The sequence below is a fragment of the Carcharhinus amblyrhynchos genome, chromosome 6, assembly GCF_965287045.1.
Source record: "Carcharhinus amblyrhynchos chromosome 6, sCarAmb.v2.hapA, whole genome shotgun sequence".
NCBI lineage: Eukaryota > Metazoa > Chordata > Chondrichthyes > Carcharhiniformes > Carcharhinidae > Carcharhinus > Carcharhinus amblyrhynchos.
In genome coordinates this window covers 79,493,687-79,637,865 of record NC_137329.1, presented here as the reverse complement: position 1 = coordinate 79,637,865, position 144,179 = coordinate 79,493,687, and the positions used below count along the sequence as shown (strand labels likewise).

At 41.4% G+C, this 144,179-nt stretch overlaps 3 protein-coding genes across 5 annotated transcripts; 1 reads left to right on the top strand and 2 right to left on the bottom strand.

The window, feature by feature from the left end:
* Positions 1-47,551: 47,551 nt before the first annotated feature.
* Positions 47,552-78,539, bottom strand: LOC145344035 (synaptophysin-like protein 1). Of its 2 annotated transcripts, XM_080190764.1 has the most exons (6): positions 78,439-78,539; positions 78,286-78,356; positions 66,558-66,679; positions 65,081-65,276; positions 57,811-57,999; positions 47,552-49,188 (listed from the first exon to the last, which is right to left on the bottom strand). In XM_080190764.1, exons 2-6 carry the CDS (start codon positions 78,352-78,354, stop codon positions 49,051-49,053), a joined length of 714 nt encoding a protein of 237 aa, XP_080046890.1. In that variant the 5' UTR covers positions 78,355-78,356; positions 78,439-78,539; the 3' UTR covers positions 47,552-49,050. The 2 variants fall into 2 exon arrangements, with proteins under 2 accessions (XP_080046890.1, XP_080046888.1); XM_080190762.1 differs by lacking the exon at positions 78,439-78,539 and having other exon boundaries at positions 78,286-78,429.
* Positions 78,540-86,968: 8,429 nt separating this feature from the next.
* nampt1 (nicotinamide phosphoribosyltransferase 1) lies at positions 86,969-121,986 on the bottom strand. The gene is made up of 11 exons (XM_080190761.1): positions 121,820-121,986; positions 113,644-113,800; positions 111,275-111,378; positions 101,994-102,122; positions 101,629-101,787; positions 101,057-101,193; positions 99,732-99,957; positions 98,531-98,650; positions 97,320-97,460; positions 96,407-96,541; positions 86,969-88,894 (listed from the first exon to the last, which is right to left on the bottom strand). Exons 1-11 carry the CDS (start codon positions 121,871-121,873, stop codon positions 88,784-88,786), a joined length of 1,473 nt encoding a protein of 490 aa, XP_080046887.1. The 5' UTR covers positions 121,874-121,986; the 3' UTR covers positions 86,969-88,783.
* A 561-nt stretch (positions 121,987-122,547) lies between these two features.
* cdpf1 (cysteine rich DPF motif domain containing 1) lies at positions 122,548-137,471 on the top strand. Of its 2 annotated transcripts, none has more exons than XM_080190759.1 (5): positions 122,548-122,669; positions 128,256-128,368; positions 130,907-131,018; positions 132,592-132,719; positions 133,304-137,471. In XM_080190759.1, exons 2-5 carry the CDS (start codon positions 128,256-128,258, stop codon positions 133,341-133,343), a joined length of 393 nt encoding a protein of 130 aa, XP_080046885.1. In that variant the 5' UTR covers positions 122,548-122,669; the 3' UTR covers positions 133,344-137,471. The 2 variants fall into 2 exon arrangements, with proteins under 2 accessions (XP_080046885.1, XP_080046886.1); XM_080190760.1 differs by lacking the exon at positions 122,548-122,669 and adding an exon at positions 124,149-124,169.
* Positions 137,472-144,179: the final 6,708 nt, after the last annotated feature.

Sequence of the window (144,179 nt, the reverse complement as noted above, 5' to 3'; positions counted from 1 at the left end):
TTCATGCATTCCACCATTCCAGAACTCTGCGGGTGATAAGGGATGTGGAATTTTTGTTTTATCCCCATTAGCTGGCACACTGTTTTTACCACCTTTCCGGTGAAGTGCATCCCTTGATCCAAATCAATTTGTAGGGGTACTCCCCATCTAGGGACTACCTCCTCCACCAATATTCTAATCACTGTGGTAGCAGTACAATTTGTAGTAGGGAACACTTCTACCCAGCTGGTGAACTGGCCTATAGTAACTAGACAACAGATTTTGCCATGGGACTGTGGTAGTGGTCCAGTGAAATATATTTGCAGATGTTCCCAGGGTCACTTTGGTTGGGCTGGTGTCTCATCTTAATTTTTATGGGTCGACCAGGGTTGCGTTGCGCACACGTCATGCATCAGTGACTGTGCCGGGCTACGTCCCTTCCCATTCCTTTTCACCACCATTCCTTTCTTAAACTACTTATCATAGCCTCTCTTCCCGCATGTGAGAGTTCCAACTGGGTGTTTTGTATGCAGTCTGGCGCCATTACCTTATCATCTTGTCTCCAAATGTTATCAGTCCCTTTGCTCGCTCCTTGTGCTTCCCACTTCCCCTTTTCTGCCAACTGCCTCCTGCTCTAAGGCTAATTGTGCTGCTCTATCTGCAGCTTGGTTCCCTTTGAAATTTAACCAGTCTGGGTTATCTCTTCCTGGTTCTTTCTGGTGCGCTTCAATTTTTATTACTGTGACTTTGTGGGGTTTATCACTAGCTTTTAGCAATTCCTTAATTCTTTGTTGGTGTTTAATAGGAGTCCCTCCCATGGTTACAAATCCTCTTCTACCCCATGCTGTCATATAGTCATGTATTATCCCGAATGCGTATCTACTGTCTGTATATATATTACTGTCTTGCCTTCAGATAACTCAAGTGCCTTTGTGAGTGCTACTAGTTCTGCCACTTGCGCAGATAGACCTCCGTCAATTCTTTCTGACCTTACTGTTTCTAATTTGTCATTTACTACTGCCCACCCTGTACGGGGTGATCCTTCCACATATTTGCTTGAACTTTCTACAAAAAGGGTCTCCTCAGCTGTTGTTAAAGGTACATCCTTTATATTACCTTCTTCTACGTCCATATCTATATCCTCACAATTGTGTGGCTCTCCTGTGTCTAAAATTCCTTCTGCTGGGTTGTCTCCTGCGTCTCTTATTATTATAACTGATTTGCTTGGAGACAGGAGGATAGCTTCCCATTTAGCCCTTCTCATGTTTGAGACGGATCTTAACTTTCCCGTGTTCAGCATTTCCATCAAGGTGTGTTTGGTGTGGAGAATTATATTCCCTGTCATTATTATTATCGGCTACCTAACCTTTATGACCCAGGCAGTGCAATCTAAGGCAGCTATGCACCTTGGCAGTCCAGTGACTACCGGCCTTTCTGCTGTTGAATAGTAACCTTTGGGTCTCCTTTTATCGCCATGATCCTGTGTTACCATTGCAGAATAGAACCCTCCTTCATTACTACAATGTATGTGGATGTCTTTATTGTGATCTGGTAACCCTAGTCCAGTGGCTGATATCAGTTCTGTTTTTAATTTGTCTTCCTGCTCGGGTCCCCATTCTATGTGGATTAAAGCTGGCTTTCCCCCTTTGACTAGTCTTTGAATGGGTTCTGCCAATAGGTCCCGCGATAAAACTTTGGCTATATAGTTAAACAGTCCCAGCACCTTCCTGACTCCTTTTATGGTGACTGGCCACGGTAAACTTAAAAAAAAAATTCATTTTGAAACCACTTGTCCCTGACCTTCCTTAGTGTTTGTTGCACTGTTGTTATTCCAAAACATTTAAAATGGTATTGGATTGCTATCTGAAAAGAGAGAATGTGCGCGATTGGGGGATAAGGCAGAGGAGTAGGACTGAGTAGAAGCAGATTCAATGGGTTAAATGGCCTCCTTCTGCACTGTGAGGATTCTGTGAACATGCTGGTCACCAACTGAGGGAGATGCAGGCAAATTTCCCCAAGTTGGGAAAATATTAATGTGATTGTTCTCTCTAAGACCTAAATCTTACAGTCTCTGGACAGTCAGAGATTGGACATACACCCCAGGGTATGCTCTACAGGACTCCTCAGGCATCCCAAAGCAAGAACTCCACCAGAATCAAGATGGTAGCACAGCCGGAATGTCCCTTGATTAGTAATCCAGTGGTCCAAGCTGATGCTCTGGGGGCATGGATTCATAACCAGCATGGCAGCTGGTGAAATTTAAATTCAATTAATAAATGTAGAATCGAAACCTAGTCTCAGTAATGGTGACCATGAACCTGATGATTTATTGCAGTAAAAACCCGTCTGGTTCACCCATGCCCTTTAGGGAAGGAAATCTGCAGTCCTTACCTGATCTGACCTACCTGTGACTCCAAAGTCGCAAGCAGCACGGCTGACTCCTAACTGCCCTCTGAAATTAACTTAACTGCCCACTGTGCCACCGTGCCACCCTTTATGTGTGTTTGGCGATTGGGTTTGTGTGCGTGGGGTGGGTGTGTGTACGGGTGTGTGTGGGGGAGTATTGGTGGTGGGTGTGTGTGGGTGTAAGTGTGCGTGAGCGGGTGTGTGGGTGTTGGTGGGTTTATGCGTGTGTGTGTGTTTGTGGAGGGGGGTGGCTTTAGTAGTGGCTGTGAATGTGGTGGGTAGCTGGGTCTGTGTGGATGTGTGTGTGTGTGTGTGTGTGGGGGGGGTGCGCAGGGGTGGGGTTGGGGCTGGGATTGGAGGGTGAGTGGAGATTAGCTAGAAGGGCAGCTAGCCACTGCTCCTGGGGAAAGGCTGCTGGAAAGCCAAGGTTGGAAGGTGTTGCAGGGATCCTATGATTTGGTGGTTGGGTTAGTGGAGTGGGGCACTGGGTAACAGGGTACTCCGATTTTCCTCTTGGGCCTCAGAGAACAAAACCATGGTCGGTAACTTGGACTTTGAAAACATTTTTAAGGGAAGCGATCGAAATGCCGAGGTTGATGGATTTCAGGAGGCTGTTTCAGGGAAATGGCTTGACTGATGACTCAGCTAAAGGTCTTGCCCTTTCATAGATTTGGTGAACTCAGTGGACAATTCTAAACAGCGGAGGATAGAATAATGTGGAGGAGGGTATAAATTTGAAGATGGTTTCAGCAATAAGGTCAGGAACATAAAGACAAGAGCAAGGATTTGAATCCAATCCATGGAGCCTGAGAGCTGATGTAAGTCAGTGAGGTGATGGATGCAGGATTTAGCATGAAACAAAGCCCTCTGTGTCGGCTGGCGTTGGACTGCTCCTTGCTTCTTGACATTGAATATAGACGTTCTAAGCACAAAGGATTTTGATGTGTACACCCATTAGTCTTTTCTTCAGTTGCCTCGTCTATCAAGGTTTCAATGAAAAAGGGACGGGGGCTGGATTATGATGAGGGGTAAGCAGAAATAAATAAATGCATGTTTAAGTCAGACAGTTAGGAATGGGAAGAAATGGGACACGAGAGGAATGGAGGGGGGGGATGTGGTGATTAGGTAGCCAGATACCATTGCTTTTTGCTGCACTGAATCTGGGTTCTTCAGATTTAATCCTGGCATTGATCTCCACTGTCCCCTCATGTGTGTGAAGCTTCCCCCGCCCGAAAGATACAGGGCATTTTCAGTTGCTGAATGACTCACAGGACCCGCTACAGCCACACTGCATCTCCACTTTACAAGATGCAGCTCAGCTTTAAGTAGCTTAAGCTGGATTTAAGACCTTAAAGTTACTAATGGTTTTGGACACCTCACTAATGCATGCAGCTTGTGAATGGCAAATGAAATGTTGGCCTCTTTTAAGGTCAAACCAAATAAACAAACTCAAATTAAATTAGGACAAAGTAAAAGGGGCAGCTCCCCAAAAGGAAGGGGAACAGCCCAAACAAAATCAAAGTACAAAGGAAACTTAAAATCGTCAAATTAAAATGTGGCAAGAGGAATGTTGGCTGTATGCAGAAACCATTATAATCACCAGGCAGCAATTACTGTTATGTCTGCATTCTGATCAGTAGTTGTGGGCCACTGGCTCTATCTTTTCGCTGTGGGTCACCGGCTCGTCGCGATGCCCATTTTCAGGAGATTGATAAATGTATAGCCTGGCCAATTCCATTACCCTACCAATTTCACACAATCTTCCTTTTCAAAATACTTATCCAATTAGCTTCTAAATTGTTATAATCCTCACACCAGCAACGGCATGTGGTCAAGAATTCCGTATTTCAATAACCTCCTGAAAACATTTGTAATTCCACTTTCCATTCTTCTAGTGATTATCTTGAATTTATGCTCCTTGCCGCTAATTCACCAATAAACCGAAGCAATCCACCTCAAAATCTATTATTATTCCAAAAATCCCTATTAGATCCTCAATTAATCTTTGTTGTTCCAGTCAAAGAATCCCGATTTTTGAGCCATTATAACCTTTTATTATTGGTTTCATTCTAGTGAATTTTCAGTGCAGTCTTTCTAGTCTAATGCACTTTACAGAGGATGCCTAAAATTAAATGTAATTTTCTCTCTATGAATTGACCAATGCTTTGTACAAATTTAACACCACTTTCTTACTTTTATGTTTATTAAAGGCCTTATTTCATAATCCAGAAGGCCGTTTGCCAGTTTAATCTATTTTGTCACCTTGAGAATATCTGCAAGCCTAAAATTCCTTCTTTTGTTTTGAGCATACTACCTTTCATTGTTTACTTTCCAAAACATTCTTCTCAGGTCTGTGCTAAACTGTATCTCGCAGCGAGAAGTCTCACAACACTTCATACTAGGTTTTGGCTTGTGACTTTTGCTACCAAATAAACCTGTTTGACTTTAACCTGGTGTTGTGAGACTTCTTACTGTGTTTACCCCAGTCCAATGCCAGCATCTCCACATCTGAACTGTATCTGCCATCTACTTGTCACACCGATTGCTCATCTAACTTCTTGTATTTTTCCTTGTCATTTGCTATGTGGCTTAATTCAGTATTAGCAATTTTCAATATCATTCTCTTTGCACCTAAGTTTAAATGTTTATAGAGACCGAAAACAAAAGTAGCTCCAGTACAGATCCATTGGGCACTTTATTAACATATCACACTGAATCAAAATAAATCCTTCTATTCTGTCCCTAAGTCATCATTCTATCTAAGTGACTCTATCCCCTTTAATTAAGTGCTTTAATTTTTGTAATAAAGCTACTGACACCTTCACCACTTCCTTCCTAAGATCTATATACACAGGAGCTGCCTTCCCTTCATCCATGCCGTCTGCTTTCCTTTTCTCTTAGACTTTAATTCCCAAAGTACTGGTAAAAATCCTAGAATAAGCCAAAATAAAAATGCAATGATCATACAGATTCATTATCTGTAAAACAATGCCCTAAGGAAAATACATGCCTTCTACTGCTACAATGTACCCTCTGAAATACTTGAGGTTTATTGGTATTTTATATCAAAATGACATGACTGCATATATTTCCTGTTCACTGTCTCACACTTCCTGTAGCCTGCTGCCTATCACACTTCCTGGGTGGATTTTAAATTTGTACAATAATGTAGAACAAGCAATAATGAATATGACATTTCTGATATTTTCTCCACAAGTTCAGTTCTAATTTCCAAATTGATTTTTGCTCTTGTACACTGCTTTGTTCCTTTTCTAGAATTAGAACGGCAGTTATTAGCACTGAGAAGGTGGAATTGGGTTATTGACAACAAGAGCTGAGATCTAATGGTGAAATTTTATATTCAAATAAGGTGATCTCCACATTTCCTGAGCAGAGATCAGGGGATGTATTACCCAATTTCTAAAATATTTATTTTATTATTGTCACAAATAGGATCATATCGACATTATGATGAAGTTACTGTAAAAATCCCCTAGTCATCACACTCCAGTATCGGTTTGGGTACACTGAGGGAGAAGTTAGCACAACCAACGCACCTAACAAGCATAAATTTTGGACTGTGAGAGGAAATCAGGGCATCCGGAGGAAGCCCACACACACACTAAGAGAACCTGCAGACTCCGCACAGGCAGTGACCCAAGCCAGGAATGGAACCTAGGTTCCCAATGCTTTGAGGCAGCAGTGCTAACCACTGTGCCACCCTGCTGATTCAGGAGGCTTGTTCAGAATAATAGTTCTACTGCCATTATCCTAAATGTCATTATAAATCCTTCTGCTGTGGTGAGCTTTATTTCTTTGTCAAAGCCAAATGGTGTGATCCCACTGCATTCCAACCACCACTCCCCTCCCCCCTCCCCCCTCCCCCACAGCTTTCACCACCCCATCAAATGGTTGAATACAAAATTCATGTCCCGCTACCAAAGATTGCTAAAATAAAGCAACAACTGCAAAGAACATTTGTTCCTGCTCTCAATAAATGGGGCAAAATCTTAGCGCCCAAGAGAGTCAGGACTGAGGAGCTTTCCGAGTTTGAAATCATGCCAGCATTGCCAAGCAAGACTGAGTTACTTTATCGTGTGGTAATTATTCTCTGAGGAGGTGTCTGAGAAGTGAATAACTTGTTGTTTTCTGCAGAGTGGTTGAAACTCCTTCAGCTTGTCTTCAGACTTTGTTTTTCTCTTAAAATCACATTAATGAGTGGAGGGGGGGCGGGGCAACTCACATGATGTAAGCACAGGAGCGGTTGTGTTTATGCAAGCTCCAATGCAAGTCATCTTTTAATCCTTTTACTTATCCTGATGCACAGCCCATTATTATTTAATGATGAAGTGTATATCCGCGCTATGCTCCTGGTTGACCCTGCTTAAATATTTGGTGATGGGGAGCCATATTAATTCAAGAAAATCTTTGTTTAAACCCTCGGTTAACTTGTTGCTTCAATTCCAGTCAAAGAAGCCTGGGGTAAGACCTTGTTCACAATGACGGCTTCTGCTGATGAGAAAGTTCATCACGGTTTGTGATGTCACTGGCATTATGAGTAAGGTTATGGACAATGGCTTCAGCTCCCTGGCACAGATCATTGGTGCTCACATTTATGAACTGCAAAATATCCTTAAGAAAATGGTTGAGGTGGAGATAAGAAACCTGTCAGTCGAGAAGACAGTCTCTTTAACTCCAGTCCTTGGAAATCCTGCAGCACGGTATGTCAAATATTCTGGTTAGTCGCCAGGAGCTGAGGGTGAATTCCCAGCTGAATGTGAAAACTGGTGCCATGCTTTCATAGCCTCGATTTTGGCTGGATGTTTCAAGTTCAATAGAGCCCACTGTATCTGATCTTCAAGACCTGGGGTCATCAAAGATGCCGATCGTTGGCCTTATGTACTCTTGACCTTGGTGTTCATTGAGAAGGGCTGGAGGTGGCTGGGAGCGACAAGATCTCGCCACCTGCAGGCCTAGATCATTCTTCACCAGGACCTCTTGGGATTGAGTGTTTGCAATATGGAGATATTTTCCTGTTTGCGGATAATGGCTGTCCTTCGCTCCATTGGGGAAGGTGCTATGCTGCTTGTATGGCATTAGGGTTCTGCTATATTTATCCATTATTTGTTTATGTTGTCATCCTTGAAGGAGGTTTTTCATTGGTATCCTTTGCTTTGTTTGTGGATAAGATGATTAGCACCACAGGAGGGTAGTGGGCAGATGGTATGGTGTAAGATTAGTGGGTATGGCCTTATGAGTCCTCATAGTGGGTGAGGGAAAGATCTATTAGATCTTATGGTGTCACTTTTTTCATACTTTTGTTACTTTGGGGTTAAAGAATCCTTGATTATCCTTCTCTTAAGGTGCAGGCAGATATGTACCCCAGGAAGGAGAGAGTTTTGAAGTCATTGGGGCCTTTGGTATAGCTGGAATCAGGGGGAAATATTTACTGATGCACACCTGAGTGTGGTCGGTGTATCCTTGGTTATCCTGTTTTTCTCACACACAGGAACACACAAGAAATAGAAGCAGGAGTAAGCCACCAGGCCCTTCAACCCTGTCTTGCCATTCAATATGATCATGTCTGATCTATGTTGGCCTCAGCTCCCCATAGCCGTCTATTCCTTGATCTGTCAAATATTTATCCATCTCCACTTTAAATACTTCTAATGATCCTTGGGTTACTATTTGTATTTTCTTGGCTGCTCGAATAGTGACAGTGATTGCTTGATAATTTGGCTTCTGGAATGGATGGCGAGTATATCATCCTGCTGTTAGTGCCTCTTTGATGAGGATTAATGGACGGAATTCAGTTGATGGTGGGACCTAATGGTAACTTCAATATGCCTAGAGACAAAGGGGGAACTTGGGGTACTGAACCGTGTGTTGCGTAGCTCTGTCAGCACAGTGGCACAGTGGTTAGTGGTGCTGCCTCACAGCACTAGGGACCTGGGTTCAACTCCCAGCTTGAGTCACTGTCTGAGTGGAGTCTGTATGTTTTCCCTGTCTCTGTGTGGCTTTCCTCTCATAGTTCAAAAGTTGCCAAAGGTAGGTGCATTGGCCATGTTAAATTCTCCCTCAGTATACCTGAAAGGCACTAGAGTGTGGTGACTAGGGGATTTTCACACTAATTTCATTGCAATGTTAACGTAAGCCTCCTTTAACTTTAAAGTTTCTTATCCTGTAGGCAAGGATTTGCACCACTGTGCATTTGTGCTCATGGTTCTATCCAATTGTCTTGATATCCCTCAGTGTTTGTACTATCCCTTCATTATCCATGCAAAAAGAGGCACTGATTACAACAATAACATTCGATAACATGAACCAATTGTGTTAGTATTTGCCGGTTTTTTTTCTATTTGTGCATGTTGAGTGATGATTATTCTGTGTTGTATTGGACTTTCTGTTTTGATGCAACATACAGTAAATTATAAAAGAGATAACCTTCAATAAAACCACTTGACAAAACAAAATCACATTAATTGCAACATCACATTTGCAAGTTGAAGGAGTTAAAAGAACGAGACAAGAACAATGGACAAATGAGGGGGATAGACAAACCACAACCTCACCTACATCTGGGATTCCTCTGATGTCCTGCATCATATTGACACCTTCCAGTTCACAGTCCCTAACCGCCTCCTATTCACCATGGATATGCAAGTTGTCTACACCTCCATTCCGCATCAGGACAGCCTGAGAGCTCTTCGCTTCTTTCTTGAAAAGAAGCCTGAACAATTCCCACCCACCACCACTCTCCTCCACCTGGCTGAATTTGTTCTATCTCTCAGTAACTTCTTTAACTCATTCCACTTTCTCCAAATCAAAGGGGTAGCAATGGTTACGTACATGGGTCCTAGCTATGCTTATCTTTTTGTGGGGTATGTGAAACATTCCTTGTTTCAGGCCTACCCAAGTCACCTCCCACAGCTCCTTTACTGGTACATCAATAACTATTTTGGTGCTGCTTCATGCTCTCGTCCAGACCTCGAAAGATTCATCAGTTTCACTTCCAGTTTCCACCCCTCTATCGCCTTCCATTTCAGACATTTCCCTTCCCTTCCTTTCGTTGATCTTTTTGTCTCCATTTCTGGCAATAGACTATCTACCAATATCCAATACAAACCCATTGACTGCCACAGCTATCTGGACTACAGGTCTTCACACCCTACATCTCGTAAGGACTCCATCCCTTTCTCTTAGCACCTTCATCTCCGTCGCATTTGTTCCGATGATACCACTTTTCAAAGTGGTGCTTCAAATATGTGCTCATTTTTCCTCAACCATGGATTTCCATCTACAGTTGTCAACAGGGCCCTCAACAGTGTACGGTCCATCTCCCATGCCATGAACCTCATTCCCCTCCCCACCCCTCCCTCTCCAGAACAAGGATAGAGTCCCCTTGTTCTCACATTTCACCCCACCAGCCTCCAGGTTCAAAGCATAATCCTCCACCATTTTCACCAACTCCAGCATGATACCACCACCAAACACATCTCCCCTTCAATCCCTCTGTCAGTATTCCACAGAGACCATTCCCTCCAGGATCACCTAGTCCATCCCACTATACCAAACACCTCTACTGTCACTCATGGCACCTTCCCATGCAATCGCAGAAGGTGTAACACCTGTCCCTTTACCTCTTCTATGCTCACCATCCAAGGTCCAAAACATTTATTCCAGATTAAGCAGTGTTTCACTTGCACCCCTTTCAATTCAACGTATTGCATTCGCTGCTCCCAACGTGGTCTCCTCTATATCGGAGACCAAGTGTACACTGGGTGATCGCTTTGCTGAGTACCTTCAGTCTGTGAGCAATCAGGACCCTGACCTTCCGGTTGCTTGCCATTTTAACACGATCCTGCTCCGATGCCCACACGTCTGTCCTTGGTTTGCTGCAATGTTTCAGTGAAGCTCAATGCAGACTGGAGGAACAGCATCTCATCTTCCAACTGGGCACTTTACAGCCTTCAACAACTTCAGATGATTTGCTCTATCCCATCTCAACCCCCTTTGTTTTCATTCTATTTTGTTTAATTTTTTACTACTCTCTACCTTTTATTTCTTTATTGTCTTTCTTCATTTTTCTTCACCCCTCCATTCTTTCCCCCTACTTTATTCCCTTTCCCTTACCTTTTCTCCCCCTTTGCTTCCCCTTTTCTAAATTTTACCTCTGTCCCATCCATTCTCCCCCAGTACCCCGGCAAACATCTTCATCCGTCACAGCCCTCTCTGCTGTTTGGCCATTCACACCCTTTATTCTCTCTGTGGACAGCCATTAGCAATCTTTTCCCCTGGTTTCTATGGCTATGACTCATCTTTCATTCCCTCACCCTGCAGTATAAATATCTCCCACTTTCTAAGCATTTTGGCTTTGACAAAGGGCCACCTGGACTCGAAACGTCAGCTCTTTTCTCTCCTTACAGATGCTGCCAGACCTGCTGAGATTTTCCAGCATTTTCTCTTTTGAAGTTAACTATGTGTATGTAAACAGATACAATTGGGTAGAGATAAGAAAATAAGAAAGTGTAACTTAGCGGTTGGTAAATGCAAATGAACTGTTATCTGTATAACAATATAAATATGATGTATTGATTGGAGAGATTCTACACCATCTTGTAGGATATAACTCCCCTGCAAATGCTTGAATAAACCAATGAACAAGAAAGCCTAAGTTTCATCTGGTTTCTGCGGAATTGAAAGGTACTGAATTTCCCCCATCCCCACCCCCACTCCCATGTCATCTCAGAAGGTATTATTTTCAAAAGAGATCGGATTACCGCTGTTTCATCTTGGTGCTGTGAATGCATTTAAAATATTCATACTGCCATGCTCCTTACTGCATAATATGATGTTGGCCCCAGTTAGCACAGGCTCAAGAACACTCATTCTTTCCAAAATAGGTCATTAATGAGTGTTTAAACCTTTGACTTTTCCCATCCAGGAAGGACAGTGATTCGAAAAGTGCTTGATGAAAGGTTTTCATTTACTGAACCGGCTTACTAACTAAACGTAGAGGGAAAGCTCATGTAAATATAGCCTATTCTCCAGGAACATATAACAAAACAACTGGAAGTCTTGTGGTACATTTCCGTGCCTCTGAAGCAGAAGGTCTGAGTTTGAGTCGCACTTGATGGCAAGGAAGATGTATTCATAACAAGGCAAATTTGTAAAATCCTTCCAATACACACCAATGGTGGGCCGTAAGGTACACCTGGTTAGCATGCTTAACGCAGAGAGGTTCACAAGCTATAATCCTCTGGCAAGACGCTAGTGACCTGTTCCAGAAAAAACCCTTGATCAGCTCCACAGATCTATGCACATGCACCCACAATTCTCTATCGTTGGACATCACTGCTGGAGTTCCTCAAGGTGGCGTCCTGGGCCCAACCACCTTCAGCTGCTTCATCAATGACCTGACTTGGAAAAGCATTACCATTCCTTCAATGTTTCTGGGTCAAAATCCAGGAACTCCTTCCCTAGCAGCACTGCACCCTCTCTTTAGAAGCACACCATTGGGTTTATATTGTTCCTCCCTACTGCCAAGATACATCACCTTACACTCCTCTGCAATAAAAACTATCTGTCACTTGTCTACCTATTCTGCTAGCCCATGTTAATTGGTATCACCCTCATTGTCAGCTACACATCATCAAATTTGGGATCAATAGCCTTTTTCTTCAGTCAAAGGGTGTGAGCATTGCTGGCTGGGCCAGAATTTATTGCCTATTTCATTTGCCGTTTCTCAAGTTGTGGTGAGCTGCCTTCTTGAACCGTTGCAGTCCATGTGGTGTAGGTGCACCCACTGTGCTGCTAGGGAGGGAGTTCCTGGATTCTGACCCAGAAACATTGTGAAGGAACAGTAATACTCTTCAAAGTCAGGTCATTGATGAGGCAGCTGAAGGTGGTTGGACCCAGGACGCTACCCTGAAGAGCTCCAGCAGTGATGTCCTGGGATCTGAGATGATGGATCTCCAACAATCATAGCTATCTTCCTTTGTGCCAGGTATGACTTCAACCAGCGAAGAGTTTTCCCCCGACTCACATTGTCTCCAGTTTTGCTAGGACTGCTTGATGCCACACGCAGGTAGCTGCAGGCAAATGTCAAGTGCAATCACTCCCACATTACCTCTGGAGTTCAGCTTTTTTGTCCATGTTTGCACCAAGACTGTGATGAGATCAGGAGCTGGGTGATCTGACAGAGCCCAAAGTGAGCATTGGCTGAGCGTGCGCTGCTTGAGGGCACTGTTCTTGACCTCTTCCATCACTACTGATGATCAAATGTAAGCTGATGGAGCCGTAATTAGCTTAATTGGATTTCTCCTGCTTTTTGTATACAGTACATACCTGAGCAACTTTCCACATTTCTAGGTTAATGCCAGTATTGTTGCTGTTTTGGAACAGCTTGGGTAGGGAGTGTGGCATGTTCAGGAGCACAAGTCTTTGCTACTATTGCCAGAATATTTAGGGTGGCACAGTGGCACAATGGTTCGCACAGAGGCCTCACAGTGCCAAGGACCCGGGTTTGATCCCCAGCTTGGGTCGCTGTCTGTGGCGAGTTTGCACATTCTTCCTGTATCTGTGTGGGTTTCCTTTGGGCGCTCCAGTTTCCTCCCACAGTCCAAAGATGTGCAAGTTAAGTTGATTGGCCATGCTAAATTGACCCTTAGTATGAGGGGGATTAGCAGGGTAAACCCATGTGGTAACGGGGATAGGAACTGGGTTGGATTGCTATCAATGCAGACTTCATGGACCAAATGGCCTCCTTCTATACTGTAGAGATTCTATGATGCTATTTTATGAATAGTGTCAGGTCTCATTGTCTCTACAGTATCCAGCGCCTTTGGCCATTTCTTAATATCGCTTGGGACAAATTGGGTAAAGTCTGGCATCTATGATGCTGGGGGCCTCCAGAGTAGGCTGCAATGCATCATCTACTTGGCAATTCTGGTTAAAGATTGTTGTGAATGCTTCAGCCTTATCTTTTGCGCTGATGTGCTGGTCTCCTTTATCATTGAGTTGTTATCCAGTGAGTTGTTTAATTGTCCAGCACCATTTATAGCTGGATGTGGCATGATTGTAGAACTTAGATCTGCCAATCACTTGCTGCTTATGTTGTTTGGCACACAAGTATTCCTGTGTTGCAGCTTCACACTTTTTTGCATTTTGCCTGGTGCTGCCCCTCACATGCCCTGCTGCTCCCATTCCTTTACTGTCTTTTTAATTCCCTTGCTCCAGCAGAGAGCACTAGCCCTGCTCTTGTGTTTGCACAGTCTGGCTTGGGCACCTATACATGCACTGGATCAATTCAGTGTTTCATTTATGAGTAAACTATTCAAGTTAACTTGCCTCGATGGAAAAAAACATGTTCATAGTTCTTCAGAAAGGAGAATTAAAATTGTCTTGTGAACCATTAATGAAATCACACTCTGTTAATTCAATGTTGCTTCAAGAATCCATTACTGTAAGTGATAGAGTACTTCCTTTCAAATATAATGAACCAGGCCATGATTTCTTGGCATTTGTCCAGTTATCTCAAAGAAAACAAGCTCAGCCAGTTCTTGGTTCATTTAAGGGATTTAAAGGTAAATGCTCCTATCAGCCAAGGTAGAGGATAACAACTTGCTGCTTTGACTGTTGCCAGCAATTGTAGGTGGTAATTGCAGCGATGATGAGACAGTCACACACCAGATCATCTCACTAACAGCTAGTGAGAAAAAGTTGCACGCATTAGGACTATCTTAATATAAAAATACTTCAAAGTAATCTCCAAGCTGTCAAAATTAGAAACCTATTTTTTAAAATATATTTACTAATGGAGGGGGGTGGTGAATGCCTCTGGCAAAGACAGTATTTATTGCCCATCCCTAACTGCCTATTTATTGCCCATCCCTAACTGCCCTTGAGAAGGCAGTGGTGAGCCACCTTCGTAAACCGTTGCAGTCATTTGGTAAGGTGCCATACAAAAGGTTAATACCCAAGATAAGATCCCATGGGTTGGGGTAATTTATGAGCTTGGATAGAGGATTGGCTACCCAACAGAAGGTAGAGAGGTGAGATAAATGGGTCTTTTCCTAGTTGACAAAATGTAACTAGTGGGCTGCCACAGGGTTCGGTGCTCAGGCCCCAACTATTTACAATCTATATTAATGGATTGGGCAGGAAGGTACAATAGCCAAATTTTGCACTTGACACTAAAATAGGTGGGATAATAAGTTGTGAAAAAGAAAGGCAATTTATAGTCGGATAAGGATAGGTTAGGTGAATGGGCCAAAATTTGGCAGGTGGAATTTAACGTGGATAAGCCTGAGCTTATCCATTTTTGGTTAGAAAAATGGAAAGGTGATTTATTATCTAAGTAGAGAGAAACTCCAGAGTGCTTCGGTGCAGAGGGACCTGGGTGTCTTACTGCATGAATCGCAGAAAACTAGTATGTAGGTACAGCAGGCAATAAGGAAAACAAACAGAATTTTGGCATTTATTGCTAAAGGAATAGAATATTAAATTATGGAAGTGTTGATGCAAAAGGAATTAGTGAGACCCCACCTGGAATGTAGTTTTTGCCCCCATACTTGAGTGGGGATATATCCGATCTATCCAATTTGTGCGGTGGTGTTGTCACACAACAGTATGTGCAGTGTGAAGGTGGAACTTTGTTTCCAAAAGGACTGTGTGGCAGTCATTCCTACCAATTACTGACAAGTACATTGGTGAAGACCAGTTTTTTTTAAACGTGTATTGATTCCCTCATTATCAGTCTAGCAGACGTGTACTTCAGGACTCAGCTAGCTCAATCAGTACTGGGGCTATCAAGCTACTCTTGGAGATGGACATTAAAGTCACCCTGCTAGCCATCCACAGCACTTCTACCGTGTGGGGTTCAACATGGAGGAGCACTGTTTTATCAGCTAAAGGAAAGCCCTGGGTGGTAATTAACAGGGGGTTTCCTGGCCCATTGATGCTACATTGAGACTTCAGGGGATCCAGAGATAATGTTGAGGATTCTCAGGGCATTGCTTTCTTGGCTGTATGCCATGGTGCTTGTTTGGTCTGACACATACAGACAGGAAATTTACCACGGCAATTCTCCTAATCTGAACATCTTTGGACTGTGGGAGGAAACTGGAGCACCAGGCAAAAACCACCACAGACATGGGGAGGACATGCAAACTCCACACCGATAGGTAGCAAGGCCAGAATTGAACCCATTGTCCCTGGAGCTATAAGGCAGCAGCTCTAACCACTGCGTCATCATGTTGCCTGCTTTCAATCCCGTATTTAATCAATTGAATTTATTAATGAATTGAATTCAAGCAACACCACTTGCAGTGAGATAGTAATTTTCCAGGAATTCTCATGAGCAGATCTAACCTGATCCTTACAACTGAACTGGGGTGGCATGCTGGCACAGTAGTTAGCACTGCTGCCTCACAGCACCAGGGATCTGGGTTCAATTCTGGCCTCGGGTCACTGCCTATGTGGAGTTTGCACGTTCTCCCCGTGTCTGCGTGGGTCTGCTCCTGTTTCCTTGCACAGTCCAAAGATGTGCAGGTTTGGTTGATTGGCTTACTAAATTGACTCTAGTATCAGAGGGTTAGCAGGGTAAATGAGGGTTATAGGATTAGGGCCTGGTGGGATTGTGGTTGGTGCAGACTCAATGGGCTGAATGGCCCCCTTCTGTAATGTAGGATTCTGTGAAAATGATTTTAAAAAAATCTTTTCGTCACAATCACTAATACAATAAATCAGCTTTATGCAAATTAGAATGATCAAAAGCAATGGAGAGCAGAGTCAAATAAAAAAGTCCTAGCTTCTTAATGTACCAGAGTTATCTATAAAAATGCTGGCTTTGTTCTGAAAGTGTTATGTTGTCATTTCAAATAGTTTGGACATGATATAATCAAGCTAAGTGGCACATAATAAAATTGAAAGGGATTTAAGAACACATTAATATTGAACTTATTGTTGCTCAATATAGATAAATACTAAATCAAACAGCAACCAGTACAGTGGAATACAAATACGAATGGTGAAACTGGGAAGGAAATAGATTTTTTTTTGCTCTTGTTATTTAGCTGTGAAATATTGCAATAACTACAACCACTGGGTCAATTGGTTTCAATGGCACTTCAATCTGGAGACATTCCAACTGGCAGTCTGGGTCTATCCCTAATGAGATCCAAGATGATAGCCCAGCTGCTTTTACATTCAACCTCATTGACTCCCAGTTGTGTCTAACCTCAAAACATACGCAAGCAGATTTGCTAGACTTCCAAGCCTCCTGCCTCAGCACATTCCAGAAGTTCCTCTCATGCTCTCCTCACAGCACCCAGTGGATTTGGCTCTGCTAAATATGTCGATGCAGGAATATAACACAATGACACTCAGCTGGAATGCTCAACTTCAAACTCTGGATTTGCGATAGAGTGTAAGAGGCTTGGTCCTTCTGTTCACATTTTGTGTTTGAAAACGCGGAAGCATTTGGAAATCAGACCATGTACTATCAGAGGGCAAACAAAACCGTATGTTAGATTTTCTTTGATTCAGTGTGAAAATGGAAGATCAGGCAGTCCAGACTAACAATAAATTGAAGCTATTGCATCCACTGTGGCAATGAGTGAAACAAATCCATTGTTGGGATCAATATAGTGAGGTAAATCTACTACAATATAAGTCATTGGTGTGACTGCAATTAGAAACAGTGCACAGTTCTGGTCACTGCAGTACAAAGAAGGATGTTGCAGCTATTGTGAGGATACAACAGAGGACAATGAGATTTGTTTTATTCGTGCATGGGATGTGGGCATCGTTAACAAGGCCAGCATTTATTGTCCAGCCTAAACTGCCCTTGAGAAAGTGCTAGTGATGAATCACCTTCTTGAACCGCTGCAGTCTACGTGGTGTAGGTACACCCACAATGCTGTTCAGGAGGGAGTTCCAGGATTTTGGCTGAGTTACAGTGCAGGAATGGTGATTATAGTTCCAAAACAGAATGGTGAATAGCCATAGCTGTGGGGTGATCCTTTTTTGACCTGCAAGTATATGGGGTGGCACAGTGGTTAACACTGCTGCCTTACAGCACCAGGGACCTGGGATTGAATTCTGGCCTCAGGTCACTGTCTATCTGGGGTTGTACATTTCTCCCCATGTCTGTGTGTTTTCCTCTGGGTGCTCCGATTTCCTCCCACAGTTCAAAGATGTGCAGGTTAGATTGATTGGCCATGCTAAATTGACCTGGTGTCAGGGGATTAATGGGGTAAATATGTGAGATTACGGGAATAGGACCTCGGTGAGATTGTGATCAGTGTGGACTCAATGGGCCGAATGGCTCCTTCTGCACTGTAGGGATTCTATGACACATGGGCTCAACATCCTTACTGGAACAATGATGGTTGACAGGTTACATAACAGCTATTATTTTGATTCTAAAAAGGGCAAAATAACATGACAAAATAATAAGCTGTAGCACCTACTTCAGGACAGTAGGCCTGCAGGCAAAGTGAATGTGAGTGGAAGGGGGACGGCGATGGTGTGTGGGGCTTAAGGTGAGTGGAACTTGACGCAGAATTGGGTGTAGAGTTCAAAGGTGGATGAAGTGATGTTGGCCAGTCTGGAGAGCGTAGGAGTAATCAGGCCAGAGGTGTAAAAAGGGTCTCAGCAGTAGGTAGGCTGAGGTTGTAATCTTACGGAGATGAAAGTAGTCAGTACTTGTGAAGAAATATGGTTAGAAATTCAGCTCAAGGTCAAACAGGATTCAAACAAACAGACCTGCTCAACTTGGGAGTGGAGGGGTTAAGTTTGCTGCAAGAATACAGAATTTATGGCAGGGTTCCAAGACAATGATTTAGATCTCCCAATGTTTGATTGTGGGAAATTGTAACTCATGCAAGATTGAATGTTAGATATCTAGTCTGACACCATAAAGGCAATAAAGGAACAGTGAAGTCATTCAGTAGGTGTTGGAATCCCTACACTGCAGAAGGAGGCCATTCAGTCCATCGAGCTTGTACCAACAACATTCCCAACCAACCCTTATCCCCATAACCCCACGTATTTACCCTGCTAATCCCCCTGACACTGAGGATCAATTTAGCATGGCCAATCAACCTAACCTAACCTGCACATCTTTGGACTGTGGGAGGAAACCAGAGCACCCGGAGGAAACCCACACAGACACGGGGAGAATGTGCAAACTCCACACAGTCACCTGAGGCCGGAATTGAACCCGGGTCCCTGGCACTGTGAGGCAGCAGTGCTAACCACTGTCCACTGTGCCACTCAACACTTATTAATCTGCCAGTGAAGATGACTATGCGGACGGGATTTTGGAATTGAGCATGTGTCTCAGCTTCCAAACTCGGACCTAGCTTTGTTAAAAAGTACATTGAAATGTTGATTTTTGCTCCTGGGAGGATTTAGGTGTGGGATAGATCAAGGCCATCCACCCCAGAGGAGAACATAGGTGACCTCAGGAGCAAACATGTGCTAAGGTGGGCTGGTTGGAAGGTCCACCTTTGTTGTCTGGACAGCGTCCTAATTGTTAGATCCTCTAGCCCTCATTTCTCACACCTCCCACCCATTCCCTCATACGCAAATGGTCCCTCATATCCTCTGTCAACTCAAGTCCATGTCATTCCCATGGATGCCTCAATACCCCCATCCACCTGTACTCCATGGCCCTTCATACCCGCTATGCCACCTCTATAGCCATTTATCAAACTATCTATCATGGACAAACTTCAGGAACTGATAACCTCCGGAAATGAAAAATTATAATATAGCTCTGGCTTCTACTGACTTGATGTTAAAAATAAACATTTATAAAAGCTTCAAATGGGTTTTTAAATCTTAAGTGGTTAATTTCTTGTGAAAACAAACATTGATTTAGATGCCAGGAAGACATCTAATCCTTTAATAGACTGTTTAAACTATAAAATTTTAAACTCAGAACCCCTGCTGAGATAATTGTATATTTTGAAACTCAGCCAAGCATTGATAATGACCGAATGTTAGCTCTTGGAGAAATGTGAATAAAGATCTCGATTGAAACAACATGATCAGGTCTTTTCTTTTCTAACCTACATATGATTTGCCAAAGCAGTTCAACTGAGGGTTGTTTTTAAAAGAGCTCTCAGTCGTAGTTTTTTTTTATTTGAAGAGTCGGATATTTAAAATAAACTTCAAATCAGGGCAGAGATACAGACCATGCCACCCTTCAAAAGTGTTTATGTCTACTCAGTCAACTCTTGACTCCAAAGTACAGGTTAGGGATTATGGAACAGCCAAAATAGGAGCTGTTTTCCACATTAAGTTCAAATGGCCCTTTGGTCACGGTTTGTGTTTCCATCATGTTTGCATCACTCCTCACCTACCTCCATCAAAATATGGGATATGTTGGAAATGGGAGGTGGGACTTCTGCATTCAGATTCCACCTTCCATTTTCAAAGGCCTGTGCTGAATTCCCGACTCCATGAAAATATGACTCCGTATCCGTGGATGATATTGTCAAAAAGAGGCAAGCGAGGATGAGCTGGGGAGTTAACTTATCAAAAAACTCTGGAAGTGCGTGGGGTGGGAAGGCAACTCATTGTTGAATGTTTCTGATCACAGGTAAAAGTAGAACATTCGACCAAGATCATTCATACTGAGCTGGAGAACAGAGAGAGAGAGTATGAGGGAGGCAAATGCAGGCCACTGTGTGTTGGAAGCTCTAAGAGAGGTTGAGGTGAATGAGGAGGAATGCTACACTTTGACAGTCACAAAGTACATCATTTATGACTTGGCTTAGGACCATTTCCATGCATTCAGATATGGAATTAAAGATGCGTGGGCATGGAATTGACAGGTAATAGGTTCAAAGGCAAGAGAAAAGGAATTTGGGTTGAGAAAGGTTGATGGTAGCAGTTTTGAAAATTAAGTTACAGTAGGATGTATAACAGATTATCCATGAGCATCTATGTGCTTTTGAAATAGATTGAAAACAATAACACTATAAGGGGTAAGGATGACACATTTTCTTCCCTTTTTTTGTTGGGGGGGGTGCAGGGGAGGATGGTTATGATCTCTTTCTTCCTCCACAATTTTGGAATTGGGCACAATGTACCCTCACCCCAAATTCTTTATATGTACTTGTATCTCTGAAATAGGGGTCATTTGAAAGTTTCTAAAAGGATAATGAATCAAAGTGATTCTCACCAAAGATTACCCTGTTCCACAAAAAGTAAGGAATGGACCTTTGAAAATTAAGGAAATGGACAAATTGGAAACTTTAAAGCAAAATCTGGGCCTCTGGCGTATGTATGTATTCTCTGAAGAGCGCAGTAAGAAGTCTCACAACACCAGGTTAAAGTCCAACAGGTTTATTTGGTAGTAAACGCCACTAGCTTTCAGAGCTCTGCTCTTTCGTTAGATGAGTGGGGAATTCTGATCACAAACAGGGCATAGAAAGGCACATTCTCTGAAGAGCCACAGGATTCAGAGCTTGAGTTTGTGCATTTAGTTGATTTAAATACCAAACAAATGCTTATAAATGTATTCTGTAAATGGCAACCCAGTTATCCTTTTAAGCTACTGTGACTACTCTCCCTAGGTAATAAATGAGTGAATGTCTGAATAATTCAAAAACATCCCCCACATATCCCAGTTTGAAATATACCGTTTTTCACAAAGATAGTGCGGGCAGCATTGTGGCACAATGGTTAGCACTGCTGCCTCACAGCACCAGAGACCTGGGTTCAATTCCTGGCTTGGGTCACTGTCTGTATGGAATTTGCACATTCTCCTGGTGTCTGAGTGGGTTTCCTCCAGGTGCTCTGGTTTCCTCCCACAATCCAAAGATGTGTGGGTTAGGTGGATTGGCCATGCTAAATTGCCCCTTAGTGTCAGGGAGATTAACAGGTATAGGGCCTGGGTGGGACTATTGTCAGTGCAGTCCCGATGGGCCTAATAGCCTCCTTCTGCACCGTAGGGATTCAATGATTCAATGTGTACTTAAAAAGACTAGAGCTCTTTTGCATTACTGTCTGCCTAGGTTAAGTCCAAAATTTATTTCGCACTGACCTAGCAATGCAGTACAAACCTGTATCCAAAGTTTTACTTACGGCCATGGACTTTGGTTTCTCTGGCAGGAGTTAATATTCAGCCCTGTCAGGCTATTTGTATTTGCTAATGAGCTTCCTAAGAGCACACAATATACCGCATAGTAAAAGAGAAAAAAAATTACAGAGGCAATCCCCTGTGGAATATTTTACAACCACTCCCACCTTCCCTGTGCACTCACCCACTGTACACCGAACAGTCCTGATAGCAAAGAAAAGTTCAGAGGATTATTCTAACATACATTCCTTTATGATCAGGGTGTCAATATATTGATTATGCAACTCATTTTGAGAAAGTAATTATTGCATTACATAGGTGGCCGGACTTAGGTAAGACAATATTCATTTCAATCTTTATATCATGTCAATTATCATGATGGCAGCACATTGGTGCAGTGGTTAGCACTGCTACCTCACAGTACCAGGGACCCAGGTTCGATCCCAGCTTTGGGTGACTTTCTGGGTGGAGTTTGCACGTTCTCCCCGTGTCGGCGTGGGTTTCGCTTGGGTGCTTCAGTTTGCTCCCACACTCCAAAAATGTGCAAATTAGGTGGATTGGCCATGCTAAATTGTCCGTCAGCATCCAAAAATGTACAGGTTAGATGGATTGGCCATGCTAAATTGTCCCTTAGTGTCCAAAGATACACATCTTATGGGGATTAGTGGGGTAAATACATGGGGTTATGGGAATAGGGCCTGGGTGGGATGCTCTATCAGAGAGTCGGTGCAGACACAAGGGACTAAATGGCCCCCTTCTGCACTGTGGGGAATGCTATGATTCTATGATTAATGCTGGAAAGTAGTTGGTTTCCTCACTGTTTGCAGTTTCCAATGTTTTGGGGTATAGGTGAAATATGTAATGCAATTACATTTTTATCACATTACTACCATTAAGTGCATTGTCCTAGTGCAGAGCTCTTTTTTAAAAATTTACTTGTGGGACATGAGTGTCGCTGGCTGGCCAGCAATTTCTGCCCATCTCTAGTTGCCCTTGAGAAGGTAATGGTGAGCTGTCTTCTTCTTTCACTGCAGTCCATATTCTGAGGGTTGACCCACAATACCATTAGGGAGGGAATTCCAGGATTTTGACCCAGCGACTGCGAAGGAAGGGTGACGTATTTCCAAGTCAGGATGTTGAGTGGCTTGGAGGGGAACTTGCAGCTGATGGTGTCCATATTTATCTGTTGTCCTTGTCCCTTCGAGATGGAAATGATCGTGGGTTTGGAAAGTTCTTTCTCAAGATCTTTGGTGAATTGTTGCAGTTCATCTTGTAGATAGTGCACACTGCTGCTACTGAGCGCCGGTGGTGGAAGGATTGAATATTTGTAGATGGGGTGCCAATGAAGCTTTGTCCTGGATGGTGTCAAGCTTTCTCAGTGTTGTTGGAGCTGCACCCAGCCAGGCAAGTAGGGAGTATTCCGTCATACTCCTGACTTGTGCCTTGTAGATGGTGGATAGGCTCTGGAGGGTCATGAGGCGAGTTACTCGCCACAGTATTCCGAGCCTCTGACCTGCTCTCGTAACCACTGTGTTTATGTGGCAAGTCCAATTGAGTTCTGGTCAATGGTAATCCCAAGGGTGTTGATAATGGGGGATTCAGTGATGGCTAGACCACTGAATGTTAAGGAGTAGTGGTTAGAGTGTCTCTTATTGGTGATGGTTATTGCCTGGCATTTGTGTGGTATGAATGTTACTTGCCAATTGTCAGCCCCAGCCTGGATATTGGCCTGGATATCAAGGGCATATATCCAGAATCTCAAGTAGTGCTGGTCACTTGGCCGCCTGACTCAAATCACTCGAACAGGTATCATGAATTCTAGGCTAGGCTGTTGGACAGTGTTGTCATTCCATCCCAGAGGAGAAAGTATGATACCATTCCAGTGATTTAGCCGTAACTCAATGGTATCATTCAGAAGAAGGTCGAGACCTGCTACAGAAGACATAATATCCAGGTCTTCACTCGTGGAAAAAGTTTTGCATTCTAACCCTATTTTCCAGCTCTTAGTGCCATAGCACAGAAGGTCACTTCAAGTGTGAGTCCAAGTTTATATTTAAATACTATCCAAGTTTAAGAAGAAAAAGGTACTTGTCACTACCACCTTCTCAGGCAGTGAGTTCTAGATGTCCACTTCCCTTTAGGTGAAAGAACTTCTCAACTCCTCTCTAATCCTTCTAGCAATTTCTTTAACATTGATATTATCTGGTTATTCACTTCTCTGCTAAAAGAAATAAACGTTTCCCAACCCTTTTATCGAACTCAATTCATTGTTATGATATGGGACCTGGTGCTGAGGTGTTGTCTGTGATGTGTTTTGGGATGCCCTGCTGATTTAAAGGCACTATATAAATGCAAGCTTTTCAAACTTTCTGCTGTCCAATTACACAGTATCACCGATATCAGCCACAGAAGGAAACAACACATTGTTCAGATGCTCGGCCACCCTTGGGTCAGTGTGCATTTATAAGAACATAAGAAGTAGGAGCAGAAGTAGGCCATCTAGCCCTTCGAGCCTGCCCCACCATTCAATAAGATCATGGCTGATCTGAAGTGGATCAGTTCCACTTTCCTGCTTTCTCCCCATAACCCTTAATTCCCCTGTCTATCAAAAACCTATCTACCCGTGTCTTAAATATATTTAGCGAGGTAGCCTCCACCACTTCAACGGGCAGAGAATTCCAGAGATTCACCACCCTTTGAGTGAAGAAGTTCCTCCTCAACTCCGATCTAAACTGCCCCCCACTCATCTTGAGGTTGTGCCCTCTAGTTCTGCTATCCTTTCTAAGCAGGAAGAATCTCTCTACCTCTACCCCATCTAGCCCCTTCACTATCTTATATGTCTCTATAAGATCCCCCCTCAGCCTTCTAAACTCCAACGAGTACAGACCCGATCTATTCAATCTCTCCTCATAGTCTAACCCCCTCATCTCCGGTATCAGCCTAGTGAACCTTCTCTGCACTCCCTCCAAGGCCAATATATCTTTTCGCAAGTGCGGCGACCAAAACTGCACACAGTACTCCAGCTGCGGCCTCACCAGTGCCCTGTACAGTTGCAGCAAGACCTCCCTGCTTTTATATTCCATCCCACTCGCTATAAAGGCCAGCATTCCATTCGCCTTCTTGATCACCTGCTGTACCTGCAGACTGGGTTTTTGTGATTTGTGCACAAGGATCCCCAGGTCCCTCTGCACCGTAGCATGCTGCAGCCTTTCAATTTGAAGAGATTATAGTGTATTTATAAGAATCAAAAGAATAAAGGTAAGTAGATCAGTGCTTTTCCTAATTGTGATCGATGATACTTTACAATTTTACTATAACACTTTACAGTGTCATGACCATGCTGCTGTTCTACTGTTTTATGTAAAAAGAAAATGGTTTTAAAGCCATAACATTGTGCATTCTGTACATTATGAGTTAGATCCCGAATTTACCATCAAGTTGTGTCTGTTTTCGGGCGCGAAAACTTGGTAAAGTTGGGTATGAGGCGAATAGTGCGATCGGCACCTACCTCCGTGCCCATTCCCCCTTTACCAATGGCCAAAAATGGCTGCTGTCGGGACTGTGCCCAAAACGGGTGCATGCATTTAAATTGGCTAATGGGCTGCACACCCAAACTTACCGGCATTTCCACCTTGACCATCATGTTCGCCCATCCAGATTTGGTGTGAAACAGATATGGTCTGCAAAGGTCCAATTCGGGTGCTCCAGCTTCTGAGGAGGTAAGTTCAGAGCTTCCAGCAGCTCTGTGACTCAGATCGGTGCTGGGGGGTTGAGTCAGATGGTGGGGGGAGGAGGCGGGTCAGATGGCTCTCTGGTGGGCCACTCTTCATGTGATCAGTCGGGGAGAAGCGGGGATCCACTGCCACTCTGCGTGCTATCGGTGGGGGAAGAGGGGCAGGGGGAAGCAGTCTGGGTGGCGAGGGTAGGGATAAGGGGGGAACTGTTATGTTGTGGGGGTGCAGCAATGTATGTAGGGGCTAGGGAGGGAAGCATTATCCGGCCCAGGGGCGATGCAGTAGGGGAGCATTTATCTATTATTTTTAGTGCGCATGCGCAGTTAAAGGCTCCCATTAGAGCTGCAGGGTTTTGGGTATGTTAAGCCCTGCCCACAGGATTGTGCGGTGCGATTCAGAATCGTTGCTATTTTTTCAGGCAGAGTGCATATGGGGGGGCCTAAAAGTCAGATCTGAAACACTCCCAGTTTCAAGTCTGACCAGCACTTAGAATTAAAATGGTGAAATAAGGCCCTTAGTTTATGACATTTTAGGCAGCATTATGGCACAGTGGTTAGCACTGCTGCTTCACAATGCCAGGGACTCAGATTTGATTCTGGTCTGAGGTGACTGTGTGGAGTTTGCATGTTCTCTCTATGTCTGTGTGGGTTTCCTCCGGGTGCTCCAGTTTGCTCCCACACTCCAAAGATGCGTGGGTTAGATGGATTAGCCATGCTAAAGTTGGTGCCCAAAGGTGTGTGGATTGGCCATAGTGGACGTGCAGGGTTATGGGGATAGGGCCTGACTAATATGTCCTGTTAGAGAATCGCTGCAGATTCAATGGGTCAAATAGCCTCCTACTGCACAGTAGGGATTCTATGATTTTGATTAACCTTTATAAATATATAAGATTCTGATGGGTAGGCATCGTTAATATAAATAGGTACATTGTCACCCAGATCAGATGAAGGAAACTTAGACACCAGGATTAACTCATGTCACATGCCGATCTCCTGATTTATTCAACCAATGCAGGCACCATAACTCACTTTGTACTGAGCAAACAGCGTAACAAATACTTGTGAAATACACCAATAGCCTGTGTTGATATTCTGCTATAGTGATGTGATCAGAATTTGGGTAGTCCTTTAATACTAAAGTTGGTAACAATGAATACGTAGTGCACAATACTCAGAATTTCATCATGTACAAGTTTACAGTCCAGTACTTCAACTACTTGGTACTTTGTTGCTACATATTCTGTTGACTGAAGTGTTAGACTCTCAAATTAAATGCATGGCTGCATTTAAAGAGCCATCAATCATTCATTTTCATATATTACATTTTGTGCTATTTAAAGATGTCGGGGCAGGCAATGACCGAGTGGCATTATCACTAGACAACTAATCCAGAAACTCAGCTAATATTCTGACGATGCAGGTTCAAATCCTGCCTGAATTCAATAAAAAAATATCTGGAATAAAGAATCTACTGATGACCATTAAATGGTTGTCAATTATCAGTAAAACCTATTTGGTTCACAAATATCCTTTAGGAAAGGAAATCTGCCATCCTTACCTGGTTTGGCCTACACGTGATTCCAGAGACACAGCAATGTGGTTGACTCTCAACTGCCCTCGGGAAACTAGGGATGGGCAGTAAATGCTGGCCAGCCAGCACCGCCTATGTCCCATGGATGAATTTTTAAACAGTGCCATCATCTCATTTGTACATTGCAGGCAGAGATTCAGATCCTGGCAAAGTCTGCTTCACAAACCTTGCAATATAATCACATTCACCCTCAAAACAAAGTTGAAAACAAAAAGAAATGATACATATGTTATTATGCATGCAGAACATGGGATGGCACAGTGACTTGGTGATGAGCACTGCTGCCTCACAGCGCCAGGGACCCTGATTTGATTCCTGGCTTAGGTCACTGTCTATGTGGAGTTTTCATATTCTCTCTGTATCTGCGTGGTTTCTGCCAGGTGCCCTGGTTTCCTCCCACAGGTCAAAGATGTGCAGGTTAGGTGGATTGGCCATACTAAATTTCCCCTTAGTGTCAAGGGGACTAGCTGGGTAAATGCAGGTGGATAGGGCTTGGGTGGTATTGTTATTGCTGCAGACTCAATGGGCCAAATGGCCTCCTTCTGCACTGTAGGATTCTATGGATTCTAACAGCCTCTGCTTTCTCACATCGTACCAATAATATTACAACTACAGTCAGTTATGTACTGGTATCTTCCATTACCTTCACATTGTTTGTAACATCTGCTTTGATACTGGGCAAATCACCTTGCATGACAATTTGCCTGTTGGAATAATATCCTGGATAGTGCAAAGGTGAATGAGATAAGAAAAAGTTGAGATAATCTGTGAAGAGTTGGTAAACAGTTAATTTACAGTAGGGTAAATACTAGAAAGGAAAATACAAGAGAACTGCCAGGTACTATTAGGAAGTGTTAGTGAGCAAAATACAGCTATTCAGCTATTGTGTGCTTCACTCTCTCGCTCTCGAGAAAACCAGACAAAAACACCTGGAGTTTCAGACCAGGCCTTCATTATGAACTGTAGTACAGGCTGGCCCCAGTGCTCCAACTAGTGGTTCATCAGGGAGAGCCCTGATCCAGGAATTATACAGACATTTATAATTAAGATCTAGTTACAAGAAATTAGCATATACCAATCAAAGATGTACATTTGCACAGAAAGTTATGTATGTCCACTCACAACTATCGATTAGGTTTACATCATGCATAATATAAGGTATAGTTGTCCAATTACAACTTGTGCACATCTACCTAATTATAATCACCGAGCACACATTTCTTCCTACACAATTATGAAGTTATCTTTCTAACCAGTGGGATCTCAATTCCCCTGTCCTACTATCTTTTGTGACAACAGACACTGACAAGCTGCAGCTGCACTTAATTCAATGGAGATCTTGTGTGTTTGCTGTGTGATTGAGCCCTCCCTTATAACTAGGAGTTTTATGGTTTTTGACTCTTGTGTGAATGTGATTTAATTGAGACCTGTGGTTTTCTCATAGCTTTCCCTGTTTGACTGAGTCCAGTAGCTTGCAGCTTATGTGATTTTTAAACTTGTGTGATTATTAACCCTTTTAGGAAGTATTGTGTTATTTTTGCTTTTTGTTGCTGTTAAGTCTACAGTCCATTGTCCAGTGTACAATTTCATCACCAAATGTTGACAATCATATATCATTCACCATCATGATCACTGCTGGAATTGGGACGGGATTTTACAGCCTTGTTCATCCCATAATCATAAAATCCTGCCTGAGGTCAACGGACCTTCCCATTGTTCGCCCTTTGCCCACTCCAATTCCCATTACAGGCAAGTCGATAAAATTCTGGAGCATATATTTCATGCTAAAATGCGTCATCTCAACATCAAAACCAAACATAAAGAAAGAACCATAATGAATTATAGTTACTACTAGAATAGAAGACTTCTTAATAGAATAGAAGACTTATTAAATTAAAATTACTTCAGAAGTGTTCAGATCGAAGAGTACAAGAAGAAATCTGATCCATATCTCAGCACACTGCTCCAAGGTTCATTCAGTGCGATACCCTGGTTGAAGATTTGAGGCATACTGGTGTCACCATTACTACTGCCACTCATTAAAGTGCACTGTTCAACTGAACACAACTCTCAATGTACATTCCAGCTATGAGGGTAGCTGGGGGAGACAACAGCAGTATATTCTTGTTGTTCCAGGATGAATTGGTTTGCTGTGCATTGGATCATTTGCAAATTGGGATCTAACCAAGAAGAATTATGCATCTTGCATTGTCTGCTCCCCAATTATGTGAACATGTCTAAACACATTCTTTTTCTATCTTTCTATCTTGCTGTACCTGCAAAGGTGTACACTCTCTGATCCCGATTAGAATATAAAGGAAGATGCAAGTTAGAAGACAAGTACAGAAAAATAGTGATTATCATAAACCTGAAATAGTCTGTTTCATTGTTGTACATCAGTAAATATGCCTTCCTTTACTCTTTCATGGGATGAGGATGTTGTCAGCAAGGCCAGCATTTTTACCGATCCCTAATTGCCCTTGAACTGAACAGTTTGCTAGGCCATTTCATAGAATAATTAAAAATCAAAATCATCATTGTTGGCCTTGAGTCAAATGTAAGCCAGGCCAGATAAGGATGGCAGACTTCCTTCACTGAAGGTCAGGGGATAGGTTTTTACTATAATCACGATAGCTGTCACAGTTACCGTCATTGAATCTAGCTGTATAATTCCAGATTTATTAATTGGATTCAAATTCCAACAGCTGCCATGAGCCCCAAGGGTCATCAGCCTGACTCTCTGGATCACTAGCCCAGTGACGTTACCACCAAACCACTATGCCCCGATATGAAGCATTAACAACAGTGATTAGACAAAGATTGAAAATGTGGTGGATTAAAACAAGAATGCAAACCACTTACTCAAGTTTCTTCAGATGGACTGAAAGATGAAAACTTGGAAAGTCTGGCGAACTAAATAGCCTGTGAGTGGGAACCAATGCATTCAGGTGCAGAGTGCTTTCGGACAATTCAAAAAAAAACCCAACCCTACTGATGGAAGTATCATCCCAATGTTAGTTTTCTCGCCTGCAATCTAATCAGCATTTCTCAATCTTTTGTCCTACTTGTTTTCAACTTTGGCTTGAATTATTCACCTAGATGTATGAATTCAGTGATTAAAGACAAAAATGAATTGTTGTAGCCATTTGACAGATGTTTTTGAAAAGCTGGTGTCTGATCTTCCATATCCCACATAAAAATGAGTAGGAGACCATGCAGTTCATCGAGCCTGATCTGCCATTCAAAACCATCATTGTCGACCATTAAGCTTGACTCCACTTTTCTGTCCACTCTTGTGCCATGATTTCCCAAGAAGTCTCAAATCGGTCCTTTCAGCATGTAATATGTTCACAGTGAAGCATATGCAATCCTCAGAGGTAAAGAATACCAAAGATTCATAACCCTTTGAGTGAAGGAATCTCTCGTCACCCGATTCCTAAATGACTGGCTCCTTATGCTGAGATTTCTTAGCCAGGGGAAACAACCTCTCAGTGTCGACCCTATCAAACCCCTTTGTATGTTTCATAGGAGATCACCTTTATTCCAGAGAGCGCAGGATCAATTTACCCAGACTTTCATCAAAGCACACCCCTTTCATCCCAGGAACCAACATGATGAACGCCCAATGCAGTATATTTTTCTTTAAATAATGACATCAAAACTGCACACAATACTCAAAGTACTGCAGAATTGTAAAATTATTCTTGTACTCCAATCACCTTGCAATACAGGCCAACATATCATTTGCCATCCTAATTGTTTGCCGTGACTGCTATGTTACTTGTATGAGTATCCCCAAATTCCTCACCATTTAAAAGATATTCTGCTTTGCTATCCTTAATCCAAAGTGATTCATCTCACGCTCCCCTACATTATACTCCAGTTGCCACCTTGTTGCCCTCTCACTTAATCTGTCTACATCCGTTTGCATAATAAAAAACAAAATACTGCTGGAAATCTGAAATAAAAAACAAAGTTTGGAAAACCTTGACAGGTCTGGCAGCAAGTGTGGAGAGAGAGACACACACAAAGTTAACATTTCGAGTGGGAATTACTTCATTACATTTGTTACAGTGTGAATGCAGCTCTCCACCTGATAACACTATTTGTTCTTTGCTCAAACAATAAGCAAATGAACTTCCAATAAACTGTTAGTTTTCCCTTTTAGACTGAACAGAATGAATATTTCTTATCACAGACCCTCATGTCATGAATATGATAAATATAACTGTTGACCAGCACAACAGGTTTTAGAGTATTCATTCTAGATCGCCTCTAGCAGTACAATTTGCAACGCTGAGTCACACTTATTGCGAAACTCTTCTTAAACAAGCCATCACAAACTAATTCCTTTTGAACCCATGTTCCTAAATTGACTTCAACCTGAAAACATATTCTCAGCTCTATCCCAAAAACGAATGATGGACTTGCACTCTTTCTGGTGCCTTTAATATGCATTCCTGTCAAGGCAAAATGATTTTGTTTCATATCTCCTCTGACACTAGAGTGCAAATCCAGTGTCAGGAATGATGCAGGGTAGGATCCTCTGGAGCAGGGAAGGAATCTCTTATAGCTTTAGGTTGGAAGGCAGGTGGACCATTAACTCCACCCAGATTTACACTGTAGTTTGAAATTAGTGTGAAGTAAGTAACTGTACCAAGACTACTGCTGCATAAGTACAGCCTAGGATTTCTGCCAAATAGTGATAAAAGCTATGTCCACTGTTGCTTTGAGCTATAATGTCTGAGCTCCAGGGCAGTGTATCTGGGAACCAACCCCCCCCTCCCCATTCCCCTACTCCCACCCCCAAAATCCCTCCCCAGATGTTCCGAACGATTGCCCAGAAAATTCAAACTTCCAACAGGCAATTTACCTACCCAAGGAACTGAACCGAAGACGGGGATTTAAATCCCAAACTTTGGATAGTTTGGACTGTGTTACATCAATAGTTACCTAGAAACAGTTGGAAGAATTCAAACCACTTCCAGCTTCTCAGTAGCTGTCGCACTTGAACCCACCCAGCCCCTGAATCCTTCCCAAACACACAGACTAATCCATGGCTTAGGCCAATAGCTTCTGACGTAACATGATCCAACATCTGCAACACCACTCTCCCAACTCCCTACTCACCCCACCCCATCCACCATTCTGCCTCAACTACCCCCCCTTCACCCAAACTCACCCCACCCAATTTCCCTCCCCCACTTCAGCCCTCATTCTGAATCCCTGACAATCACATTGCTGTTTGTAGCACTTTTGCAAAGCACAAATTGGCTGCCATGTTTCTTATTAATCATATGGCGGCACTTCAATAGTATTTAGTATAATTGGCTGTAAAGTGCTTTAGGGTGTCCTGAGGTCATAAAAGTGCCTTGTCCTCAAAATGTTGCATACGAGAAGGAAATACTGTGACCTATGTCCGTTTAAGGAGATAATTCTCCCTCCAACAAAGATGTGCACACTGTGATGAAGGCATCACCATCTCAAGTTCCTCTGGAGGTTACCTTTGGGGTCTGAAGTGAGGAAACCTGGCGTTTAATGTGCTGTGACATTTTAGTCAGATGGCACAAAGTTCATATGACATTGGAGCTAGACATTGGAAAAGTGCAGAGTTTATCAGAATTCTACAGCTCTTCACCTCACACCCTATGTTCAGATACACAGGAAAGGGAAGGAATTCAAATTATAGCAACAATGCACTTAACCATTAAGGGTGTAACCAGGAAGCAGCCGTTCCCAGACCCAGAACCAAGCCTCAATACCATAGCAAGCAAATGTACATAGGAGTTTAATGCCAACATTAATTTATCTGATTATATATCAAAATGGAAGTGTCCAATTTTGCTATTAGCATGAAAAATCTCCAAAACGAAAGTTCAAAGTGTATCACAAAGCAAAATTAAGAGCATGTGCTGACATCTGAGTCTACGGCAATTCCGACAGGTCAAACTTGTTGTTTGAGGCTCCACCAGATTGTTCACAAACTTGCTGTCATGTTGGATCCTGAGAAAACCTTCTAACCACACATGGAAACTAGAAGCAGGATAAGGCCATTTGGCCCTTCGAGTCTGCTCCACCATTCATTTTGATCATGGCTGATCATCAAATTCCATATCCTGATCCCGTCTACCCTCCATATCCCTCAATCTCTTTAGCCCCAAGAGCTACATCTAATTCTTCCTTGAAATCACACAATGTTTTGGTCTCAACTACATTCTGTGATAGTGAATTCTGCAGATTCACCACCTTTTGGGTGAAGAAATTTCTCCTCACTTCAGTCCTGAAAGGTTTTCCCCTTATCCTCAAACTATGACTCCTAGTTCCAGATTAGCCCACCATTAGAACAAAGAACAAAGAAAATTACAGCACAGGAACAGGCTCTTTGGCCCTCCAAGCCTGCACCGACCATGCTGCCAGACTTAACTAAAACCCCCTACCCTTCTGGGGACCATATCCCTTTATTCCCACCCCATTCATGTACTTGTCAAGATGCCCCTTAAAAGTCACTACCATATCCGCTTCCACTATCTCCCCCGGCAACGAGATGCAGGCACCCACTACTCTAAAAGAATCTGTCTTGTACATCCCCTTTAAACCTTGCCTCTCGCACCTTAAACCTATGCCCGCTAGTAATTGACACTTACAACCTGGGAAAAAGTTTCTGACTATCCATTCTGTCCATGCCTCTCATAATCTTGTAGACTTCTATCAGGTCTCCCCTCAAACTCCATCACCCCAGTGAGAACAAATCAAGTTTCTCCAACCTCTCATAGCCAATGCCCTCCATACCAGGCAATATCCTGGTAAATCTTTTCTGTACCCTTTCCAAAGCCTCCACATCCTTCTGGTAATGTGGCGATCAGAATTGAACACTATATTCCAAGTGCGGCCTAACTAAAGTTCTATAAAGCTGCAACATGGTTTGCCAATTTTTAAACTCAATACCTCAGCCGATGAAAGCAAGCATTCCTTCTGGACTACCTGCTCCACCTGCATTGCCACTTTCAGTGGCCTGTGTACCTGAACGCCCTTAAGGGTTCTTCAATACCCTTAAGGGTTCTGCCATTTATTGTATATTTCCTATCTGTATTAGGCCTTCCAAAATGCATTACCTCACATTTGTCCGGATTAAACTCCATCTGCCATCTTTCCACCCACGTCTCCAATTGATCTATATCCTGCTGTATTCTTGGAAGCTCTTCATCGCTATCTGTAAATCCACCAACGTTTGTGTCGTCCGCAAACTTACTAATCAATCCAGTTACATTTTCCTCCAAATCATTTATATATACTACAAGCAGCATAGGTCCCAGCACTGATCCCTGAGGAACACCACTTGTCACAGCCCTCCATTCAGAAACACACATCCTTCACTGCTACCCTCTGTCTTCTTTAACCAAGGGAACATTCTTTGACCAATTGGGAACATTTTTTCTGAATCTACCCTGTCCAATCCTGTTAGAATTAAGTAAGTTTCTATGAGATCCCCTCTCACTCTTCTAAACTCCAATGAAAATAATCCTAATTGACTGTCCTTAATAATCCTAATAAGTCAATAATCCTCATAAGTTTCTTCTCAAATGACAGACTTGCCATCTCAGGAATCATCTCAGCCACTCAGTCAACTTAATGTCTCATATTAGATGTGATGCCCAGAGCGGACAACATTTGCTGAACAGCGCCAAGCATGCTAAGAATTAACACAACAAATTTAAAATGATCAGTCCCTACACTTGCAGGAAGCTACATATATTCATACACAGGGCCCTGTCCTCAAGAAGCAGAAGGCACATGTCCAGGCCCATTTCAAATTAAACAAAAGCATGGGGAATAATAGCTGCTTGGTGCATCCTTCATGGTCACATGTCAACCAATCACAGCTGACCTGCCAACCAATCATCACCTTTCGCACATGCCGTATAAACGGTTGCTTCCTTTGAAGATTATTCTGATGAGTGCAAGATGAAAAGTTTCAGCAATGTTTCTTTCTTTTCAGCAATATTCAAGATCCATAATACTAAGCAACCATTTCAACCTCTGTAATATCTCCACTGTATTGACTCCTGTATCAGTTCATCTGCAACTGAATCCATCAGAAAGGACTTTGTTATCTCTAACCTTGATTATTTCAACACACATATGGATGACATCCCACATTCTACTCTTAAAACTGCAGATCATCCAAAACTCTGCTGCCTACATCCTAATTTGCATCAAGTTCTGATCATCCATTACTACTGTCCTCACGGAACTACACTGGCTCCTGGTGAAGCAATGCCTTGATCTTAAAATTCTCATCCTTGTTTTCAAATCCCCCAAGGCCTCACCTCTCCCTCTCTCTGTAATCTCCATTAGCCTGATTAATCTTCCAAGACATCTGCGCCTTTCTAATTCTGACCTCTTGGGCATTTCTGACTTTAATCATTCCACCAGCTACACCTTTAGCTGCCTAGGCCCTGAGTTCTGGAATTCCTGCCCAAAATGTCCAGTGCTATGGGGAGAAGGTGCAGGGTGAATTACTCCTTCAGAGACTCAGCCCAGAGATGAGAGTCCAAATGGTCTGCGTTGGAAACATTGTGATTCTGCCTGTCCCCTCCTTTAAAACTCCCTTCTTTGACCAAGGTTTTGGTTATCTGCCTTTTACCTCATGTGGCTTGGAGTCAAATTTTGCTTTCTCAGCCTCCTGTGAAGTGCTTTGGAATGTTTATGATGTGAAACATAAATTATACCCTGCAGGATGTATGAGGAGACATTGGGTCGACTAGGCCTGTATTGGAATTTAGTAGAGGGGATTTCATTGAAATGCATGAAATTCTAACAGTGATATTGATTTGCAGGGATGATGTTTTCTCTGGCTGAGGCAGGAGGTATCCAGAACAAGGAGCCACAGTCTCAGGATAGGGAGTAGGCCATTTAGGACTGGGTTGAAGAGAAAACTCTTCACTCAGAGGCTGGTGAACCTATGGAATTCTCTACCACAGAAGATTGCGAAGGCCAAATAACTGAATATATTTAAGAATGAAATAGAGTTCAAGACCCTAAAAGCATCAAGGGGTATGGGAGAGCATGGCAGTACGGTATTGAGATGGAGGATCAGCCATAATTATGTGAATGCAGAGCAGGCTTGAAACACCAAATGATCGATTCCTACTCCTCCTTTCTTATTTAGAGGTTCAGGAAAAAAATTAAGAAACCTGAAACTCAGTATTACAATGGCTTTCTATTTACTTTCCTAAAGCCCATCCCCATGGCAACATGAATCACTACGTGTATTGAGTTAGATACACAAATACAGTAACCTCTAGACCCCAAACTTCATCCTAGCTTGGAACTAAATAGACAGTGAAGAACAACTGTCTACAAAATCTGAAATTTCTAACACATTGCTATTAGAGTAACAGTCTACCCACAGCCAGCACTTAGACTCTGACCATTGCCTACAAGTGTAAATATATTGCACCATCTTCCCAGAAAACAACCAAGCACCACCACTCATTCCCCCACTCCCTCCACAACTTCTTTAACAACCAAGTCACCCAGGATTGAAGTCAGAAAGAATTCAAACTTCCTTCATTTTATCCTAAATTGAAGAGACAGCCCCAAACATACCAAACTTGCAACATTTTTGTAACACTCTTCCAAGATTTCCAACCCTCCTCCTACCCAGAGCAAGTGCTTGGTCACTGTTTTAATTCACCTGTATCAGCACAGCTGGGAATCTAGCTAACAGCAGTCCAAAAACACTGGCATTGCAACATTGTCGTCAATGTTTAGAACTGTGGATGTTTACAATGCAAAGGCCATTCAGTCCACTGTGACTGTGCTAACCTATTGCTAGAGCAACCTAAATCAAGTCCCACCTTACAGTTTTCTCCTCATATTTTCTGCTTCAAATGTTTAGCTCCCAGAAATGAGCAGAGATATAATGGGTTAACAATTTGCAATCACCTGTTTTACACAACCACACAAAGTTGATGTGATCCAATCGTTTCTAAGTGTTTATACCCTAAGAAGTTATCTTTAGCAAATCGACAATAAGAACTTTTAATTCCCCTCAAATGGAACTTTATGGATCACGTTGGACTGTTGTCTCATCCATTACAGCAGGTCATCCTTTTTAATGAATGTATTAGTTAGCTTTATTGTACATCCCTGGCATTGCAGAGAGAATTGCCAGGGTTTGAAAACAAGGAGGAATAAATATATTAACGTTACTCAATCTAAATAAATTGCAATGAGATTTGGGATGTTACTGCAACATACAGTGGTGACGTGTAATACAAAATGATGCCTTGTGGATTTGTGAGCTGCGGTATCTGGTCACCCCCACCACTGCAAGTCAGCAAAGGTATTGTCTTCAGCTGTTTGTCTGTAAACAAAGTATATCAAAAACTAACAGGTGGATTTCAAAATGCAGTACAAGGTGCAGCCCAAGGAAGAACTGATTAGTTTTTTGCTGAAGGTGTAGATCTGAATCCTGGAATTTCCTAAAGGAGCCATTAACGTTAGACGACAGAGCAAATTGATTTTGTTTTTGGAAGAATCTTGCAGATAGTTTCATTTTGAATATTTTTGACTTTTTCATAATGTTGTGGATTGTCTCAGCTGCGGTGGTGCAATTTGCCACAACTGTCAAAACGTGAGCAGAGTTTTCGAAGCAGGTTGTTGGATATTGAACACCTGATGTCCTCTGTGAGATGGAAGCTCTTAATAAAAAGATGTTTCCCCCAACTTTGTACTGTAGTTACAGATCATTAACCAGACACGGAAGAGGCTCAAGGAAGTGCTGTATAATAGCAGCAATGTTGAGTTTACTGAATGCTACTGAATGCCCTGTTCACTTACAACATAGCCGTTTTCAGTTTACTTAGCCAAATTGCCTTGATATTATGTAATAGCTCCTGACACTTGGCCATTGGAAATTTCAAAACTGCAATACATAGGTTTTTGTTAGGCAAAGGTAGTAAGAGATATTGAATGAAGGCAAGTAAATGGAGTGAAGAAGTAGATTAGCCATGATCTTACTGAACAGCAGAAGAGGCTTGAGGGTATCAGTGGTGTAAGCCTGTTCTTATGTAAATAGGAGAAAAGACCATGCCACCTATATTCAGAGGTGACATCCATATGTTAAAAATCAATAAAACAAAACATCCCTAGGTGCTTCTGAGAATACAAAAGTTAAATGCTGATCTAGCACTGTTGCCTCTCAATGCCAGGGACCCTGGTTCAATTCCAGCCTTGGGTGACTGTGTGGAGTTTTCACATTCTCCATTTCTGTGCAGGTTTCCTCCAGGTGCTTCAGATTCCTCTCACAGTCCAAGGATGTGCAGGTTAGAAGGATTGGATATGCTAAGTTGTTCCTGAGTGTCAGGTTGATTAGGAGGGTGGATAAGTGGTGTTATGGGGATAGGGGTTGGGTGGGATTGTTGTCTGCAGGCCTGATGGGCCAAATGGCTTATTTTGCACTGTAGGGATACTATGATTCTATCAACTTCTGAAATCCACAAACTGCCATTATTTTCTTGTTTCAAATCTAACTCGAGAATACATGGCTTTTGGCTTTAAAGACATAATCACAGCAATATCTAAAATATCATAAAATGTTCAAAAATAACATGACAAAAATCAAAACCCCTTGGGGGAGTCTATTGATTGCTCCAAAAATAACGCACCCTTTTAATGCTCACGTCTGACTTTAGTCATTTCTAAATTCACAACTGCTACAAACTAAAATAGAATAATTGATCAACTGGATATAAGTGTCACAGTTTCAAACAAAGATTTTCTACAATGACATGCAGAACATGGAGCAGCAAGACTGTCAGCAGCAAGACTGTCATAAATTCAAAATTTGTACTCATAGAACATAAGAACATAAGAAATAGGAGCAGGAGTAGGCCATCTGGCCCTTCGAGCCTGCCCCGCCATTCAATAAGATCATGGCTGATCTGTCGTGTCTCAGTTCCACATTCCCGCCCTCTCCCCATAACCCTTAATCCCCTCTCTTATCAAAAACCCATCAACCCGCGTCTTAAAAATATTTAGCGAGGCAGCCTCCACCACTTCAACGGGCAGAGAATTCCAGAGATTCACCACCCTTTGAGTGAAGAAGTTCCTCCTCAACTCCGCTCTAAACCGCCCCCCCTTTATCTTGAGGCTGTGTCCCCTAGTCCTATTATCCTTTCTGAGCGGGAATAGTCTCTCCACCTCTATCCTATCCATCCCATTCATCATCTTATATGTCTCAATGAGATCTCCCCTCATTCTTCTAAACTCTAACGAGTACAAGCCTAGTTTATTCAGCCTCTCCTCATAGCTCAACCCCCTCAACTCTGGCATCAGCCTAGTAAACCTCCTCTGCACTCCCTCCAAGGCCAAAATATCCTTGCTAAGTACGGCACCCAAAACTGCATCCTCCACAATGCAGAAGGAGGCCATTCGACCCATCGATTCTGCAACAACTCTCCAACAGAGCATCTTACTCAGACAATGGACCAGATCAGCATAAATTGAATCTCAGATTTTCTAGTTTCTCATCACATGTCAAGCCTCATTCAAGTTCTATCCCCATAACCTACTCATTTTGGAGCACTATTAGCATGGCCAATCCACCTAATTGGCACATCTTTGAACTACGGGAGGAAAACAGAGCACCTGGAGGAAAATCACTCAGACAGGGGAGAACATGCAAACTCCATGCAGATAGTCACCCAAGGCCAGCATTGAACATGAGTCTATGGCACTGAGGCAGCAGTGCTAATCTCAATGCCATCATGCCACCCTTGTCCATGTCTAATAATATTGAAACAGTCAAATAAATTTATTATATGGTCACACATGCCCATATAATTACAGGTCTATAGCACCATAAAAACATAGGCCCAATCTTCTTCAGTTTTGATATTTAAAAATTGCATGATTATGGGAACTAAGGAGTGTGTGTGGAGTTAAATTCTTCATTTGCTAGGGTTATTTGTGGAGAAAATAAAGTTAGCTGGCAGCAATTCAAAAGTTATCAGCTCGGTCAGCTTGTAAATGTTCTGAATGCAGCAATTGTTTGTCTCCACTGAACTTTGCAGCTATCTCTTTCTCTAAACAGAAAACCTTTTGTTTCCAGCAATACAGAAAATTTCTACTCTAATGTCATCCCCTTTTTGTTCATACAGCCTTCCCACATGATATGTAACACTTCACAATATTCCCACTCACTTGAATGAGGCTTAACATGTGATGAGAAACTAGAAAATCCAAGATTCAATTTATGCAGATCTGGTCCATTGACACACAATGCTTTCATATGACTTGTTTTCATGTGGTAGTAAGAAATGCAAGTGCCAGTTACACCAATTGGAAACGTCAGCGTTACTTTGAGCCTGTGGTGCCTTTAAAGCATGGTCACCATTCTGTGAGTTAGTCAGTGACGGCATCAATAAAAATGAGCCAAATGGTTATAAATGATGCACAGCAATAACAATCAAAAAGTGTTTGTTCAGAAAACCGATGAACAAAAGCGTGCTTGTATCTATTGCGTGGGCCTTTAATAAACAATAGGAACTTGCACCCAGATTCTCTGTCCTTTCCACAGCCATTTAAACTCTTACATTAGCTGACTTTATGTTTTCTTACAATTCCGATCATTAGCAAGATTCCTAATCCACTTCCCTGTTGAAGATGAGCTTTCCCTGTCCTTGTGTGACAAGCAGCCCAGAGCGCTTCAAAATAACTAAGGAGCCTCCATTACTGGTTGCTTGCCTTCAGATTTTTTTTGGGCTCTCCCTATGTCTTAAGATGTTCCCGCTTTGGCTCAATGCCTCCAATGAGGCCATTCACAATTAACAAAACCCACTTGTACTGAAACAGACGTGGTGACATAGTGGTTAGCATTGCTGCGTCACAGAACCAGGGATCCGGGTTCAATTCCTGGCTTGGGTCACTGCCTGGGCAGAGTCTGCACATTCTCCCTGTGTCTGTGTGGGTTCCCTCCCACAGTCCAAAAGACATCCTGGTTAGGTGCACTGGCCATACTAAATTTTCCCTCAGTGTACTCCAACAGGTGTTGGAGTGTGGTGACTCAGGGATTTTCATGATAACTTCATTACAGTGTTAAGGTAAGCCTACTTGTGACACTAATAAATAATAAGATCGAATGCAATTCTTAAACAATTTGCAGTCTTTTTTTCGAAAAGGGTCAATGCATTTATTCCACCAATTCTATCCTTCAGTTATATTCTACTACAAACATTCCATCCAACCACAATCCATAGGGAATAAACATCCCAGCTCCACCCCTTACCAATCTGTTAATATTTCATGTGTGTTTTCAAAAAAAAAGTCAAGTTGCGTCCATAAAATTAATTCATGTAACTCTGACCCTGCTTCTTGCAGAGGGAGCACAATCCACTGATTAGGTCTTCGGAGTATTCTGAATCCAGCCACACACTAACCCCCGGCTTAGCAAATATGTTCTTCTGGCAGAATTAGCATCAGTTTCCCTGATCTACTATCTTTTTTTGGAAAAGAAGCGGTCATCATCCCTCTTCTCCCCAGCCATTAGACTGCTCATCCTTTCGTTAGGAATCATAGCTCCAAGAACGATAGGCTTTTAAAAAAAACTGGAACGACATTTGGACATTCCCCAGAGTTTTTTTTTTAAAATGGCTGACTACAAGTTCAAGTTGGCACGTGAGCAAGCAACTTTTTCCAAGAAATCACATGAATTCAGCTAAATGACCAGCAAGATATCTGGGCATTATTTTGCTCACTAAAATAGAAGCTGCAGATTGGCTGAAAGCACCCGACCTGGGACAAGTTCTCTCGGAACATTTTATTTTGAACTTACTACGGAGAGAGCTTGCTTCTTTTTCTCCCCCTATTGCTTGCAGCCTTCAGTCAGAGAATTCTCACCGCAGAAAACTTAAAAGGTATTTGAAAGCTGATGAAGCCGTGACAAGCGAGAATTATCAAAGGCAGTATTTCAAACCTCCATCTGAAAGCACTTCCAGCTAATTACTGTGAGCAGCACCATCAGACTGACACCATCGAGACCTTTTTCAAACTTTAAAAGGGATAAAGTTATTACTTCACATCCACCTCCTCAGACAGCTTATTTGTCTTGTCCTTTCTGTGGTGTGCTGTGATTTTAAAAAAAGGGGGTAAACCATTACACTTCCAGATTACAATGTGTACATGAATCGTTTTGCAACTTTTTAAATAAAGTTTGGTTTCTTAATAAATCACTTATTCTGAGTTTATTTAACAAAGCCTCGTTAAAACCTCTTGTTCTAAGATTATCAGTAGCGAAGGTAAACAATTGGCCATTTTGATGAGAATTAAACATTTATACTTATGGTGCAACTTGTGTACCTGGGTTAACAAATGGAACATCTGACCATGCACATAGACAGTTTGTAGGACCATGACCCACAACAGTGGCCAAGTTCCTTCCCTCCTCTTTTTGCACTTTTCGTAGGACCCACAGTATTCGTGCTTTTTGTTTCACTTTCCCTATGAGCAGCTGGCACCAGCACTCTAATGTTACTAAAGCACGAAGGGGGTGGAGGCAGGAAAAAGGAATATGTTGCCAATATGAACAGGGGAGAGTTGCAGGGGAAAAAAAGTGAATGGGGAAACATACATAGAAAAATAAACAGAAAGAAAAAAGAATGAAGGAAGAGATGTGGAGAAAATAAAAAGATGAGGGGGTTAGAAACAGAGGGGGGAAAAAGAGGAAAGTTAAAGAAGTGGTACATGTGTACACACGTCTGCTTCTGGTTTGAACAAATTCCTGATTATTTGGCAAGAGTAAAAAAGAACACTGTTGGAAAATGAAGGGAAAACATTCATTGGCAGCACCAGAGGAGAAAGATCCTTCTCAGGCCCTACATATCATGGGGGAGGGGCAAGGGAGTAACAGTAAAGAGATAGAGAGAGAGAGAGAGAGAGAGAGAGAATAGTGGGGAGGTTGAAACAGGATTTCGCTCTAATAGGGCAAATAGGGAGAGCATGTTGAGCAGAGAGGGTGACACCTTATTTCAGACACTGGTTCTGAAATTAGGAGGGTGGGTAGGTTGTTATTGGGAATTAATCAGTTTACCTTAAACCACTGAAGATTTCAACTCTCTGCAAGTAACACGAGATAAACTAACATGCTTAAAAGTGATTAAAATCAATGTATGGAAGAAAACAGCCAGGAATTTCTCCTTGTGCTCTGACAAATTTGATGGAAATCCCCCATGTATTGGACTCCTGCCAAAGTTACAGCAGCAGAGCTGGAGAAGCTAGGGAAATGACATTGGTTAACATAACATTCAGTTTCGATTTCCTATGCAGAACTGTGCTTTTACAATAACATTTTCATTAAAAGTACTTCCACATCTAATTGCCTCATCCCCAACTCATCGTATGACCTTGTTGAATTTGCATGATTTTAAATTCTTGATCTAAAGTATGCAAGAACTTCCTATAGCTCGCTTCAGTAATTGCAACAAAAAAAATGCATTCAGATTTTCTTCCCACTGACAGAAGCTAGGTAGACATTGACAATGCCATTTCTTCGTCAAGTTTCAGATATCAAATGTGTTCAACCCAAGAACATCAATTCAAACAGAACTGATATTTAACATAGCATTTTTAATACAGAGAAAATATCCCACGTTGCTTCACAGAATCATCATCATAATCAGACAAAATCAAAACCAGACCAGAGAGCTGTTAAATGGGTGATTAAAACTTTGGTCAGAGATGGGAGGAAGCCTTTCAAAGGAAAACTCATATAGAGGTGTAGGGAGGGAATTCCAGTGCTCATGGCCTTAACAACTGAAGACACAACCACTAATGTTGACAGAAAACGAGATTTTGAGATACACAAGGCCAGAGTTTAAGGACGGTGAGCTTTTAAAAGGGTCACAGGATTAAAGAAAGTAACTGAAATAGGGTGGAATTTTGCCACAAGTGGCCTTGAATATGAGGGGAGGAATGCAAGTCAACTAGGAGCAAATGTGTGTCAGTGAGGATAACAGCATGGCAGGACATAGATAATTGAAGCAGTGAGCCTGCAATTAAAAAAGGCATCCCCGAAGTGACATGGGCACGATGGTGGTTTTGGCAGATACCGGGCTAAGGCAGAGACAGATGGATAATGCTATGGAGACGGACCTTTTGTCAAAGGTACTTAAAAGGCTCAAAATCCTGGAACTCCCTCCCTAACTGCAGTGCAGATGTACTTACACCACATGGACTGCAGCGATTCAAGAAGATACCTCACCATCACCTTTCCAAAAGGCAACAGAGGTTGGCAATAAATCCTAGCCGAATTCGTGATGCCCACATCCCATGAAAAAGTTTTAAAAATCGTGAAGTTAATGGAGTCTGCATGGGATGGGTAATGTCTCCTGAAGGAGGATCTGTACTGCTGGGTATTATTGAGAGAATTCTCATCTTGTCGGAGAGGAATCAAACACTCTGGAAATTAGATAATACCTTCATTTGTAGATGAGAAAGCCTTCAATTTGACACTCATTACACACACAGGTAAGATCTTCCTTCAATACTAAACGGTGATGTGATTTTATCGCACAGGCCAAATATTTGAAATTTTGCATTATTCCACGGTGCCTTAGGTGATTTTTGGATTAACTAACATTTCTCTTATTTTAAAGATACAAATCTTTTAAGCTGTGACGGCCAATGGCAGCATGAATAACGTGCAGACCTTTAAGCAAATTTGAACTTTATTCCTCATACTCAAGACCATATCAAAGTCTCCTCTATGATTTTAATAGGAAACTATGATCATTTTGTTGTGTACTTAAACTTCGAGATTGGGAATTTCTAAGTCATTGGGATTTTACAGCCTCACTTGTCCTGAAACTGTAAAATCCCGCTCAAAATCAATGGACCTTTCCATAGTCAGCCCCTCACCCACTCAGATTCCCGAGGAGGGCGGGATGGTAAAATTCCAGCCGTAATCAACAATTCAGTGTCTGAATTTGTCATGTGGTCGATTCAAAGTAAGATATATCCACAATGAGTGGCTAACTGACACAGGAAGGTTCGTGAAGAAGCAAAATCTAACAAGGGAATCATGTCTCCTTTGCGTTCATGACTACCCACTTTCCAAAATATGGCAAAACGGGACATTTGGCACACATTATTAAATCTTACTGTGAAGAGTGCTACAGAAGTTGGAGCAAGTTGAGATTTATGATAGAAGTTACTTTGTTCATTTATTTGTAAACTAACGGCAGCACGCTGGCACAATGGTTAGCACTGCTGCCTTACATCGCCAGTGAACTGGGTTCGATTCCTGGCTTGGGTCACTGTCTACGTGGAGTTTTGCACTTTTTCCCAATATCTGCGTGGGTTTGCTCCAGTTTCCTCCCACACTTCAAAGATGTGCGGGTTAGGTGGATTGGCTGTGCTAAATTGCCCTTAGTGTCAGGAGGACTAGCTAGGGCAAATATAGGGGTTATAGGGATAGGGCCTGGATGAGATTGTGGTTGGTGCTGAATGGCCTCCTTCTGCTCTGTAGGATTCTATTAGTTAGTCTGTCACCCAAATATTGGGATATATACTTAACAGTGAGATTGTTGTATTGATTGTATAACAAGAAGGCTTATTATTTTGGCTCTGTTAAAGATATTGGAGAATAAAAGTAAACACTGATCACAATACATGATACACATGTATAAAAATCTAGTTTGAGTTCATTGATGACATGGTCTACTGATGGGAAACTAGCTTCTTCCCTGAGCCAAGTTTCAAGTGTTGGGACACCGTCCAAATGATAGTGTTTATACAGGTAAAGCTGGCAATTAAATAGCCATCATTCCTTTAGCTGTTTCACTTTCATGTCATCACTGCTCTATCCACAAATAACAGTACCACCTAAGATTGCCAACTGTGATTAAGTGTATTCCTGGAGATTCCACCACGTGACTTGTTCCCCTGGACGCTCCAGCCATTTATCAGCCAACACATCCATCCTTGTGACATACAGCCTTCCAGTACCAATTAGAAAGCAAAAAGGCTCATTACCCAACTGGAAGGTGTTCAGCCAAGCATCTTCCCCCACCTCTCCCCCAACCTAAATATCAATATTTTTAAACCTGTGAAAGAGAAACATTCATAGAAAATAAGGATTCCCCCTCCTCCAGACAGAAACATCAGTGTCCTGGAGATTGATCTTTGATTCTTGGAGACTCCAGGTCGATTCTGGAAGCTTGGTAACCCTAGTACCACCTCTGAATTGAGGGAGGAAGTAATTAAAATTCAGCTCATTGATTCCTCCTCAAATACATGCACTCCTTCATATCGTTATCTTGTTCATTCATCAACTATCACCTTTCCAACTCTTTGATGTGCTTGTGTCAAAGTCCCCCTCTCAGTGGCCTTTCAAATACAAATGCTTAATCTAGTATCTCCTCAGCCTCCACTCACTATAAATCCCTCCCTTGCACCAGTTTTCTTGGTTTTGCTCCCTCAAGGTACATAAAACACCTGCTGCCTTCCCTACCATCTACACCACATTTTCAACATGGCTCCCCTTTTAGTCCTTCACTGTGGTGTTTGCAAGTTCTCCCCGTCTCTGCATGGGTTTCCTCCTGTTTTTTTCCACAGTCCAAAGATGTGCAGGGTAGATGGATTAGCCATGCTAAATTGCCCTTTAGTGTTAGTGGGACTAGCTAGGGTAAATGCATGGGGTTATGGGATAAGGCCTGGGTGGGATTATGGCTGATGCAGACTCGATGGCCTAAATGGCCTCCTTCTGCACTGCTGTATTCTATGATCATCTCTCATGTTGAAAGCCAGCAATACAGAGCACAGACTTCAGACCAGTCCACAGTGCTGCACTGTTGAAGTTTTTAACAACAATGGTGAACAAAAGAAAAACCTTATTTCAGAATGAAACAATCCTGTCACAAAAATCCCATTCAAAAGCTGTCCAAGTATCAGAGATTCTGAGCCCAGAATGTCTGACTTTTGCAGAGGGAGGCAATTATAAAGCTCCAGTGTCATGAGGTATGGGGCAAGTTTAATATGTCAATTGGTCTTTTCCTGTGCACTAATTTCATGTTTATCAATAGATTTAGAGAAAGCAAGCACCGTGCTCTCAGGGACATGTTAATATTTGAGAATTCAGTTAGGAAATAGGGACAGGAATGAAATTGAGTAAAATGCCAACAGAGCTAGCTAGAACTTTTGAATGGGAGAGCAACGCTCTCTGCCCTATTGATCCCGTTATTTGTTACACTTCTTTTCTGGTGCAACAAGTAGCATAGAGATAACAGCACCAGTACCTTCCTCCATGCATTAATCCGCATTGCTAAAATCTAACCAAGACCTAGTACCTTCTATTCACTGGAATAACCACATTTTAAACCGGAAAAAAGAAATATTTCACTTCCAATAATTCCTAAACCACTTATTGCATTTAATTTGAAGGTGAGCCAATTTATGAAATTTTCAAACTTAAAAACTCTTCGCAACTCTCGAACTTGCCTATACAAAAATACTGTAAAAAAGATTCAGCTAATGTTCCCACTGGCAAACCACATTCAACACAATTTAAAACCAGAAATGGAATTCACTCATAAATGAAGTACAAACGTTTCTTAAAAATAATTAACAATTGTAAAACTCAGATGGCGTTAAATTATGAAAATGTTTCTGGTACAAATTAAGAGTGCATGTGTGCGACCCATTGTTTAACTTCATCATTTATATATATGTATTTAAAAAAAGGTAATCAACAGAAAATCTTTTATTTATTTTTCCTGAATTCTTAAACAGAAGTCTTTAAAAACAGAACAGGCCATTTCACAAGGCCAAAACATTTACCAAGTTTGGCAAAATACTTGATGCAGCTTTGAAGCGATAGCATGTCTTTCAACAGCACCGCCAAATACATGGACTGTTCTGAAAATTCAATTTTCAAAGTACAAGTCAGTGTCTGATGAAGAAAAGGCACTTGCGTTCAGTGAAAGTCTGGAATTATGACATTGATCTTTTGACAATGGCTATGAAGCAAATCAAACTTTTTCCCCTCCTTCTTCCCCCCCGCCACCTCCATAAGCTTCTAGTGAAGTGGAGGATTAACTGCGAACTAAAACATAGCTCCAAAATCAAAAATGGAGAGGCAGTTTATGTACGTATACAGACATATATATATATATAAAAAAGAAAGCTCAAATACATTTGGTAATTGACCACATCATGCGACAGCCCTTAATCATTGAATAATAGCATCAGTCAGAAACCAATACACTAAGATAGCGCAATCAAGCAAGGATTTGGAAACAAATATTTAAGCTAATACCGAACAACCTTCATTTTACAAAATATGCCATTTAGTGGGTCATTAGGACAATTAGGAGTTTTACTTTTCTGAACTGAAAAACCCCAAATCAGACGAACTTAGATTGGAATTACACACAACATGAGAGAGTGCGCTATTTGGCAAGTTACGCACTAAAGGAACTAATGATTTCACACCTCTGAAAAAAAAACAGCAGATTTTGCCAAAAGAAATAATTTCTTTAACACTCTTCCCATAATTTCTGTACAAGAACACAGATAAAGCAAAAAGAGTGTTTTCAGTAATGTAACAAAAATGCTTCTCACTGCGATGGCTTAAATGGTGTAGCACAGCCCATTAAAGGTCAACATCTTTCATGTACCAAGCTATTTGTATTCAGTACAATGTAGATCAAGTACAAGACTAACCTTACAAAAGAAAACCCTAAAAGTCAAAAACATACATCTTATTCAATTGAAAGAGATCCAAAAGCAATCTCCTGCTTGGCGTGTTAATATAAACAAATAATGGGAAAAAAAAAGAGTAAATTTAGCAGGTAATCAGTTACTGATCATTAGAGGTTTTAAGCACACATGATAAATACTCTGTAGTAAACACCACCTGAGGCAGACATGGCTGACATGTTAGATGGATCTTGAAAGGGCTTCACTGTGTTACATACATATAGAATAACAGGTAGCGAACACTACTAATGACAATGTTTGCACGCTATTTTGTTGTAAGCCCCCTACTTAGAAGGGATTACACACATTCATCTTATTTCCTCCATTCCCACCTAATGAAAAGGCACATGACACCAAAGCACAAATGGTAAATACAACAGATGCATTTTTCCCAACAAGCTAATGCAGTGTTATAAGTAATTATGAAACCTACAGTATGCTTTAGTGAGTTTACAAACATGCCTCAACAATGTTTCAGCTGCAGCACTATGGATTTTGAGGCGGAGGTGCTGCCATATTCCCTGGATCCTGCTTAGGGGGTTCCGGTGGAGCGTGCCAGCTGGTTTCCTTGTACACGAACCATGCGTTCCCACACCATAGGATCAGGTTGAGGAAACCAAACACCTGGAAAGAAAAAATGAAACACGTCAAAATTAATCAACTAAAATGATGCAGAATGAGATCAAACCCAGCCTCAAAGACGTAAAGATTTCTTGTTTCATCATAAGAATCTGGCAGTGCAGAAGTCGTCCATTCAGCCCATCAAGTCTGCACTAGCCACAATCCCACTCAGCCCCTATCTCCATAACTCCATGCATTTACTCTAGCTAGTCCCCCTGACACTAAGGGGCAATTTGGCATGGCCAATCTACGTAACCCACACATCTTTAGATGTGTTTGTGCAAGCCATTGTGGGCTCCTGCTAATCAGGAGTCATGGAGGAATAATCAACGACAATGTGGCCTCCACGGCGAAAGCAGAGTTCAAAAAACTAAAGCAAAAAATTGAGATTCCAGTCACCTCCAGATGCAAGGGAACCAAAGAAGTGGCTCCAGAGTCCTACAAACACTGAGAAATCCACACGACCCTGCATAATAGAAATCTCATCACAAATGAGGCTTCAAGTATCCTCTCTGTCAGAGAGCCCTGGGAACCCCTATACCCAGGACACAGTTGAAGATGATGAGGTACTATTTCTTTCCCAAGCAACAAGAGGAAGGGCTTCTGATATCAAGAAAATGACCTAGTGGAGACTGTACCCAAGGTTATTCTGGATGACATGGATTCATGGTGTCCCTTCGTACTGCTAACCAGTGTTGAAGGATACAACTTGCTTTCAAGTAGCAATGAATCTCCTGTTCCAGCACCAAACAGAATTTTTGTTCAATTTTCATTCAATGGAATGTGGGTATCACTTAGAATCACAGAGTCCCTACAGTACAGAAATAAGCCATTCGGGTCTGTACCGACCACAGCCCACCCAGGCCCTATTCCCGTAACCCCACGTTTACCCCACTAGTTCGCATGGCCAATCAACCTAATCTACACATCTTTGGAATGTGGGAGGAAACTCACGCAGACATGGGGAGAATGTTCAAGCTCCACACAGACAGTGGGCTGAGATGTGAATTGAACCCCGGTCCTTGGTGCTGTGAGGCAGCAGTGCTAACACCTGTGTCACCATGCTGCAATTTTTCACTGCAAATCCTTAATTGCCCTTATGACGGTGGTGAGCCACCTTCCTGAACCGCTGCTGTCCGTGTTGTGTAGATACACCCGCAGTGCTGTTAGGAAGGGAGTTCCAGGGTTTTGAGCCAGCAATATAAAATGAATGGCAATGTAGCTCCAAGTCAGGATGGTGTGCGACTGGGAGGGAAACTTGCAGGCTAGGGTGATCCTATGGGTAGCTACTCTTGTCTTTCCAGGTGGTAGGTGGTAGAGATCGCAAATTTGGAAAATGTGGTCATAAAAACCTGAGCGTGTTTCTGCACAGCATCTTCTAGCTGGTACACACTGCTACCAGTGGTGGAGGAAATGAAAGTTTAAGATGGTGGATGGGGTGCCAAGCAAGCTGGTATCTTGGATGGTGTTGAGCTTCCAAGTACTGTTGGTGCTGCAAGTGAGGAGTATTCGATCACACTCCTGATTTGTAGAGGGTGATGTGGAGATGCCGGCGTTGGACTGGCGTAAACACAGTAAAAAGTCTGACAACACCAGGTTTTAGTCCAACCGATTTATTTGATAATAGACTCTCAAGCTTTCGGGGTTAGTCCCTTCGTCAGGTGAATGGAGAGTTCTGGCCTCAGATAGAGCATACAAAGCACAGACAGTTTAGAGATTACTGATTAGAATGCAAATCCTTACACCTAACCTGCTGTTCAAGACCTGAAGTGGCTGACAATGTGAGTGGAAGGAGCACTGATCACAGGTTACAGAGATGTGTATTGTCTCCAGACAGCACAGTAAGTGAGGTTTTGCAAACCCAGGCAAGTCACGTGGGTTACAGACAGTGCGACATGAACATTTAATCAGTAATCTCTAAACTGTCTGTGCTTTATATGCTCTGTCTGAGGCCAGAACTCTCCATTCACCTGACGAAGGGACTAACCCGAAAGCTTGTGAGTCTATTATCAAATAAATCGGTTGGACTAAAACCTGGTGTTGTCAGACTTTGCAGAGGGTGGACAGGCTTTAGAAGTTGGGCAGTAAGTTACTTGTTTAGGAAGGATGGACGGGAGGAAAAAGAGGGGGGGGCGTAGCTCTGCTGATTAAGGATAGCATCAGGGTGGTAGCAAGGGATGATATAGGAGCCAAAGAGCAGAAAGTGGAATCGTTGTGGGTGGAGATTAGGAACAGCAAAGGGAGGAAGACGCTGGTGGGTGTCGTCTATAGGCCCCCGAATAATGATCTGGAGGTGGGGCGGGCTGTTAACGCGCAAATAAATGCGGTGTGCAGGAATGGAACGGCGATAATTATGGGGGATTTCAATCTACATATTGATTGGTCGACCCATGTTGGACACGGTGGGCTTGAGGAAGGGTTCTTGGGATGCTGCTGGGATAGTTTCCTTGAACAGTGTGTGTTGGAGCCGACGAGGGAGCGAGCTATCTTGGATCTGGTGTTATGTAATGAGGCAGGTAGAATTAGGGACCTTGTGGTGAAGGACCCTCTTGGGAAGAGTGATCATTGTATGGTGGAGTTTCTGATGCAGATGGAGAAGGAGAAAGTGGGTTCCCGGACACGCGTCCTTTGTTTGAACAGAGGGGAGTATGGTGGGATGAGAGAAGAATTGGCGAATGTTGATTGGGGGAGCGCATTGGAAGGTAGGTCTGCTGAGGAACAGTGGAGGATCTTTAAGGAGATCTTTCTTGGTGCTCAGCAGAAATTTATTCCGACGGTTAAAAAGGATCGTAGGAGGAGAGATAATCAGCCGTGGATAACGAAGGAGGTAAAGGAGAGTATTAAATTAAAAGCGGATGCGTTTAGAGTAGCTAAGAGTAGTGGGCGAGAAGAGGATTGGGAGAGGTTTAAATGTCAACAAAGAATGACAAAGAAGTTGATAAAGAAGGGTAGGATAAACTATGAAGCTGGGCTAGCACTTAATATAAAAAAGGACAGTAAGAGTTTTTATAAATATATAAAAAGGAAGAGGCTGGCTAGGGTGAACGTTGGACCCTTACAGGATGACAGGGGGGATTTAGTGGTGGGGGATGAGGAAATGGCTGAGGCCTTGAATAACTTTTTTGTTTCGGTCTTCACGGAGGAGGACGTGAATAATTTGTGAGGATGTGTTGCGGGCTGTTTTGCCCTGGATGGTGTCAAACTTCTTGAGTGCTTTTGGAGCTGCACCCATCCAGGCAAGCGGGGAATATTCCATCACACTCCTGATTTGTGTCTTGTAGAGGAGGAGGACGTGAATAATTTGCCGGGTGTTAGCGATGGAAAGATGGTAAGAGTAGAGGGCCTGAATGACATTATTGTTACTAGAGAGGCAGTGCTTGACACACTGGAGGGACTGATTGTGGGCAAGTCCCCAGGACCGGATGGAATGCATCCAAGGGTTCTGAAAGAAATGGTGGAAGTGATAGTGGATGCCTCGGTGATTATTTTCTAAACGTCGCTGGATTCCGGGGAAGTGCCGGAAGATTGGAAGACGGCTAATGTTACGCCGTTGTTTAAGACAGGTGGCAGGGAATTATAGGCCGGTTAGTTTAACGTCTGTTGTAGGTAAAATGTTAGAATCCGTGATCAAGGAGAAAATAGCGAGGCATCTTGAGGAGAATTGTTTGATAGAGCAGACGCAGCACGGTTTCGTTAAGGGGAAGTCGTGTCTGACGAATTTATTGGAGTTCTATGAGGATGTGTCTAGGGCAGTGGATAGAGGAGAGCCGGTGGATGTGGTGTTTCTTGATTTTCAGAAGGCGTTTGATAAGGTGCCTCACAAGAGGTTATTACAGAGGGTCAGGGGGCATGGAGTTGGGGGTAGGGTGTTAGCATGGATAGGGGATTGGCTGTCAAATAGGAGGCAGAGAGTGGGGGTCAATGGGTGCTATTCGGATTGGCGGTTGGTGACTAGTGGAGTGCTGCAGGGGTCGGTGCTGGGGCCTCAGCTATTTACCATTTATATAGATGATCTGGAGGAGGGAACCAAGTGTACGGTGTCGAAATTTGCTGATGACACCAAGATTGGTGGAACGGCAAACTGTGCGGAGGGTGTGGAGAGTCTGCAGAAGGATCTAGATAGGCTGGGCGAATGGGCCAGGGACTGGCAAATGGAATTTAATGTTGGCAAGTGTGAAGTTGTCCACTTTGGTAGGAATAATGGTAGGAAGGACTATTACTTACATGGCGAAAAACTGCAGCATGCGACGGTGCAGAGCGACCTCGGGGTCCTTGTGCATGAGTCACAAAAACCCAGCCTGCAGGTGCAGCAGGTGGTCAGGAAGGCGAATGGGATGCTGGCCTTCATAGCGAAGGGGATTGAATATAAAAGTAGGGACGTCTTGCTGCAACTGCACAGGGCACTGGTGAGGTCGCAGCTGGAGTAGTGTGTGCAGTTTTGGTCGCCGCACTTACACAAGGATATTTTGGCCTTGGAGGGAGTGCAGAGGAGGTTCACTAGGCTCATACTGGAGTTGAGGGAGTTGAAGTATGAGCAGAGGCTGAATAAACTAGGCTTGTACTCGTTAAAGTTTAGAAGAATGAGGGGAGATCTCATTGAGACATGTAAGATGATGAATGGGATGGATAGGATAGAGGTGGAGAGACTCTTCCCGGTCAGAAAGGACAGTAGGACTAGAGGGCACAGCCTCAAGATAAAGGCGGGGGGTTAGAACGGAGTTGAGGAGGAACTTCTTCACTCAAAGGGTGGTGAATCTCTAGAATTCTCTGCCCGTTGAAGTGGTGGAGGCTGCCTCGCTAAATATATTTAAGATGCGGGTTGATAGGTTTTTGATAGGCAAGGGGATTAAGGGCTATGGAGAGAGGGCAGGAATGTGGAACTGAGACACGACAGATCAGCCATGATCTTACTGAATGGCGGGGCAGGCTCAAGGGGCTAGATGGCCTACTCCTGCTCCTATTTCTTATGTTCTTACTTACCACAGAATTCCTGGCCTCTGATCTGCTCTCGTAGCTACAAGATTTGTAGCTGACCCAGTTCAGTTTCTGGTCAGTGGTGAACTCCAGTGGATAGCTGAATACCTCTCTGAGAAACTATGATAATGCCACTGAATTTCAAGCTGAGAAGATCACTGCCTGGTACTTGAATGCAGTGAACGTTACTTGCCATTCATTGGCCCAAGCACGAATGTTGTCCAAATCTTGCTGCTTGCAAACACTCACTTTCAGTATCTGGGGGATTGTGGATGTACTGAACCCTGAAATCAATAAACGTTCTCATTTGTGACCCTATGATGAAGGGAGGGTCACTGAAGCAGCTGTGGGATATTGCCCTGAGGAATTCCTGTAGCAAAGCCCTGGGGTTATGACTGGCTTCCAAAAGCTACAACAGCTTCCTCTGCGCTAGATAGGACTTTGGCCTGTGGGACAGTTTGGCTAGCCACACAGCTTGTTCTGGAGCACAAGGCTTCAATAGAACGGTCAGGACGTTGTCCCGACTCTTGGCCTTTACTGTGTCTAGTACCTTCAGCCATTTTGTGATATTATGTGAACTAAATTAGCTGAAGACTGGCATCTAATTGGCGCCTCAGGAGACTGAGGAAGTTCATCCGCTCAGTACTTCTGGTTGACGATGGTTGCAAAAGATTCGTGCAATCGCATTCTGGGCGCCCCCATCATTGGGAATGGTAATGTTTATGTTAAAACACCCACTCCTCTCAGGTCGTCCACCACTGATGACTGGATGTGGCAAGATTGCTGAGCTTTGATGTGATCAGTCTGTGGGATCGCTTGGCTCTATCACATGCTGCTTCCACTGTTTTGCATATTTGTAGTCCTGTGTTGTTACTTGACCAGGTTGGTACTCTTTTTATATATAAACATGACTGCTTGGTGGTATGCCTGGCACATTCTCTTGCATTACCCATTGAGCCAGGGTCAGCCCTCAACTTAATGACAACAACAGAGCGAGAGGTATGCCACTGTGCCATCTTGCCACCTGTGTAGACGCATCATTGACAAGATGTGCTGCAAAAACTCATCTAGGTTGCTTTAACAGCACCTGCCACACCCTCTACCACACAGAAAGCAAAGGACAACCATTGTCCAGGAACACCATCATCTGCACGCTCCCCTCCAAGCCACACACCAACCTGACTTGCAAATATATCACTGCTCAGGGTGGTTCATCATTCAAGAACGATGTGGTCAGGGATCGGGGGGGGGCAAATTTAGAACCCAGGCCCATTCTCCACGTGCTGTATCACATGTCTAGGTTAACACTAGGCAGGCCACAGGACCATGGATTGTGATTAAGTATAATTCTGATGTTGATGATGGCTCACAGCTTCTCATTAGTGGCTGGTTGTGAACGAGTAGATTTGCTCAGAATCTATCCCATGTAGCACAGTGGTAGAGCCACGCAACTCAAGGTGGTGGTGGTGGTGGTGGGGGGGAGGAGAGAGAGAGAGAGAGAGAGAGAGAGAGAGAGCGCGAGCGAGAGAGACCTCAGCATGAATACGAGCTTTGCATCCACAAGGATGGTGCAGTGGTTACTCCTACCAAACTGTCAATGGGTATTCCTCTTATGCAGATTCCCTCACCTTCTGTCAAAGTATGATAGTGATGGTGCTACTGAGCCACTTTTGGTGATTAAACACTGCAACTTCCTTCCCAGACAATGTTCTGTTCACTTACTGTAATTCAGTGCTTTTTGCCACATGGCACCTGTTCAACATGGAGCAGCACTGATTCATTAGTTGAGGGAGGCATTAGGTAGTAATTCAGAAGTTTTCTTGCCCATGTTTGACCTGATACCATGAAATTTCAGCACAATAAAGTGAAAAGAATAAAAAATACTATCCCTTGACTTTCAACATCATTAACATTGAATCTGCAAAAATCAACATCCTGGGGTGGGGGTTTTTTTTTTTAAACCATTGACCAGAAACTCAAATGGACCAGCCATATAAATACTGCAGCTGCAAGAGTAGGTCAGAGATTGGGAATTCTGTGGAGGCTACCTTACCTCCCAACTTCCCAAAGCCTGTACAACATCTATAAGACACAAGCCTGGAGTGCGATGGAATACATTTTGCTTGCCTGGATCAGTGCAGCTTCAACAATCTCCAAGAAGCGTGACACAATTCAAAAAAAAAAGCAATCCGCTGGATTGGGTGGCTTAAACATTCACTCTCTCACCACCAATGTGCAATGGCCACAGTGTGTAACAGAGAATCCCTACAGTGCAGGAGGCCATTTGACCCATCGAGTTTGCACTGACCACAATCCCATGCAGGCCCTATTCCCGTAACGCCATACTTACCCTGCTAATCCCATGCAATTTAGCATGGCCAATCAACCTAACCCACACATCTTTGGAGGAAACTCAAACACACGGGGAGAATGTGCAAACTATACACAATGACCCAAGGCAGGAATTGAATCCAGGTTCCTGGTGCTGTTAGGCAACAGTGCTAACCACTGTGCCATCTTGCCACCTGTGTAGACGCATCATTGACAAGATGTGCTGCAAAAACTCATCTAGGTTGCTTTAACAGCACCTGCCACACCCTCTACCACACAGAAAGCGAAGGACAACCATTGTCCAGGAACACCATCATCTGCACGCTCCCCTCCAAGCCACACACCAACCTGACTTGCAAATATATCACTGCTCAGGGTGGTTCATCATTCAAGAACGATGTGGTCAGGGATCGGGGGGGGGGCAAATTTAGAACCCAGGCCCATTCTCCACGTGCTGTATCACATGTCTAGGTTAACACTAGGCAGGCCATCTGATTTTATTCTCATTAGAGATTTTAAAGCAGCTTGATACGCCATTTTGGAGGGCTGTTAAGAGTGAGCCACATGTCAGCCAGATACAACAGTCCTTTTACCTGATGGCCATGTTACTGATATTAGTTTTTTAATCCTAGATTCATTTAATGAACTAAATTTAAATGCCACAGTTTCTGTGCTGGGACTTGAACCACTGTCTCCAGATCATTGTTTGGATTGCTAGTCCAGTAACAAAACCACCAGGCTATTATTCCTGCAAAGTAACTGTGTAGCTACCGGCTGGCAATATTGCCTCTTGAACGTCACTGCATTCGCACAGGAGCCCTTTTTAGGCACAGATTCACTCTTATAATGGATCTAGTTCTTCTGCAGTGCTCCCAGAGCTAGAGAATGTCATGGTGCAGAACGACACACTAAATTGACACAAGGCCAGATCACATGATGTGCTGGAGGCTTCTGCTGTGAGCAATAGTTACAGCAGAATCCCATAGGCCTCAGACTTATTCAATAGGATTCCAAAACGATTATTTTTGAAGTTTTCAGACTGAAAGACACACCCAAAGATTTTCAAGTGCACAATAGCAGCAACAGGCAAACTGAATATTACAAAGGATCATCACAAATGAAACATTCCCACCCCCCAAGTAATTACCCCCAAATTTTTTTCCCCACATCTCCTTCCAACCACATGTGCGCAGTGACAATTTTCTAAACCCTACCACAACATTTAAGCTATAACACATTGACAATTAATTACTGAGGGGAACTCATTTAACCACAGGGTAGGCGGCGACAAGAGGATTGAATGAAACCCGGCACACATACCACAGAAACATTCAAGTTTCCCATGCCAGACACGCCTGCCGACGAACATTCAGCCAATCCGCTGCAAATGTCAACATTTGTTATGACGTTCTCTGGATACGTAGAGTACTTGAGATCAGTGAGGCCTTTCCCCCATGCTGAAGAGGAGACCAACCACAAGAAGGCAAAAATAACTGTCACGACAAAGTCCTGGAAAACAATGAGGAAATAAAAATACAATTCAAAACACAAATGCATTGACCTCAAACTTCGCACACTATATGGTTTATTCAAATAGAACATGTTCGGAGTTCTCATCTTAAAATAATGCAGCTTTACTGAAGGGAGGCGCACCCATTGAATATACTCTGGGTCAATTGAGGGTCTTGATTTCTGCTCAAGAAGGATGACGCCAGAACTGAGAGGTTATTCCTTTTGGGACAGATTGAAGAAGCCAAGGCTCTTTCCTCCAGATGTAGATCTTTAAAACTGAGAGACTAGATAGGGGAGATATGTAGAGATGTTGTTGTAATAGTGGAAGACACAAAATCTAAAGGCCATGAATAAAATATAGTCACTAACAAATCCAACAGGGACTTGAGGATAAAACCTCTTTATCCAGAGAATGGTGAAAATGTGGAACCTGCAACCACAGGTCATAGTTGAGGCCAATATAGGGGAAGTGGAATAAGAGAGAAAGATTATTAAATGCTATGCTGACAATGCAAGATGAAGAGGGTTGGAAGCATATATAATAGCTTAAGCAGTGCAATAACGAACGGAATTTTTTTTTGAAGTACACTTGATAAACTTAATTCAGGTCATCTAGTAACTAACTGGCAGCTATAAACTGAAGTTAAAGACTGGGTAACTCATTTGTTATAATACTTACATTACCGCAAGAAGAAAAACACAGGAAATCTCAATGTATGGATTTGTGTAACAGAAAAACACAAACAGATGAGACCTTTCTCAGTCTAGCTTTAACTGGTGGTTGAGAGGGAAGTGAGGAAAGCAGGAAGGAGCGGTTTTGAAACACAACAGTCTTTCCTCATTAACAGTCCAAACAGCAGATGATAAATCAGTCTGCAGTCCAATTCTTACTACTTGAACCACAGTGATCTCACAAAAGGCACAGTGGCAGGTACTGCTGCCACACAGTGCCAGGGACCTAGGTTCAATTCCAGCCTTGGCTGACTGTGTGAAGTTTGCATGTTGTCCCCATGTCTGCATGGGTTTCCTCCCACAGTTCAAGGATGTGCAGGTTAAATGAATTGGCCATGCTAAATTGACAGTTAGGTGTGCCAAGATGTGTATGTTAGATGGGAATAACCATGGTAAATGTGTGGGATTACAGAGATGGAGACCTGGGTAATATACTCCGTCAGAGAGTTGGTGTAGACTCAATGGGCTGAATGGCCTCTTCTGCAGTGCAGGGATTCTATGAAAATGCTCTTGTTGTACATCATTTAAATTTGTACATGTCATTCATAATTAATTTCTGATTGATGCCATATATTTGCAAGAACAAACATGCAAAAAAGTCGAAATCTAGGAAAGGATATTGTGCCAGCCTAAACTTTTGGGAAAGGATAACTGGAAAGTCTTTTGAAGAGGGTACTGAATGTTTGATGGGTGATCAATAGTAAATCAGACACTTTGTTGCTTGATTTAATTTCAAGCCTCAGGACAAGAACAGCTGGAAAAAAACAAGCCCCACACGTGGCATGAAAACTTTCTGGTTCATCCCTTTTGCTTCACTTTCTCCTCTCTTTGCTAAACACAGTCACTTCACATTAAACAATGTCACCAACTATTCTACTGTCGAAAGAATTTCATATGGTTAAAAAGGAGAAATAGTAGACAAGACAGGCCAACAACTTGCATTTATGTACGGTCTTCAATGTAATAAAGTGTTGCTTCTTACTAAGATTAAGGACAAAAGTTTGGTCAAAAAGGTAAATTTCAAGGAGAGTTTAAAGGGAGAGAGGACTTCCAGAGCTTAGCATTTAGGCAGCTGAAGGCATGGCTGCCAATGATGCAGCAAGGGCGGCACAATAGTGATTAGCACTGCTGCCTCACACTACCAGAGACCTGGGTTCGATTCCCAGCTTGGATCACTGTCTGTGTGGAATCTGCACCTTCTCCCCACGTCTGCACGGGTTTCCTCCAGGTGCTCCGGTTTCCTCCCACATTCTGAAAAATGTGCTGGTCAGATGCATTGGCCCAAACAGACACCGGAGTGCGACGACTAGGGGAATTTCACAGTAACTTCATGGCAGTGTTAATGTAAGCCTTACTTGTGACTAATACATAAACTTTAAGCAACGATGGCAATTAAGCAAGTTACAGCCTTCAGGACTCAACAACTTTCTCCTCCATCTTAACATTTTTTAAAAAATATCCCATACATTTTTGTCTAATGCAAAACACTCCATTTCCCCCAGCTCTTTGCCCCTGGTCCTCCATCTCATTCTTCAGACTGCTACACTTCTGTTGAAATCACTTTCACCTCCAGTTAATACTGACCAGATCTGCCCTCAGTTCTGTCAAACAGTCAAAGAGGACCGAACATTAAGTCTATTCTGTCTCCCTACAGACGCTGAGTTTTCCAGCAATATCTTTTTCAGATTCCAGCATCTGCTTATTTTAGTGATGGCCCAAGTACTAATCCAGTTGGTAATTTGGGGTTGGGAAGTGGATAAATTCAAGATCCCACAAGAATTTAGCCATAGTTTCAGTCGGGAAAGTTATGTTTCCATAGCTTTCATGAACAAAACTTAAGACATCTTTGTGTGTGTGTGTGTGTGTGTGTGTGTGGCGGGGGGGGGGGTGGGGGGGGGGGGGCACTGAATTAATTTTGCTTATACTATCACAAAATAATACATCTGAATATTGAACACAGTTATGAACCACTTCACAGCAGGCAAATTAGACACTTCATCTCTATCCTGCACAATGTAGCAACTTAAAGACTTCGACAACTACAGGCACTGTCTGATCTTCAGTGCTCGTGACAAGTGATCAAAAATAGAAAAATGCTCCAAACACTCAGCTGGTCAGACAGCAGATGTGGCAAGAACACTGGAGTTAATTTTTTGAGTGAGGGCTTTTGACAAAGCTCAGGGTCGATAGAAACAAACATTTTAGCAGGAAAAGGCCAAAGGGAAGATGGTGAGAATTAGAGCATAGAATTAAACTACTTCAGACTTTAAATGGAATAGGCACAAGGAAGCATAATGAGACAACTTTTTTTATAAATGTCTTGCTAACTTTTTAATGTACGGGATGTGTGAATAGTTGGAGGCACAGAGGGTAGATGGCAGCTTGGAAATGTAAGAAACTAAACATGAAGAACACATCAGCAGCCCAGAAAAATAGTGGGAAAAGCAAGCCAAGACCAAAGCAGCAGAACAAGCTGCCCCACCGCGATACCTCTCACTGCACTATCCTGAAATGCATGGACCATCAAGTCACACGTGATCAAGCTTCTGGCTATCACAAGTACAAAGAACAAAAACAGGCCGGGAAACAGGCCCTTCGGCCGAAAAGGCCCGCGCCGCCATTTTAACATTACCAGTCCCCCCTTCACCCATGACCCTTATCTATGCTTATGGCATTCCACATTGAGGGAAACTAATTTAGGGACAATTTATTACCTCCAATCAGCCTAATAGCACATCTTTGGGGTGTGGGAGGAAACCGGAGCATCCGGAGAAAACCCCCACAAGCACAGGGAGAATGCGCAAACTCCCACAGACACCGGCCCAAATCCATGTGTCTGCACAGCAATCAGTGATAGTCACTGAGCTGTCGTATTGCCCAGCATCTGGTCCAGTTTAAGCGCACACTAACGACATGAAGCACTAGGCTACTCTCGAACATCCAAGAGCAGCCCTAGTACGACCCATTGCGTGCATGCCCCTCGTTGGACAACAAGGCAGACCAACTTAAAACCTGTGAATTAAAAGAGAAAAACATTAGTATCATTCCTCATCCTTATACATTACCAGGGACGTCCCAATGCTAATGAACCTTATCTCCTATATCCTCCCATCTCCAACCCACTCACATACCTAAGTAACTCTTAAACAAATCCAGCATGCCTGCCTCCACCACCTTGCTTGGCAGAGCATTCCATACCCCCACTACCCTCTGTGTGAAAAACCTCCCTCTAATATCCGTGTTATACCTCCCCCCCCTCACCCTAAGCCCGTGGCCCCTCGTACTGTGTGTCCCTAACAGAGTAAACAGTAGTAAGCTATTTCCTATCTATACCCTTCATAATCTTATATACCTTTATTAGATCCCCCCCCTTAGTCGCCATCTTTCAAGGGAAAACAGCCCCAATTTGCTCAATCTTTCCTCATAACCCAGTCCTTTCATACCAGGCATCATCCTGGTAAACCTCCTCTGCACTCTCTCCAGAGTCTCCACGTCCTTCCGGTAGTAAGGCGACCAGAACTGGACGCAGTACTCCAGATGCGGCCTAACCAACGTTCTATACAACTGCAACATTAGACTCCAGCTCTTATACTCTATACCCCTTCTTATAAAGGCTAACATACCATAAGCTTTCTTCACAACCTTCTCCACTTGTACTGCCACCTTCAAAGACTTGTGCACTTGCACCCCCAGGCCCCGCTGCGTTTCTATACTCTTTATAGGCTTACCCTTTATCATATAACTCCCCCCTACATTATTCCTGCCAAAATGCATCACCTCATATTTATCAGGATTAAACTCCATTTGCCACATATCTGCCCAATATACCAGCCTATCTATATCCTGTTGTATTGCCAGACACTGCTCCTCACTGCCCGCCAATCCAGCCATCTTGGTGTCATCAGCAAATTTGCTGATCACACCACTTACTCCCTCTTCCAAGTCATTTATATATACTACAAAAAGAGGTCCCAGTACTGAGCCCTGCAGCACACCATTAGTGACAGACCTCCAACTAGAAAAGGACCCTTCCACTACTACTCTGTGTCTCCTCTTAGCAAGCCAGTTCTCCACCCATCTCGATACCTGGCCTTGTATCCCATGAGCCTTAATCTTTGTTACCAACCTACCATGAGGGACTTCGTCAAACGCCTTACTAAAATCCATATGGACGACATCAATGGCTCGTCCTTTTAAGTCATTTATCGAGCAAAGTAAAATAACACACTCCATACAACCAGCCATTCAGAAATGTTGATTGATGCATATGGCTAGAGGCAACAGTTGCTTCATCAGAAAGTATAATGAACACCTTGCTCCTTTTGATAACATGGCAGCCATGATGTGAAGATGCTGGCATTGGACCAGGGTGGGCACATTAAGAAGTCTCACAACACCAGGTTAAAGTCTAACAGGTTTATTTGGAATCGTGAGCTTTCGGAGCGCTGCTCCTTCATCAGGTCAGTATCACCTGAAGCATTCACCTGATGAAGGGGCAATGCTCCAAAAGCTCGTAATTCCAAATAAACCCACTGGACTTTGACTTGGTGTTGTGGGACTTCTTATAATAACATGACAGGCAAAACCACTGATTCGATCCTCACCCTTCAGTGTCATTAGAATTAAATTCTTCTTTCCTACTGCCCGAGCTCCCATTACAAACACGTATGAAAAGGAATCCTGGGACATGTGAGGCCTTGGTGATCATGTGGACTGGTTAAGAGTCAATTCAAGCACACTGTCACAGCTGTGAGCCCCAAATCATACTGACATACTGATACTGATGCAGCCGACTGGGTGGTTTGCCTGCTACATGCTATTTTTACTGGCTTCCAGAGAGTCACACATCTGAACAAGTAATTTAGGAGCGCAGCTTGGAAAAATGTCAGCTGGAAGCACAGCAACCAATATTACCTCAGTTTCATGGAAGATCTGAACAGAACAAATTCGATAATTACATAATGGATCCCATGAGATGAATTAGCATATCCTGAAATGCCACACAACTTACCATGATTCACATTCGTCCTTTAATTTGTGCAGCAGGAAACAAAATGACAAGTCATTTTAAAACTCAAGAACCTTTCTATCCATTTTGACTCAGTCATGAATGGGAGTAGCAAATTTAAATCTGTGAAAACTATAGGCATTGAAGCAAGCAGATATTGAATATATAATAATGGAAATGTTCATTACTAACATAGTTGAAATATAAAATAGCCCCTGGGTAATGACAACGTGTCAGGCAATGGGGAAATTTCTGGCACTGCATAAAACAGATTAGCAGGGGTAAGATTCCCCAAACAATAAGGATTTAGAAGTAAGTTTTATTCTTTGACGGTCACAGATATCAGAATATGCCATGAGTATCGCATTAGGTAATCAAACTACTAGGATTTTTAAAATGATACTGGTCACTTATAAGAGCCTGATTTGATTTTTTAAAAATCAGATTGCTTTTTGAAATTGATTTTTTCTTCTAAAATTGAACATTTGAACATACAGCAAGCCTACCATGCAGTGCTAATTAATAAGTGGCAGCGCGTTGAACTTTACTATTAATAGCAGTAGAGTCCCCAGCTAGCTATTGAATTTCATATCAATACGACAAGCGGGTAAAATGAATACAGCTACAAGCTGCTATTAATAGACAGTCACCATTTCGAGCTCCAATCCCAATACTTCAGTCCCTCCTCAGCACTGACATCTATGTGAGAGTTTTCAGGAATACTAATGTCTGAAATCACTCGGTACTCATTTCAACATCAGCAATTAAATCTTCCTAATGCAGTGAAAACTGAGATCCCTGCTTACAACAAAACGCTTACAGATGCAATAATTCCACGTTCCCACTTACAGGGACAGCATCAGATTGTTGACACCATGGTCCACATTGGTACATATACACAATTTGGGGAAATACATAAGTGATTATGAGTCTAACCAAATAAAAGGCATAATCATCTACAAGTGGGTAATGGCAGCCAAGCAGGGCTCCAGATATACAATACTCAGCTGACTTGCTGCAAATCACTTATCTTGACTTGGAAACCCATTATAAAATATTGATTGAAGTCAGGGCAGAGATCTGACATTATAAAGAAGCTTTAGATGCTCTATAAGGCAGTCAAATGCTTGCAGAGATTTCTCAACATCATACCATGCTTTAAACTATTTGCCCCTCCCCATCTAATTGATTTACCCCATGGTTCATCATTGGCAAGGATTAAAAACACTCCAATTTATGTCATAAGCTATAACGTTGAACAGTTTAAATATTACATTGATCTGTATAGTTATCCACCCACACAGCCGTTTCATGAAAGCATCCCCTCAAGATACTTACAATCATCGGCCCACGGTTGCCATCACGGTAGATATGGAGATAACCAACGTACAGAACAAGGGCGGCCATACAGTAGAGAAAGGCTAACACTGCGATTGCAACAAAAAACTCAGCAGACGATGAAAAATCTCCCACAAGGTAGATATCTTCTGATCGATTGCAGGTATTCTTAGGGACAATCAAAATAGAGTTCAACCTAGAAGGTATCACACAAATTCAAGAATCACTTTTACAGATACTGCTGAAAAAAAGACGTTTCGTTGAAGCTTTTTTGTCTTGCATTCATCAGAACAAAATCGCAAGAGTATCAACATCAGGGGAAATAACATTATACTGTTATGGAGACAGCAAATTGATTTACAAGTGGACTCTTAATGGTGGCAGAGGTGTCGCCATGGAGAACATGCAACAATTAATAGTAACTGACAACTATGGTGCCAAGCATTGTTTAAAAATTTAAATGAGGCAGCTTGATTCTGATTGGTCAAGACATTACCTTGAGGAATGAACTAGCGAATGGCTATCACTATTTTTGTTTAGCTGAAATAGGCGCAATGTGCGTACATGTTCTGTCTGTCTGTTCAGCAATACTCAATTATTTTTACATAAAAGTTAAGCTTACTTGTTCCCCCTTGTCAAAAATTCTTCTCAAAAACCACTGTAGTGACCCTTGATAGGGCAGTAAATGTAAATGGCATAATTTAAATGCTAATACTGGTATTGCAGAACTGTACAACAACAAGAAGCTATCACATGAGACAAGACTACTTCATTTACTCCCTGTCTACATCATTTCCTGTGTTAGGCTGTTCCAATTATTTGGCGAGATGGCAGACAAAGGGACAGGATTGGGGACTTTTTTGAAAAAAATGTAAAAGAACTTCGTTTTGCCAAATGCAACAGGCTCAAACCTTGGAAGCTTGTATTTAATTAGCAGAGGCAATGATCTAGTGGTATTATCACTAGACATTAATCCAGAAACTCAGCTAATATCCTGGGGATCCATGTTTGAATCCTGCCACAGCAGATAGTAGCATTTGAATTCAATAAAAAATATCTGGAATTAAGAATCTACTAGTGACCATGAAACCATTGTTGATTTCAAAAAAACCCACTAATGCCCTTTAAGGAATCTACTGCCCTTACTTGGTCTGGCCTACATGCGATTCCAGAATCACACAATGTGGTTGACTCTCAACTGCCCTCCAAGAGCAACTGGGGATGGGCAATAAATGCTGGCAAGCCAGTGACGCCCCTATCCCATGAATGAATAAAAACACTGGGAACATAGAACAAAGCTAAAAAACATAAAAAGTTGACAAATTAACCTTGTGCATTCAACAGCAAACCTATGAAGCTAACTTAGTCAAGTCCAGTGTCACACTGTGCACCCATTAAAAGGTTACAATACAAAACTAATAGTCTCAATAGTGTCAAGTTAAATTCTATTCCAAACAATAAAGCCCAAAGTACTAACCTGAATGGATACTGAAAGGCCGCACTAAATAATTGAGTCTCATTAGTGCTCTTGCATTTCACATTCAAGGCAGTTTTGCCACTGAATCCGCCACATGTTGCAAATCCAAAAATTGCAAATATCTGAGTTTAAAAAAAAGGTCCATTAAGCAATGACAAGTTTTCATCTGTTGCAACATTTAAAAAAGATGGTTCATCGTTGGTTATGGTTGCTTTAAAACGAGAGAGATTGGGTCATTTACAATGCAGAGTGTCATTCATAGCCCACGAGCCTCCCATCTAAAGCCCATCAATATGGGAAAAATGTGATACTGACGGCACATCCTTTTAGTAAATTTTTGTGAAATGGCCATGGCAAGATTTCAATTCAGCACCATCTTCAAATATAGGTGATTGGCAAACATCGACTACCCCGCAAACAATATTCAAACCCCTCTGAAATAAGGCAAACCACTCAGTCAAAAACGCCCAGTGACGTTTTCACTACTACAATGAAAATAAGCTTTATTAAAAAAAAATGCAAGTTGGAACCAGTTACTTGAACAACTGCAGATTTTGGCAGGCTCTGGCTCTCCAGAGTATTGCTACTATGTTCATCTGTATATCAACTCTGAAATCTGAGCAGTCAGAATGGAGCACATGGTGAAGGACACAGACACTTAGCACCAACAATTAAAAAAAAACTTAGAGTTTGCAGCACAATATCACCCTACTTAATCTTATCCATCTCTTCTCTTCCCCCTTCATAGTGGGACAGAAGGATAGCAGCTCTTACCTTTGAGCATTTTTTCTTATTTTCAATTTTTCCTTCCAAATTTGTATTTTCAATTTTTTTTATAACATTACAAAATTGTGATTGCATTGCGGTTGTATTAAGCTGCTGAATGGAGATGCATTGAATTCCATTGCACTCTCTAATCTTGGTCAATATTTTCATGGAATGTTTTCAAAGAATCCCTACTGTACAGGAGGCCATTCAGCCCATTGAGTCTGTACCAACCATATCCCATCCAGGGCCCTATTCCCACAACTAAAGCATTTACACTGTTAATCCCCCTGACACGAGTCAATTTAGCATGGCCAATCAACCTAACCTGCACATCTTTGGACTGTGGGAGAAAACTGGAGCACCTGGAGGAAACCCACACTGACACAGGGAGAATGTGCAGACTCCACACAGACAGTGGCCTGAAGCCAGAATTGAATCAGGGACCATGGCGCTGTTTTGGGGCAGCATGGTGGCACAATGGTTAGCACTGCTGCCTCTCAGTGCCATGGTCTCAGATTCAGTTCCAGCCTTAGCCACTGTCTGTGTGGACTTTGCACATTCTCTCCATGCCTGCGTGGGTTTCCTCCAGCTGCTCCAGTTTCCTCCCACAGTCCAAAGATGTGCAGGTTAGGTTGACTGGCCATGATAATTCCCCTGACACTTGGGTCAATTTAACAGGGTAAATGCTTTGGTTGTGGGAATAGGGGCCTGGATGGGATTACAATGTACCTATCCTGTCAAGGTGTACAGTCCAAGGGCAAAACATTTCAAATTGAAGATTACAGAAAGTGCAATAAATTTCAGCATCTCTCTAGACAACATGCATTTCATGTCAGGCATAAAGCCCAAAGAGTCATGCTGGACTCACGTTAATTCTATTTCTCTCTCCATAGGCCTGCTGAGTTTTTCCAACAGTTTCTGTTTTATTTTAGATCTCCAGTATCTGTAGTATTTTGCTTCTAATAGACCCAGAAGGGTAGGAACAGGAGTAAAGCACTGCAGTTTCCAGCCATTTGGTATAGGAGGGCTGAAAGGTTTAACTGCAACCCTTCCCTGTCCCAAGTTTTAATGCTTCCCTCAGGCCTGGACCTCAGGATGTGCCTCCGTCTGCAACATTTAGTTGAGGACTCTCTGCACTGGAAGACCAGCAGGTTTCAGACCGACCGAAGAGCCTCTTTTTCCTAGTTGACGGCCCTCCAGTTTATTGGTGTTTGTCCATAGTGCTGCAGCATGGAGCTGCTCGGAATGAACCTTGACAAAATCCCCAGCATCTGTCTCCAGGTCTCCTTTGGAAAGGCACTTTCCACAAGGAGATGCATAATGATTTCTTCCCCAACACAAGCACCTTGACAGCTACATGCAGAGGAGATGAATAACAGACACTTAAGTAATATTTTTACAGGGACCAAAGTCCAACTTAAGAACCCATTCAGTTAGCTTTCCCAGATGAATCCTGAAATGCCAAAAACCACCAACAACAGATCGGACTTTAAATTCTGAAGCAGAACTTTCTCAATGATACCTACTTGTACTAGCCACTTTACCAATTACAAACCTTGTGGCTCTCCCTCTGTTCTGACACTTTCTGCTCCGTGGCATACAATAATCGGCACTGCTCCAGTCTCTCGCTAAACTCTGGTCCCATTACCTGAAAAACCCTATTCCTGGAATGGGGACAAAAAGGGTATTTTTCGCTGCGGTTGGGGAATGGGAGATGGCTAGAGCTACTCAGTGAAGTGGGCTGCTATAGTGTCCATTGTGTAGAAAAGCCAAAAGGTCTTCATTTTAACATCACGGAGGCAAAAGCACAGCAAGATGCTGCCACAACAAAGACTTCGCAAGCATTTTGAATACATTGCTGGAAGGGGTGTGGGTGCTTCCTCCCCGTGTGCCTTCAAGAGGGAGCTGGACTGCTTCCTGCTTATAAAAGATAAATGGCTTTATACTGCAGGTAATACTTGGTTCTTATGATCCTCTGGACTGGTTTTGATCAGCTAGGGAGTTAGAGAAGGAGCTTTTTCTCATGACTGTGACAGACTAGCATATCTTTCCTTATCTGTTAAATTAGTACATGATCCATGAAGATTCCAAATTCAACACAGATCCAAATCAAGTTGTCTCATCTGAAGGAAAAGCAGGTCACTACAATGCATAGTCCAATGACTATAATGTTTTTCTTCCAATTTCTGAATGCCTTCCCATTAGGATGCAGGTTCGTAAATGCATTAGGCAAGAGGAAGAACTCAATAGGGACTGCTTCACAGTCACATATCACGATACGCATGGGGGATACAGTGCACACTGAAGAAATTTTCCCCACATTTACCAACAAGAAGCAAGGATTACAGCAATTGTTCATGAAAGATAAACAGATTGCAAATATCTATAGGATTTTGGGGCATGCATAAATATCCTAATAGCAAATGCAGTGTTATTTTGCAGAAAACATTTTCAAGTTGTACCCCTTAGGGATCTACATTATGTTTCATCTTTTGCAGGTCTGCCAATCTGACTCAATGTGAAGCAGTTTCCAGCACAATTTTCCCAGCCTAGGTACCTCTCTAGATCAATGTGTCAACAGGATGTGACAACCCAGCAAGATGGGAAAAATATCTGACACCACCCCCACCTGAGAAAAAAAACTCTCCTTCCCCTTGTTAATTTCATTTTCAAATGGTGATTACAAAATACATTCCCAGATATAGAACTTTGTATTTGAAGAACTATGAAGCCCACCCCCTCCAAAAAAAAACACACAAATGAGACACTGCTACTGATAAAGCTGTTAACATCTGGCCTAATTTTACTAACAAACATACGAATGAAGAGTAGGCCACCCGGCTCCTTCAGCCTGCTCCATCATTCAAGATCACAACTGAGCTGGTGAAAATAACGCCCAGAGCTTGCCAACAGCCCACACAAACACACTTGCCAACAATCTCTAAAATGCCACACGTCATACAGTCCTCACCACTCATGTCAGTGCCAGCATGGTTTGCCCAAAATATTTTTTAAAACAAATTTACCTTGCACTTGCCTTTCCTATTTGTTCACAGTTACATTCAAAATGGCATTCTGCTAATTGCAATTTAACAAGGTACAAACAGCCAAATTAAGCTATTTGAAGATCTGACTTTGCCCAAACTCAGCAGAACTTCTTAAATGGGCAAGCATTGGTCAGAACATTGAACACAGGAATTGGGACATCTTGTTGACATCACACAAGACATTAGTAAGACCACAATTGGAATACTGTGCACAGTTCTCGTCACCCTATTATAAAAAGGATATTATTAAATTAGAGTGCAGAAAAGATTAACTAAGATGCTACCGGGACTTGATGGTTTGAGTTACAAGGAGGGGCTGGATAGACTGGGACTTTTTTCTCTGGAGCGTAGGAGGCTTAAGGGTGATCTTAGAGGGGGGGCTATAAAATAATGAAGGGCATAGATCAGCTTGATAGTCAATATCTTTTCCCAAAGATAGGGGAGTTCAAAAGTAGAGGGCATAGGTTTAAGGTGAGAGGAGATACAAAAGGGTCCAGAGGGGCAATTTTTCCATACAGAGGTTGACAAGTGTCTGGAACAAGCTGCCAGAGGTACTAGTAGAAGCAGCACAATCTTGTCTTTTAAAAAGCGTTTAGACAGTTACTTGAGTAAGATGGGTATAGAGGGATATGGGCCAAACACGGGCAATTGGGACTAGTTTAGGTGTTTAAAACGGGCAGCATGGTCAAGTTGGGCCATGATTCTAAGCACTTACTGAACCCTAGGGTGTGATAAATGTTGCCTATTTGACTTCTAAAGCAATAGCAAAATGATCCATATCACGAAATGTGGCTCAGTGACACATACAGAGCTTTACCTAAACGACTTGCATTTCTAGAACATTTTACACGACTGTGGGACATTTACAGCCAATGAAACAATTTTGACATGTTGTAGTGTGGGAAGTGTGACAGCCAATGTGCAGAGAGCAGAAAGGAGCACAAGCAACTGAGCCACAGCTGATACCACCGTGTGGGGGAATATTATACTTAGAACCTGTTACTGTATGAGAGATCAGAATCATTATATTTTAGAGACACAATTTCATGTTTTGATTTTTGTCATCCTACACAGCAAATGGCTTTTAATCACTAACACAGGAGAAAACTTTTCTATAGCCCAGTGAAGTGTGTGATGAACATCTAGCTCGTGGTTCATGTTAATATTTTAATGATCATTTTTAATTCTGGGAAAATTAAAGTTTAATTGTAGAAAATTGGATAAATGTAACTAAAGCAGTTTGGAGTTTATTACACTTAAAAGAATGGGGCCATGCTGACTTAAGGCGTTAACAGCTAGAAACACAAGATCCTAAAATAGCAGGTGGGCTTACCTGGCCAAAGACAGAATGTCTACACTGCTTGCAAAGAAGTGCAGTACTGACAGATGTTTTACTTTGAGATTTAGAACTAAATCGGAGGATGTGTCTAGGGCGGTGGATAAAGGAGAGCCGGTGGATGTGGTCTTTCTTGATTTTCAGAAGGCGTTTTACAAGGTACCTCACAAGAGGTTATTGCAGAAGGTCAGGGGACATGGAGTTGGGGGTAGGGTGTTAGCGTGGATAGAGGATTGGTTGTCAAATAGGAGGCAGAGAGTGGGGGTCAATGGATGCTATTCGGATTGGCGGTTGGTGACTAGTGGAGTGCCCCAGGGGTCGGAGCTGGGGACTCAGCTACTTACCATTTATATAGATGATCTAGAGGAGGGAACCGAGTGTATGGTGTCGAAATTTGCTGATGACACCAAGATTGGTGGAACGGCAAGGGTGGGGAGAGTCTACAGAAGGATCTAGATAGGCTGGGCGAATGGGCCAGGAACTGGCAAATGGAATTTAATGTTGGCAAGTGCGAGGTGGTCCACTTTGGTAGGAATAATGGTAGGAGGGATTATTACTTACGTGGCGAAAAACTGCAGCAGGCGACAGTGCAGAGGGACCTCGGGGTCCTTGTGCATGAGTCGCAAAAACCCAGCTTGCAGGTGCAGCAGGTGGTCAGGAAGGCTAATGGGATGCTGGCCTTCATAGCGAAGGGGATTGAATATAAAAGTAGGGAGGTCTTGCTGCGGCTGTATAGGGCATTGGTGAGGCCGCAGCTGGAGTACTGTGTGCAGTTTTGGGCGCCGTACTTACGCAAGGATATTTTGGCCTTGGAGGGAGTGCAGAGGAGGTTTACTAGGCTGATGCCGGAGTTGAGGGGGTTGAGCTATGAGGAGAGACTGAATAAACTAGGCTTGTACTCGTTAGAGTTTAGAAGAATGAGGGGAGATCTCATTGAGACGTATAAGATGATGAATGGAATGGATAGGATAGAGGTGGAGAGACTCTTCCCGCTCAGAAAGGACAGTAGGACTAGGGGGTACAGCCTCAAGATAAAGGGGGGGCGGTTTAGAACGGAGTTGAGGAAGAACTTCTTCACTCAAAGGGTGGTGAATCTCTGGAATTCTCTGCCCGTTGAGGTGGTGGAGGCTACCTCGCTAAATATTTTTAAGACACGGGTTGATGGGTTTTTGATAAGAGAGGGGATTAAGGGTTATGGGGAGAGGGCGGGAATGTGGAACTGAGCCACGACAGATCAGCCATGATCTTATTGAATGGCGGGGCAGGCTCGAAGGGCTAGATGACCTACTTCTGCTCCTATTTCTTGTGTTCTTATATCCTTTCGGGAAAGAAATCAACTGTCTTTACCCAGTCTGGCCTACAAGTGACACCAGATCCACAGCAACGTGGCTGACTCTAAACCACTCCTGAAATGGTCCAACAGGACATCCAGATGAAGGGCAACATTGCTGACCTTACCAGCAATGCTTATATCCTATGAAAGGGTAAAATGTGTGGGATCAGTTTTAGTCGCTTCTGCCATTTAATGTGGTGCACCGGACCATAGTTTGCCTGCTAATTCACATTCACCTCATGTTAAATCGGAGTATTAGAGTAGAAGCTAGATACTGTCACTTGCTTTACATTTTTCTGACTTTGTAAGTAAAGTTCATTTTCTTTAAAAGCGTGGAGTCTCCTGATTTTATTCTTCTGGTGGTTAACTGTGATGCCAATCTATATGAGATGGAATAACTGCTCACGAACCAGATTATAACAAGTTGCAATTTAAAAATATTAAAAATTACAAGACATCCAAGTTAATAATCACATTCTGCACCAAAAAAAGTTAACCAATGATTTGAAGCAATATAAATAATACTGCAATGTGGGAATTCCACTCCATTGCAAAAATATATCATCATGATTTGAACTGAAGAGGCTATAATCATAACATATTGAAAGTGAAGTCAAATCATTGGCTGCAGTACAATTCTTGGAATTATATTCAACTTAACTGCCAATTAACAAAGCTGAAAATTGCCAATGTTTATTGAAAATTTTATGCGTTCTTCCATTCATAAACAAGATTTCCAATCAGGACAATCTGTACTGTTTGAAAGGATTCACTATTCAATAAAGGACAGGAGCAGTCATCAGGAAGCTCCACAGTGATGTCGAGCACCCCTGTGCATTCCTCCCCATTTGCAGCCATTGGATCAAACAAGAAGCCATGATGAAATTCAAAGCTTTGATTTCTCCTGGGGCTGGTGCATGAAGAGTTAAGAAGTGGAAACTTCAGCTCATTAGCTATTGCGTTAATGAAAGTTTGCACTGTATTGATGTCTGATTGAGCTCTATTCCTGGTAAAGCAACCACAGAGCTAATTAATTAATCCAGAGTTCACTCATCTGATTGATGCAGGAAGTGTGGAGGTGAGCAGTTAGAAATTGCACAGTGTGCCATCTGTTTGGAAGCCTAAGACACCATCTAGCAACAAACAGAATACAGTTTATATATCAGAGCATTACTGAACTATACTCCTGCCACCTTCCCAAATGTCAACCTTCACTTTTTTGTTTCACCTTCTATTTAAAAAGTGGTTTAACAAACTACCAGCCCTTTAAATAAGCAAAGTAGATAAAACATTCTGCCTCTATAACCATAATTGCAACCTAGAGGACTGTATGAAAAGGACTTCACCTTTGCTGAATGAGGCTGGAGAGGACTGCAAGAGTAGCTGAGGCGGAGGATTTCAAAATACTGCAGGTTAAAGAAAAGTGGCACTTTATCAAAATGAGCAACTGAAGAAATGGCCAGTGATTCAAGGTGCTAGCCACTGGGCTCATGTATTACAAAACCCATAGCAAAGGTTTGAGAATGTCAAATTAAAAAAAAAGCATTTATTTTAAGTAAACCATATAAATTCAAATCATGGGGAAGTGGTGGTGTGGTGCTACTAAACCAGTACTCCAGAAAACCACAGTGATGCCTTGGGGACACGCATTCAAATCCTACCATGACAGATGTTGAAGTTTGAAATCATTAAAATCTGAAATTAAAGGTTGATCATCATGGGTGGCATGGTGGCAGAATGGTTAGCACTACTGCCTCACAGCAGTGCCAGGGATCCGGGTCTGACTTAAACCTTGGCTGACTGTGCAGAGTTTGGCTATTCTCCCTGTGTCTGCGTGGGTTTCCTCCGGGTGCTCTAGTTTTCTCCCACAATCCAAAGATGTGTAGTTTAGGTTGATCAGCCATGCTCAAATGCCCCTTAGTGTCAGGGGGATTAGCAGGATAAATATGTGGGTTTATAGAGATAGGGCCTGGATGGGATTGTCGTCGCTGCAGGCTCAATGGTCTGAATGGCTTCCTTCTGCACTCTATCAATTCTATGTCATAAAAACCCAAGGAAATCTGCCATTCTTACCTGGTCTGGGCTAAATGTGGCTCAAGAGCCACAGCAACATGGTTGCTCAATGAAATGGCCTACCAAGCCACTCAGTTCAAGGGAAATTAGGGACGAGCAACAAATGTCTGATGGCAGCAGGGAAGAAGCTGTTCTTGAGTTGGGTGGTACGTGTCCTCAGACTTTTGTACCTTTTACCTGATAGGTGTCGGAAGAGAGTATATCCAGGGTGCATGGCATCCATGAGTATGCTGGCTGCTTTTCCGAGGCAACAGGAAGTATAGACTATGTCAATGGATGGGAGGCTGGTTTGAGAGATGGACTGGGCCACAACCGTTTGTAGTTTTTTTTGCAATCTAGGACAGAGCAGGAACCATACCAAGCTGTGATACAGCCAGAAAGCATTCTTCCAGCTTCAGGAATGAGGGACAAAATTTCCAATCTCTTCGACTCAACAGCGGAATCACGTACATCAAAACTTCATGGTAGGGAAAATGAGACGTACTGAAGGTATAAGCCAGGAATTGCATTTATCTGAACATGTACAATGCAGAGAAACAAGGAAGAATATGAACTTCTGGACAAAACAGGAAAAAAGTGACTAAGGGGTCACCTGATTGAGGCCTTAAAACAGATATTACAAAAAAGAGAGTGTTTTCTCTTGAGGGGAAGAGCATACAAAGGCTACATAACACAGTCACTAAGAAATCCAACCAGGACTTCAGAAGAAACTTCTTTACCCAAAGAGAATGTGAACTTGCTACCACAGGAAGTGGCTGAAGCCAATAAAGTCAATACGTTTGACGAAAAGCTAGTCAAGCATCTGAGAGAGAAGGGAACAGAGGGTTATTGTGACAGGTTTAAGTAAACAAAGTCGAGATGAGGTTTGAGTGGCGCGTAAACACTAGTATGAACTGGTTCGGCTGAATGGCCTATTTCTGTTGCCATATATCCCATGTGAAGACAAATGTACAATGTTTAATATTATGATAAGTGAGAGAAATGGTTTTCTGAGGTAGGAGGGTCAGTAATCTGAGCACACAGATTTCAGATGAACTGCCAACAAAACCAACATGGACACACAACCAGCGAAGGCTATTCAGCCCAATCAATTAAATCCAAACTCAAGGTTCAGATCTGATCATTTTCTTTGGTCCTGAAGTAGTTTTCAAAAGTACATAAAACCATCACCAAATAGCTTAGATAGTAAAACTTTGGTTTTAGCATAAATTGGTATTTTAACCAAACTTATACAAAAGGAAACCAAAATTATACCAAAGGAAAATTGGTCTGATTAATGAGCAGTAGAAATGTTTTTTCCTTTTTTGAAATGTCGGAGTGGGCTTTTCGAAATCAGCAGCAAAACATTTTAACGAGAAGTACAAAATATGCAGTTGGCTGGCACAACTAATTTCTTGTGGTTTGAGGTCCAACAACTCAGTGATCCTTATGAGATAGAGAATGGAGTTTACAAAGTAGTGTTAAGTGGTTAATTTTTTCAGCAAATTTATTAACACAGTATTTATGCCCAAGAGGTAGAAGCCCTCATGCAGTCCAGAAGAGCGTACCCAATACTGGTCCATAAGGAGGATTGATAGCTCCAAATGGAGTTTATTAACCAGAAAAAACGGACAGGGACACCAATATGACAAAACAGGGGGAATAAAAGAATTAAAATGCCATAAATGTACAAGCTTATTTTTAAACAATGGCACATTTAACACTTCTGACTTGAGCAGTTTTAGGCTTGTGGATTGTGGTTTCAAAAAGCAAATCTTAAAAAGTAAGTCCTCAAGGAAATTACAAAACCAGAAGTTGCACAAGTGTACACAGAGCTAAACATTTCACTCTTCATTTAATGCAACACAAGCAGGTCACGCCTCTTGCCTGCACTGGTTACAGTGATCACCACCAAGACAACCACAAAGTCACCAAATACACTTTAGTCCACAGTAAAACGTACCCTGACATGCACAATACCGCACATTACGTGTCTGATGATTTACGCTGAATATTCCAGTCTGTGCTTCCTCTATCGTAACTCAGCCGCAGCAGGAAATGCCATCTCTCATTTACATTCTGAAACCAACTACAAGTTGATCCATCAGTAGAATGAGACAGTTTTTACTCTGTTTGAGCAGAATCGTGAACCCAATCAGGGTCAGGACACCAAAACCCTCAGGGGAGACAAAACAGCCCTGAGACTCAACTCACACAGAAATAAGATCCCAACCAGAAAGGACTGTTGCCATGAAAGCTAACAAAAAAGTGAGAACACCTTCAGGAAGAGCAGTTTGTGTCAAAAAATCCTCTCCTGACATGTACCTCCTACACTTCCATAAATAAAAGGTTAATTTCATTAGTTATCAAACATTCCACCAAATAAAAGGTTCATCTCATTAGAAAATATTAGTTTCAGTAATAATGAAATGCAGACTTCCACAGTAAATAGCCATTTAACTAGTAATCTAACATTTAATAGTGAAATTAACTTTTATTTCATTAATTGTTAAACATTTCACAAAAAAGGTTAACTTCAATAGTAAGCGTTCATCTCATTAGTAACTTATCAATTTCAGTATCAAATGTTAATTTCATTAGTAATTCAATATTTCACAAGTTAATTTCACCAGTAATTCCATGTGAAATTCACCACTAAGTACTGATAACATTAATTTCACAACTAATCCAACATTAACTTCACTAATAATCTAACTTTAACTTTATTAGTAAGCATTAATTTCATTGATCTAACATTAATTTCATTAGTAATCCAATATTAACTTCACCAGTAAGTATTAACTCCATGAACCTCACAAAATAATCCAACATTAACCTTACTAGTAATTCAACATTAATTTCACTTGTAAGCATTTACTTCATGAGTAATCCAACATTAACTCCAGTAATAAGCATTCATTTTCCACTGTATCCTATACAGTTGACTGGAAGATTAAGCAGAACAATCTGCTCTTAATTACAGGGCAGGAGCTGGCATCGAGCCCCGGGGCTGATCACATGGCAGAACCGAGCAAGGCGCAGCCCAGCCCAGCCCCGGGTCCGGGCCATTCAGCCCCGGGCTGGAGTTTGAAGCAACCCTTTTTTCCCCCCCCCCCTGAGCTGCCAGCGTCCGGCCCTGCCCGGCCTTCCCTCAGCACCAACTAATGAGAAGACATGGAAGCTGCAGCTCACCCACTCCAAGATTTTGATGAAGCCGATGGGCTCCTTCAGCGGCCCCAAGTCCAGCTGCAACCCGGCCATCCCTGCAAAAAGCAACGAGACAGACTTGGGGTAAACGTGTGACTAATAACTGGCCGAGGGTGAAAGTGCGGCCCCCACTCCTACCTGTCCACCGCCTCCACTTCCTGTGTGTGCAACTGGGCGTCAAGTTCCTCCTGAGCAGCAGTTGAAATGGAGCAATGAAAAGTCAGACTCCTCCCTGCAATCCCAAGTCAGAATGGGAACTCAGCTTCCTGCTCACAGCTCCACACACAGGGAGAAACACTGAGCAACAGGTAGACTTAGAAACCACACACCAACTGTCAAGGACAGCCAGCTTTGAATCCCAACTAAACAAAAATTGGCAACAAACTTAAATAGTTGAAATAAAAGGATTTCCATTTAATGCTTTGCGTGATGCATATTAATGACCCAGACTTGGGCGTTCTGCACCTGGCAAAAACTTGGAAGCGATTTGAGCTGTGATGGTAGTAGGTTTTTAAGATAGTTTGTAATAGTGTGGGCGGACGCGTGGCAGGTGAAATTTGATGCCAGAGAGTTGTGAAGTGGTACATTTTGGTAGGCTAAATGAGGAGTGAGAAGATGAAATAAAGGATATAACTCGAAAGGAGGTACAAGGGTAGGGGAACCTGGAGGTATTTGTGTGTAAGTCGCTGAAACCGGCAAGCTGCAGAACTGGTTTGAAAAGGCATGCAAGATCCTGGGCTTTGTAAGAAGAGCATAATGTACAAAAAGGAAATTATAGAGAACTTTTCCACATCTCCAGTTCAGCCTCAACGGTGGCACAGTGGTTGTCACTGCTGCCTCACAGAGCCAGGGACCCGGGTTCAATTCCCAGCTTGGGTTGCTGTCTGTGTGGAGTTTGCACATTCTCCCTGTGTCTGTGTGGGTTTCCTCCACATCGTGATAGATGTGCTGGTTAGGAGCATTGACTCGAACAGATGCCATAGTGTTGGTGACTAGGGGAATTTCACAGTAACTTAATTGCTGTGTTAACGTAAGCCTTATGTGTACTAATAATTCAACTTTAAATTGGATAATTTGGGTACCACACTTTGGAATCAATATGAAGACTAGAGAAGGTACAGAAAAAGATCAACAAAAATTATTCCCAGTATGAGGGACTTCTATTACGTGGGTAGTTTGGAGAAGCTGGGATTGTTCTCTTGAAGAGGAGATTGAGAGGAAGTTTGAAGGAAATGTTCAAAATCATGAGGAGTCTGAACAAAGTAGATATTGAGAAAATGTTCCCAACGGCAGAAGGATCACAAGGACTCAAATTTAAAGTGATTGGCCAAAAACCAATGATAGTGTAAGGAAAACCATTTTTATGCAGCATGTGGTTAGAATCTGGAATGCACTGTGGCAGAGGCAGATACAATTGGGATGTTTAAAAGGGAATTGGAACTGCACCTGGAGGGAAAAGAATTGCAGGGGAATGGGAGGGGGAGCTGAGCCAGCATAGATAATGACAGGATGAATGTGCTGTAACTATTCTAAGATTCTAGAATATTTAACTTCTTTCAAACCTCAGAATGTACCAGAGGATTCTACAATCAATAAAGTTCTTTTTTTTAATGCAGCCACTTCTAATGGAGGAAACACTGCAACTAAATTTCACACAGCAAAGTCTAGTAGCAATGTAAAATGACCAGATCATCTGCTTAAGTGATGTTGATTTAAGTGTAAGTATTGATCATTAGACTATGAAGAACTTTCCTGCTCTGATTCGGATAGTGCCATGGGAACTGTTATGTTTAAATGAAATTAAATGTCTCATCAATAATTGACACTTTTGACGTTTCCTCAGTAATACACTGGAAGGTCAACCTGGCTTTGTGCTCAAGTCTGTGGCGATATGACAAGAATCATAACCTTCTGAGTCAGAAGCGAGTGCCATTGTTGATCACAGGATCGAGAGTAGGCCTTTTACCCCCTTTAGCTTGCCTGCTATTCATTAAGATCACAGCTGATCTATGACCTAACTCCATATATTTTGTTCTGAAGAGTCGTCCAGACTTGGAACATTGCTTCCATTCTATTGCCGTAGATGCTGTCAGACCTGCTGAAATTTTACAGTATTTTCCATTTTCCTTTAACATTCCAGCATCTGCAATGTTTTGCCCTTATCCATATATCTTTGCTTTTGCCCAACATTCCTGAATAGGATGGATGTCTTGTTGTGCCCTCTGAGCTGGAAGCTGAATTTAAGTCCTAACCCAGGACTTGATGTCCCTGGAAAGTGAATTCATAATGTCACCAAAAAGGTTGATTGTGAATCTGTAAGTCCATTCAAATAGCTTATGGCAGGTGATAAGAGCAGGATAGTTTCCTGGCCAGGCAGTAGCTGCAACACAACAGCCTCTGCCTGTTAAAAGACTCTAAGTCCAAGTTCTTGCCACAGTTAGTAGTCATGACAAATGTCCTCCTTACTTCAAGTGATTGCTAGATAGATATCCCTGATTTAAGATTAATCATTGGTCTAGCATTGATTGTCATTTGTGGAAGAATGTCCCAAATGTTTCCCATCTTTTGTGCAAGGTAAGTTTTTGAAATACTCTTAAAAGGCCTGGCTCAAATGTTTAGCATCTACCTTCTCATCCTAGACTCCCAGATCAGCACAAATAGTTCCTTTCAATATATCCTTACAAACTATCACCCCAGACCTAAATTTCATGGAATACAACCCCAGTTTGTGTAATCTCTCCTTGTAATTTAACCCTTAGGAGTCCAATAGCATTTTGCTAAATACACATTGCACTCCCTCCAGGGTCAATATATCCTTCCAGTGTGTGTCGTCCAGGACTTCACTCAGTACTCCAGGTGTGGTCTTATCAGGGCTTTGTACAGCCTGATATTCTGGAACTCTAGATATAAAAGGCCAGCATTCCATTAGCCTTTTCTGATTATTTTCTGTACCTACTCGTGACATTTTAATTGTTCTACATATATGGACCTCCCAAGTCTCTGAATCTCCATTGAATCTCCAAAAGAGCTTGGATTTATTTTGTAGATTGGTACGTGACCTAGGCAATTCATTTCCCACATTGGAGTGGTACAGAGTTTTATTTTCAGAATCATGAAAATTACGCTAAATAAAATTGCCCAGATTTACAATGGTACACATTTTTCAAATCTGTAAGATTCTCCTGCATGTCCAAATTTCCCTCCTCACCCCATATCTGATATTTCACCCCCTTCCCCCCCATATTCCATTTCTTCCCATGTCATATCCAATTAAGTCCAACTGCTTCTCCACCCCGACATCCAAAAATATCAGATGAACCTGATGTACACTCTTAGCTGTTTTCAATCCAACATGTTCTATTGTGACAGATCACCAGGATCAGGTGGTGTAGGGTCTAAAGAGGGGTGATAATGTTGCAGATACCCCATCCTCCCCTTATCCCCATAACCCCATGCATCTATCCTGCTAATTCACCTAACCTACACATCTTTGGACACTAAGGAGCAATTTAGCATAGCCAATCCACCTAACCGGCACATTTGTAATCAAACAATTATTCCATCTTATACACACTGCAAGTTTCTAGCGTGAGGTTCATGTAATAAAGTGTAATTGTGTAACCTCCTGAAATTAACCTCCAGAAAATGTACTGGCCAAGAAATCTAAAGACATCATTCAATATTTATTTCTGTCCTTTTGTGACAAAAAAATTACTGGGAAAATCTGTTGTAGCTGAGGTATGAAACTAATTCCTAACCCATCCCTTGAAGACCTGGACAGATTTATACTTAGCTCACTATCCTCATTTCAAAATATCCTTCAGTATTATTAGCTGTTTGCAAGTTGGGACACATATTTATGAGGAACTACTTCAGAAGCCCAAGTTAACTCAGACGCGTAGAGCATGGAATTTAACAAAGCCAGAGTTGAGGGTTCAATCCCTGAACTGGCTGGGGTAGTTCTTGGGACCTTTTCTTCTTATCTTGATAATATGATGTAAGCCAAGATTTGTATCTCTCAGATGAGGACATTATATGATGGAAGAAAGAGAGGTTAAACTTTAATTAACCTCAGCTTGAAAATGTAAATGTAGCAAGGGAAAATAATGCAATATTACCAAACCGGCACAAAAGGAAGAGCAAAAGGCTATCTTTCACAAGGATAGAAACCAGTTTGATCGCTTTGTAAAAGAAAGAATCTACAGGATTTCTTGATTATTGCTTAGGTTTGCAGATGTAAAGTGATAACTGTTCCTCCAATTGTTTGACTAGCACCTTTTTGCTCAGCCCATAATCAATGGACCCCCTATTGGGGAATATGCAAGTCAACACCAGGATGAACTGCGTGTCCAATATTGGTATGGCAGTAGTGAAGCAGAAGTAATCCACCCATCACAGAAATGGCACTGGGATCTGAGACAGGCTACCTCCAGCAAGCCTTAATCAAGCTTTAAAGTCAAGAGGCTGCCTAGCTACCGGAATTCCATGCAATAGTATTAAGAAAAACTACATGGTCTGGCATATCCATTTATCAACAAAGTTCTTCCAAAAGACATGGAGCTTCCAATGCTCATGCACAGTGGTAAGCAGTGAAAATATTTTGTGAAAAATACACAAGTGCAAAAGTTACTGGGAAAGAGACAAGGGACAGAGCTCTGTCACTGAGTCAGTAGGCACAATGGGTCAAATGGTATCCTCTGTGTTTTAAATGCCGTTCTGTGAAAACAAAAGGGAGGTTGGGAAAACTAATTTTCAGTCACTTTCAGAAGAAAAAAATTGCATCACCATATTGCTGAATACTAAAGTATATAATTTTGCAGCATGCCAGGTCATGTGAATGTGCTTCACCTTCTCTTTCAAATAGTGCATTCTAGATAATGCATTGCATTTGAAACATTCTTATCTATCTTTCCTCACCCCCTTCCACCTTAGTACTTCGCCAACCAACTTGTCCTCTTGCCATCAAGTTTCCTGCCAATAGAAATGGTTTCTCCTTGACGACAAGAATCATGTTTGAATATTTGAATCCAGCAGACATTACTGAATAGCTCAGATTTACAGTCAGCAATGAAGTGATGGTGCTCACCCCGACCTCAACGAACACTACCTACAAAGGTATAGCGATCTCTGGAATTAGTTTCCAGATGTTGAATTCAATCTGGTGCCAGTTGAAAGGGATTGTCAAGAGTCCAACAAGTGATGAAATCAAGCAAGATAAACAGCAATTACACTGAAGAATTTAATAGTCAGAAAATCAGAAAGTAAAATTTAATAATTATCCTTCATTTTTAAATAAATTTCAGAACACAATCAAGATAGGGGTGCACACTGGGAGCTGCAATTTCATTTCAAAATGTAAGTAACAGGAAAAAAAAACTGATATACAGATCTAAAATTATTTTCCAAGGCAAAGGAAGATGTTCAGCAGTAGTTGTGGCTTAATATGCCATTAAAAGTCCAGTTGCACTTCATTATCAAGGGAAAGGCCCTGCTGGAAGAGGGGTTAAACAGTAATATTCCAGCATAAAAGGGCAATATCTCAGTGGTTAAATGATTTCTAAAAGATTAAAGTGCCACAGATGACAACAGCATGCACCAAGGAGGATCAGAGAATTATGAGCTGCAGCTTTCAGAATATCCATGTTTAAGTACACGTGCAGACACTAGGTGTTGCTGTCAGTTTTACAGTTACGATGGTGAATGCATAGTTGCACCAATGTGACAGCCACAAAGTTTAGGTATTGAACCTCATCTTTAATTTGTCACCTGATCTCGTTGAATGTTCTTGCACATTTGTACAAATAAACCTCTCATAGCTAGCATTAATGTTGATCGTCCTATTGGTTTAGAAACTGAAACAGTGGGTTTTTTCTTCAGCTAATGCCTCCTATTAGCATTTTATGTAATTTGAGACTATTGATTGAGCATTGTAGCTCTTCCCATTTTTATTTGCGTTGCACATTACAAATTTAAAAGTGAAGTTTTCAATTTAGTTAAGACTTATTTCTCATTTTGACTGGGTCCTCAGAAGCCCACATTTTCATTCAGCTACATTCTACACCACTGTACTGCCTTAATCCTGGCAGCACTGAGGCAGCAATGCTAACCACTGAGCCAGGGACTCAGGTTCGATTCCAGCCTTGGGTCACTGTCATGCAGCACCTGCACATTCTCCCAGTATCTGCATGGGTTTCCTTCAGGTATTCCAGTCTCCTCCCACAATCCGAAAGATGTGCACCCAACCAGCATTGGCCACACTAAATTCTCCCTCAGTGTATCCGAACAGATGTTGGAAGTGTGGCAACTAGGGGATTTCACAGTAACTTCATTGCAGTGTTAATGTAAGCCCATTTATGACACTAATAAATAAAAACAGAAAATACTCATCAGGTTTGGGAGCATTTGTATAGAGAGAAACAGTTCATAGAAGGTCGAGGAGCTGAAATTGGAGGAAAAAAAGTTTCCCTGGAAAACATTTCCCATTTTTGACAAAAGGTCACCAACCAATTAAGCTAATTCTCCCTTCAGTTTTTACATCTGCAATGTTGTGTGTCTTTCTGTACCAATCTGATGTCTATTAAATTGTTGATTTATAAACATATTTTTGAGCAAAATACAAATCCATTTTTTAAATAGATTTGCACTTTCCACTGATCTTTAAAAAAATCTGTCAAAAAATAGAATCCCAATAGTGCAGAAGAAAGCCATTCGGCCCATCGAGTCTGCCCCGACCACAGTCCCAATCTCAACCCCATGCATTTACCCTAGCTAGTCCCTCTGAAACCAAGGGGCAATTTAATATGGTCATTCCACCTAACCTGCACATCTTTGGACTCTGGGAGGAAATTGGAGCACCTGGAGGAAACCCACACAGACACAGGGAGAACATGCAAACTCCACAGATAGTGATCCAAACCAGGAATCAAACCCAGGTCCCTGGCACTGTGAGGCATCAGTGCTAACCACTGTGCCATCCGTAATACCTAGTGATGTTATGTCCCCACCCCGTCCCGTCCCCTTTCAGACACAAGTTTTGCTATACTGGTTTGTTGACTCAATTTTGAAATGGATTTAAGAACATGAAGTTGCTATACATAGTTACACATCAAACTCAAAAAAATGTTATTCATGCGCAAGTTATTTTTTAAATTGCACGTTAAGTCTTACTGCCAACCAACCAGCTATTGTGTGAAGTATCATATCTTCAGAACCTAACAGTTGGGAGTTTTGTTTTACATGTGGTCTCAGCTCTCAAACCTATCGTTCTTTTTTTTCCATTATTATACAGATAAGTTAAATATTCTGATGAAGCATGTTGTTTCTTGCCCTGTTCACACAACACATTGTCTGTAGAAGGAGTCACATTAAACCAGATACCCAAGGACTGGAAACAATTGCTCAATTGCCTATTAAAAAGTCTGCAAGTGTCATAAATGGCAAGTACCAGTCTCTCATTACTGACCCTTTAATTTGGATTATTTAACATGTGTATTTTGACTAAGTTTAATGTTTCTGCTACTGAAGAGAATGATGCTTTAATTTTAATGGGACTTCACCTGAATTAGATTTCATTATGAAGATAGGATTCCAAATATTTCACTTGTACTTTTAGAGAATGTTCCCCAGTAAATTCAGTAACAGAGTTTAATGACTGCAAGAGTAATTAAAAGTAGTGTATTTACTAATAACATTGTCCAGAAGGGACCAATAAAATTTAAAGTAGTAAAAAAACTCAATACTCAACTATCCATAATTATAGATGCAGTAACATTGACTTTCTGGTCTAAAAGTAGTAAGCATACATTGTGTAGAAACAAAACTGTAGAAATTTATTCAAAACTCCTCAGACATAAGATACACCATGGAATACTCAGGAAATCAAAGGGTTAGATTTAAAAATCTTAATGGACATTTAATAACTCCAAATGTAGTTCTGGAGTAAACTACTAAGGAATTGCAGAGCGGTTTATATACACTAGTAGAACGGTAAATACTTAACAGAATTGTACTGATGCAACCAATATGGCAATTAAACAGATTGAAAAACTATGTGGGAAACAGATTGTCACCAATATCTGCAATAATTTTTCAAGGATAGGCAAGATGGTATTCAATGACATTCATTTCAGAGCTTTAAAGGGTTCATTCAACCAATATTATAGTAACTACCCAACAATGAAAATAGGGTTAACGAAAATCCACTTGGACACCATTCCCAGGAACAAATGTTTCTGGATCAGGTAAAGGTATGTTATTTTGTTAATTAACTCATTGAAAAGGTGAGCAGCATCATCAGATAGCTAACACAAATCAAAATATCAAGGCTTGTAACACTAATGCTCCAATCCTCCAGGCCTTTGAGCCCATTGAAGAGTATGAAATGAAACAAATTGAAATGTTTGGTTGGGATCCTGGGGATTTTACTTACTTGAATAATATGACCGCTGACGTACTTTTTTTTTCTCTTGGGCAGTTTCCCCCAATGGTTATTCAAGTCTTAGATCAAGTTGGATTGTGAAGATTTGCATCAGTCATCCAACCAACTCCATGATTTAAAAACTTTGAAATTCATCAAAATCCAAAACCAAATTGTTGGCACACCGTTGAACTCATTTTTCAAGGTTATCAAAAGGCAATAAATGGATCTTCAAGGAGCATTAATCCAAAATTTTAATTTAACACATTTATTCACATACTAAATTATTTAAATCAGGAGGGCAAGAACAGTAACATTTTTCAATCTGGAATAATCCAAACCGAACTAAAATGGTCATTTGGAAACAGAAACAGGGCATGTTAGAGTAATTAAAAAACACACTTTAATTTGTTTTTGTGTTAAAATAATGTAGGATATTTTTGATTGTTGCAGTGACAGATCATCATTTGATGCCTCAGAGTTGCTTTTGAGCAACTGGATAATATTCTCCCCCCGATTATTAAATGATCATTACGGAACATTTGCAGCAAAATAGATTAGACAAAAAATATTATTCAAGCCTGCTCAAGTTTGATAAACCATTTGAGATTAAATCATAGCAAGTGTACTTCCTGCTTTACAGCTTCTATGGTGGGACAACAACTGAACTCACAACACAATTGCCAAAAAAGTTCTTCTCCAGTTATTTCATGAATGTACAGATATGTTTGCCTGATATGATTAAAAAAGAATCCTATTGCTTAGTCTAGCAATCTGGTTTACTATTTAGGTATATTGCTACAGTAGGAAATATCAAGAAACATTAAAAGCAACACCCAAATCTGGGCGTATGAATCAAAGATACAGAATACAGGAAACATGCAACACAGTGCTGGTACACACAACAAGTTTTGAATTTTTGTAGAAAATTACAAGAGGGTGGAAGGTAGTATTTAAAGGGTGATTCTACACTTGGACTAATAAAATGTATATTTTTTATTGCCTTCACTCCTCACTGTAAGAGAAGTTAGGTTATTTGACGTTCAACTGGGATATTAATTGATGTATCTACTTTCCATGACAATTTCATTGTTGTGTAGAAACATTTTTTCTTAGGGTGATTATCTGAATTTAAAATGTACCAAGGAAAAAGGCAAAATAAAGTTGGCATCTCAAAGAAAGTGTCCTTCCTTAGAAGCAGTAAGAAATAGAAGGCAGGAGTTCATGAGTGCAGTGCGAGTCTAAGCAAAATTAATGAATATATTTGACAAATTACAAAAGTTCTTCAACAATAAATTTACTTTTGATTGTTCCATCCAACTGCAAATTTGGTTGTGATTAGATACTTTTCTTTCCTCAGTGTTTATGTTCTGTAAAAGCCTACATTTTTCAGCACACAAACAAGTCTACAAAAAAGTGCACTATTAACTACTCATCCCATCAAAATCTAAGCACACCTGTGTGCAAAAAGGTTTTGTTCACTACAATACCAAACGGTTGTATAATAGTCACAACTGTACTCTTTCCTATTCACAAACTGTCTTTAGTCCCAAACCAGAACAAAGTCTGTAATTATAAAATAGAACCCCCTTAAAAGAAAAAAAAACTTCATAAAATAGGAAGATTGAAAAGGGGTTTGGTATATATGTACACTAAAAATATATATATTTAAATTACTTCCAATATTGGCCAATATTTTTTAAACTGTGAAGTAATCCAGTTCAAACACATGACCAACATTTGCACATCTTCATAATTTCTAGTTACCACTATTATACCCCACAATTTACATATTACAACACAAGCAGCAGTTAGATGTTCAAGGCAACACATTTTTAAAATTTGTGTACAGCAAGCGTTAGTTAAAAATGCAAACTGCATTGGATGATCAGGGAATTGGTGACTGTCATTTGCCATTTTGTGTGGCTTGGCATAGTTATAAATTTTTTTAACTTTATAGGTAAATTTTAAAACGATTATGATACATATATCTGTGCACTGAACCCGCAACAGAATTGACATCATTGTGTACATATATATATATAGATATTTGACATGAACTTGAACTTATGGAAGGTTTCTCCATTCACATGGCTTCAGATGAGCATTTTCCCTCACTTCATCAAAGGTGTAGCTCTTTATAACTTTGCCATTCTTGAATACTGTATGCAGCAGATCCTGTAAATAAAACATTTCAAAATCAGATATGACTATAACAGATTTGAAATAAAGAAAAAACACCAATGCTGTCTTTCAAACTGTGGATCAACTAGTAATGAAAGGCATATAGTCACAAGCTAGTAATGTACAAATTGCTACATGACTGAATCTTGAAAGGGAGGCTCACTTCAAATCAATTGTTCCTGACAGACTGCTTCAGTTGGTAGCATTCTCACCCAAGTCAAAAGATTGTGGATTCAAACCCCACCTCCAGGAGTACACGCAAAAAAAGTAACAAACTAACACTGTAGTACTGACCGAAAGCTGTCCTATTGGAAATGCCATCTTTTGGCTTAGACATTAAACTGATGCCCAGTCTGTCCTCTCAGTTGGCTGTACAAAATTGCATGACAATTACGAAGAGCTGCAGGGATTTATCCCCTCCACTTGGATCCGGCAGTTTGCGGTGTCAACGGTAGTCATGATGTAGAGAAGCTGGCGTTGGACTGGGGTAAACACAGTAAGTTGTCTCACAATACCAGGTCAGAGTCCAACCAGTTTATTTGATAGTAATCTCACAAGCTTTCGGAAATGGTGTTCCTTTGTCAGGTGTGTGGAAGGTTCCACAGAGCTCTGTGGAATCTTCCACACACCCGACAGAGAAACACTGTTTCCAAAAGCTTGTGAGATTACTATCAAATAAACTGGTTGGACTCTGACCTGGTATTGAGAGACTTCTTACTGTGTTTACCCCAGTCCAACGCCGGCATCTCTACATCAGGATTTATCCCTGCCAGTATTTATCCCTTAAGTCAACAGATTAAGTAGTTATTGTTGCATTGCTGTTTGTGGGAACTCGTGTGCAAATTGGCTGCCATGTTTCCTACATTGCAATAGTAACTCCAGTGCAAATTAGCTGAAAAGTGCTCCGAAAAATCAAGTAATTGCAAAGACAGTATATAAACAAGTCTTTTTTCTCACTAATGCTCCATCTACATTCAGTTCTCAGCCACTTTATTTGCATATTCACTAACATGCAACACAAAAAGCTGTGTCATTCTTGCAATGCTTTCCTGCCCATTAGATTTTTTTGAAAAAAATTGTTTGCGTGCTGAGGTAGTGCAGAGGACAGTTTCTTTCAACTGCTGCACTTCTTTACTTCACTCCTACAATTGTACAGGAAATTACAGGACATTGATAAGGAAATGATATGTTCAAGTCAGATGTGTAAGTTGGACAGAGCTATTTCTGACATTGCCACTTGTTCTTCCACCTCATTCCACACCTGTTGTTCCAGCTTTTCTAAGCTAACTGAGCATTAACAATTTACGATGGCCTTCTTGCCCCTTCTTTGCAATCCATTACCATGCCACAGCCATGGGCAATTCTGCTCTATTGGGACCATGTACCTCACAGGGAAATGATCTGTCATGACTTTACCACAATAAACAGTGATCTTTGAAAGGAAGAATACAGAATGTCTCTGCCACTCTAGCAGAGTGGCAATACGTTCAAGGAGATTTCTTTATGCAGAATGCAAATGTAATCACTAATTCTGCATGAAGGGGAAAACTGGATAGTGGCCTTGATAAGTGCACTGTCTGCTTTAAAAAGGTTTTGCAAATACAGAAAGTGAATTCCAAATTTGGGATGGGGGGGCTTATTTTAAAGAAAGTTTACAATTTTGAGATGTAGTGCAAAGAAACTCGAATTTCAAACAGTCAGCGAGGAGTAGAACTCAAAGTAGATTTTAGAAAACGTGGCCTGTAAGAATGCAGGCTGCAAGTTAAACTTGTGAAATGAATACGTGTTTGATAGATTTATGATCAATAAAGGAGTCAGGGGTTATAAGGTGCAGGGGGCGGGGGGGGGGGGTGGGGGGAAGGAAAGCAAGACAGGAAAATAAAGCTGAGATCAGTCAGGTCAGTCATGGTCTGATCAAACATGATCAAGGAGCTGAATGGCCTACTCCTGCTCCTAATTATTGTGTTGAGGAAAAGCAGAAGATTGTTAAAGCCAGAGAAATATTAAACTAACCAAGCAATTTTCAAGAGAAAGATGGAAAATTAACATTAAAAAATCCAGAGGGACTTTATAAAACAGGGATTTTCCTGACAGTGTTCAACATGCATACAATTACCAAGTTTCACATTCCACACAAGCACCCTTACATCTTTTTGCTCTGCCAGTACTTAGGTTCACAATTATTAATCTCCACAATGGGAGTTTTCATTCTAAGCTACTCATCGATGGTATTTCTGAACCATATGGTCAGGAAAGTGAAAAAATACTGCATTTGCAATCAATAGATTCGAAGTACCCATTCAGATACCATTATTACTATTTTTGAAAAAAGCCTTCATTCATTTTTGTTACCACTCCCAGGCTTCAAAATAAACCAACAGCTAACAGTTGGTTTAGTGGCAGGAATGTGTGGTGAATCTGATGGGAACTAAAAACTGCCATAAAATCCCATTGCAATTCTCCCAATGGCAGGTCACTCTTCCTGCTGGCAGATGTCATAAATACTATTTACACCTCAAATGGTTATTATTAGAACAGCTGCCCACCACCAAATTGTCAGGCCTTTGAATTTCTGCCATGCTAGTGGGAATTTACATTTTAGCAATCTGGTTTGATGCCAAGTGGTATGCACAAGACCCTCAGTTCCCCAGAGACTTCGGGGTGAGTGCAGCAACTCTTTGCCATAGTGCTGCACTACTCAGCATTCTACTCATTCCTACCCCCATTTTTGAGCTCATCTTCATGGACAGCACCATGCTGCTAGACTCATGGACCCTCCTGTGCCACTGACTCAAATCAGTACCACACTTGGAGTTGGGGAGTATAAGCAGTTTCCTTTGCCACCCAGTGTCTATCGCATTTGTGGGACTCATGCAACAAAGATCTGAAGTTCAACCATGGATGGAGTGTGAGGGGTGGCTGGGGAGGAGTGAGGGGGTATGGCCTAAAGATAAAGGGGACAATATTTGGAGGAGTGGGGTGGATGCCGAGAGCTCACAATAGCATGTAGAGGGGTAACAAGGTGGATGATGAAGACAAACAATGGGATGCAGAGGTGAAGGAATCTGGACCTGACAAGGCGGCATTAAAAGTTCACACAGTAAGAAGAAGTCTGACAACACCAGGTTTAAGTCCAACCAATTTGATAGTAAACTCGCAAGCTTTTGGGGTTTGCCCCTTCGTCAGGTGATTGGAGAGTTCTGGCCTCAGACAGAGCATATAACAGCACAGACAGTTTACAGATTACTGCTGTTATATGCTCTGTCTTGAGGCCAGAACTCTCCATTCACCTGATGAAGGAGCAAACCCTGAAAGCTTGCGAGTTTACTATCAAATAAATCAGTTGGTCTTAAACCTGGTGTTGTCAGGCTTCTTACTGTGTTTACCCGAGTCCAACACCAGCATCTCCACATCTTAAAAGTTCACAAACAGGAAGGGGATGTGCTGAAAGGGAAATCACATTTCCTGAAAGGGGATGGGTGAAACTCCTGGTTAGATGAGTAGAAGTCCAGGTTAGGCTTGGGCAGGCAATGGGCTCAGGGAAAAGTTGGCTCAATCAAGGAATGTCCTGTTGAGACTATTTCCCTCTGGGTTGCTGACATCTTGCACGATCCAGTGAAGAAAACAGGTGGGCTGGGGAAAGAGAGAGAGATGAGTGTACTGGGCTGGTATTTAAATATGGCACCACGACCTTCAAACCAGTCAGCTGAGGGCCTGCTAGAAGAGTTGGAGGGAACTTAATTGTGCATAATTATTCAGCTTCCAAGTGCAAAATCAGGTGCAGGATCCCAATTTTCTGATTGGTAGTACAGGCACTACTGGAGCTGCTTGCCACCAGACTTAGGGCTTGCTAGATCCTACTCACTACGCACAGAACTTTGTCAGAGTTCACAGTAACCAGCTTTTTCACACAATGAGGCAACATTTCCTGAACAGGGTCTCAAGTTTCTTTTTCTTTGGAAAGAGACAATTCAAATGTCATCAAACAGGAACATCCTCAAAATAAGGGAAGTCCTTCCACAGTCAGAATTCCTAATTAATAGAAATATTGTTTAAATAACAGCAGATAACCATTAAAATTTAGCCAAACCTATAAGAAAATCTGTTGATTAAATACCAAAGGCTTTAAACAGGAGAGTCCCCAATTCAGAAGTAAGGATTTCAAGGGATCCCAGTCCTGAACATGCATCACTTCCCATTATTTTACTGTTGATTTCAAACCTGTCCTTTCTCATTCATCACTCTACACTCCTAACTACTGAAAATTCTTAACTTCTCATAACCCCGACTCCTATTGCTCCCTCAACTGTAAATGCCTTATTCAACCAAAAAAAGAAAATGCTGGAGAATCTCAGCAGGTCTGGCAGCATCTGTAAGGAAAAAAAGCTAACATTGAGTTCAGATGACCTTTTGTCAAAGCTGGCCTACTGGGTCCCCTCCCAAACTCCTTTACCGGTACATCAATTATTATTTAGGTTCCAGCATCTGCAGTAATTTGCTTTTATCCAATGTCTTATTCAGGCTTGCCACAACACTACAGACAAACAGAAAATTACCAACTAATGATCATGACATTCAGTTGTATGCAGGATTGCCTGACATTCTTGCCAACTCATCCAGTCCTGCTCCAACTGATGTTCTTCCCTTAACCCACCCTATTTTTGCTGGAGAATTGAGGCCTCAGCTTCTCAACAAATATAGTAACAACTGGAAAGAAGGCTTTTAGATACAAGTATGCAGATGATACTATAGAGGGCGGCAAAGGAAATTGGGAGCGGGATGTTAGAGAGAGCAGTAGAGACAGTAAATTAGCAGGCCAAATTAAAAAGTTAAAGCTTATTTATTGGTCACACAAGTAGGCTTACATTAACACTGCAACAAAGCTACAAAAGATCGCGAATATAGCCCAATCCATCACGCAAACCAGCCTCCCATCCATTGAGTCTGTCTACACTTCCTGCAGTCTTGGCAAAGCAGTCAGCATAATTAAGGACCCCACGCATCCCAGACATTCTCCCTTCCATCTTCTTTCTTCGGGCAAAAGATACAACAGTCTAAGGTCACGTACCAACTGATTCAAGAATAGCTTCTTCTCAGCTGCTGTCAGACTTTTGAATGGACTCACCTCGCATTAAGTTGATCTTTCACTACACCCTAGCTATGACTGTAACTCTACATTCAGCACTCTCTTATTTCCTTCTCAATGAATGGTATATTTTGTCTGTATAGTATTCAAGAAACAATACTTTTCACTATGTTAATACATGTGACAATAATGAATCAAATCAAAACTCCCCTAGTTGCCACACTCTGGCACCTCTGGGTACATTGAGGAAGAATTTAGTAAGGCCAATGCACCCTAACCATTGGCTTTGATAAATTCTAACAATCCAAATTGGAATATTCACTTCATGGTGAAAGACCAGGGATCGAGAGCAGTAAGAATGTATCTTTTTTAATGTGATAGGTACAAAGTGCTCAAGTACAAAAAAAATCAAAATGGAATGTTCAACCGCACCTCAGAAAAGTTGAGCAAGAGACACTTCAGTTGTGCAGCACCTAATTAAACTCCATTTTCAACAGGGCATTCACTTTTTGACACTAAACTTAGGAAAAATATGTTGAACTTTGGAAGTACTGAGCAGATTGATCTGAAGGAGGATAAATGGTTTAAGTTTGGTTTGTATCTTTGTGATTTTAGATTATATTGATTTGGTCAACTCAACAGAATTGAGAACAATCTGAAAATTAGGACCAAACCATTTACAAATGAAATCAAGGCAGACCTTCATACACTCTTCCACCACCGAGTGTTTCCACTACCAACATAAAAGGATGTGGAGTAAGGAAAGTAAATGAAACAGATATAAATCAACGACAATCTAATCAAACAATAGATTAAGCTTGAGGGACCCATGTTGCTAATTTATATTTAAAGCACTTGTAGTGCCATGATCTGCTTAAGTTGCTGTATGTAGTTTAAGATCATTGCCAGTTGAACAAACTGGGGCAAGGCTGAAAGACAGATAACAGATCAAGGGCATGCAGTTAGTGGTGAGAGCAAGTCTCTCATTTCAGGATTCTGTCCAGCAGGGGGCAAGTTAGGTCAGAGCAAAATAAACTTATCCTATTAGGAGGGATAAATGGTGGCATAAGAGTAGAGGAGAGTGGATATAGCAGTAAAGCCAACAAATCTATGCTTGGGGGGGGGTGAAGGGTGAAGGGATGGGAGGTATCTGGTTTGCAACAGGGATGCCATATGATTTTCAGGAGCAGGTGGGGGAATGTTTATTTTGCAATCCATCATTAAAAATGATACCATACAAGTGGTGTAGCGGGAAGTGGGATATGGAGGAATGAATTTGATGCCCAACACATTTTCCCACATGTTACTAATTCACCTCTCTGTGGAAATGCCCCACTTTATCGTTAAAGTCTATTTGAATGTTTGCTCTCTCCTTTATTAACTAAAGCAAGAAAGTCTAGAAAAATGTGATTTTCACTCCTGGAATGCAAGCTTCACCATATTCTTTACTGGAAAGATATTGGAGCCATGAAATCAGATGCCCAAAACTCCTAGCAATATTTAAAATCTCACAAACTCAGTATCACTTAATTTTATATTTAATATCTCTATAAAAAATTGCAAAATCCAACTGGTTCCCCCAACTTTGTCCTTTTCTGCTTGCAGACTCATCTTTAAAGATTTGTATTTCCTTCATGGTTCTCTGTTCCATTTTGTTAACAATCTTGCGAGAAAAGTCTATTGATTCTATTCCACTTCCCAAATTACTATTTCACATTTCTCTGTGATAAACAGCCTTGACAACCCATTGCTTGTCCACTAGCCTAGGCGCTCCTGTGTTTTTTCCGCACACTTTACTCAACTACCAATATCAGCCATTTTGGGATTAATCGCAAATAATTTAACAAGACATTCCATAAATCATGTCAGCCAACCTGAAAAATCACTTGTTCCTTTACCTGCAAACTATCTTTCTAACTGCTTGGCTACATTCCTTGTTTAACAAGTCTTATGATTTTTCAAAGTTCACACTTCCATGCACCACATAAGCTTTACGCACACTGTTCAAGAGAAATGTGTCTGTATCTTGACTGCCATTTGGTTTGTACATACATTTTCTACAGGTTAATTAAATTCACCTTGTGCAAATTTCAGACAGATTTTGGCAAAGCTCCAAATGAACAAGTTCTTTAAATCAATAGTAATCCAAGGTACAATACTGGACTCGCGTTCTCATTTTTTTAATAACTTTCATTATTACTTATGAGTGGCAAATGTTGGAATGGGGAGCAAGAGTAGAATTCCACAAACAGAATCACAATCTTACAGTGCCAGTCAGTCCATCGAGTCTGAACTGGCTCTCTGAAAGAGCATTAAAATGTTAACACTTTCTTCTAATCTGCTTAATTAACTTTGGTAATAGTCATGTGAAGCTTTCCATGCTTTTGTGGCGGAGTAGACAAACATACAGATTTACTTACAGGACCATTTTCTTCCAGCTCTCCTTTACCCTCTTCAAGGGTAATGTAATCCCCTGAAGGAGTACAGTGCAATGACAGACGTCCCTTCTTAGATCGTTTGTTTGGATCCATAACTGGATCTTTAAAAACATTTACCTAAAAAGTGAAAAAAGTCCATTTACAGGCATGCAGTACCATTTATAACTTGAACTAGAAAGCAGAAAATATCCACACAAAAACATTACTCAATAATACATTCATGATATTAAGTAACAAGGATCTGCAAAGGTTGCAGGTTCATAAATGCTATCCAATAACCAGCAATGGAAAGTGCATCCGTGAATCAGTCTGCCAACACTCAATGTTTGCTGTCAGAGTGAGAAAAGGTAATAAAGGGTTGCTTTTATTAAAACAAAAACTCCAGTGAGCATTAGGAATAGGAGAAAATAGCTGTAGAGCACAGCTATGAACACAAAGGGCATTAGATACTTGCTTCCAAGAGGATAATTGAATGGGTATAGAAAGTAAAGAGAGTGGCTTAGATCAGGAGCCACATGGAGTGGGGGGAGAAATAATTTAGATGTTTCTGTGATTACATTCTATGAATTACTTAGTTACACTGTTGAACTTTAATTCTGCTGAACAAGTTGTAAGTCTAAAGTTTTATGCTGTCATATTAAAGGGATTTGACATTTAGTGAACTGTGCACTCAAAAGGTTATGTATATATAGTGCAGTTGGCCAGAATAAGCATGAAAAGATATTAGTCTACTTCTTCAGTAGAGCAGTCCAGAGCAAGTTCATAATTGATCGGAAAGGGATTTGATTCATATGCTACGTAGACAAATGTGTGGAGATCAAACCCAAAGTAATTTCTCTACCCAAAACTTAGTTGTTTTAAATACAGGTCAGTTACTCATTGTAGCATAACATACCCCAAGTCCATTGGTTACCACATAACTGCATTTGAAGGAACAATTCAGAAGATCTCTTGTCATCTTCTGCAGCAAAGCACCACCAGATCCAAAGGTAATGTTCTCAATACTCCATTTATGTTCTTTCATTCCTTGTACAATCTGAAAAACGCCACAATGTTTAGTGACTTACAAATTGCACGTTGGAAAATTCCTCTGATAAAGATAACCATTCTGCTCATCTGTAACAATCTTGCACCCCTCCCATTGCTGCGTCCAGTTGTTTCTTAAAAAGAAGGATTTCGCTTCCATCACTCTAAGCTGAATTTCTTTTCAAGTTAATCACTTCATGTAAAGAAACTTTTGGTGTCAGTCTTCAAGTTACTTATTGTTTGAAAGCACGTTCCATTGTCTCTGGCTTAATTTAAACTAGTTTTCTGGATGAACTTTTTCCATACCATTTACTGCCCACATCTGAAAAAAGCCATTTTTCCAGCAGATCAATATCACCCTCGTTTCCCAAACAACTGGAGCAGAAGTAATCAAGGTATACCCTGATCAAAGTGCCTACACAGTTTGACCTAGATTTCCTTTGATTTGAAGCCTGTGGTTTTAGCTATTTATTTCCACTGGTTTCTTCCTATTTTGTTCTGCAGCAAAACTGAAGAAATAATATAATCTAAACAGTTAAAAGGTGCACAAAATTCAAACTAAACATGGACATGTAAATACAATAAAGTGAACAGGAGTTAGTTTAAAAAGTGTGCCATGTTCCACTCATCCGCTACTACTACCACCCTTGTTAGTTTACATCAGCTCCGAGCTGACGCCAGTTTAAAAATTAATGTTTAATTAGTGTCAATCTCACCAGTCTCCATTGCTGTGACCACCAGCACTGTACTGCAACACTCCTCACTCCCTCATCAATAAATTCCATTCCATTGACCCTTGTACCCTTTCATTCAGTCAACCATAAGCACTCATACTTTCAATGATATAGGCCCCCATGCCCTTGGAATGCTTTGTCTCAATCCTCTCCTCCTCCAAGATCCTCCTTATAACCGCTTAAACATTTTGGTCATCTGCTTTCATGTGAAACAGATGTTGTTGCAGTACACTTCACTGTGTGTGGTTATCTTTCAGTCAGGAACAGCTTCTCTAAAATCTCAGCCATTACGATTTCTTGAAAAAAGCCAGTGTGTGCAATTACTTTGTGTATTGTGCAGTCATACCTCTTGCAGAGTGTTTATATCCACACCATCTCCCTGAATAATTCTCAAAAAAGGAGGAAGTACTTTGTAACCTTTGCAATTCTCAGTAGGTGGAAATTTCTTTCCAAGGATCTCCAGAACCTGTTGGTCAGAAAATTGACGATTTGATAATTTGACAGCACACTATCAAAGGTCAGTTATTTGACTTGTTACTTCAAGATCAATCACAACACCAAAATGTCTCTTGCAGAACACTGAATTAGTTTTTATATTCATCAGTCTACAGTCTTTTTAATTCTTCTCTCCAGCTTAGTTTTAACAAGACCTATCATTAATGTGATTCCAGAACAGACTACTGCAATTTCTGAGGAAGGAGCTGGTGAACTGGGTTCCACAAATTCAATTCCTCATCGTGAGTGCCAGGACTTAATAGTTTTCATCCTTAATTTTAGCATTTATATCAAGAGACAACATTAGTTATGGCTATTTATGCAGAACTTCTGAGTTCTCCTGAAGGATATATACCCAATGCCAATTTTGTTTTTTTTTAAATATAGGTATTGCCAACATTGATTTTTTCATTTTTAAATCAAATAGAGCATAGTATTCATCTAGATACATAATTTGTCCATTTGGATTTTTTGTATAAGAACTCTTACAAATTGGCCCAAGATATCCTTGCAAATAATATCTATCATTTAGTTTCACTCTTTTGGCCAATATGTACAAGCCCACTAAGTAATGTTAATTTGATCTTCTGCTTAAAATCTTTAGTGTGGGGGCAGGGGTGGGGTGGGGATATTTGGTTTAGAATATTCCCATCTCAGTCTGAAAATATGCTAATGTTCATATTGTTACACATCAAAAACACAGTCTCAGCAGTTTCAGACGAGCATACTTTGGGTTTCCTTTCCTTTCAATCCAAGAATACACTTAAAAGAAACCTCGAACTTTAGGGTTGAATTGGAACTCAATTGGTAGAATTAAGTAAGCCTGAGTCACTGGTGAAATTCTTTACAAATAAACATTAAATACATGTGAAAAAGTATATTTCTAAGTATTATGTAGTACACTTTATTTCAATATTTCAACTCCCATTCTAGTACATTAACCTTGTATTTTCATTTTGTTTTAGAGATACATCAATACTTCTGTGTCATATTGTTACTGAAGAGATTATAAACAAGGAGCTATATTCCAAAACAAAAGAAAAATATATTACCTGTAGAACTGTATCAAGCGGATTTCCTGAATCTGGCCGAATAATGAGTGGGGCTGAAGGGTTTCTTGCTTCTATCAAACTTCTCAAGTCCTCACCCCAGATTATTTCGCAAGCATGATAAATGTCATAACTATCACTAACAATTGATACAGGCACTGTGGAAAACTTCTTCACTATGTGTTCAAAGGCAGCTTTTTCAGAGTCTTTTCCCCAGGCTGTAATTGTACTGCTCAAAAAACAAAATACAGAAATTCAAGAAACATCCAAAATTTATTATATCATCAGAATTAATAACAAAGCTCCTCAAAACAATCGAAGAGCAGAAATTTTTAAGCAAGCTCAATGATTCGCTGTTCTGATCAGTGCTTCAGGATGGAGATAAGTAAAATTATAGGAAACAGTATAGGATGAAGTTTACATAAAGGAAGAAAGAGAATAAAGCAATAGTACAACCAGGTGCTATGAAGATTGAAAAAGATGAATTAGGGACAAGTGAAAACTGGAGAATCCTGAGGGTTTATTACTTAAAATTTTAGAAGTTTCAGTCAATTTGTCCTGCAAACAGCAAATTGGGTTCAGAGGAAAGATATTTATTCAGGCTATCATTATGATTAGCGATTGTGTTGTTTGAAATACAAACAAATTCTTGAGTTCTCAGCATTAAGAAAAATAAGAGGGATGGCACGGTGGCAAGCACTGCTGCCTCACAGCACCAGGGACCTGGGTTCAATTCTGGCCTCGGATCATTGTGCATGGAGTTTGCACATTCACCCTGTGTCTGTGTGGGTTTCCTCTGGGTGCTCCAAAGATGTGCAGGATTGGTTGATTGGCCTTGCTAAATTAACCCACGTATCAGGAGGATTGCAAAATAAATATGAGGGGTTGAGGTGATAGAGTCTGGATGGGATTGTGTTTGGTGCAGACCTGATGAGCCGTATGGCCTCCTTCTGCACTGTAGGGATTCTATGACATCAAGTTCTAAGAAATGCATATCTCCTCTACTCCAAGATAAATCAAAATATAAATGAGAATTTAAAACAGGAGACTTACGAAGCATTATTTAAGAAAAACATTAAATAGAATGAGGTTTGGTTAAATTGCGAGGGGTTTATAAAAGATTCAATTGTCTCCACAGTGATCACACTATTCACTTATTCAAATAAGATGCATCAAATTAATTTTCAGGTAATACAGCATTCCCATATCAAAATGTAATTTTACAAAAGTACTACTTAGCAAAGTATTCCTCCTAGCATTTTGTGAAATTTACTGACTTAAAATTTTTTGAAGCCCCCAATTGTAACTTAAATTATGAAAATGCTCACCTGTGTTCTGCTGCTGGTACTGAAAAACCTGGCACAGGATCCTTTGTTCCATAATACTTCTTGATGACTGTGATTCCTGCAACTGTGTCTGTTCCTTTGAAGTTTACAAGGTGTGAAGATGCCCCAATTCCTGCTGTCTAAAAGAGACAAACAGGCAATTAAATTGAGCTGTATTAAATTTACTCATGGTTTTGAATAGGTATTTATTCAAAAACCAATCTTAACTTAGCCCAGCTTAATTTTTTTTCACTAAATTTAGCTTTTCCTCAAACCTGTGTCCTGGTCATGCAATTTTTCTAACAGTAGCAAGTTGGATCATAATTTTCCACAAGATGATTCAGATCCTAATCATGCATCTTGTTATGCACGTACACGGTGTATAGTCTTAACTCTACAGCAACGTGAACTTGGGAATGTGACTACATCACCACTTTACTCTGTTAGACAGTACGGCAAGTAAAAAAAAAAGAGGTTTTGTGAATAAGACCTGGTGAGATTTTAACTAAGCCATTCTGTTAATTCAGGTACATTTCTACTGGTAAAACACACGGGTCATTGCACAAAGTCTTTACCTCTTGTGAGGAAACCCCTCTGTAACCAAAGTCATGAAGCTTGTACTCCAGTCCATCTAAATTACCAGCAGTCTGCATCAAGTACTTGGCTAAAATTTTCTTCTGCTCTCTGGAATTCGTGGCCACAGAGATTGGATACCAAGTTTGAACAAGACTAGTCTGAAAACAAAAATAAAGCAAATTTGATTTGATTTATTATTGTCACATGTATTAAATACAATGTCACTGCTGCCTCCCAAAAGACTGCATTCTGCCCACATCCAAGTTACAGGGAGATTAAAGGTGAAATGGCATTAAATTAAACGTGACTGAATGTATTGCAAAAATTTTGTTTACTTTTCGTTGAAACATAAGTGGATACATACCTCAACCCAGTTAGTCAGCCAATAGCATTCCGGATCTGTATTTTCAACAGTAAAAAGAACATTTCCCCGTGGGATGACACTTCCTTCGGGGACAGCCTTTATTTCTATTGGAAGGTGACCATCGTGTTTCTAAAATGGAAAATCAAAAATCCAAAGCAGTCAGCATTTTTGTAATATAATTCTGAAAAAGTTGTATTACCATGTTTCCTAATTCTCACATAATCTTCACTCCATCAAGAACACCATCCTTTTACTGATCTAAGAAAGGCTAACAACCATAAATAAAACTTTCAAGTTTGCTCTCTCAAAAAAGGTGAAAGGGAAGAAAAACTGATACAAAACATTACAGCCTTACTCAGAAGGAACATAATTTTAAACAGCCTCAGCAGCATGGTACAAAGTAAATCAATTGATCCATTACTTCATAACATGTGTAATTTAAAAGCACAGTTTGTTGAGTTACATTCTAAGAACAAAATTACCTTGGTGAAATATCATTAAATGTAAGGCAAAGATAGTAAGGCTATAGAAAAATCATACCAGACGTGCTCAATAAAGAAATGATTTTTGGCCAAGATTGATACTTCAGATGATTCACTGTTGTAGAAGTCAAGATTTACTGGTTTTTGACATTGCCATTTTGGCCAGTGCCCCAGAAGATTCTGGCCCAATTGAAGCAGCTTAACAAACTGAGCAATCTGATGTCAAAAGTATTACAACTTTGCTATTTAAAAAGTTCATCTGTGATCTTTAACATATCTTTGGAAGGGGAGGTAACAAAGTCCAAGAAAAGTGGCTGTAGGAATGATTGCTCCCCACTTCACTTTCCAGCACACATTTGAGAGATTTTGCAGTCTTTTTTTTTTAGGGCTTTTAATCCAATAGAAATATTAATGCATGTTAAGTTTGGTTTAGCTATTTGTTCAGTCAAATGCTTCCTGAGTATTAACATAGAAAAAGAAAATTCACAGCACAATCTACATTTGCTAATAGTCTGTTCTCTTTAGATGGACTATAATTTCTCCCTCAATGAGAAAAATGGTCTCCAATTCAGGAGAAACAACTTTTCTGCAATTTTCACTTTGAATGTAAAATGGGAGTAGACCAAACGGTCCATTGGGCTGATCACCTGCCTCACTGCATGATGATCTGCAGTCACTTTCCCAAACACTTCCCATACCAGCAGATTCCCATAGCACCAAAAGTGCCTCTTTCCCGGCCTCAAATGCAATTAATGATGGAATATTCACAACCATCTAGGACAAAGAATTCCAAAATTTCACAACCCTTGACTGAAGAAATTTCCCCTAGTCTCAGTCCTAAATGAGTAATTCCTAATCCTGATATTGCACCTGGGTTCTCAATTCCATCTACAACACAAGAGCGTGACACCTTGTCAAATGCCTTTAGGAAATCCAAAGCATACCATATCTCTCAGTTTGTCTTTACCTACTAGTTACGTCACTGATATCAGGCTAACTGGCCTATGGGTCAATATTCTCTGTTATCCCTTCTTGAATAGCTGTTTGCAAACATCAAATCTGCTAATCCTGAATCTTGAAAGATATTATCCTTGGATGCAGGCCAATAGGTTTTAATGCAATCCTTTTTTCTTTGTCGTTAATAATTACCTTAAATTTCTCATTCTTATTAGATCTTAGTTATTCTTTATTTATAGTATGTAATGTTGGTCTTCCACTGAAGACAAAATACTTGCGCAATGTCTGCCATTTTCATTTTTTAAAAATTCATTCAGCCAGTGAGCATCACTGGCTGTGCTAGCATTTATTGCCCATCCCCAAGGGCATTAAGAGAGCTTTGTGCACCTGAAGTGGGAGACAGCCTAAGTAAGGGAGCCATGCTAATTCAGTGCAGAGTGGGAGGAGGTGCTTTTCCCCTTCTTTTCTTTCTTCTTGCTTTGTAACTGTTGATCTGCAGGGAAAGATCCAGAGAGCATCCTGGGAAGGTAAGTGATAATAAAGACCTACCTCGGTATCTACAGCTATAAACGAAGATAAGAGTTTAATAAATTTTCTTAAATAATTTAATTGGTGATAGAAATGTTGATAAGTGGGGTTAAGTGCTGCATTCGAGAGATGTGGGAAATCCGTGACGCTTCCAGACAATATCTGCAGGAAGTGCACCCAATTGCAGTTCCTCACTGACCACATGGATAGGTTGGAGCAGCAACTGGATGCACTTAAGAGCATCAAAGTGGTGGAAAGTATCATCGCAGGAATTTGAAAGATGTGGTGACACCCAAGGTGCAGACAGATAGATGGGTGACCACGAGAAGGGGCAGGCAGTCAGTGCAGGAATCCCCCGTGGTTGTTCCCTTCTTTAACAAGTATACCTTTGATGCTGCTGGGGGGATGGGGGGTGGAAAATAACAGCAGCAGCAACGTGAGCAGTGGCACCATAGCTGGCTCTGTTGTTAAGCAAGGAGGGACAAAGAGCATCAGAGCAATAGTTTTCGGAGACTCTACAGCTAGGGTTAAGATAGGCACTTCTGCGGACGTAAAGAGACTCCTGGATAGTACGTTGACTCCCTGGTGCCCGAATATCTCTACAAAGACAGAAAGCATTCTGAAGGGAGAGGGTGAACAGCCAGAGGTCGTGGTACACATTGGCACGAACAACATAGGTAGGAAGAGTGATGAGGTCCTGCAGCAGCAGTTTAGGGAGTTAGGTATAAAGTTAAAAAGCTGGATTTTAGGGTTGTAATATAAGAATTACTCCCTGTGCCATGTGCCAGTCAGGCTAGAAACAGGAAGATAGTACAACTCAACACTTGGCTAAACAGCTGGTGTAGGAGGGAGAATTTTAGATATCTGGATCATTGAGATCTTTTCCGGGGCAGTTAGGACCTGTACGAGGAGGACGGGTTGCATCTAAACTAAAGGGGCATAAATATTCTGGCCAGGAGGTTTCCTCATGTCGCACGGGAGGATTTAAACTAGTTTGGCAGGGGGGTGGGAACCAATTGCAAAGGTGAATTAACTGAAGGGAAACTAGAGAGTTGGGCCAGTAAGACTTGAAGGAAGAGCAGGCATGGTGTGGTTGCTGAAGTGGACTGAATTGCATTTGTTTCAATGCAAGAAGTATAACAGGTAAAACAGATTAACTTAAGAGCTTGGATTAGTACTTGGAATGAAGGTATTATTGCCATTACAGAGACTTGGTTAAGGAAAGGACAGGATTGGCAGCTTAACTTTCTAAGATACAGATGCTTCCAGCTATGAGGAGAGGCTGAATAAACTAGGTTTGTACTCGTTAGAGTTTAGAAGAATGAGGGGAGATCTCATTGAGACGTATAAGATGATGAATGGGATGGATAGGGTAGAGGTGGAGAGACTCTTCCCACTCAAAAAAGACAGTAGGACTACGGGGCACAGCCTCAAGATAAAGGGGGGGCGGTTTAGAACGGAGCTGAGGAGGAACTTCTTCACTCAAAGGGTGGTGAATCTCTGGAATTCTCTGCCTGTTGAAGTGGTGGGGGCTGCCTCACTAAATATTTTTAAGACGCAGGTTGATGGGTTTTTGATAAGAGAGGGGATTAAGGGTTATGGGGAGAGGGCGGGAAAGTGGAACTGAGCCACGACAGATCAGCCATGATCTTATTGAATGGCGGGGCAGGCTCGAGGGGCTGGATGGCCTACTCCTGCTCCTATTTCTTATGTTTCTTATGTTCTTATGCTTCAGGCAGGATAGAGGGGCATGTAAAAGGGGTGGCGGAGTTGCACTACTGGTTAAAAATATTACAGCTGTACCATGGGAGGACACCTCGGAGGGCTCATACAGCGAGGCAACATGGGCAGAGCTCAGGAATAAGAAGGGTGCAGTCACAGTATTGGGGATTTCCTATAGACCTCCAACAGCCAGTGGGAGATAGAACAACAGATATATAGGCAGATTTTGGCAAGGTGTAAAAATAACACAGTTGTTGGGGTGAGTGATTTAAACTTCCCCTATATTGACAGGGGTGTGGATGGGGCAGAGTTTATAAGGAGCATCCAGGAGGGCTTCTTGAAACAGTATGTAGATAGTCCACTAGGGAAGAGGCCATATTGGACCTGATATAGGGAAATGAGCCTGGCCAGGTGGTCGATGTTTCAGTAAGGGAGCAGTTTGGGAACAATGACCACAATTCAGTAAGCTTTAAAGGCACTGATGGATAAAGGTAAGTGTAGTCCTCAGGTGAAGGTGCTAAATGGGAGAAGGCTAATTACAACTATATTAGACAGGAACTGAAGAATGTAGATTGGGAACAGATGTTTTGAGAGCAAATCAATATCTGGCAAGTGGGAGGCTTTCAAGTGCAACTAGATAGGAATTCACAATCGGCACGTTCCCGAAGGGATGAAGGATAAGTATGGCATAATGAGAGATATTGGATAATAAGAGATATTTGAGCCCAGTCAAAAAAAAGGAAGCATTTGTCAAGGCTGGGAGGTGGGAACACATGAAGCAAGTGTGTAATACGAGAAAATTAGTAAGAAACTTCAGCAAAGCGTTAGGAGGGCTAAAAGGGGTCAGGAAAAGTGATTGGCCAGCAAGATTAAGGAAAAATCCAAAGGCTTTTTAAAAGTATATAAAAGGACAAAAGGGTAGCTAGGGAGAGGGTTGGCCCACTCAAAGGCAGGGGTGGGAATCTATATGTGGAGCCAGAGGAAATGGGCAAGATATTAAATGAGTATGTTGCGTCAATGTTCATCAAAGGAGAAGGACTTGGTGGATAATGAGTCTGGAGAAAGGTGTATAGATAGTTTGGGTCATGTTGGGATCAAAAAGGAGATATTGGAGGTCTTGAAAAACATTCAAGGTAGTCAAGTCCCCAGGACCTGATGGAATATATCCCAGAATACTGAGACAGACAAGGGGGAAAATTGCTGGGGCTGAGAGAAATTTTTGTATCCTCACTGGCTACAGGTGAGATTTCAGAGAATTAGAGAATAACCAATGTTGTTCCTTTGTTTAAGCAAGGATAATCCAGATAATTACAGACCAGTGAGCCCTACCCCAGTGGGAGGGAAATTACTGGAGAAGTTTCTTTGAGGCAAGACTTACTAATGCTTGGAAATAAGTGGATGTATTAGCAAGAGGCAAGATGGTTTTGTGAAGGGAAGGTCACGTCTCACTAACTTGAGCTTTTCGAGGAAGTGATGAAGATGATTGGTGAGGGTAGGACATTGGATATTGTCCACGCGGACTTCAGCAGGGTCTTTGATAAGGTTCCTCATGACAAACTGGTACAGAAGGTAAAATCCCACGGATCAGGGGTGAACCGGCAAGATAGATACAGAACTGGCTCAGTCATAGGAGACGTAGGGTGGCAGTGGAAGGTGTGTTTCTGAATGGAGGGCTGTGGCGAGTGGCGTTTTTCAGGGATCAGTGCTGGGACCTTTGCTGTTCGTAATATATACATTATTTGAAGGAAAATGTAACTGATTTGATTAGTAAGTTTGCAGACAACACAAAGATTGGTGGAATTACAGATAGCGATGAGGACTGACAGAGGATACAGATTGATTGGAGACTTGGAGTTTAATCTGGACAAATGTGAAGTAATACATTTTGGAAGGTCTAATACAGATGGGAATTATACAGTAAATGGCAGGACTCTTAAGACTACTGACAGGCAGAGGGATCTGAGTGTACTAGTACACAGGTCAAAAGTGGTAAGGCGTCACATGGCATGTTTGCCTTCATTGGCTGGGGTATTGAGTTTAAAAATTGGCAAGTCATGTTGCAGCTTTATAGAACCTTAGTTAGACCACACTTGGAATATCGTGTTTAATTCTGATTGTCACACCAGTAGAAGGATGTGGAGGCTTTGGAGTGAGTACAGAAATGATTTACCAGGATGTTGCCTAGTATGTATTTATTATCAGAGGTTGGAGAAGCTTGATTTGTTCTCACTGGGAAGACCAAGGTTGAGGGGTGACCTGATAGAAGTCTACAAGATTATGAGGGCATGGACAGAGTGGATTGTTAGAAGCTTTCTCGCAGGGTGGAAGAGTCAATTACTGGGGTCCACAGGTTTAAGGTGTGAGGGGCAAGGTTTGAAGGAGCTGTACAAGGCAAGATTTTTTTTTAAACAGAGGGTGGTGGGTGCCTGGAACTCGCTGCCTGGGGAGGTAGTGGCAGTTATGAAAGTGACTTTAAGGGCTGTCTTGACAAATATGTGAATAGGATGGGAACAGAGGAATATGATCCCCAGAAGGGTAGGGGGTTTTAGTTCAGGTGGTCAGTATGGTCAGAGCAGGCTTGGAGGGCCGAAGGGCTGGTCCTGTGCTGTAATTTTCTTTGTTCAAGAGTCAACCACACTACAATGGATCTAGGCTCACATACAGGCCAGACTAAGTAAGGACAGCAGATTTCTTTCCCTAAAAGGACATTAGTGAAACAGATGGGTTTTTGCAACAATAGTTTCCTTGTCATCATTAGACTTTAATTTCAGATACTTTTTATTGAATTCAAATTTCACCATCTACTGTGGTGGGTTTCAAACCTGGGTCCCCAGAGCATTACCCTGGGTTTCTGGATTACTAGTCCAGTAACAATACTCTACACTAACTCCTCCCCATCATAATTTCATCCTAATTATGTTGGTCTATAATTGGGACTGAACTGCACTCTAAGAGCTCTTAGAATTGTCTTTTTTTTTTAAATCCCATATTCTATTTTTCCCTCATCTTCAAATTTCTGGTCACCTTTTGCTGGTTTCTAAAATATTCCCAATCCTCAAGTATAATAATCTTATAATCCTTTTCTTTTAAACAAGCACTATTTTTAACTTCTTGAAGCTAATAACAGATCTTTCTTAAAGTTCTTGTTTTTCATGGAAAATATTTTTGTTGAACATTCTTCTACGATCCTGATTTGTTACTTTAAACGTTTCTTTATCACCATATCTTTTAGTTGATTTACCCAATCAATCTCAGCTTTCATACATATAGTAATCCTAAATTTAAAGCCAATTGATGTGATTAAGGTTTATTTGGTTTAAAATTACACAATTTTATTGTATTATGATCATTTTTCCCAGCAAAACTTTTATTACGAGGTAACTAACTAACCCTGCCTCATTTCACAATATAGTTACTTCCACCATTGCAAAGGCATTCAACAATCTTATCCTTCCCATGGCAAAAAAAACTGTCCTGTCTACACGAAGATTAAAGCCCCTTCAATTATTACACTGTCTTTGTCACGACCTCCAACTATTTCTTGCTTAATGATCTGTCCAATGATGTAACTGCAGTTCAGGCGTCTATAAACCACTCAGTATTTCTGATCTTTCTCTTCTAATCACCACCATTATTTATTCTACTGCCTGATCTCCTGGGCCAAGATTCTTTCTTAGTACTGTCTTTATGTTGTCCTTCAGTATGAGGGTTAATTCTCCTCCTTTTTCATATGTTGTGTATACTGGAATATTTATTTTGGTCACCTAATCTCTGCGATGGCAATTAGATCCAAACTATTCATCTTGATTTGTGCCGCTGGTTCATGTGCCTTAAAGAGCCTTTAATATTTTAAATAATATTCTTGACATTGACCCAGTCAATGATGCACTATAATTGTTAAACTCAGTCTTCCTTAAATGTAACTGTATCTTACTAATATATGGCATGTAATGGACTCAGCCATCCATCACATCAAGTGCTATTAGACCTCTCACTTCTACTAAAACTGCCAACTTGTCTAATGTCATCCTGGAGAGCAAAGATAATCCAGCTTCCTTCCTAATCATTCCACACCCACCCCTCCCCATACCTTTAAAACCTTTTCCACTGCTCAGTGCCCCCAACATGAGTAAAGAGCAGAGTTCATGGATTTTCCACCAAGGTAAAAGACCATCCATTCAGCTGCCTCTGTCCTATCTCTTCCCCAAGCTAAACCTACTCCCAGTCTGCTTTGAACTCCCATCTCCAGTTTCACTCCATTCCAATCTTACCTAGTGCATGAGGTCCACGCCTTGATCCAATTCAAACTGATGACTGATTTCCTTTCTAGGTCCCAGAGAAACTGACATGAATAAGTTTGTGCTAAATAGCCACTGTTTCCCTCTCTCAAACTATCTCCAACCCCTAAAGGCCTTTAAAAGAATGTTGCATTCTTTCAGACTTTCCTTGAAGCCTAAGTCTTAATATCCCTCCTAATGTTTCCTTTGGTTAGGCATGTCAACACCTGACAGCTTTGTGAAAAATGCATTCTAAAAATGAACAAATTTTAATCTTGTTTGTTAAAAAGACTAAAGTTTATTTTTCAAATTATTTTCATTAGACCTGTGCTAGAACTTTAATACTAAACCAGTAATAAATTGTCAAAAGTTCTATTGTAGGAACTGAATTAGTAAAATTATCTGAACCAATTCTACTGAAGTCAAGTGGCACAGAAACACCCCATGTGCTTCAACTTGGCAGCTAGAGCTGACAATAGCCCTGAATTTAATAAACTTATTTGGCCTTTACTCTGTATCCAAATAGCACAAGCTTGGTTTATAAAGGTTAAGTTGATTTCATGCCAGCAGAGTAAGATTGAATGAAGTTCTAACATATCTCACTCAAGGGGGATAATCACTCACTTCTTCCCTCCCAAAGACCAAAATATCCTTCTTGACAATGCAATTCTCATCACTGCACATAAAACATTCTAAATAAGGCTCAAAATTAAAAATGTTCCATTTAAATCCAGTCCCTTATTTGTATCCCAATTTAAGCCCCTCACTTACCAAACAGAATGACTGCTGAATCACTTTACTATCTTAACTGTTCTCTGCCAACCAATATGTTGTGTACATATTCAAATGTTTCATGTTCAATATACACTACAACATTATCCAGAAGGCATCCCTCACAGTTTTGAGGAAGTAAGACTCCAAACTTTATCACTGCAATATAAATATATAGTGGAACAAATGGCTTCAGCACTCTGGGTTAAAAGGCATGGAAGAGTGAAGAGGTGGTATCAAATATGGAATGCCAGGAAATCTCCCTGCTATCCAGAAACCATATTCAGAAATGCATGTGTAATGGGAGATAGTACTGGTTGAACAGTGAAGTCTACTACAGTCAAAGAACCCACAATCTATACCAATGCTTATATATAAATAGTCATGGGTTAAGAGACCAATGGACAATTCAAACCTTAGTCTTGCAATAATTAAATGCTTTGGCAAGGATGTGGGAGGAAAAGACAAAAGCATCTGGTTCAAAGAATCAATTGTTCCTGACACTTTCAACTCCTGCAGCAGATAAAAATCTTAAATCTCCTACCTCAAGAATATAATTCCAACCACATTCATTAAATACATCATGTTGAAAATGTTCTTTGTAGACCTCTTTGGCTTCTTGAATTTTCTCTTTTGTTACAACTTTACCTGTTAAAAAAATTAGAGGAAGCAATTTTCATTCAGAGATTAAACAATTAATCCGAGTTTTTGTTTTTTTTCCCATTTAGTTCCTGTGGCAAAGCTATTCAAACCCAACCTTTAAAAATGTTGTTATTTCCACAAAGATAAATAGCTACGCCACTTATTTCCCGAAAAGGATCTTTTGGAAAAGTTTTTTTTACTACTGCTAAATGTCAAGGAATTGTATCATTGAATCATGTCGTGATAAACCAAACTCCCAAACTTCTCTAATGAGTAATGAACCAAACAACTTATTTCACCCAAATAAAGACAATGATCTTCATACAGCTGAAAGCAAAGTAAAATTTAAATCAAACTAACATTAGTAAATGGGTAGTTAGATGCAAGTTTCTAGCTAACACCAAGCTAGAAAGACCAAGCCAGTTTCCCGCTTAGAAAGAATACCAGGACTAGAGGGCACAGCCGCAAGATGGGGGGGGGGGGGGGGGGGGGGGGGGGGGGCACAGTTTAGATCAGAGTTGAGGAGGAACTTCTTCACTCAAAGGGTGGTGAACCTCTGGAATTCTCTGCCCATTGAAGTGGTGGAGGCTACCTCGCTAAATATATTTAAGTCACGGGTAGATAGGTTTTTGACAGACAAGGGGATTAAGGGTTACGGGGAGAAAGCAGGAAAGCGGAACTGATCCACTTCAGATCAGCCATGATCTTATTGAATGGCGGGGCAGGCTCGAAGGGCTAGATGGCCTACTCCTGCTCCTATTTCTTATGTTCTTATAGTACGTGAGGATTTAGAGATGCAAAACATGATACGAGGTAAACAGGCTTCATCTGGAACCGAACAATGGTCAACTAAGTTACTTCATTCTAGACTAACAAAACGCACTTGTATTCTATGGGCAAGAAAGAATTTATGATAATAAAGTTGATCCAATCATGTGAATTCACATATCCAGAAATTATGCTGCAGTTGTACAATGTACTGGTTAGGCTGTACACAGTTCTCTCCATAACTCTGGTCACCATAATATTTATGGAACATCTGGAATCTAGAAGCAGTGCAGAGGGATCAACTTAGTTGCACTCCAATGTCAGGCAACAATCATGAACACAACTAGATAAACAAAAGTCTTTAAACTCAAAAGACATGTCTGCATTAAGCTTTTGGGAGGTACAGAAAAGGCAAACTGGAAACAATACTTCAATACGTCATGGGCAGCAATGTGACACTGCTGCCTCAGTGCCAGGGACCCAGGTTCAATTCAGGCCTCGGGAGACTTTCTCCCCATGTCTAGGTGGGTGCCCTCTGGTTTACCTCCACATTCCGAAGATATGCTGGTTAGGTTGATTGGCCATTCTAAGTTGCTCCTTCATGTCAGGGAAATTAGCAGGGTAAATATGTGGGGGTTATGGGGCCTTGGCGAGATTGTTGTTTGTGAAAGCATAATAGGCCAAATGTCCTCCTTCCACACTGCAGGCTCTCTCTAATTCTGTAGGACTCGGGGGGGCTTGAAATATAATACCTATGTCAATCAAAGGATGGCAAGAACAAATGGTAGTTCAGATTGTGTGTTCAGCGTATGGACAAGGTTATTATTGTTCACTGTTAAAACAGGGTAAATCAGATAACAACTTCCATCATATCGAAGCATTGTCAAATGCGTAAATCCAGAAACTGCTGTCAATAATACCTTGCATTTCCATAGGGTGCATTGCAACAGTTCTCACTGATAGACCTGGCATTTAAATTCATGCAATGGTGAGAAGTTTGCAGTACTTATTCAGTAGTTGGCCAAAGCCTCAAAAACAATCCTTGTCATTCCCATAAATGCCCTGAAGATGATCCAGGGCTGGGGCCAAATGCCCGATTCTAATGCTGTTCTGCAAAGTTGGCAGCGGGTGAATGGCAGCCACCATTCTTTTGACACTGACAGCAAAATCTGGGCCAAAGTTCACAGAGTTAATTGCATAAAACAGTACCAAAAAAAAAGCACCTCTCGACCAAGAAAAATCCCATAACTGGATGTATAACTGAAGTTTGCACTGTCGGTTTCATATTCTTTAATATCTGAATGAATTCACATTATCACTTCATACATTTACACATTATAATACACATTTAAAATAGAATGATTCTATTTTTCATTAGCAGAGTCCAACTAAAAAAGGAGCATTAAGAAATCTTGAACAACAATTTTACACTTATAAAAGCAACATAAAAAGTGATCTATATTTGATTCATATGCTTATTAGCAAGAAGTTTCAAAAAGTCACCTGCTAAATATTTCTTGAGAATATATTGCAAACCATAGAACACGGTTTCATTATATTGCACCTTCTTGGATTTGATATCTTCCTTCCTCTTCTCACGGCATTCAAAATAAGAATATACCTTGCTTGTATTTGGTGGGTATTGCAGATAATGAGTCACCTTTGTAATTGGAGAAAGTGTAATACAGTAAATAACAGTTAAAAATAAATTGGAAGTTTACTTTAAAATACACTAGAAGTAGTGGGGTACACAAAACAATTAAATACAGCCAGATTAGTTGATAAACTGTCAACAGAATGTAATAACTTGCTGGGGGAAAACAATATTAGGTTCTAATACAAAATATATTTCCTAGGTTGAGGACAAAGGATTCAAAGCTAGCAATCCATGCGACTTCCCACTACACTGAGTCCATAAGTATTACACTGAAGTTCCAAAATGAAATTGAAATCCAAAATAACCAACAGCTCATCTAATCTGAAGGCAAGGATTAATTAGACAAAATAATATAGCTATGTGCCAATACCAGATTAAAATTTTTTTTGCAAAGTAATGCCTTTATTTGGCAACATATGGATAGTGTAATAGTTACTCAAAAGCAGGCAGAGAAAACATACAGTAAGAGGTACAGTAGTTACAGTTTCAAAATCCTGGTACACCCCCTCCAACAGTACTGTGGTGTATTTACATCACATGGACTCCAGTGTTTCGAGAAGGCAGTTCATTAACCCCTACTTTCTCAAGGACGGGCAATAAATGCTGGCCTGCTCAATTAAATCCACATCCCGCAAATGAATAGAAAAATGATAGCCAAAATTAGCAAATACTTATCCATAATATGGTCACAACAATGTTGAAATCCCTTTACTATAATACCCATCTCTGGGTGAAATAGGTTTAACATAATTTTGATGTGGCCTGATAGCCTTCTTGATCACTTTAGAAAATGGGTTTTTCGAGAAATTGAGAATTCTTTGCAGCTTTTGGCAATATTGCTATTTGCTGCATTAATTACAAGAGTATCATTAAACAAAATACAGAATTTTAAACATTAAGCGTACTTCTCTGGTACTATCAGTTCTCAACTATGAATCGATTTTCCTTTGGCCAACTCGTTAAGCATAGTTGAAAGTGTCCTTTTGGGATAATACCCACGATACACAAGACCTACCATCGCACTGTTGTGATTTAAATAAAGTACTATGCAATTATCACCTAATCCAACAGGCAGTTTGCATGTTCGGCAAGCTAACTGCATATTTCATAGATCCAAAGATTAATGAAACAGCTTGATAAAACGGTCATTGATGGCACAATCTTTCACCTAATTGTAGGGTGACAGACATGAATTGTATTCACAATTCCTAAAAGCTGACCTAGGTCTTGGTTTGGAAAAGAGAGTGGTGATGCTCTTGGGAGAACTAATGAATGGATTCTGGTTATACAAGCCATTTTTTTTCTAAAGAATCCCAAAACAACTAATAAAAGCAGTCGCTCTTGATGTGGTGCCTGATGCTTGAAATGCAAGTAGTTAAAAATCGGCAGGCTGTATTTCATTTGTGAAGAACACGTAGTACTGTTTCCAATTTTAAGCAAAATTGCAGAGAGTTGCAAGTCTCAAGGTAACCTGTTCATGTTATTTGCACCTACGGCTCAAAGATGAAGGGCTTAAAGGAGAATAGGACTTCAGAGCTAAATAATCCAGCACCAAGATTGATGCAATTGTAGTCTCAGCAAACCCATTTTTGTTCACATGGAAAAGTTAGACAGGATCGTCCACAGTCATCTTCTATTATATTTAAGTGGTCAACACTAAATGGGATAGGCATTTCTAAAAGGCTTATCATTTTTGAAACAGAAGTTTGCTTATTGGCAAACTTACCTGGGGACTGGATGCAACATACACTTTTTAAAATTCTTTCATGAAATTTGAGCATTGCTGACTACACCAACATTTGTTGCCTGTCTCAAATTGACTGACGTAGTGGTGATAGTGAGCTTCCTTCTTAAATCACTGCAATCTATGTGGAGTAGCTACCTCCACAATGCTGTTACGTTGTTCCAGGATTTTGAATCACCTTCACTAAAAACAGCAATATAGTTCCAAGTCAAGCTACTGCGTGGCTTGAAAAATAACTGATAGTGGTGACATTCCTCGTCATCTGCTGCCCTTATCCTTCTTAGTGTAGAGTTTGTGGGTTTGGAAGATGCAATTTGTGAACTGCTGCAGCACACCTTGTATATCGTGCATTGCTGCCACTGTGGAGGGAGTGAATGTTTAAGATGGTGGAATCAATGACATTCAAGCAGGCTGTTTTGTTCTACTCACCTTAAATCAATGGGATACAGTGCTAGTCATCATATAATCTGCACCACTGGCGCACTTTCAACTGTCAAGACCCAGAACATTGACAAAGGAAGAGCGGTAGATGTGATTTTATTGGACTTCAGCAAGGCATTCGATAAGGTCCCCCATGCAAGACTTCTTGAGAAAGTGAGAGGGCATGAGATCCAAGGGGCTGTTGCCTTTGGATCCAGACCTGGCTTGCCCGCAGAAAGCAGAGTGGTTGTAGATGGGCTTTTTTCTGCATGGAGGTCGGTCACCAGTGGAGTGCCCCAGGGATCTGTTCTGGGACCCTTGCTGTTTATAATTTTCATAAATGACCTGGATGAGGAAGTGGAGGGATGGGTTGGTAAGTTTGCTGACGACACGAAGGTTGGTGGCGTTGTGAATAGTTTGGAGGGATGTCAGAAGTTGCAGCGTGACATAGATAGGATGCAAGGCTGGGCAGAAAAGTGGCAGATGGACTTCAACCCAGATAAATGTGTACTGGTTCATTTTGGCAGGTCAAATGGGATGAAGGAGTATAATATCAAGGATAAGACTCTTAGCAGTGTCGAGGATCAGAAGGACCTTGGGGTCCGGGTCCATCACAGGTAGAGGAAGTGGTTAAGACTTATGGTGTACTAGCCTTCAATCAAGGGATTGAGCTTAGGGGTCGGGATATAATGCTGCAGTTTTATAAGACCCTGGTCAGACCTCTCTTGGAATACCGTGCTCAGTTCTGGTTGCCTCATTACAGAAAGGATGTGGAAGCTATTGAAAGGGTGCACAGGAGATTTACAAGGTTGTTGCCTGGATTGGGTGGCATGCCTTATGAGGATAGGTTCAGGGAGCTCGGTCTTTTCTCCTTAGAGATATGAAGGATGAAAGGTGACCTGATAGAAGTGTATAAGATGTTGAGAGGTATAGATCGGGTGGATTCTCAGAGGCTTTTTCCCAGGGCTGGAATGGTTGCTATGAGAGGACACAGGTTTAAGGTGCTGGGGAGTAGGTACAGAGGAGATAATAAGGGGTATGTTTTTCACTCAGAGGGTAGTGGGTGACTGGAATCGGCTGCCGGTGGTGGTGGAGGCAAATTCGATAGGGTCTTTCAAGAGACTTCTGGATGAGTACATGGGATTTAATAAAATTGAGGGTTATAGGTAAGCCTAGTAGGTAGGGATATCATCAGTGCAACTTGTGGGCTGAAGGGCCTGTTTGTGTTGTAGTTTTTCTATGTTCTAACTCTAGAATTCCCTCTTAAACCTCTTCGTCTTGTCATGCTCCTTTAAGACTCTCCTTAAAATTGATCTGATCATTGATGAGATGCAAAAGCTCAGTTAGGGCACTGGATAGTTACAAATTAGCCAGGAAGGAGCTAAAGAGAGAGTTAAGAAGAGCTAGAAGAGGACATGAGAAGACTTTGGCAGGTAGGATCAAGGCGAACCCTAAAGCTTTCTATAGGTATGTCAGGAATAAAAGATTGATTAAAGCAAGATTAGGGGCAGTCAGGGACAGTAATGGGAAGTTGTGCATGGAGCCTGAAGAGATAGGAGAGACACTAAATGAATATTTTTCATCAGTATTCACGCAGGAAAAAGTCAATACAGTTGAGCAGAATACTGAGAGACAGGCTTTTAGAATAGACGGGATTGAGGTACATAAGGAGGAGGTGTTAGCAATTCTTGAGAGTATGAAAATAGATAAGTCCCCTGGGCCAGATGGGATTTATCCTAGGATTCTCTGGGAGGCTAGGAAGGAGATTGCAGAGCCTTTGGCTTTGACCTTTATGTCGTCATTGGCTACAGGTGTAGTGCCAGAAGACTGGAGGATAGCAAATGTTGTCCCCTTGTTCAAGAAGGGGAGTAGAGACCATCCTGGGAATTACAGATTGGTGAGCTTTACTTCTGTTGTGGGCAAAGATTCGGAAAGGGTTATAAGAGATAGGATTTATAATCATCTAGAGAGAAATAATTTGATTAGGGATAGTCAACACGGTTTTGTAAAGGGCAGGTTGTGCCTCACAAACCTTGAGTTCTTTGAAGAAGTGACCAAAGAGGTGGATAAGGGTAAAGCAGTTGACATGGTACATATGGATTTTAGCAAAGCATTTGATAAGGTTCCCCATGGTAAGCTACTGCAGAAAATACAGATGCGTGGGATTGAGGATGATTTAGCAGTTTGGATCAGGAATTGGCTAGCTGATAGAAGACAGAGGGTGGTGGTTGATGGGAAATATTCAACCTGGAGTTCAGTTACTTGTGGTGTACCGCAAGGATCTGTTTTGGGGCCACTGCTGTTTGTCATTTTAATAAATGACCTGGATTAGGATGTATAAGCATGGGTTAGTAAATTTGCGGATGACACTAAAGTCGGAGGAGTTGTAGACAGTGAGGATAAATGTTACAGTTTGCAGAGGGACATAGATAAGCTGCAGAGCTGGGCTGAGAGGTGGCAAATGGAGTTTAATGCGGAAAAATGTGAGGTGATTCACTTTGGAAAGAGTAACAGGATTACAGAATATAGGGCTAATGGAAGGACTCCTGGTAGTGTTGACGAGCTGAGAGATCTCGGTGTACATGTGCATAGATCCCTGAAAGTCGGCACCCAGGTTGATAAGGTTGCTAAGAAGGCGTACGGTGTGATAACTTTTATTGGTAGAGGGATTGAATTTCAGAGCCGTGAGATCATGTTGCAACTGTACAAAACTCTGGTGCAACCGCACTTGAAGTATTGCGTACAGTTCTGGTCGCCGCATTATAAGAAAGATGTGGAAGCGTTGGAAAGGGTGCAGAGGAGGTTTACCAGGATGTCGCCTGGTATGGTGGGAATGTCTTATGAGGAGAGGCTGAGGGACTTGAGGTTGTTTTCGTTAGAGAGAAGAAGGTTAAGAGGTGACCTAATTGAGGCATATAAGATGATCAGAGAATTAGATAGGGTGGACAGTGAGAACCTTTTTCCTCGGATGGTGATGGCTAACACAAGGGGATGTAGCTTTAAATTGAGGGATGATAATTATAGGACAGATGTCAGAGGTAGGCTCTTTACTCAGAGGGTAGTAAGGGCGTGGAATGCCCTGCTTGCAGCAGTTGTGGACTCGCCAATCTTAAGTGTTCAAATGGTCATTGGATAGGCATATGGATAACATTGGAATAGTTTAGGTTAGAGGGTCGTTAGATTTGTTCCACAGGTCGGCACAACATCGAGGGCCAAAGGGCCTGTACTGCGCTGTAACGTTCTATTGTCATTAGCCTTCTGCCTTAATATCTCCTTGTGGCTCGGTGTCAAGAGAAGCACATGGGATCATTTACTATGGTAAAGGCACTTTATACACTGCTGTATTGAATTGTTGTACATTATTGATTGGAAGATAAAATTAAGATTGCCTCAATTGTTTGATTTATATGGGAATGAAATGAGAACCCTAGAAAATGCCTACTTCAACCTTGGAAATCTTTTCAAGAATCAAGGAAAGAGAAACAGGCAGCAACTTGTAGCAATAGCAAAGTTCCATTGAGCATTAAAAGTGATGCATAATTTGTCAAAATAGTTTTCCTACTTGAATCATGCTAAAGCATACGATTAGTGAGCTTCTCTAGCCTATGTGTATTATCAAGGATCACACTGTGTGGTGCGCAAGTGACAAGAGGATGATATTTGAACATAAAGGCAAGTCCAGCCTACAAGTAGTAGCCACAAGGTACCTTGGAGTGGGTGATAACCTTATTAGGCAGACTTACTTGCCCAAGTTTCTGATGTGATGAGCTGGACTAGACTAATAGTGTCAAAAAAGGCTGATAATGGACTTTGGCATTAGGTACCAAGGTGGCGATCATAAGATTGAGTTTTGGCTTTTCTATGATATCAAATGCCTGTTCCATGGCAAGTGGGGAAACTCAATTTAAGAAAACATTACTGAGACGAATTATCACCTGTGCTGACATAACCAGAGTTCAGATACTATGGCCTACTCAAGTTCCATGATGTGGAGATGCCGGCATTGGACTGGGGTAAACACAGTAAGAAGTCTGACAACACCAGGTTTACGTCCAATCTGTTGGACTTAAACCTGATGTTATCAGACTTCTTACTGTGTCTACGCAAGTTCCACACAGAGTCTATGCAGAGGGAGATGGTGATAACAGAATCCCATACTTCTGATATGCTGTTCACCACAGCAGTGGTGAGGAGTCTTGGTACCAATTGCTCACTAAGAAGGGTTTGAACGCATACCTAGCTGTCAAATCAGCCTCCTGAGGGTTGGAGATGAAACTAAGGAAAGGTAAACAGTGCCTCTGAGGAATCCAGGCACCTTAACATAACACGCCTGAGAGTTAATGAAAACAAAAACATTGTTTGGGAGAATCTGTACGGAGAAAAAGTGGTAACATTTCAAGTTGACGATTTCTAGCGCGACAGTTCTGAACAAAAAAAACCATCATGAAATGTTGCGTATGAAAAATTACCTGTTTTTCTCTCTTCACGGAAGCTACCAGACCTGATGCGTATTTCCAACACTTTCCGCATTCATTTCAAACTTTTAGAACCTACGGTATTTAGCTCATCTCAGAGTTAACAATTTCTGGGAAACTTGAGATCATCTACCCTTCGATAAATTTTTGTCTGAACGCATCCCTTTAAGGGTGTGTCAATCGCACCTCTGTAATGATTAATTATAGAGCCGTTTCACGGTGAAACGCTGCCTCCTTTCGGCTGAAAGGGACGGAATTTTAATGAGAATTGATACAGGATGAATTCAAACGAACTAATTCTAGTATATAGACTAACACCTAACCAGAAAAAATAACGATTGAAAAGCTGAAGTTATTATATTTCACACAATTCAACTTCACTTAAAAGGAGGGTCTGAGACAGCTTAAGGAACTAAGTCCTACGTGAGTAATGACAGGTGCAAAATGCCGAGTGTGGAAAGTTCTCCAATGTATTATTTCACAGCACTCTGAATGACTTTCGTTTTGTCTCATTATCCAGTTGGAAGCATTAAGTGCTAGTCTATTCAAACAGTTCATAAGGCAAACAACATCGCAATAAAAATATGCAACCTTGGCATCTGGCACATAGCTAGAAGTATGGCAGAGGCAGGGTATGCATTTCTTTAAAGAATAGTGAAAGGGAGTGTGTGTGTGTAACTGGAGTGTTTCATCACCACGGAATCCCTCCAGAAACTTCGAGCTTTCAGTTTCATTTCCTAGTTTCTCGCGGTCAAACGAAATGAATCAAAAACTGCTTAGCCTGCAGTTTAAGAAGGGGCTACTATTCATCCTGGCAGAATTAAGTTATTTAACTTTAGATCTACAATGGCCAGGGGCTATAAAATGGACGGTTAGAGAGAGGATGGGGAGGGAAAGAGAATGACCCTGGCCCGCATTTACAGATGGAAAGCGCTTTTGTAAAATATTTATAAAGGAATAGAAGAGCCAATATTCATATGCAGAACATGACAGCGGCCACTCGGCAGCAGGGTAGAGAATCTAGCGACTGAGCAGCAGGTCAGATAGACCGATCGGAGGAGACTAGCGATAGATTACTGAGATGGGGTTCAGGGAGTGGATCCCTGGGGTAGTGGACTCCCCTCAAACTCTTCCCCCCTCCTCCCCCATCAATTAAAACCGGGTCTAATCTGGATCAGCAACACGGAGTGCTCACCTGGGCTTCACATCCATCTCGCTCGGCCGCCATGAGCCAAGCTGGCCGAGGCCTGAGGGGCCAAATATATAAATAGAAGGGGCAAGCACCTGATAGCTGTTGAACCTATTCCAGCTGAAGGGACCGCGGCCTATGGTGAAAGTTCAGCGACACCAGCAGCGCCGTGTGAAAGGGGAAGAGGGGGTTACCTTGTACGAGTCGGTGGCCAGCAGGATGTTGAAATCACCGTTGCGACTGTCCATCTCAAGCCGCTATCTCTCCGAAGCAGACAAGAATGGGTTGGGAGGAGCTCACCGGCAACGTCCACACAACAACGTGTCTCTCTCCCAGCCGCCGCTGAATGGCTCGGCAGCACGCGCGTGCCCCTTCTCCCCAACCGATGGGCAGTGCAACGGCGCGTGCCACTCTCGCGAGACTGGGGAGGACGGGATCAAAACACGCCCCTTTTCCACTGAACGCACAGTCCCCGCCTCCTTCCGCTTGAACTCATTCGCAGCCTATTCCCCACCAAGCAACGTGAGTCCCGCCTTCTTCGCCAACAAGCAACGGCCCCACCTCAAATGTCACAATCACACCCCTTTCTCTGCACCGCGCAGGTCCCTATTCCCTCGCCTTGGACTCGCCAGCCCCGCCCCTCTCGAGGCCACAACGGCCCCGCCCCTTCCCCAAGACGCCCAGGTCCCGCCTCCCAGCTTTGACAAAATGCCATTTGGACACGAAACGTCAATGCTTTTCTCTCCTTACTGCTGCTGCCAGACCTACTGGGATTTTCCAGCGTTTTACCTTTTGGTCGCCGCCCCTTCCCCTGGACGCACTAGTTCCGCCCCTTCTCCCATGACGCACTAGCCCCGCCCCTTTCCCATGACGAGCTCGCCCGGCCCCATTTCCCCATGACGCACTTGCCCCGCCCCTTCCCCGGGGCGGCAGTTATGATCACGTGATGGCGTGTGTCTGCTCGGAGCTGTGTGAGTGCACGGCTTGTATTTATGTAGCGACTTTCAGGATCCCCAATCGTTGCAACGCTTCCGAGTCACCGAGGTACTTTATCAGCTAGGAAAGATAGCAGTAAATTTGAGTACAGTAAGCTAGTGGTTTTTGTTGACCGGGGCTTAAATTTTGGGCGGGACGCCGGCGGGAAGCATGAAGAATTCCCCCGCTCTTGGAAGTAGTCATGATGTGGAGATGCCGGCGTTGGACTGGGGTAAACACAGTTACCCCACTTCGTCAGGTGAATGGAGAGTTCACCTGATGAAGAGCAAACCCCGAAAGCTTATGGGTTTACTATCAAATAATTTGGTTGGCCTTAAACCTGGTGTTGTCAGACTTCTTACTTGGAAATAGTGCCAAGAAAGCGGATAGACTTTTCTGAGCCCAATGTGCTAAGGGATAAAGGGCAAAGCTGACTAGGTAAAGTCAGCCATAATGGCAGAGCAGACTTTAGGGGCTAAATGGCCACTTCCTGTTCCTAGAATCCCCTAACTAATAATATGCAGAGTACAGTTGCATGAATAAATGATTAAGACATTATCATTATGAACACCAATTTATGCCTCTGTGCTCTCCAGTGTCTCAAATCTTTCAAGAGCTTGGACCAAATTTTCTGCCTCTTCCCACCAGCAGAACCTCCTAGTCTCATTGATGGCAACCTCCAGGGTGGGTTCCCTGACAGCATAGCTGGCCAAAAGTGCAAAACTGGAAAATACACCACTGGAGAGGGGTGGGGGAAATGCAGAGATGGATGGAAAATGCTGCCCAGAAGTGGCGTCTTAGCATTTACTTTGTTTCTGTCTGCACAGATGCTCCCAGAGCTGTTGGGTTTTTCCAGCACTGTGTGTTTTTAATTAATCTCTGGCATCTACAGTATTTTGCTTTCACTGGTTTGTCTTATCAGGAAATCACTCTTAATCTTGTCAGGAGGCACAGCTCGAAGAATAATTTAAGAATAATGTTTGATTTGAACAAAGACCAAATGACACATAATCTAAATCCTAAACTCATTATCCATGTCCATCAGATTCTATTTCCTGCGATGCCCAACACATGTCGAACCTGTGTCTGGGTTTCTGTGGGTGGGTGGGTGATGACACATTTTTGTGGTCCTTTAACCCATAACTTGTAGGTGGGAAAACTATTTTGATATACACTTCCTAATTAGCCAAAAAGAAAAGGTAAAGTTTAAAAGAAGAAATACAATCTCATTTGAAAATGAAAACACAAGGAAATGTGAAATGTAAAATTGATCAGCTCCCCAGACACACATACAGGCAAGCAATCAGCACAAAAAGTAAGTCTTGTTAGCACATCAGAAAGCTACAGAAAATTTTAAAGTTCAGTTGACAAGTATCCTGAAAGAGGATCAGTGATTAACAGTATCAATTTTTAATTGCTATCCTTTAAAGGAATGTTCCTCTGTCTCCCTACACAACCTTTCTCCCTTTCTTTCCTGAAGGCAGTGGTTGCCACTGGGGTACAGATCCACAGGCACAGAATAATGATCCAGGAGCTCGCCTACTAGTTCTTCATGCGTAAATCCAAGCAGTAAGCCACTAAATCACAGGGATCCTCACAGTAGTGTCCAGTCCTTTCCTGACCCAATTACTGGACATGTGCATTTCCAAACGCACTTGGATTTTGGAGCACAGAACCTGGCCAGTTCTTTGCTGCTGAAGCCAGTTTTAGTAACTCTGCTGGCAGTTTGACAAAGGTTGGCAATTTTGGCATCACCAACCCTGGCTGGGCAAAGTAGAGTCCCATGACAGTTTAGCACTGCCATGCTGAAACACCAAGATTGCATGCGTGATTGCTGACAGTAAGTGTCTGCGGAGTATTCAACTGTAGATGATGTCACAGCTAAAACAAATAAACATCTATAAATACACACACTAGATAATGACTAGAAGGTTGCTGTTACAGCTGAGATCATAGAATCCTTACAGTACAGGAGGGGGCCATTTGGCCGTTTGAGGTGCACCAACTGTCTGACAGAGTGTCTTACCTAGGCCCTCTTCCCCACCCTAACCCTGTACATTCGTGATGTGGGTATGCTGGCGTTGGACTGGCGTAAACACAGTAAAAAGTCTGACAACACCAGGTTTTAGTCCAACCGATTTATTTGATAATAGACTCACAAGCTTTCGGGGTTAGTCCCTTCGTCAGGTGAATGGAGAGTTCTGGCCTCAGACAGAGCATATAAAGCACAGACAGTTTACAGATTACTGATTAGAATGCGAATCCTTACACCTAACCTGCTGTTCAAGACCTGAAGTGGCTGACAATGTGAGTGGAAGGAGCACTGATCACAGGTTAAAGAGATGTGTATTGTCTCCAGACAGTACAGTAAGTGAGGTTTTGCAAAACCTCACTTACTGTACTGTCTGGAGACAATACACATCTCTTTAACCTGTGATCAGTGCTCCTTCCACTCACATTGTCAGCCACTTCAGGTCTTGAACAGCAGGTTAGGTGTAAGGATTCGCATTCTAATCAGTAATCTGTAAACTGTCTGTGCTTTATATGCTCTGTCTGAGGCCAGAACTCTCCATTCACCTGACGAAGGGACTAACCCCGAAAGCTTGTGAGTCTATTATCAAATAAATCGGTTGGACTAAAACCTGGTGTTGTCAGACTTTTTACCCTGTACATTCACCATGGCTAATCTATCTAACCTACACGTCGTCTTCCCTGTTGCCATCAGACTTTTGAGTGGACCTAACTCACATTAAGTTGACCTATCTCTACACCCTAGCTATGACTGTAACACTACATTCTGTACTCTCTCATTTCCTTCTCTACGAATGGTATGCTTTCAATGTATGCTAATAATATGTGACAATAATAAATCAAATCAAATCTTGGGACACTAAGGAGCAATTTACCAAACCTACACATCTTTGCACTGTGGGAGGAAACCCACACAGATATAAGGAGAATGTGCAAACTACACACAGTCACCAGAAGCCAGAATCGAACTCAAATGCATGTGCTGCGAGGCAGAAATGCTCAGCACTGTGGTCTGTTAATTCAGTAAAAAGTCTGAAAACACCAGGTTTTAGTCCAACCTATTTATTTGATAATATACTCACAAGCTTTCGAGGGACTTCAGACCAGGGATTTGGTTTCTGATCCCTGCTCTGTATGTCTTAGTGCAAAATGAACAGAGAAACAATAAAATACTTGAACTATATGCAATTTTAGTTTAAATTAAGGTTTGAAACTTTTAGTAAAATATCCTTATTTTGAGCTGTCACACTTATTGTTGAAAAATTGCATAAAATATTGATAGTAGCAGGTGGCACAATGGTTAGCATTGCTGCCTCATAGCGCCAGGGACCTGGGTTCAATTCCCAGCTTTGGTCACTGTCATGCAGAGTAGGCACATTGTCCCCGTGTCTGCATGGGTTTCCTCTGGGTGCTCCAGCTTCTTCGCACTGTCCAAAAGACTGGTTAAGTGCACTAACCATGCTAAATTCTTCCTCAGTGTACCCAAACAGGTGTCAAACTAGGGGATTTTCAGTAACTCCGTTGCAGTGTTAATGTAAGCTTATTGTGACTAAGAAATAAACTTTGAGTTTAGTATAAAGGGCCAGTATTCTTTAGTTGATATAGTCCCTTTTTTCTATGGCGACACAGTGGTTAGCACTGCTGCCTCACAGTGTCAGGGACCCGAGTTCAATTCCCAACTCGGGTCACTGTCTGTGTGGAGTTTGCAATTCTCTGCGTGTGTTTCCTCCAGATGCTTCAGTTTCCTGCCATAGTCCAAAGATGTGCAGGTTACATAGATTGGCCATGCTAAATTGCCCCTTAATGTCAGGGGGACTAGTTAGGTTAAATGCATGGGGTTATTGGCATAGGACCTGGGTGGGATTGTGGTCAGTGCAAACTCGATGGGCCAAATGGCCACCTTCTGCACTGTAGGATCCAAACTTTGACAGCAAAGTTGCATATTGGAAATAAAGACTGACTAAATCAAGGCTAATTAAATTCTGTACTGTTTAATAAATATAAATAATAAGTAATTTATTACTGTTCTACCAATGGCTTGGTAAGCATGGTGTCTACTCTTGCACTATTACCAGAACTTTTGCTTGATCTTGGTGGGGTCAATAATTCAAACATTTGCATTAGCTAGGACTCAACTGATTAGCACCTGGCGACCCATGCTGCTAACAAATGCGGGCTCACCTGGACTCTCACATGAAGGAAAGCTAGATGTTGAAAATATGATTTGGAATTGCATTCAGGCAATCATCATTGTCTTCCAGACAGAAGCGGAGAGCATTCACAGAAAAATGGATGTTGGTGGATTTTGGTTATGACTGTATGGGAAACAATTGATTCATAAATGAGTTAAGAATTTCAACTAGCATCATAAACTGTGGAAGAAATTTAAGTATATTTAAGAAAAGGCAACAATTTGGGAAGATTCAGCAGAAATGTGGGATGAAGGGACAGTAGAGGTAACATTGATGAGACTAACAAATAGGAGGAATCCATCCCTTATTTAGCACGGTCATCGTGAGTGTTGCAGCATTTCACAACACTTTCTCTTTCGATTGCAGTCAAAGAAGTGAAACTGTTGATAATTGGAATATTCTGACTCAATGTTACATCTTTTCTTCCTTGTTTTTTCTTGGCCCCGTGACAATGTAATTGGCTCCCAGTCACAAAGAAGCAATTCAGCCACAACTAACTTCTTTCATACCTAAGTGTTGTGGTAAGACGACGGGTTAATGACGTGTTTCTTGGTTTGTGCAATGGATGATTGTGTTATGATGTAGAAAATCACCAGCAATGTTCTGTGTGTGTATTCATCTCATTGTCATCTTGGGCAGCAGCAAGAGGGGATTTGTACTGTTGCTTATTGTCACTACGTTATTGTGGAGGCTATGATATATGGCGTGTAGGATGATAACGGCAGAACTGGTATGTGGCTGAGTCCCCCTACCAGCTCTGCCCCGATAGGTTTATTGTTTGAACTCACTGGCTATTATCACTTCCCATCCTATATCTTTTCTCTCCTTTTAGTTGCTAAATATTTACATGTAGCAGAATCAAAAATAGTTATAACTTCATCTTACAAAGTATTGCAAAATAGCAATGGTAAAATAGAAAAGTATTTTTAGGAAAAGGCAACAATTTGGGAAGATTCATCAGAAATATGGGATGAAGGGACAGCAGCAGTAACAGTGATGAGATTAACAAATAGGAGGAATCCATCCCTTATTCAAGCCCAGAGAGTCAGTGCTTTCAGGATAGTCAGCATTTAGCAGGTCAGCAAGTCAAATAAAATCTTGTTCTCACCTTAGTTGTTCCACAGAAATGTATATTCAGCAAAAATTTACAGGATGGCAATTAAAAGCCAGAACACACATTGAAGTAGGGATTGCTGGGGCCAACTGTTTTCCCCACCGATGCTCAATATAGATCAGCTAGCAGTGCAATTCCAAAATGACTGGACTCTCCTCATCTGCGTAGCTTATGATCAGTGAACAATGGAACTAATTTCTAATGTGTGTACTGCCAATTTAGTGTGTCACAAAAACTAATTCCACTTTGTATGTAAATGACAATCCTATCTAAATTGTAATAAAGTTACAATGGTTTTTTTTTATGCCTTTGTTTCAGATGCATTCCATTGAAGAACCAGAGCCAAAGGGAGTGTTTGAATGTCGTTTGTGTGGACTCAGAGCTCCGTACAGCTATCGTGGACAGAAACCACCAAATGCTTGCTCTGTTGTGTTAGTGAATTTTGACTTTTATAACAACATGTCATAAACAAGCAGATAGTAGAGACTCCCTTTCACAGTATCATAGGAAGAAGCCATTTGGTTCATTTTGTTTGTGCTGACTCTTTGAGAGCAGGCATATTTAATCCATGATGGTATTAGTTAAAGCAGGCAGTGACTATTCAAAACATTATGGTCTGATGCATTGATAATTTGGTTGAAAACCAGTTATGCGGCTTAAAAGGTTGTGGAATTTTGGGCATATGTAAGTTACCTACATGCGTACAATAAGCCCAATTCCCTCAATCTTTATCCATCAGACTCTCCATTAAAATACAATCAGCAAACTCTCAAACTGGAGAATCTTAACTGCGCTCATTCAGTGGAATCCCTCAACATTTTCAGATGGAGAAAGAAACAGTTAATTTTCTGATCTTTTAATTGCAATGTTTTGAGAGTGTTCTTCACCGATTTGTTTACCTTGATTTATACTCATTTTAAGTTCAGTACTATTCTAATGAGTTTGGGCAGCATATTTGGATGTACTTTGACATTGGCAAAATGAGGGCAAAATTGCACACATAATAGAATCCCTACAGAAGTGGGCCATTCAGCTCATTGAGCCTGCACCGGCAATAATCCCACCAGGCCCTAACCCCACGTTATTTACCCTGGTAGTCCACCTGACACTAAGGGTCAATTTAGCATGGCCAATCAACCTAACCTGTACGTCTTTGAAGTGTGGGAAGAAACTGGAGCTCCTGAAGGAAACCCACACAGGCATGGGGTGAATGTGCAAATTCCACACAGACAGTGATCCAAGGTCAGAATTGAACCCGGGTCCATGGCTCTGTGAGGCAACAGTGCTAACCACTGTGCCACCCTATTATTCAGATCTAAATTATCTATTGCACACAAGGCTTCAGACATACAAGTTCATTCTTAAACCAGAATGATACTTGGCCACCAAGTTAAATTCTGAGTAGAGATTAGACAAATTGGAGCTATGTTCCCTGGAATTTCGAAATTAGGAGTGATTGGATTAAAGCTTTCAAGATACTAAGGAGATTGGTAGGGAACTTGAGGAAAATACTATTTCGAAAGCCTTGGTTTAGCACGTAGCTCCAAGATCAGAGCTAGGCTTTGCAGGAGTGAATTGAGCACTTAAACAATTATATAGTGGTAGAGGTTTGGAATTCTTTCAAAAGTGGCAATTGATGCTAATTAATTTAAACCTGAGATTGTTAGTTTTTTGTTATCCAGAGATATAGGGCGGGATTTTCCATGCAACCCATCGCATATTTTGAAGTGGCTGAGGTGGCCCACCATTGGCCGATGGCGGGTTCTTCTGGTCCTACCACTGTTAATGGGGTTTCCCATTGAATGCACCCCTTACCATCAGCGGGACCCGTAGATCCCACCAGCATGAACGGCTGGAACATTCCGGCCCTGGAGTTAGTTCGCAGATCCACCATGAACTCACTGGATGATGAAAGAAGCTTACAGAACTAAATGGCCTACTCTTAGTTCAATATTGAACCATAAATCAGAGATAAAGAACATTAGTCCAATCTTGTAGATAGTGTTAGCATTAAAAGCCCTGGACAACTCAAGATCCAAAGTTATTACATTGGACTGTCAGTAGAAGTCTGGACTACTTTGAGAAATCTTTGATAGTTGATTACGTAATGGAGTTGACAAAGGTCCAGGAGTGTGTCATGTCCCTGCTCTCTTGGTGTGTGACAGTGGCACATGAGCAAGTCAAATGTGCAAAATGGGGGATGAATGCTTGATGAAAAAGATGAGACAAGCCTGGCAGACCATGTGTCTTTTTAGCATATTTAAGAAGAACTCCTTTAAATAACCATGCTATCTTGCTAAATAAAATGTGGGAGCTACATGACTGCTGATTTGCCAGAAGAATTGTCAAGATCTTTATCATAGCCCTTCAGTATTTGGCTGCTTGCCTTTTCTCAGTTTTCTAATCAATATTTTAAATCAGAAATTCAAAACTTTCAGTAAGATCTGATGAAAGGCTGTTTGAGTTCGGGACTGCTTTCAATGATAGTTTATACATTCCTGTGGTGCGAAGGCTTCCCACTTAAGTGAATTCAGCATTCATTCTACAGAAAGCTAATCTTTCATTGCTCCATTTTAATTTTTCTGGGCTTTCAAGAAAGATTGAAATCCACATCCCTCCCCTCCTTGCCTAGAGTATATAGAAAGTGGTTACCTCCTTACCGCCTTGAAAGCTGAGTGAAAATAATTTATCACCGTTGAAGTAAAGTACAAGGAGTTTCTTAGTCCATAAGCTGTGTGGACACGACATCAGCACAGGTCAATAGAAACTTGTCGTCTGAATGTTTTTTTCTTTTTGCAGTATTAGAGTTACTTGTACACGTGATAAGGTTAGCAGATTAGTTCAATTAAATGTCAAGTTTTTCAAACATTAATAAATGTAAAGGTTTGCTACAAGCCCCAGAGAGAAATGTACAAGCTCAACCACTGTTAATGTGAATGGTGATACCAATTTATTGTGTTTTTTCATAGACTATTAGAGGAGTGTTACACCATGAATGATCCATTCGCCCCTCAAAGGGATAGATTTCTCATCCTGGGCTCCCACTGTTGCCTGTGCAACAATGCTGTGTGCGTTGGGCAAGTACGTTTACCACATAAATGCTTATATAGTATAATTGAGGAGCAAAACCACTTGGTTCACAAACACAGTAGACAACAGTGTGCAATGTATCTTCCTCCCTCATGGTACTGATGCCAGGGCAAGTCAGATTGCAGTCAGCCCCTTCCACTTCCTCCATTATCTTTTCCGTACTGCCTTGCGCTGGTATGTCAAAAAGCCTTCCGCATCTTTAGCTTGCTCTGTTGCTATCCCAATTTTTTGTTTCAGAATTCATAAATTCTCTTTGCTTTGCCTCACTCTGACAGGCCTACTGTTCACTAACCTGATTTTACTTGCCGTTATCTTTGCTTGCATGCGGCCCTCCCTTCCTCATCTTTCCTTGACTTGTTTTTTGGACTCGGAAGCTTCCTCCTTTGTCTATTTCTCCTCAAGGCCAGACGTTTGATCAAAATACTACTGCATCCTTTGAGATATAGGTACAGTGCCTCAAATCCAGCAATATGAAAACCCATAGTGTCCAAAGAGTAGACACTTGTTTAAATGGGCCATGCAAAAATTTTAAATCAATTAACAAAAAAATTATTGGCTTGCTTGGGTAGTTACCACGTTGGCATGGTGGCGTGCTGAATAGTTATCCACTTTTTGTGTCTATGGCATTTAGAGCGGCTTAGCAATCAATGACTCCACCCATCCAGTTTAGAAAGATTTGATGAATTGCTGCGCTGGTGGGACTTTGCACGCCTGTTGTTTCCACTGCTTATAGTAGTCAGAGATGAAGCAGAGACAATTGAATTCACCCAGGAAGAACAAAAGACTCTTGAAGAATCCAGTGCGGTAGAAAGTGTATTGTACTTGCAATCAGGACATCTGCCTATTCTTACAACAGCATAGAGTTTTGATGCCATTAATACCATCCAAGTAGAATTCCACAGGCTTAAATTCAAACATTGCAATTCATTTTCAAAAGCCTTCAAGTTCCCTGGGGCACTGGTTGCCTTCTTGCAGCTGGCTGAAGTCAGTTCAAAGATTGCTATTAAATAGTAGTGTTGAATCTTGCATGAATTAAAAAACATGGTTTTCAGTTAAACAGTACTTAACATCATTTCAGTCTGATTTATTGTAGGGAAGTATAAGAGAATTATTAAATTCCATTTGTGAGAAACAAATTAATATCAGCAGAGACATAGCCATCAACCTAATGCAGTTTGTAATCATAACACTTGGTTCTCATGTCTTCCCTGTTCACTGAATTAAGGGTTTCTGATTTTATTCCAAAAGTCGGCAAGGTTTGAAATCTGGCAATAATTGGTCTTGCTGTTGCAAGTTTTGAGACACTACCTGTGCCACTAGTTCTCAAAAATCTTACTTTTGTCAGATGCAGTGTAAAGAATGAGTTGTAATTTGAAGTGCTTAGAAGATTGCATGTATGGTATTGCAAAAGAGTTTTTCAGTAAAATATTGAAAAAGCTAAATGCCATAAAGCTACAGTTGTGGGAGTAGGGACAGGGGACCCAAACATACCCATGTATTAGAAAGATATTTTTTTTTCTCAACTTACTACTTTTCTCCTCTTTTTTTAAAATAATCCTTTTAGGATTGTAGCCTATTCTATACAAAGCGATTCTGCATTCCCTGTGTGAAGGAGCATATAGACAAATTCCCTGAAGAGATTCAGTTGGACCTACAGAAGAAAAAGCAGCAACAAAACCTTCAGACTTCCAGGTGAACACAACACAGAACCAGCTTTAAGGAGAAAATGTAGGGCTGAAACTTTCACAAAGACTTGGACATTCAAAAGAGGGGTTTTTTCCCACCAAAAGTGAAGTAAAAGATAATAGTTCATTCACAATTGATCTCTCTGCCATGCAATAAAGAAAGAAGTCCAACAAATTTACTTTATTTAAGAAGCAAATATTAACATTGTCTTCTGAAATTGTGTTTTAAATGGTTTCTAGTGAAGTGCAGTGTAAAAATAATGAAGTAGTCTTATGAACAAAAAGAAAACAAAAATCTTAATGCAAAGACATTCTGTTGTGAATATAAGAAGCTGGGAAAATCATCGGTCAGTTTGAATTGGCAGCCTAATTGCAGTACTAACTGGCAGAAGCATTGATGTGCAAGAGGAAGGAGATAGTTCCATTGCTCAGTCACCTTTTCAAAGATTAAAAAAAAGCTTTTCTAATTCTCCACACATGTTTCACTGTATTGAAACACTCCTCTTTTTGCTCATATTACTTTCCCGGTACCACTCAAGACCAGAAATGTGAGAGAAAGATCTTCACCGATTTAGATGTTTATTTTGACAGAAGGATCGTCTCTTCTGTTGTGCACATCTTCAAGATGTAACTGCTACTATCAGAGATTTGCTGCACAGTAAGCTGGTGATGAATTTCATTACCATTGCTCCAAGGAAAAGTTTGTTGGAACATCGACATCGCCAAAGCCTCTAGATGAATGCATTGCTCACTTGGAACATTTTGACCCATTAACAAGATTGATAAAGTTTGCAGCACTTAAAATCTTGTATTCTTTTGATAATATTTAGATTTGTGTATAAAAATGTGTTGGCCGATACTGTTCAGCTAGGAGAAGGGAAATATCATTATACATGCTTTTTCAGCAGCTTCACATTTTAACAGCATAAGGTACTGTAGGGACTGATTGTAAGCATACCTCCAATTGCCAGGTGTTGTAATATGAATTCTGAAGAATGGTTATTATTTAATTGTAATAACCTGTTAACAGAAGGAATAAAATAAAACCTATTAGGGCAAGAGAAGATTTTAGTTGTGTCTCACCCATCTGTCCACGTCATTTCCTTGTAATTGTAAAGGAAGAGGCAATGGAGGTAGATGAAAATAACAATCTACAGTTACAGAGTATGTAATTTAAAACCAGATCTGTAAGCAAGGTGAAGGGACTGAAACACATGATTTGAAAGAGAGTGCAAGATGGTCTTGAATTGATAGGCTAAAACACATTCAAGAGGAAAGGCAGGTTGTGGATTTTTAGTACTGTAACCCCACCAGCTCCAAAAGAGTAAATTTCTCTAGATCATCTGATTATAATACTGGAGGAGCCAGCATCTGTAAAGAGGGAGGTGTGTACTAAAGTGGAATACTAATATGCCTTTTAGGTGCTGTAGTGTGGCAACTAGAGGAATTTCACAGCAACTTCATTGCAATGTTAATGTAAGCCTACTTTTGACTAATAAATAAACTTTTTAAACTTTAAACAGGGTTAAATGGCAAGTCTTCCTCCAATAATCTCCAGTTCTCTCTGCACTACCCCAAATTAATGCTTGCTTTTCTCCTGTGCTCAGTCAAGATGCTCCTGCCAGTTTCAGTGCTGTGTTTAGTCAGTTAACCTCTAGCTGTTTATTTTTCTGATCCGTCAGATTACAGACCATGGTGGATGATATACTGTCCTTTGACAGGTATTGCTTATAGCACCCAAGACATTATATTGTTTTCTACTTTGCATCCAAGTATGGCTCGGTTAACCAACAACATTTTAGCAACTTATGGACTTATTATTTAATCAGTTTTATACATTGAAGGCTCTGATTCCCAAAATCTGGAGACCATTCTTAAACTATAATAACAAGTTGACAGAACCTTGATCTACTTAATCAAGATTATGATTGACCTCCTTAATTTCATCTTGCACTTGGTAATATCTAATCTGATTCCTGCTGCTTTTACCTGCCATCTGCATCTCCTGAGTCTTGTTCCTTTATCCTGCTGTTTAAAACTAGCCCGCAACCTGATGTTGTTTTCAACGGTCTCTATCCTTTTTTTGAATTTTGATAGTAACAGCACACCCTAACATATTAACATACTTTTATATTAACATTTATTGACTTAGTGCTATTTGCTAGTGTTTTCCGTTCCCTTATGTTTGACATCTTTTTGGGCATTTAAAAAGAAAATTGACTGTACAACAGCAACAAGAACAACTTGCATTTGTATAGCGAAGACAGAAAATGCTGGAAAATCTCAGCAGGTCTGCACAGAGAGAATAGAGCGAATGTTGAGAGTCTGGATGACCCTTCATTAGAGATGAAGGCAAAGAAAATAGGATGAGATTTATACTGTAAGGTTGGGGGGGAGGGGGGTGTAGGATAGTATAACTGACCAAGATATTATGTCTCGCATTTGTGTAGCACATTTGACAGAATTTAAAGTCCCAAGATGCTTCACAGGTCTGTTCTTCGACATAAGGAAATAAACTTGTCAGCAGCTTGGACAAAGAGGTACTTTTTAAGGAACATCATAAAGGTGAAAGAAAAGTAGATGTTTAGGGAGGGTACTCCTGAGTTGAGGGCCTATACAGTTGAAGTCAAAGCTCCTCTCTCCACCATTAAGATATTCTGATATTACAGAGTGGAACTGGGCAGATGATGGAGATGGAGCGATTATATGGCCAAATCAGACACTGAGTTTGTGAATATTATAGGTTTTACTTTCCGCTACTGACTAGGTAACTTGTTCTGTTTCTTTTTAAATTCAATCCCCTTCTCACTGACAGTTTTTTAAGCAGCTTATTTTATTAATTATTTACTGTGAATAGGACTTTTGTTTTTAGCTTGCCTTCATCTCATTTCCTAAATTTTAGCAAGAATTCAAATTTTCTCTCGGCTGCAGTTTAGAAAATCTTTTACTTAAGTCACTGACAGGATCACAAAATGCAAGTGAAGCTAATTGCAATGAGGTTCAGATAATAAAAGCAAAGCATTGTAGATACTGGAAATTTGAAATAAAAACAGCAAGTACTGGAGAAACAGCAGGTCTGGCAGCATCTGTAGAAAGAGAAGAACATGTTTTGAGTCTAGGCTTGATTGATGTTTCGACATGCATGCTATTTCTAACCATTGCCAGGAGATGGTGCTACATGGAAGCAATTGATTGCTGATTTATGACAGCGTAAAGATAAGGCAGTAAGTGAAGCAAATTCTGAGGGTGAGATTTTCCAGTCACGCTCATCCCAAGGTTGGAAAATCCTGCCCGAGGTCAACCATTTGCATGGTCTGTGTTCCACCTGCTATGATTCCTGTGGCTGGCGGGACGGGAAAATTCCACCCTCGGTATCTCGTCAATGAAGTCAGAACAGCTGCAGAGTCCAGGAACTGTTCCCAGAATAAATGACCAGTAGCTCAAAGGAGCAGCAATGGCACCAGGGACAATTTAAGGAAAGACCACTATACAGTTCAGAAATGCTTGCTAAGGGAGCTCAAAGGTCTGTGTGAGAGCAGTCAGGATAGTCAGTAAAACCTCAAAAAACCTGAAGGATTTAATTAGCTCATTTATTTTGCTTCTTCCTTTACTTTATTCCCCTGTCTCTCTCTCTATCCACTCTTCTCCAATCTCTATTAAGGTCCAATGGCATCAAAAGTCACACATGCTAATTGTAGCTTAAGAATGGCTCCCATCTTTTGGGCATCAGAGCCTTCAACATATAAAACTAATAAAATAATGAGTAAGTTGCTAAATTCTACATACAAAGTACCAATTGGCAAAACTATCAGACAAATCTTTCCCCCCATTTTCTAATGTGGACATATCAGAGAATTGGATTGTAATTTTCCATTCATAAGATGCCTTCACCAGTTTGACTTTGAACCATTTTACATAACCCAGCTCAAATTATATTAATCACAATCAAACCAAACCAATCAGCACAGGAATGCACCATAAAACAAAGTGTGGTTAATTCAGTGCTAAAAATCAAAAATGAAGTAAAGTAAATCAAATAACAGCACTTCATTTAACATTTTGACAATATAATAGCATTACAAGATTTATCTTTAAAGAGTACAAAGCAAATATTAAGTAATAGAGTATAAATCATCATGGACAAAAACGTAGTTTACATGTTTCAGCATTAGCTGGGTTTTGCTTAACAATGATGTAACAGTTATGTCAGATGAGCGGGTTTCATTAATGGTGTGATTGATACATTTCCAGTAGTTACATAATCCCTCAGTAACATGACATAATGGACATTGTCCTTCATGCCATTTGACCTTTGTGTCATTGGGTAGTTTTGCCACCTTCTAGAATGTTCTGCTTCCCACTGGGATCACTTGTGGTGAATTGCAATCACGGATTTTTATCTTCATCTTCTCATGTTTGCTTATCTAATGCAGCATCTTGAAATTTCACTGTTATTAGAATGCTAGTTTAGTAGTGGATTGACTGTTCAATAAGTTGAGTTAATAACTAATAGGTTTGATGGACTTTATAGATCTACACATTCTGTTTGATTAAACACTTAGGCCGTGATCTTACCTTTTTGCCCCGCCAGCCAAAGGGGGGTGGGGTAAGACCATGAGAGCTGAGAAATCAGGTTTGCACCTGATTTCTAACGTCGCGATCTTATCGGGACCAGATATCCGGTGAGATCAGCCTCGAGCCCAAAAAGCTCCGGGCGGGTGGGCAGGCAGGACCGGAGCAGGAAATCGGGCAGTGCGAGCAAGAGGAGGGATGATTGGTCTGGGCAGGGCGGAGGGGAGGGCGGGTTAGCCGGGGAGGCTTATGGTAACGGGGGAGTACGGGAGGGGCAGTAGCAGTTGGGGGGGATGCAGTGAATAACTGATCTTGATGTTCACAGAACACAGAGATGCGAGCATGTGCAGTGGTGCCCTCTGTCATTATCTGCCAGCTTTTGGTGAGCTTTGTGTTCACCCCTCCCCCTGCTGGCGGAAAACAGATTTGGCTTCATTTTTTTGAGATTGAGGTAAGATTCCACATTTACCTTGCTCAAAAAGGCGCAATTCTCTCCTGTTTTCATGCTCATTTGGCACTTAGAATTTTTTGGAAGATTCCACCCCCCCCCCCCCCCCCCCCCCCCACCAACCACCACCACCACACCTTTCAATTGTTGCCATCGACTCTCTGCTTACAGGACATACCTGCAACGTTCTTCAAAGTTTTCCTCAGGCTTCTGATGCTCCTAATGGCAGTCCTGAAATAAAGTTCTATTTTCAAGTGAATAAAATATCCTTTATCTTTTAAATAACAAAGCAAATTCCATTTAAGGATCCCTCAGTTGTTGGTGTCCAAACAAGGTATTTAATCATATGTATTCTTTGCAAGCTGTCATTCAGCTGGATAGCCACTGCAAAAATTATAAAGGCCTGATATTAAGTGGCCTGGCGAAAGCCAAGTCTACATTTAGTCACTAAACACACTTCTGTTTCCTACTGTGTCAATAAAAGTTAACATCTATCCTTGTTAGCAGAAGTTCCAAAAATTTGAGGTAGATCATGACTTGGTGCAAAAGTGTAAAGGGTGTGACAATGTGATAATAAAGCCCATGTTATATTAAAATAAATATAAAATACCATGGCTGCTGTTAATCTGAAATAAAAACATAATGATGGAAAGAGCAAGTCTGGCAGCATCTGTGGAAAGAGAAGCAGAGTTCACGTTTAAGTTAGTATGACTTCTTCATGATGTATCTCCTAATTTTGACTTCAGTTGAAATATAAATGAGAAGAGATGTAAAACAAGTTGCTAACTCATTATCACCTCTTTTCATTTATTGCACAAAGTCAACATCTACGTCTTTATGTTTGCTCAAAGGAGGCTAAATACAGACAGGACGATTGCAGACCACACCATTCAATCCACAAGCACTATGCTTTAGCTTCCTGTTGCTTGTCATTTCAATTGTCCACCTTGCTCCTACTCTGACCTTTCTCTTCTTGGCCTGCTACAGTGTAAGTGCATATCTGAGGAATGCCTCATCTTTCAACTTGGCATTCTACAGCCTTATGGATTCAACATTGTTCAACAATTTTAGATCATAACAATGCCTTTTTAATGTGTTTTTTGTTTTGCTGGTTCGGTCTTTTTCTTTTGCTCTGCATCCAGACAGCTGCTACCTTGCCCCTCGCACCTCATCTAGACACATCTTTTGTTTCTTTGCCCATTGCCACTGCTTTAGGCTTCCATACTGCGAAGCCTTTTGTCATTTAATCTCTGCTGTCTTCCATCCTATCACAGGCCTTTCCTTTTGTTTCTTCCTCTTCCGTACCCCACTCCCATATCTCTCCATTTTTTTATTTGCTCAAAACCTATTACATTATTATCTTTCCTCAGTACCAACGAAGGGTTACTGATCTGAAAGATTAATTATGTATTTCTTTCCACAGATGCTGCCTAAAACCCACTAAGTATTTCCAGTGTTGTTTATATATGTTTTATATACTATGTTACGACAGACACCCTGCTGCACAGCTGTCAAATGGACAAACTTCCATGGTGCCATTAATCCAAACTCAAAGCAGAAATCAAGCTTCCTCTTTTGGGAATTTCCTAATCAAATTGTGAATAGTTCCATGATGTATGTAACAAGACCACACAAGATAGAGAGAATCCCACAAAGAGAGAACCAATTCCTTCTTTTGTGTATTTCATGGCTGGTTATAGAGCAGTTACTTTGGACCATATTGGAGAACGATGTAAAAGTGGAGGAGCCAGGGTAACAGCGAGAAAAATAATTTCAGAAACTTACGAAAATGAGATTGAAACTATTGCAGAGTGTTGTTACAAGCATCTTCTTATTTAAATGCATTTGCTGATATCATGGATGGCCTGGGTTTTGCGAATTCAGTCATCCACGAGGGACGTGTGTATTGGCTGCTGCTCCCAGACCTGCGATCTTGATGTATTATAATTTGATATTTCTTTGGACATTAAGCAGTTTGAATTTATTAACATGTTTGACTACCTGTTGTGGCTTAAGTTGCCACATCTTTTTGGTGATGACCAAATGACACTATAAAAGGAATGGAGATTAAACGCGATGGCGCAATTTGATGATTAGCAAGATAGAATGAAGATTTGCAGTGAGTAGCTAGTTTGCAACATGAGGTGATGTGATTCAGGGCTTCAATCAGCAGGTTCTGATGGGTTTTACTGACGAAACAAGTTAGCAGCACCATGGCTATGTTTGAGACAGAAGTTTCACAATACCAGGTTAACGTTCAACAGGTTTATTTGGTAGTAAACACCACTAGCTTTCGGGGCTCTGCCCCTTAGTCAGGTGAGGGGGGAGTTCTGATCACAAAAGGGGTATATAAAGGCACACATTCAGTTTACAGAATCCTGATCAGAATGCGAGTCTTTACAACTAATCAAGTCTGAAAGCTGCTGACAATGTGAGTGGAGAGAGCATTAAGTACAGGTTAAAGAGATGTGTATTGTCTCCAGACAGGACAGGAAGTGAGATGTTGCAAGCCCAAGCAAGTCATGGGGGTTACAAATAGTGTGACATGAACCTAAGATCCCGGTTCAGGCCGTCCTCGTGTGCGAAACTTGGCTATCAGTCTCTGCTCAGCGACTGTGTGCTGTCTCTGAGCAGAGACTGATAGCCAAGTTTCGCACACATGAGGACGGCCTCAACCGGGATCTTGGGTTCATGTCATACTATTTGTAACCCCCATGACTTGCTTGGGCTTGCAACATCTCACTTACTGTCCTGTCTGGAGATAATACACATCTCTTTAACCTGTGCTTAATGTCATGTCCACTCACACTGAATGCACCTTTAAGACTTGATTAGCTGTAAAGACTTGCATTGTAATCAGTATTCTGTAAACTGTGTGCCTTTATATGCCCTGTTTTGATCAGAACTCCCCACTCACCTAACGAAGGGGCAGAGCCCCGAAAGCTAGTAGCATTTGCTACCAAATAAACCTGTTGGACTTTAACTTGGTGCTGTGAGGCTTCTTACTGTGTTTATCTCAATCCAACGCTGGCATCTCCACATTATGTTTGAGATGGTCAGTGAGTTTGTATAGGAAAATAGTTACTGGACCAAATATGTGGTAAGGTTAGAACACTTCTTGCCAAATTGAACTCTAGATGAGGCTAAAAAGCACTCAGTTCTGTGAGTAGGATGAAGATTTAAAAGCAAGTAAGAAATTTAGCGACACCATAGAAATTGGGAATGTTCCATACGTGGAGTTGGCTGTTAGTTCAGAATCACCATAACCCTAAGCCCTCAGTGATTATTCATTGTTTCAAGTTCCATAGCCACAGGGCCAGTCCATGACTAACTTTATTGCTGAATTATGCCAGCTCTCAGAAGAGTGAGAGTTTGGAGCAGTTTTTGAATACATGCTTTGGGACAGAATAGTTTGTGGCATTAATGAGGAAAGCATTTAGTGGTGTTTACTAAGAGAAGCCACATTTTTAAGAAGGCTCCAGAAATTTCTCAGAGCATAGAATGGCTGCCAGCCATGCGAAAGATATTCAGAAGCCCAATGGCAGGTGCACTAAATAAAGAAAGAGGATGCAAATAAAAAGATGAAGATATTGGATTGTTTTAGATGTGGAAGGTCACACTGTGTGAATCATTGCAAGCTTATGGACACTGTCACCATTGCAACATGAAAGCTCATTTAAGTATCAAGTGTCGAGATGCTAAGAGCAAGTTCAATGTTGAATTAGGAGTTTCAAATTTGAGAAAGCCTCAGACAGCAATGCATCACCTGGACCAGGCAGAAGAACACTCTCATGACATGTTTAGTATGAGTGAGGGGCATGCAGAACCTTTTTATGTGACAGTGGATGTTGATGATTGTGACAATACTGTGTCGTTAAGAAATGTATTTTTAATCATGTTTCTGCAGGTTTTTCAAACAGGTCCTGGAATTTTAGTGTTGCCTAATGTTTGCAGCCAGTGTCTTCCAGTAATAGTTATTTTTAATCTGGACTAATGCAGTGCCCTGGGGGTTTTATGATCCCTTTGATATTGCTGGGTGGAGCATGATTGACAGGTCAGGTGTTGCCTGGGGACAGTTTTTTTCAGAGTCCAAGGTTTTAGTTTCATTTTTCTCAGATTCGGTTTTGATGTGAGACAGAAAGCAGTGGCTCTTGTTTTCCTCTCCCTGGTGTTGAAAATTCTGCTGTCTGTGTGTTGCTTTTAGAAGCTGATGGAGGAAGGCAGCATGTTTCTGTCTCTCTCTTTCTCTTCCTGTCTCTCTAGAGGTATGCTGAAATTTCCAGGACTGGGAAGTCTCAGAATTTTAATCCAACATTCAAAGGATCAATTCACAGCAGGTGTTAAAAAGCTGCAAAATCTGGCATCATGTGAGCATCTTTAGCCAAACTTGCTTTTTTATGCCAAGTCTAGAAAGTGGTGTTTGTTGTGTTGTCTGACTTGGCACACCATGGATAGCTGTTAAGGTTTATACTATATCATCTTTGATACTTGTAAGTGGTGAAAGTTATGTAATTATTTTTATTTTATGTTATCTGTGTTCTTAAATAAACTTTGTTTGATAAAAGCTTCCTAGTGGATCATACCCAAAATGAAACCCGTGTAAATTCAAAGGTAAAAACTTAAGGCCTAGTCTGTTTTCATAAAATACCCTAGAGTTTCTGGCCTGTGTCATAACAATGGTAGACAGGTCAAGATGGAGGTGGATACAGGAGTCCCTGCATCTGTAATTAGTTTGGAGACCTTCAGAAATATTTGGTGTACTAAGCAGGCATCAGCCCTTACTTAGGCATAGATCAAACTTCAGAAGTACAATGGAGAGACAATACCACTGCTTGGGGCATTAGAGATGGGCATTGCATACAACAACCAAGGACCAACAACGCCTCCTGGTGGTGAAAGGAAAAGAACGAAGTTCACTAGGATGTGACTGGCTCAGAAAAACTCCATTGAACTGGGGTGAGATAAAGCACGCACAGGTGACAGAGGATGTCATCCAGAAATACCCGGAAGTGTTCAGTGATGAACTGGATACATTGCATGATACCACAGTTCAGTTGTTCACAGACCCTCAGGCTGCTCTGCTTTTTCAAGCCCAGAACAGTGCCCTACACTCTGAACAGCAAAGTGGAGGAGGAGTTGACACAATGGCAAAAGCTTAAAATGATTGAGCTAATTTAGTTCTCTTGTTGGGCAGCCCCAATTGTTCCTGTTCTTAAAAGTGATGCCAGTGTATGCATTTGTGGAGATTACAAGCTTACCGTGAATCAGGCTTTTAAGTTGGAAGCTTACCCACTGCTGAGGGTGGAAGATCTGATTTCAACCCTTGTTGGGGGAAAGATGTTCTCAAAGCTTGATATGGATCGTACCTACCACCAACTCTTACTAGAGAAGGATTCAAAACAGTATGTCATGATCAACACTCACGAACGGTTGTTCAAATACAGATGTCTGGTTTTTGGGGTACCTTCCAGTCTGGTGACCTTTCAAAGGATCTGTTCCAAGGCACCAGAACAGATTCATATCTGTTTCTCACCTCTTATGATCTTACTAGCACTAGATTGCCAGTGCAAGGCTGATTGAAATATTTAAATAATCACTTCCATATTATTAGTGAGTTCCAGGTGCATTTGGCTGGGCTCACTTGCCTTAACAGCCTTGCCAGTGGAGATTTTCACCAGCAAGGATCACGTATGGTCCCTAGCAATTCTTACGTGATAGCCTTGCCGATGGAACTGGAGGCCATTGAAGGCCCTGGGTGGTAAGGGCTGGGGGGGGGAGTGCGCCTTGTGCACAGTACTCTGGCACTGCCCACTGAGCACCTTATCACACTGACACTGCCCACCAGACACTGGGCAGTGCCATTTGGGCAGGGCCTAATGTGAGAGGGTGGGCATAAAGGGAGGTAATGAGGGAGGGGGAAGAACTGTGCACTCTGCAATTGGGATGTGTAATGAAATATTACTTTTCCAGTTTCTACTAACATTATACAGTTTTCACCTAAACGTCAGGGAGTCTGTTCAAGGTCCATTTTCCAATTTATTCTGGCCATGCTCCAGCACAAAGGAAATTGGTGTCAGTATTTTGCAAACTCCTCTTGTGGATATATACATTAAAAATAAATGTTTGAAATCAGACAGTACACTCATTTACGTGCATTAGTCCTCCACAGAAAGTTGACTGCTGTTTGTTTGTAACAGATTTCTTCCTTAAGAATCTTCCTTTGAGAATGCAGAGCTCACAAAAATGTGCTGCTTTTAGGCAGAAACTTAATAAGACAGTCGCCAATTATCTTTATCTGTTAGCATCCCATCAATAAACTTCCCTGGTAGGTGGATATGTCACATCAATAACTACATTGTGCTACGTTCAATTAAGTCTGTGGTTAATGTTTTTGATTTGATTTTTGTCACATGTATTGGCATACAGTGAAATGTGTTGTTTCTTGCA

What these genes read in the sequence shown, in the direction of transcription:
- LOC145344035 (XM_080190764.1), bottom strand. Translation starts at nt 78,354, where the DNA reads ATGGCCGGGTTGCAGCTGGACTTGGGGCCGCTGAAGGAGCCCATCGGC. An exon ending in GCCTTTCAGTATCCATTCAG is followed by an intron (nt 65,277 to 66,557) that starts GTTAGTACTTTG and finishes GATACCTTCTAG; the next exon opens with GTTGAACTCTATTTTGATTG. An exon ending in GAAACTTGAATGTTTCTGTG is followed by an intron (nt 49,189 to 57,810) that starts GTATGTGTGCCG and finishes TTTTCTTTCCAG; the next exon opens with GTGTTTGGTTTCCTCAACCT.
- nampt1 (XM_080190761.1), bottom strand. Translation starts at nt 121,873, where the DNA reads ATGGACAGTCGCAACGGTGATTTCAACATCCTGCTGGCCACCGACTCG. An exon ending in TCTCAAGAAATATTTAGCAG is followed by an intron (nt 111,379 to 113,643) that starts GTGACTTTTTGA and finishes TTTTTTTAACAG; the next exon opens with GTAAAGTTGTAACAAAAGAG. An exon ending in GTTGGAATTATATTCTTGAG is followed by an intron (nt 102,123 to 111,274) that starts GTAGGAGATTTA and finishes TTTCCATTTTAG; the next exon opens with AAACACGATGGTCACCTTCC.
- cdpf1 (XM_080190759.1), top strand. Translation starts at nt 128,256, where the DNA reads ATGCATTCCATTGAAGAACCAGAGCCAAAGGGAGTGTTTGAATGTCGT. An exon ending in CCAAATGCTTGCTCTGTTGT is followed by an intron (nt 128,369 to 130,906) that starts GTTAGTGAATTT and finishes GTTTTTTCATAG; the next exon opens with ACTATTAGAGGAGTGTTACA. An exon ending in ATGCTGTGTGCGTTGGGCAA is followed by an intron (nt 131,019 to 132,591) that starts GTACGTTTACCA and finishes TAATCCTTTTAG; the next exon opens with GATTGTAGCCTATTCTATAC.